Raw genomic sequence first — 144,179 nt, 5'->3', positions numbered from 1 at the left:
GGTTGTTCCATCGTTAATTCAGTTATATTACACACATCGTTTGTTAGACATGCATCAGTGACGGGTGATAAGATCAGCAGCATAAATGTTGATGATCATAGTAAATGAAAGTTCAACTTCAGACAGCTAATTACTTTACATATTTTTCTGTCAGAAAAATATATCTTTTTTTGATTTTCATATTTTTTAATTGTCAGAAAAAGCTCTCTGTATCCTCCAAAATAATCATAGAGTTGAAATAACATTATAACCTTCATGAACGTAGGATTTCTTGCAGGACAGTTAGACTATTAGTTTTAGATCAGTACCTAATAAACTGGCAACTAGATGCTTAGAGGCTTCATAGAAATACCAAAAATGTAAATTATAATAGAACAGAGTCATTTGTAAACACATATCTTCCCCACCCCAACCTCAACATTGAATATTCAGGGGGTACATTCACAACAATAATAATATATAATAAGAGGTAAAGTATTTTTAATGATATAATAATCACTTTCCAGGAATTGCATAACAGCGTCCCATATTTGACTGAATTTATTTAACCTCTGATCACATAGGTTAATTTCTTTAAAGTAAGGCAGATCGATCAATAAAATAAAGATGTTTTGAATACTACAGTTTCCAGGGACAGGGTGCCAATTAACCCCTCCCTGTCTTACATTAATTTTTCCCTATATCCTCATGCTAAAATTGACTATAAATCCACATTTTAAAGCTGATATTTAAAAGTTTCTTTCTGGGGGACCATGCCCCCAGACCCCTGATGAGTTTGCACCCCTGATAATGAATTGTTTCTGTGTTGTTACTTTTGTTATTAGGGAAATTGCTTGTCAACATGCACATCCATATGGTGTTGCCTAGCAGTGGTCATGAGTAGAGGGAACTGCTGAAATGTTGCCAGGGATTAACCCCTGATTCCTGATGGTGAGGAACACACCCCATGTCCACAATCTCCAAACCCTTGTAGTTGTAGGAAGGAGAAGATTTGGTGTTGGGCTAGCCTACAGGTGTAGGGTTGGTTTGGGATTGATACAGATTGTCAATGTATTTATACAATCACACAATTTTTGCTTATTTTGGCTCTGTCCTACAGCACATTGAATTTGAAATTAAATAATAATTAAGAGTTTAAAATGCAGACTTTCAGCTTTAGTATGAGGGTTTTATTTGGTCATCAAATTCAAATAATCTGCACCCAAGTACTAAATATGATCAATTTATTTAGATTTATACGAACTTGTGCAATAACTTTTATTCATCTGGCATTTGATTGTCTGTCAAATGGCTATAATTAGTACATGGTTCACTTGATACATCTGAAAATACCTACAAATTTAAGATGAGAGTTTGTACTTGAAGTCCATAGTTATATAATTTCAGATTCAATGTACAGGACAGAAATCATGACAATGTCCAAATACATATGGACCTACCTAACTGTAGGTGTGTACTCTCACTTTTGTAAACTCTACCTCATTAAAATCTTTGGGAAACATTGGCTTTCGGTGTGTATTTAATCTATGTCCTTCAATGTATTAACCTTAACAGTTTCATCCTTCTTTACTACTCCTAGTTCTCTCCAGCAACAACAGGCTCAACTCGCCTCAAGACCCGGTCTCCTCTGGTGCCTATGACATGGTCTGCTTCCGGTGGTGGAATGTAACTCAAGTTTACTCAAGTACTGCACTTATGAATTTGTAATTTACTTTAGTATTTCCATTTAATGCAACTTTATTATTTTACTCCATTACAACTCAGAGGCAAATATTGTACTTTTTACTCCGCTACATTTGTCTGACAGCTTTAGTTTCTACAGTAGCTACAGTGGGTACGGAAAGTATTCAGACCCCCTTAAATTTTTCACTCTTTGTTATATTGCAGCCATTTGCTTAAATCATTTAAGTTCATTTTTTTCCCTCATTATTGGACACACAGCACCCCATATTGACAGAAAAACACAGAATTGTTGACATTTTTGCACATTTATTAAAAAAGAAAAACTGAAATATCACATGGTCCTAAGTATTCAGACCCTTTGTTCAGTATTTAGTAGAAGCACCCTTTTGATCTAATACAGCCATGAGTCTTTTTGGGAAAGATGCAACAAGTCTTTCACATCTGGATTTGGGTATCCTCTGCCATTCCTCCTTGCAGATCCTCTCCAGTTCTGTCAGGTTGGATGGTAAACGTTGGTGGACAGCCATTTTCAGGTCTCTCCAGAGATGCTCAATTGGGTCTGGGCTCTGGCTGGGCCATTCAAGAACAGTCACGGAGTTGTTGTGAAGCCACTCCTTTGTTATTTTAGCGGTGTGCTTAGGGTCATTGTCTTGTTGGAAGGTGAACCTTCGGCCCAGTCTGAGGTCCAGAGCACTCTGGAGAAGGTTTTCGTCCAGGATATCCCTGTACTTGGCCACATTCATCTTTCCCTCGATTGCAACCAGTCGTCCTGTCCCTGCAGCTGAAAAACACCCCCACAGCATGATGCTGCCACCACCATGCTTCACTGTTGAGACTGTATTGGACAGGTGATGAGCAGTGCCTGCTTTTCTCCACACATACCGCTTAGAATTAAGGCCAAAAAGTTCTATCTTGGTCTCATAAGACCAGATAATCTTATTTATCACCATCTTGGAGTCCTTCAGGTGTTTTTTAGCAAACTCCATGCGGGCTTTCATGTGTCTTGCACAGAGGAGAGGCTTCCGTCGGGCCACTCTGCCATAAAGCCCCGACTGGTGGATGGCTCCAGTGATGGTTGACTTACTACAACTTTCTCCCATCTCCTGACTCCATCTCTGGAGCTCAGCCACAGTGACCTTTGGGTTCTTCTTTACCTCTCTCACCAAGGCTCTTCTCCCCCGATAGCTCAGTTTGGCCGGACGGCCAGCTCTAGGAAGGGTTCTGGTCGTCCCAAACGTCTTCCATTTAAGGATTATGGAGGCTACTGTGCTCTTATGAACCTTAAGGGCAGCAGAATTTTTTTTGTAACCATGGCCAGATCTGGGCCTTGCCACAATTCTGTCTCTGAGCTCTTCAGGCAGTTCCTTTGACCTCATGATTCTCATTTGCTCTGACATGCACTGTGAGCTGTAAGGTCTTATATAGACAGGTGTGTGGCTTTCCTAATCAAGTCCAATCAGTATAATCAAACACAGCTGGACTCAATTGAAGGTGTAGAACCATCTCAAGGATGATCAGAAGAAATGGACAGCACCTGAGTTAAATATATGAGTGTCACAGCAAAGGGTCTGAATACTTAGGACCATGTGATATTTCAGTTTTTCTTTTTTAATAAATGTGCAAAAATGTCAACAATTCTGTGTTTTTCTGTCAATATGGGGTGCTGTGTGTACAATAATGAGGAAAAAAAATGAACTTAAATGATTTTAGCAAATGGCTGCAATATAACAGAGTGAAAAATGTAAGGGGGTCTGAATACTTTCCGTACCCACTGTACATTTTCAATATCCTTCCTGTCCAGTGAAAACCATGTATCTCCAAATGTGGTGATTTTGAATGTTTGTGATAAACTGAAAGGTCAAGTGTTCCATTATGGGTTGAGAAAATTCTCCTACATCTTAAACTAATAAACTATTTAAAACCCCCTTGGATTAGCTAGAAAATGCTTTGTCACAAATATGAAAACAGGGCTGTTTTTCTTAGATCATATTAGATATGTGGTTCTAACAGGACAGCAACGCTATAAACACAAGATGATAGAATATGATGCATTGCTGTAGATTAAAGGGATAGTTCACCCATAAAATTATCTCATCATTTACTCACCCTCATGCCATTCCAGATGCATAGGATGCATGCTTTCTTCAGCAGAACACATCTGAAAAAAAAAATATATAAAAAAATCTTAGCTCAGTATGTCCTTAAAATCCAAGTGGATGGTGATCAGACCTTTGAAGCTCCAAAAAGAACAGCATAAACGACATCCATACGACTCCAGCTGTTAAATAAATTTCTTGTAAAGTGATACGATCACTTTTGGTGCAAAAAAGATCTATATTTAAGTCCTTTTTAAATATAAAGCATCACTGCCGGTCAGCAGGTGTATGCACGTGATGCATTTTCACGTGAGACCTGACGCATGTGTGCGACACACCCGGAAGAGCAGAGCTGTTAACAACTGAGTAGGAGAAACGCTGTACAGAAGCTTCATTGGATTTGGTTGAGATCTGTTTGTTTACTTGGAATAGTGCATTTGTGTGCTTATCCTGGATGTCTCAACTGAGAGAAAAACATGAGATTACATCTGTAAAAATGCCAATGCAAATCCCTCACTCAGCGCTCTCATGAATGCGTATAATGCTGCTGACCAGAGGCGATGGTTTATAGTCCAGAAGTACTTAATTATTGATCTTTGTCACACCATTAGCTATTGTGTCACTTTAGAAGACATTCATTTAACCACTGGAGTCCATGATGCCTATTTAACAGGCTGACTGTCTGTCATTTTTGGAGCTTTAAAAGTCTGATCACAATCCACTTGCATTTTAATGACCTACAGTACTTCAGATGGCATGAGGGTGAGTAAACGATGGGGGAATTATAATTTTGGGGTGAACTATCCTTTTTAGGTTCAAAGGACCTATCAAAACAGCTCTATATGTTTGAGCATCCATACCAACCAGACACAACAATATTGGCTCAAATAATGCCGTGAGTTTGGGCCAGGACTATTTGTTTGCTGGACCTATTGGAGACAGGGGGAGACACTACATGCCCCTGCTCTTTTGTATTTGTTTTTCCTGTGTGAGGCTGCCAAATAGATGTGGGCGGAGACTCTACCCAGCTCCACATTAAGTCCTGCCTATTTAAGAGGTGCTGGCAGCATTTCATGGCTGCCGCTTCCCCAAGAAACCTGTGTTTAGTGTTTGTTTGCTGTTGTTTTCAGTTATTATCTTTATTTTAAAAGGATGGTGAGTTTTATCTTTTGTTTAGTTAAAATAGACTACAGTAGCTATGGGAGGTAAGAAAGCTGACACGGAAGGTTATTTTTCTGTGTTTGTTCTTTTCAGTGGGAGTCACTAAGCTTTCTTAACTCATTAGTAAATGTCTAGTTTCATTTAGTAACTCACTTTACACTGTAAATTTACAGCTGCTTTATTTTTGTTGTAAATAACACCTACCATTTTTACCCTGGACATTGTGACTTTTGTTTTCTACTTTGGATAGCTTCTTATGTTGGTCCCAAACTTGGGTAGTAACATAATTGGGGGCTCGTATGGGATTGATCCAACTTGGATTGGCTGTGTTTTGCATCGTTACATGTTTCCTGTATCATAATTTGTTTCTGCCGTCCGTCTGTATCGCTACTTGTGTTACATGGCATGCTTCATTTCGGCCATTGTCCAGCATTGCTGCTTTGTTGCTTGTAGCATGCTTTTGTATCTGCCTTTGGCATGCATTTCTACTTTGTTTCCTGTAGCTTGGTTCGTTCTACTGCATTTTGCTCATTTATGTAGGTTGTAACTCATTCAGGTAAACATTACAACCCCAAACTTGGGTTGTAATGTAATTGGGGGCTCATCCGGTATTGATCCAACTTGGATTGGCTGTGTTTTCCATCTTTACTTTGTTTCCTGTTCATGCTACGTTTCTGCCATCGGTCTGCATCGCTACTTGTGTTACATGGCATGCTTAATTTCTGCTGTTGTCCAGCATTGCTGTTTGTAGCATACTTTTGTTTCTGGCTTTGGCATGCATTGCTACTTTTGCTTTATGTAGGATGCTTTGGTTCTGCCATTGGCATGCATTTATACTATGTTTCTTTTAGCAGGTTTAATATCCACAGCATTTTGCTCATTTATGTAGGTCGTAACTTGTTCAGGGGGACAGTTTTTGAATTCTTCTAAAAGAATCAAGACACTTGATTCAAGACACACAGGGTGCTTTGGTTGTACTGCCTACTCACTATTTTATTGAACATAATTGTTAACTTTATTGTTTGATAAACATTTAATGTTTGGTACTGTTTGAATCATAGTTGTAATTTTAGGAAGGGATAATATGGACATGTCCCTACCAACTTTCATGAAACTGAAAATGTCCTGACCAACATTTGGCCAATTTTACCACACAGAAAATGCATTATACTATGCTTTTATTTTCATTTTCAACAACTGTTAAATATCCTTTTTTTTTATAGTTGGAAATTAGTAAATTGCCCTACCTCTTCTAAAGTGGCATATAAACGGTGTTGTCACGTGGCACCTGTTACTTTTCTCATCGCTGTTCAAGAACAGTTTTAGATTTATTTTCTAATTTTCTGGAGATTACACAGGCAGATTTGCATAGGTATTTTACATCCAATCCTTGAAATTAGTAGATTTAAACTAGCATACTTTACTGTTTCCAGTAAAAACAGTCCTGAGTCTTGCATGCAGCCCAGTGGAGGATTCTGCTTTTTCAGCAAGTGCCCTCATTAGAAAGACACCTTAACATTTTTATGATTTTGCCAGAGGTGCAGGATTTTAAGATGCTGGAATAACTCCCAATAAATCTTCTCTTTTGTACATTGGAGAAGAGCATCAGGATTAGAAAATAATGTTTTGTCAATGCTTTCTTCAGGAGCTACTTATTCAGATAAAAATGTAAGTACAAATAAACAAGCAATATGAACAAATATTACCTGGGAGTTAGAAAGCAGTGGAGAAAAATGTCAATGCTCTATTCTCATTTTTCTTTTAAAAAAAAAAATTATCATTTTGCACATGCAAATTCTTATTTCACCCTTTGTTTAGATTTCCATTGTTTAGTTGGTGGATAATAAATTTTACAAAATGTAACTATGTCCCTTGGATATTTTCTCAAGGTAAATGTTTAATAAATAAATATATATTTATTAGTGTGTATGTCAGGTCCATAAATATTGGGACATCGACACAATTCTAATCTTTTTGGCTATATACACCACAGTAGTAAGTATTATGTACGTTGTGACAAAAAATGATTTATGGCCCTGATTTATGGCTTAATTGCTGTACATTTGACCTTTCCCTCCGCCCCCTCCCTCAGGGAGTTGTACATGCTGTGATATGACGTGTCTGTTCTGATACCCCCATATGTGTATTTAAAAGAGTAGAAAGATTATTAATCTTTAATGGAAAACTGAGATGACAAAAAAAGTAGTATTACGTTTAAAATGTGTTTAAATGATGTCTTTAATGGGGTTTAATGCTTTGTGAAAAAACGTTTGTTTTTTAAACTTTTGAGAAAGAGAAGAAAATGTGTTTTTAAACATTAGGTTGTCTAACACATCACTAGCATTGTCACATTAAAGATGCTGAACAAAAACAAAATGTATTTAAACATTTTATTTCAACAAAGAGCATTTTAAATGGCATAAATTGTAAAATGCAGCACAAAATCTACCGTTTAAAATCCTTTCATGAACTCATTCAGTGATAAGGGATGTAAGTAAGACTATGTTTAACATTAACCTAGCAAACAGGATACATTTTCTAAAAACATAATATATAATTTTAACTATATAAGACAGAAATCTTACACGACTCCGTTTAAAGTCCTTTCACGATCTCATCCAAAATGACAATGGCGTAAGATCAGTTGACAAGCCCCTCCGCGGGGTGGGGCTTAACCCCCTCCTGATCAGTGTTTGTGTGTTTTAAAGCATTATTTAAACGTTTAAATGTATTTAACGAAAACTTTGAAACTTTGTTTTAAAAAATTTATCAAGTTGGCAAATACAGCAAAGGCACTCTAAAATTATAAAAACTTTAACAACATTCACTAGAAAATACAGTATTTTGGCAAACAGGTTTATTTTATATAGAATTCTGACGAAATATCTTTAATACAGAAGTTTGTTACGTTTTTTATTTTTAACCATGAGATTCTAAAACAGTGGATATTGAATGATATTAGTTTATTTTACGTAAACAGACGATACTGGCTGAGCAATCTCATTCAGACGGTCACTTTAAAATAACGAATAAATGATTAACAAGTGTTATTTACTTTTACCAGAGACTAAAACGTATTTTAAACCAAATGTTCAGATTGGTAAACACAATTTTGTCATTGAAATAGTATGCATTATAAATTGTAACTTTAACACGTGTTGTATTGCATTTTTCCAATCAAAATTATTTGAGAGCATCCAAATTGATAAGGTGTTTTTTTTTGATCCAGACTTTAAGGCGCTGAGCAGCGGGGGCTCGTTTTCATGCGGCGTGATAATTCATTTTATGATTCAGACATAAAGGCGATGAAATGACTGGGGGTTAATTACATTTGTATTTTGACCAGACCTTAGGGTTGTTAATTGGATCTGCGTTCATGGGGTATTGTAGTGATAAGGTACGCCAAGATTTCGAAGTGTCAATTTAAATCTTTGATCTCTGAATATTTCACAACGGGGGTTTTGGTATAGTCTATCGGCAGTCCTTTTAAATGATTCCGGCACAGATTAAACTATCAAACGTCCCAATGTTGCATTATTCAGTTCTAAAAGAGATTTTAACTAAACATATTAATATTGTAAATTAATGGGTCCTTCACACGCAACCGCCTACTAAAAACAAGCTAATAGGCCTACATTCAATAATATTATAATAAAAACAGCCGCTGAGTTAAATCAAGATGTGCGGTCGTTTAAATGTATGGAAAACAAAATGAGATCAATTGTTGTCTAAGGGAAGTGTATTTTTCTGTTGAGAATTATATAAAAGAGACATGAATAAAATGTGTTTTAAACTTTTATATATGTCATTTTGAGTTTGTCGCTATGCTTCATGAACCCAGATTTAAACAGAAGATGGCGCCAGATAGCTGTGGTGTGATTGTGAACCTTGTGACAAAAAATTATTTATGGCCCTGATTTATGACCTAATTGGTGTACATTTGAACTTTTAATTCCTGTCCCCCCTTACCCTCCACTCCCCTCCCTCGGGCAGTTGTAGACTACATGAGTGAGTGACGGTGATGACAGATCATTTATGGGGGGAGAACTCCGCCTATTTAAACAGACTTTAAGTGTGTGTGGTCATCATTTACAGCTGAACCAGACGGACGCATCTGTAGAACACGGGTGATTGCACTTTAAAATGGCGTTTATTTTCAGAAGTATGTGTTTTTGTTTTTTTTTTTTTTTTTTTTAAATATGGATGTTTTACATTTTGGTAACTTGATTTTTAACAGGCGTTTAAATAATTTTTATTTGTACGTAATTCAGGCCCTATCAACGAATATGAAAACCTGGATCGCATCGATCAACTGCGTAAGTTTACATAAAGATCATTTTATGTATTTTATATATTAGAATTGCTTAGTACTGATGTGAATATTTTCTATTTATTTTTCAGTGACTGAACCGTTAATTAATGAAACAACGGGTCAGAGCAAATCTGTCAACAGATGTGTACTGCAAGGTATGTATACATTATTTGTGTTCTATTTTGATTATGCAATATTGATCAAATTTATATTCTGTGTTTGTAGATATTTCAAACGTTGACTTGTCATCGCTTGTCTCACAACCGGGGTTTGCTACACCCAAACCGAAGACATCACTGTCACTCAGTTCACGGAGACGCAACAAACCCGTTAGTCCTATTCCAAGGATTTCACGAAGCCCTCGATTACATGTTGTACCCCCAGCTGGAAACGGTACAAGACACTATTTTGGAGAAAAAAAACATGGGTCTTCATCAGCAGAAAGGAGAAGTGATCAAACAACGTCACGTCAAATACCTTCTGTGTTAAACGAATCAGTTGGTGAGTACGATTCACACTAACATCATTAAAAATGGTAACCCCTTGCTAATACACATTCTCATTCTTTATATAGATTTGTACGCTACCAGTTTGCAAATTGACGAAGACCCCACAGCAATCTTCGATAATGATGCGTTCGTGAGGGAGTGGGACGCTCTTAACCAACGCATATTTCCAGACAACACCGATAATGCTGTCTCATCACACGGTGGGCCTGTGGTGTTAGATGAGGAGCTGCTGCTAAACGATGCAGGGGATGTGATTTCGGTTATTGATGCAGTATCGGATTGTACGGAGGAAGATGCGAATAATCAGGGGTGTGTGGAAGAGACAGTTATCGAAGCGGATGAAAATCTACCATCAAATCAACAGAACTTTTCCCATGATTTGTTGATGGAATTGCGTAAACAGAATCGATTGGCGGACGAGAAGCTACACATCATTTTAGATAATGTCAGACGTCTTTGTGACCGCTTCCACATGGTGATGACAAACTCACAAGAACAAGTAAGTCTTATACGGTTTATTCTCGATCGAGTTGGTGCCAATCGCAAGATGTTGAATAAAATTGAAAAGATTCTCCAGGACGGATTCCGAGAAAGCCAGCTCATGGTAAATATATTGACTAACGTCAATAACGCTGTCATAGAACATATAAATTAACTAATTGTGTTTATGATTGATTTGTGTTAAAAGGGTGGTGTTGTTTTGTATTAGGTGACCTGTGCTTTTTTTGTAGCTGGTATGTGTATAATCAGTGGAAAATAAAACTGAATTGAAAAAAAGATTTCAATATGACAAGTAAAAACACATTCAGACGATGAATTGCATAATTGTCAACCAGACTTTGAACAAAATCCTTCTGCAAGAACTAGATATGATCATTTGTCAAATATTGAACAGTTACAAAGCATAATCGATCAACAGATAGATGTTTTAGGTCCTGCCTATTTGGATTTAAATGCTAGATTAGAGGCTATTCTTCAAACACAGAAGATGTATAAATTATTCTAATGACAATAAAGACTGTGAAATGTTAAATCATTCACTAGAACCATCATCACACAGTTCATCCTCATTAATATCAGGCCCCTCGCGCTCTAAAGTACGCAAACGATTAGAAGACATGATCCAAAAATATAATGACAAACTGGGGGTCTCACGACCTAACCTTTGTGGAAGATTAGAAGCAATGATAAAAAAGCACGAGGATGCTAATAATGAGGATGACCTGATTGTTGATGCAGTACAGACTGGTGGTGTAAGCAATATTTCATCAGACATGAATGAACCCCATGTAGGTTTAAGTCAGAATAATATTGAAACATTGGTTAGAAAAGGAGGTGTTGTAAATGAGTTCACAATTGTACCAAGACCATGTTTCAATGGCATAGAGATACACAGGGCTCTAAATTTAAGGGATTTAATATCTACAGACCTTGCTGAATACAGTACATCTGTGCACAATGCATTGTCAGAGATGGTGTCATTTTCCAGACAGATGGGCGGTGAATCCAGTTTTATTAATATTTCACTGAGAGGTCCCAGTCTGAAATCTGATGTAAACCTGTGTATTATCACCTAGCAATGGCTATAACGAACGCATTTTTGTTGAACAATTTGAAAAAATTATGCAGAGCAATGCGAAAGTGATGGCCGATGACAGTTTGCAGTTACACGCATCCATAGCCAGAAGTAGGAACGGTGGTGCTCGTAGGAAGCTAGTTGATATAGCACATGATGACGTGATTAGAAGGAAAAAGAATGCATTTATTCTGTTTTTCATCATGTCTCGCATATTTCCTCGACCCTCAGATTTCACATGACAACTTAGAAAGACTGGGTGAATCCATTCAGTGTGCTGGTGGCTTCACACCTCGGGATAAAATAAGTCTAGGAGACATTGCAAAATTTGAACGTGCATTAGACATAAAAAATTGTTGTCTTTTACAGGTCAACCGATGGAAAGTTGGAAAAATATAAAACTTCAGATGAACCACACACCAAAACAGCATATCTTTACATTCATGATTCTCATTATTACATGATAAAGAATCTGAAAGCCTTTATAGGGTCTGCATATGTGTGTGATATCTGTTCCACAGGTTATACGAGCAGACAGAATCATGATTGTAAATATGTGTGCTCTGTTTGCAACGATAGTGAGTGCTACAAACAGCCTAAAAGCATAATACACTGTCAAGACTGTTTGCGTTATTGCAGATCTAGATACTGTTTTAATGCTCATAAAATAGTACCCCCTACGGACGATGATTGTGTTAGATCTCCTTGCGATACTACAAAATATTGTCATAAATGCAGTAAACGTTACCATACAGCCAAAAACCCAAACCTCATAACTGTCCAAATGATAAATGTTTACATTGCGGGGATGATGTAAGCCACGAAGGCCTACACCAGTGCTTCATACAGCCTACCATACCAAAGGAATATACAGATCGTTACATTTTCTATGATTTTGAAACACGATGTGATAATGGTAAACATATAGCAAATTATGTGTGTGCCATGACTTTTGATGGTGAGACATTTGAATTTGGAGGTGAGGGGTGTGTGAGAACTCGTTTAGAGGTTTAGACAGCCGAGATACAAAAATTACACTTGGATTGCACACAATGCAAGCGGGTTTGACGACTTTTTAATTCTGGAGTATTTTTGCAATGCAGGACTCCAACTTAACATAGTAATGCAGGGATGTAGAACCATTTTCATGTATGATGAGACTTTTAGGCAACGTTTTATCGATTCTTACTCATTCCTCCACATGGCTCTGTCTAAGATGCCATCTGCGTTAAATTTGGAAAATAAAGAAAAAGGCTACTTTCCTCACTATTTCAACAGACAGGAAAATCAGACTTATATAGGTCCATACCCTGCTAAAAACTACTACGGGTACAACACCATGACAGATAGTGCCAGGACAAAATTTGATCAGTGGTACGAAACAGTCGATGGTGAAGTCTTTGATTTCAAAAAAGAGATTGGCATCTACTGCATGAATGACGTCGTTTTATTACGTGAAGCATGCATTAAATTTAGAGATGAATTCCTGTGATGCATGCAGGTAGATCCTTTCAGCTACGTGACTCTTGCTAGTTGCTGTATGGGTACTTTCAAGACGCAATTTCTCTCTAGAAATACACTGGCTCTGACACATAATAATGCATACGTCAATCAGTATAAGACATTCTCTAACATCTCTATTGAATGGCTTGAGTATGTGAAAAAAAAACACGTCACGTAGACATTCACCACGCACTAAATCACGGTGAAGTGAAATTTGGAGAGTACTTTGTTGATGGATATTACGAAAAAGATGGTGTACGAAAAGCTCTAGAATTTGCCGGGTGTTTTCACCACGGTCACGAGTGTCGTTACAGACCTGACTATGTAAACCCCCTGTCAAAAGTGCCTTTTGGAGTGCTCAGGATGCAGTTTAATGACAAGATTGATGTTTTGCAGAACGCATACCGTTTCGACGTTGAGGTGACGCATGAGTGTGTATGGAAGAATCTTAAGCAAACTGACCCTCATGTAATTGCGTTTATGACCACTTATTCGGCACCTGAGAGACTGAAACTGCGTGATGCACTCTTTGGGGGGCGTACAAATGCTTACAAGTTGTACCACAAAACTTCAGAAAATGAAAAGATCAGATATGTTGATTTCACGAGTCTTTATCCTTACTGTCAGGCTCGAAAAAGCTACCCTGTTGGACATCCTGAAATAATTTTCAAGGATTTTGAACCCCTTGAAAATTATTACGGACTTATTAAGGCCACAATGCTACCCCCCAAAAATTGCTTCATCCTGTGCTTCCTTACAGGTGTGCAGGGAAACTTATGTTTCCTCTATGCAGAACATGCATTGAGAAACAAATCAATGTTACATCTTGTACGCATACAGATGAGGAGAGGTCCATCTCAGGCTGCTGGGTGAGCATTGAATTGTTGAAGGCGATTGAGAAGGGGTATCTTGTAATGGAGGTCTCAGAGGTGTGGCACTTTGCAGAGAAATCGGAAACACTGTTTTCCGATTATGTAAAGACCTTTCTGAAATTTAAACGGGAGGCCTCAGACTATCCCTCTCACGTAGTCACCGATTCAGACAAAAAAGCCTATATCGATAATTACTTTAAAAAAGAAGGGACTAAACTCGATCCTGCAAAGATCTGTCACAACCCTGCTCAGAGATCTATCAACAAATTGTTGCTGAATAGTCTGTGGGGGTGTTTTTCAATGAGAGGAAATCTACCCACTTCTAAACTTTTGAAAGACCCAGAAGAATTTGCTCATCATATTTGGCAGTATGACGTTAAATATTAAATATAAAACAGCACACGGTTAGAATTGTATAGCCTTATGGATAAATTGGGTGACAGATTGTTGTATAGCGACACAGACAGCGTTATCTTTATCTCTAGAGACGGTGATTGGGACCCTCCTCTGGGTTCGTATTTGGGGGATCTGACTGACGAAATCGGCAATGATGATCACATCACAGAATTTTGTTCAGGAGGGCCTAAAACATACGGATATCGCACTGCAAAAGGTAAAGTGTGTATGAAAGCAAAGGGTATAACTTTGAATGCTGAAAATTCTATGGCGATTAGATTAGACACTTTGATCGGTCTTGTTGACAGTTATGTAAAATCGCATGACACCAAACACATCCTAGCCTACACAGACAACATCGTGAGGAATAAAAAGAACTTCACTTTGCAAAACAAGTCAGTTGTTAAAAAGTTTCAAGTGGTGTATAATCAGGGAATAGCTGCCTCTTACTATACAACTCTACCATATGGCTACTGATAATTTTTTTAAATCACCGCAGTGTGCGGGAGGTTGATGGTTTTGATTTTAGACTTCAACATCCTTTTTCATTTGTAATAAGTGGACCTTCAAATTCTGGAAAGTCTTATTTTGTAAAAATGTTGTTGGAAAATGCTGTAAATATGATTTCTAAAAAGATTGAAAACATTGTGTACATTTATGATTGCTGGCAACCTATGTATGATGAACTGTATAAATTGTATAACATTAAATTTGTGGAAGGAATACTGCAATCTCTGAATGATGATGTTTTATTACCTGTCAATAAAACAAATCTGTTAATAATTGACGACATGATGGAGGCAAGTGGAAACTCTGAAGTGGAAAAGTTATTCACTCAATACGTTCACCATAGAAACCTCAGCGCTATTTAAATTGTGCAGAATTTATTTTTCCAAGGTAAATCCAGCAGAACCATCAGTTTGAATACAAATTATTTAATATTGTTTAAGAATCCTCGTGATAACAATCAGATAAATGTGTTGGGAAAACAAATGTACCCTGGAAATACAAAATATTTTATGGAATGCTATCAAGATGCTACCAACCAGCCTTTTGGATACCTCATGATAGACTATAAAGCAAAAACCCCTGAATGTTTTTGTCTCAGAACGGGGTTGCTTTCAAACCAGCCAGTAGTTTACATTCAAAAAAAGAAAACCGTGATTTTGGTAAAATGTCTGCTAGACTATCTAGAAACCTCCCCCTGTTAAAAATGCTATTTAAAGCGACCCCCATGCAAATGCGTCTTATTATGCAATCAGCATCTGATGAGCTCATTTTAACATTGTGTGAGATTGCATTTAATGTACTCCTATGGCACAATCCCACTAACGAACCAGCAACACAAACGGTTGAAGAGGAGAAGTACTGAAATTAAATACACAGCCAATAAAAAGATTGTGTCCAGAAAAAAACGCTTGATCAACCAGAAAGGAGGATTTCTACTTCCGCTTTTGAGCATAGCAGTCCTCTTTATTACAAGTCTGATAATGGCTAAACAAGGTTGAAGATGGAGTATGCTGAGAAGCTGTTTTTAGTGTCTCAAAACCAAATAGATAAACTGAAGATGTCCAATACCCGAGAGTCTATTCAACAAACCGTGGAAGACGATCTGGATGTTGCTATAAGAAATATTTTGAATAAAGACAATTTGGATACTCATGAGAAGGCTAAGCTTTACACCTCGGCTTTACAAAGATTTTTAACGGTAGTTAAACAGGGTGATCGAGATCGTAACACATTAACGCTTTCATTAACATCCCCCCAATGAGTCTCACAAAGAACAATCTGTTAACCCTGTTGAAGATATTATAGCAGATGTATTGAAAAATGTCCCCTTGAGATGTGTGAAAAATGCAAGATACATCATGGATAAAATGTCTAAAGCCAAATAAATGGCATCTTGGAACGATTCGGGGGAGTTTGTATTTAAAGGCATTACTATACAGGGATCACACGTGATGGATCTTGTAAAGAGTATTACTGCTCCGCATAATATTAGGGATGACCGTAGACCTCATGGATGGACTGAGTTTTTGCAGGCAAATGCTACTTTAAACATCCCCTATTCAACAGTGCCAAACCACAAGGTTAGACGTGTAATAAGTTCATTGAAAACCAAACCATCTACATCGCCCTCTACCTCTACGGGTCAAAGAATGTATTTAAGTACACCTTCTTCTGAGGATTCAGATGTATCACCGTTTAAATCACTGTCTCTTGATCAAAACGTATGGCTGTCATTTTGATATTGTATATTCATTTTTGTACAAATTAATCATATGGTATTCAATAAAGCTATGACATTGGTACATTTGACATTGTGCTCTTTTTATTTATTAGAAGCAAACATTTACAAATCATGTATTTAACATAAACGTTTCACCCATTTGCACACATTGCATACACTTAAATGTAGTACTATTACAATGAGTTATCCTTAGTTTTTTCACAAAATGCAATACATATTCATCATTTTTAATTAAATCATCGCTATAAAGCATCATAACATCATCATAAGCACGACCTCGAATCATATGATATAGAAAGTAAATACAATGATGACCACATGTGTTAGACATAAAATGCTGAACTTGTTTAGCTGAATATTGAATGCGTGTTGAATTCGTTTTTAGAAAGGCAGTGATTGATACAGGAAAACGAATAAAATCAGGACTATTACCGAAACTGTCAAAGAAAAATGCTGAACCATCCTTATTTATGTAAATTGCTAACCAGTGTTCACCGGGGAGATGTGCAGGGTCTGTGTTGATTATGGCTGACGTAGGTAATGTTCTTAAGGGGTCCTTCGGTAAATGATCACACGGTAGTACTCCAAGAAAATGCGTGTTTTGTGTGATTCTGTCTATAGCCACTGTAAGTTGTATGGTATTCATGTTTTCAATTAATAGTAGTCAACAAGTACCTGTCTTCGATTAGAAACTTCAATGATGTTGTCAAAAACAGCATAAACAATTAGATTAATGGTTCTTGGAAGCGGTTGTCTGAAATGTACTTCTAGTCTGATATTCCCAGACTTAACAAGCGAGATGTGTTGACCACATTCTTCGTCTGGAGTGAGGTTGAAACCATAAAGTGTATAACCCTGCAGAAAATCTTCTCTGTCGATTACCAACGCTTGGTTTTTTTAGATGTCTTCCAGACGAAAGTGCAAGCTGGTAAAATTCTTGCACGGCGGTGCCTGCTCCAAAGTCAGGTTGTAATGGTTTGGCGGGGTGTTGCTGACCATCCACATAAACAGCTAGAAACTCCAGATCGTAATGCTTAAATGCAAAAGGGTTTTTATCGTATGCCCCTGTAAAAGCATCATTATCGACCATACCCAATATGATGGCTTTGGGTAATGTACCTAAAAACAGGTTTTCCTGGTTTGATACACGGCCTCCAGCTGGTATGGAGACATTTTTCAGGCAGACCCTGTCAATGGGGTATTTGGCAGTTGTTGAGAGTAGTGCTTGAGCGTGCCCCAGTCTCACTCCTGGTGATACAGATACTTTTTTAACAAACAGAGAAGCTGTCAAAATACACAGTTTGTATGCTATAGCATCACTCCTCATTAGACAAAATTAATCTTTGCCTCTTGTCAGACGGATTTTAATGTCCACCCCATTAAGCATTAGTTTTTCTTGAAAGAAAATATCACTGTGTATTGGTGATAAAAGCTCAACTACTGCACTTTCGTTGCTAAAGGCAGCCCTCTTTGTCAGACCAGTGTTAGCCCCTGCCGGATCGCCTGCATCCATATGTCCAGCAGAATCTTTGTAAAATAAACCTGCTGAGAAAACACTTTCCAATGTATCTTTACCATAGTTTAAAAGGCATTCTATAATACATCGATAGGGGTAAGTGTTTGTACTCTGGGAAATTAACCTATCACCAAGCGATACGTCAACCTGTGAAAAAATAGTGTTTCCTGGATAATTGACCAGTCCAACAGGAGTCCCATCTCTGATATTTGAACCGTCCGGATTTGTGATTTTAACACGCATGTAAAGCAGTGTATTATTTAAATCTATATAATCTTCACCATTCCCCGCTATGAAAAATTCCAATGGAGCACTGTCCGATATCGCCAATAGAGGAGGGATTTCAATGTATATGTTTTTTTCAATAGCCGTCTGAGTCATCGGTACTGTAAACAGATCCAGTTCGGATTTAATACACTCTTCGGACATGGTGTGTAGTAGTGCCATGGTTTAGAATATAGTTTTAACAGATGAAAAACGCTTCACAGCTCTCTTTCGTTTTCGTTGCCTAACTGCGGTTTTCTTAGTGGGTTTCCTGGTTTTCTTTACCGCCTGACCACTCCTCCCCCTCCTCATTCCAGGTGGTTTAGACCTCCGTTTACGTAACATAACCATTAACCCCGAACCGTCTTGAGATTTATCATTATTATTAAAGGAATGTGTCATAGCTCTGGTAACAACGTCGCTGGCGATGTTTTTAGCAGCGTTTTTAAGGTGTGGTTTGGCTATGCTGAAACCTCTTTTTAACAACGGAAGAGCCATTCGAAACAAACCCCTGAAAAGGTCTCCGAGCCCCGCCCCATACATGACCCCTCCCCCAAAAAACCCCGGCATTCCACCGCCTGCTTGAGTTTTATAATAGTTTACATAATGAGTGGGGTCCATTTGGTACGGATTATAATACACCATTTTTAAAGGATCGGTTGTTTCACAGGCCTGAAGTGTAGTTTAACGACGACTTTGCCGTAAGAAAATGGCACTTCCCTGTTTCTGTCATCTTTGAGCTCAATACAAATCTCTCCAATAGAATGTTTATTCACTGACACGTAGTGTACTCTGTCATATGCAACACTGACTATTTCACGATCCGATCCGGTTATATGTACACATCTCAAAAGCGGGCATGTGCATCACCCACAGATTGATATTCGATAATATCTGTGTACATGTACATGGTGTAAAACCCTCCATTTATGTCTGCTTGGTGTGGCGCGTACACTGGCATAAAACCGGGTTCGATGCTTTCATTTCCAGTATAATCATTTACAGCTACCAATGGTTTCTTCGGTATTACACCCAAAATAATGGCTAGTTTACCGTGGAATGTTAAGGAACTTCCTGGTGCCGCCATCATGAACACTTTGTTTTTCACATGATCGTAGCCAAGACGTGCATGCCGAGGTAGCATAGCATTTAGGTCCTTAATTACAAACAAAACTTCGTCATAATAACCACTTTTCAGCTTTATCTTCACAAGATGGCTGATTCCGTCGATAACCTCTCTGAATTGGACTTTCGCATCATCATCAGTAATAGTGTACCATGATCTAGGGTATTCAATTTCAGCCACACCCACCTCCCAACGGCCTTTTAAGTTTATATGTTTGGCTAATCTTGTTCTGTAATTTGAAATTCGGTTTTCGGGGTAAAGATCTAATAAGCATTGCATGGCAATGTAACATAAAACCCTGCTTCATCCATGACCGTTTACTGCAGAAATGAAGTCAGGTAACAAATGTTTTATTTTTATATGCTTTAAGAGGTTTGTAGAGCTACAACATCTTTTTCATTAACCCAGCTGTCAAACTTCGGAGGCCACCCCACCCATCGTACGAGCACCATGGATCTTTTACCATGCTTCTTCTTGTCTAATATCTTTTCTACTTTAAAAGCTTTGTCCTTATCCACAATAATTTTTTGTAACTCCTCTTCATAAAATGATCCATCGATTACGTCGCCATCATAATCAGATAGTTTGTAGACTGGTGGTTGTCGTGGTATACATTCGGTTATAGTGAAGAACTCATCTGTGTAGTTTTGTTCATAACCCTTGGGAAAAGGACCCCTCATCTTTGATATTCTAACCACGTCGCCGATTTTGAATTTAAATACAGGCATCTTCTTACACACATTACCATACAAATTGTCATAGACGACCGGTTCATTTTCTTTGTTGACTTCTACAGGCCTCATTTTAATACTTTAATACTGTTGTATCCTTGAATAATGTCTTGTAAAACATTGATGTAGCGTTTAGAGTTTATAGCTGTTAAATAACGCCACATCCGTCCTTTTAACGTTCTATTAAAACGTTCAATAATGCTTGCTTTCAATTCACTCCCCGTGCTGAAATGGTAAATGTTGTGTTTTTTAGTTAGTTGTTGGAAATGCTTGTTAAAAAATTCCTTCCCCTTGTCAGTCTGAATTTTCTGAGGGATTCTACCCTCTTGTAGTATTGAATTAAATGCATTGGTCACCGCCAATCCAGTCTTGTTCTTTATACAACGTACCCATGCATATTTGCTAAACACGTCTATACATGTGAGAAGAAATTGAGTATTGTCATTTTCCGTGGAATATATTGACATATCTACCAGGTCCATTTGAAACTGTGTATCAATACCATAAACAACGACCCTATTCCTTTTAAAATGATGTCGCAGTGGTCTGTGGAGTGTATAAGCATCTTGACTGGCTAACCAGTCTGAAACTTCTTTATCACTTAGCAAATCACCACTTTCCTCTAATACACCACGTTTTAATCTACTCACACCCCCTAAAGAGCCGGGGTTTGATGGTGTGTAGTACACCTTATGCAATTGTTCGGTCATGTTATCAGATCAGACACCACCTAAATAATGAAACAGTGATTCTATAAAAGTATCCTTTTATTTTAAAATCAGGGGTAATCATACAATACATGCTTAAATAGTCAAATAGAAACACCAACATCAACCAATGTCTAGATATTGTAGGAAATTAACGCATGTATCAGCATTTTTGTCAATCAGGTAATTAACCTGAGTATCAACATTTTCAAAGACATGACTATCACTCTGATCGTTTCTTGACAATAACATCACACATGTATCCGTCACAAATGTACATAAGCATATTATATCAGATATTTTACAGACATTATCGCATTCAAACAATGAATTTAGAATGTTTTTAAGCAACAAACAGGGAGAATCATTCTGGTAGGCATAGACAAATCAGCCGTTTGTTAATATAGGGTTCATTTACAAGCTTGTTTTGTCCAGAACGTTCGTCATTAATGATCTTATACAGCATATTGGTTATTTCACATTGAAGTCGATGTCTCAGAATAAATGTAATCAGGCCAGTAGCTCCGCAGCAGTTCCCCATTGTTAGCATCAAACTTTGGACCCAGCCGAACAGCCTTTCCAACCGTCCACAGCATCGTAGACAGCCTGTTCACAGCTATCATTCACCAGCTTCTCACGGATTTCACGCACTCTCTGTAGAATGTTCGGCTCCTCTCTTAGTTCACACAACATGCCTTCAACAACTCCATGGATTCTCTGAGGATGCGGTGTCAACCCAAATGGTTTTAAAGCCTGGCCGATGACTTGGTTTAACACAGGTTTAAACAGTTTACTGGAAATTTCTTCAAAATGAGTGTAAAAGAAATACTTGTCAGGATCAAACAAGCACGTGTGCTGGATCTGACTGGGGTGATCCACTTCACAACCGTAGCACAACTCTTTTAACTTTAAATCGAGGAGATGATCCAGAATGACCACTATGACTGTTTTTATGAAATTGAACCCCTTCACACCAATAATGCCATCCGTGTCGTCCTCTCCCCTAAGAGCCGCTGCATCTGGAAGTGGGCATCCTGATCCGTGGGATGAAATGAACGTTAGATTGCTGTAGCCAAGCTTCATGCAAAACTTGTCAAGCCAATGGCCGATGTCAGAAGACCCTACAACGGGGTCATCTCTTGCTGAAGTATCTGGGTCATTGGGTTATGCGACGGGCCCAGGAAGATCTGTAGTAAAGTCTTGAGACATGTTGGTTTGAATGTTGGTTTGAAATGCAGTCAGTCACCGCCAACCTTTAAGGTCTGTAGAAGGTGGGCGGTGTTACACGGTCACTCCCACGCTTTTTCGGGGTCAAACAGGCTGACCTTAATTACATTGTATTGGTCATTTGCATCACACCATTTAAACAGTTTGTCTATCTTTGAAAAAACATCATTCAGTATAGGTACATTTTCCACTGAAACAAAAACTTCATTTGGAAACATTCATTGTGCTCTGTCTCTGGGAAAGGACACCCTCTGTCACTGAGACCCTGTTTGTCCTCGCTGGTAAGTATGTAGACATGGTCAGCCACCCTCTTGATAGTGTGGTTACCAAACACACAATCTCTTGGAAATGATTCTGGAGATGCTCCATTATTCAGATCCCTCCAAACACGATTGTAAAATACATCCCAGTCCTTTTCCGTGAAATACAAACAATGGTCTTCATCCATTGCATCACCCTTGTTGAATAACTTAACAGTACAAGATGTTCTGTCAAAGTCGTACACACACAACTGTGTGTTTAGATGAAATCCATATTTCAGATCTTCTAACGGCTCATGGAGAGACCTGGTCATGCCTGGACCATGACAACTCCTTGGAGCCCAATATATCTTAGTAAGTCTTTTTACATCATTTAACATTGTTTTTTTTAGGAGTGCTGGGAGCAGCCATTGCACAAGTGGAAATCACAAAATACTTGCTGAATAGTTGCAATGAACAAACCTAACCCTTTTTAAATACACAGATGGGGGTATCAGAACAGACACGTCATATCACAGCATGTACAACTGCCCGAGGGAGGGGAGGGGGCGGAGGGAAAGGTCAAATGTACAGCAATTAAGCCATAAATCAGGGCCATAAATCATTTTTTGTCACAACGTACATAATACTTACTACTCACCACCACAATGGATTTGAAATGAAACGAACAAGATGTACTTTAACTGCAGACTTTCAGCTTTAATTTGAGGGTATTTACATCCAAATCAGGTGAACGGTGTAGGAATTACAACAGTTTGTATATGTGCCTCCCACTTTTTAAGGGACCAAAAGTAATGGGACAATTGGCTGCTCAGCTGTTCCATGGCCAGGTGTGTGTTATTCCCTCATTATCCCATTTACAAGGATCAGATAAAAGGTCCAGAGTTAATTTCAAGTGTGCTATTTGAATCTCTTGCTGTCAACTCTCAATATGAGATCCAAAGAGCTGTCACTATCAGTGAAGCAAGCCATCATTAGGCTGAAAAATCAAAACAAACCCATCAGAGAGATAGCAAAAACATTAGGTGTGGCCAAATCAACTGTTTGGAACATTCTTAAAAAGAAAGAACGCACCAGTGAGCTCAGCAACACCAAAAGACCCGGAAGACCACGGAAAACAACTGTGGTGGATGACCGAAGAATTCTTTCCCTGGTGAAGAAAACACCCTTCACAACAGTTGGCCAGATCAAGAACACTCTCCAGGAGGTAGGTGTATGTGTGTCAACAGTCAAGAGAAGACTTCACCAGAGTGAATACAGAGGGTTCACCACAAGCTGTAAACCATTGGTGAGCCTCAAAAACAGGAAGGCCAGATTAGAGTTTGCCAAACAACATCTAAAAAAGCCTTCACAGTTCTGGAACAACATCCTATGGACAGATGAGACAAAGATCAACTTGTACCAGAGTGATGGGAAGAGAAGAGTATGGAGAAGGAAAGGAACTGCTCATGATCCAAAGCATACCACCTCATCAGTGAAGCATGATGGTGGTAGTGTCATGGCGTGGGCATGTATGGCTGCCAATGGAACTGGTTCTCTTGTATTCATTGATGATGTGACTGCTGACAAAAGCAGCAGGATGAATTCTGAAGCGTTTCGGGCAATTTTATCTGCTCATGTAAGGTTTTTTTTTGGTCCCTTAAAAAGTGGGAGGCACATATACAAACTGTTGTAATTCCTACACCGTTCACCTGATTTGGATGTAAATACCCTCAAATTAAAGCTGAAAGTCTGCAGTTAAAGCACATCTTGTTCGTTTAATTTCATATATATATATATATATATATATATGTATATACACACATACTCACCCTTTGTATGTTAGCTGTGTTAAAGCATCATGTTGTTATTTTTAAAATCTGAAAGATGCCTAATGCGGTTCCCCCACCCATCTACACTCTCTCTTCATATCAAACACAATATGAGTGACTCATCACTGATGATTCAGAGGACGCCTTTTGTTCCTGGAGAAATGATCCTAAACATTGAAGGGGCTGTAAAATCGTGTTCGATATCTGCCAAACTGATTCTTCATGCCTGAAAAAAACATCGCTGGGTCTGTCACTCTATTTGTATAATAATATTGGGAACCATGTTCAGCCTCCGTGCAAATGGCTGTGATCAGTTTGTTAGTGAGCAGACATGTGGTTATTTTTTCAAAGGGGACTGGAGTTAACCTCCAAGTCTTTGTACAAATACATGGTACTCTCTTATTACTAACATTGTTATTTTCTGTCTCACTTCAGTGGATTTACTTTAGATTAAATTTGATTGTTAGTAGACATTGTTATATAAAACAATCCGATTTGGATCTTTGGGACCAGAATGAGCAAATATCACTTCCATATCACAAAGACACCATCAGACAAATAGTTTTGTCGATTTGTTTTGCTAACCATTATTTTCCTTCTTCCTTACTGATTAAGGTTTGGCATTGTTAATGTTTTTTTCTGTTTCATACCCAAATGCCCTTGGGTTATGCTTCAAAGTCTGATCCATTTAGACCCATCCATCCAGGGGGATTTTATTTTTTAATCAATATGCAAATTGTAATTTGTTGGGTTGAGTGACAGTGAAGTGCTTGTAAGTATATCTGTCTGTAGGGAGAAGACAAGTATTAGCATTCATTTCAAAAAACCTTGCAAAATCAGGTGTTCTAGACTAGATTAAAAGATGCACATACTATTAAAATGAGCAGAGTACACAATGCAAAAAATTGTAGTGCAATATGCCTTTTTTCTCGATTTGAGTCGATAGGAACTTGCTAATAATTAATGGCAATACAGCGATCTCTTTAGTGTGTGTGTGTGTGGGGTGGTATTGTAGTATATTTATTTGCATACATTTATCATGTATAATTTATATATTTTTATTGGGATTTAAAAAAATATTGCATATATATTTGAAAGACATAATTTCTAAATAACATTTAACAAACTGTAAATTATTAACTCGCTTATGCTTAGGATAAGGGACAAAACTGCAAAAATTCTAGTTTATATTTTTTTAATATTAAATTAATTTGAAATGTATATATTTGTAGACAAAGCTCTCAGCTAACTAACCATGTAAGGTAAAAGGTTTTTATAAAAAAAGATTTGCGTTCTTTACCCTGGAAATTGACATTAATTTCATAACTTACTGTAATTTGTGTCAACTCCATCAGACACACTGAAAAGTATGTTGTTGTAATTTGATCCATCCAACAAGAGTGCAAAGTCTTTAATTATCTAATAATGGTGTTCAGTAAAAGTTAAGTGATCAAGTATGTACATTCTATTAAAAAAATTTCTCTTCAGTTTTCACACTATTCTGACAGAGTTGTTCCCTTTACAAAAAGCTTCACTAGGATGCTGCGCTGAGAAAAGGGCTTTGGGAACAATCCTACATGTTTGTGACCAGCTGAAATATGTGTGTAACACGTCAATGAACATTGAACAGAATTTATAGCCTCGGTTGGTGTAATCATTAGATGCACCTGTGACCGGGCTATAAATGGACGCGCCACCAGCGTGTCGTCAGATCCTTTTCTTCAGAGCATTCTCTGTGTGTGTCTCACAAGCCTGTCAGAAATTATCTGTCCTCTGCTAGGATTTAGAATTTGGTTAGGCAGTGCGCAGTGAACCTTTTCTCCTTTCTCTCTTTCTGATATATATATATATATATATATATATATATAAAAAAAAGGGGGAAAATGTTGGAGAATCAAAGCAAACGATGCGTGTTTCCCTGTCAACGTTCGATGACTGTCAGGGACATGCATCATCTTTGTTTGTTTGGGGGAAGAGCATGCTGCTCTCACGTTGGGGCAGGGCGGGTGCGCACATTGTGACCTTTCGGTAAAAATGCTTCACGCTCGCCTTGCTTACTTCAGAGAGCCGGCACCCACACTTCATTCGTGGGGCCTCGCCACGTTCAAGCCGGTCATGGCGGTCCCCTTAAAACATTTTCAGAGGCTCCTGGGGCATATGGCATCCTCCGAGATCACTTCAGCACTGGCTCCAGACTCAAGTCCCGAGACGAACATGGTGCCACGGCACGCACCGTGTGTTCATCACCCCCAAACTCTCAAACCCTGGACAGACCTCTGCTTTCTACGGACAGGAGTCCCCTTGCAGCATGTGTCCCGATGCGTCCTGGTCACCACAGACGCCTCCAAATTGGATGTGTACCGTCCACTTCGGCCCTCCCGATACCCTCACGAAACCTCTTCACTCCTGCAGCCTTTGGTGTTTCGGGTGACAGAGGCTTCCAACAAAGAGTTGGGTGTACCGTTGCTTCCTACCTTTATCCAGGATGCGGAACACTTGACATCCCCTCAACAGGAAGGGTCGAAATTGATACCCATCTCAGAGAACCTGGCATTTCTATGTGGGTTCTGAACACAGTAGAAAGAGGCTACAGAATTCAATTCGAGTTCAAAAAGTTGTGCACCCTGGATGTCCTTCCTCCCAAGCCCTATGGTTCACGAACTCGAACCCCTTCAGACATATTTGCATCAAATCTGACATTTTCACCTCTAGATGTGATGCTACTGATAACGCGTTGCACAAGCAATCACCTAGACACTAGTTCTGATCCAATGAAAACCAGGACGTAATCGTGTTCACATAAACAACAGTGAGTTCAATTCAAAAGTTGCATTTTTGCTTTTAAATAACATTTTTACTCCACTAACTAGGTTTAGGGTTGGGGTTTGGGGTTAATAGGTACAGTTAATAAAATATGCATTCCGGTTGACTGTACAACATAATTTGCAACAAAAAATACAACTCGCTTTTGGCAACCCTGTGGATGTTTCACCGCAACAACACTTCAACTTTAGCCACTTGGGACGGTGATTCAAATTTCGGTAATCACAAAACATTTTCAGTAGGTGAACCTCTTGTCACAAATAATTTTTATCTGCGCTGTTGTAAAAGATAGTTGAGGCCGCCACATGGTCATGTGGTTCATTTAGCTCTCAATAGTTCCAAACAAATCCCCACTGTCAACCTGTTTGAATGGGTTTAAGCGGGACAGATAGCATCAGCAACTATATTTGCAGCAATTTTCATTAAATAACGCATTATGTGCATTCATTACTATGTTGACAACATTTATGGTAGCATTTTTTCTGGGGAGTGAAAGACAGCATTAATCTGTTTTTCTGTGTTTAATTATGACTTGCTCCCATAAGGTAGAATATATACAGCATGTATATATTAATATTTTTCTCATATTTCTATGGTCATAATTACTCACATCCTAATGTTATTTTATGTTAAGACATTCACATAAGCATGCACAACAAGTGCATATCAATGAATAGAAGTAACTGCTCAATTTAAAGTTTGGTCAATAATGCAAAATAAACAAGGCAACCAATTGCATTCAACAAAACATTTTATTGTATAATATATCCATGGAGAGGGTAGATAAGTGAATGAATGTGATGTCTTCATAGAAACTCATTCAACCTCCTACAGGGAGAGAAAGATGGCAGAAAGCAGGCCAGGAAAGGCATAAAAGTGTTCAAAATAGCCATTGCTTTATTTCTTTCACCACAACAATAGGAAGAAAAGGAGATCTGGACACATGGCCATGAGTGCCCAATAAACTTCACTGGATGATGACTGCTCAAAATAATCTCCAGACACACAGGCAAGAACCACAGAGTCAATTTCTTATTACAATGATAGCAAAAACATTCAAACTCCACGCCACAAGTATTGCTAGAGTTACTTGAATTTCTGGGTAAGGACATTCCACTGCCAGCAGCAGACAGTGGTGGAAGATCTACTCAGATTTTTTACTTACTGTAAAAGTCCTTGTGACGAGGAGGAGGGCGTGGGAAGGCCAGCCAGGCCCTCGTCCTCTTCACACTCCTCCCCTGCTTGATTCAGGCCAGGGCTTACCTACTATGACTAATGACCCATCTCTGGAGGGGAGACGCTGGCCTTCTGGCCGTTCTGTCAGCCAGTGGTCCTCCTTGTCTCCTGGGAAATGGTGTGTGGGAGACAGAGAGAGAGAGAGAGAGAGAGAGAGAGAGAGAGAGAGAGAAAAAAACTTGCTCACCGGTCCTCTGAAATGCTGTCGCCCAGTCATCAACTGCTCCTCCCCCAGCAGATAGCAGTGAGCTCTCTGACCTTTGGTGGATGGAACTGCTCCTCTCCTTCTTGGTGGACGTCAGCAATTCCTCCAGCTCTAAGCAGCCGGCAGCGACCCCTCCGTCCCCAGGCAGATGGCTGTAGCTGCTCCCCTGGTGGATGGCAGCAGCGAGGACTCTGCAAAAGTTTGTCCCTCCTCCCGCCCGGGTTTCAGCACCACTGTAACAGTTAAAGGATGGGCAAGGAGGAGGTGGGAACCGGCTGAACAGTCAGTAATAAGCTCAGCGAGCATTGGCACTGACTACCATCCCTGGAGTCATAAGTTCGAATTCAGGGTGTGCTGAGTGACTCCAGCCAGGTCTCCTAAGCAAACAAATTGGCCCGGTTGCTAGGGAGCGTAGAGTCACATGGGGTAACCTCCTCGTGGTTGTGATTAGTGGTTCTCGCTCTCAATGGGGTACGTGATAAGTTGTGCGTGGATCGCAGAGAGTAGCATGAGCCTGCACATGCAGAGTCCCCGTGGTGCCACATGATAAGATGCACTGATTGACGGTCTCAGAAGCGGTGGCGACTAAGACTTGTCCTCCACCACCTGGATTAAGGTGAGTAACTGCACCGCAATGAGGACCTACTAAGTATTGGGAATTGACCATTCCGAATTGGGAGATAAAGGCATACAAAAAAAAAACTTAAAACAACATACAACATAAGACAAACACACACACATATAGCACGGCCACGTGTGTCTCTCTCTCTCTCTCTCTCTCTCTTTCTCTCTCTCGAACTGGCGTCTCCAGTTCCCCTTTATCTCGCTCTCCCACTGATCATCTGACTCGGCCATGCACCCTCACAGCCAGGCCACACCCTCCTCCTTGTCACAGTCCTGCATTCAAAAACTTACTTAAGTAAAAGAATATCAGTATTATATTATACAAAATGTACTTTAAAGTACCAAAATTAAAAGTACTTACTCTGCAGAAAATGTTTCCCTGTCAGTGTTTTACTATTATATATGATGGTTAAATTAATATTACTGCTGCAGTAATGCATAGGTTACATTTTACTGCTGTAGATGTTGATGGAAGTATGCGTCCTTCAGGTCTATCGCCGCAAACAATCTAGCTGTCGAACGCAGGTTAGAATCTGTCTCTGTCTCTGATGGCTCTATCGCGTCCTCGCAACTGCCCTATCCACATGGGGGACCTCTGTGTACCCGTGGGCTGCCCCACTGTTAAGGGTAGCGAGAGCGGATGAGCGAGGAGGTCAGACCTGAGTAGTAAAATGTGCCCTCCACGACCTCGTCAACTCGTCAAGCACTTCCGGGAAGAAAGTAACCCGGGGGTTGGCATGAATATGAGTGGCGCCCTGACCCGAGGAATCAATCGACTAGCCTTTAGGGGGGACGGATGTTCCCAATCCAGCCTCACGCTCCCGGCGGCCCGGGAAAGCGTAGCGGACATCCTCGCGATCAGCCTCAGACTGGGCAAGCAGACCCGAAGGTGGCAGCCCAGATGAGTCATCAGCATCAGATGCCGCTGTAACACTCTCCGATGCAGCAGCGATGTCGTCATCCAATACCGCTAATGCTGGTGTCCTGAAAAGGATGTTCAACGCCTGCTATGTATTGCTCTTTTGTGAGTGAAAATAAACTCTTTTAAAGAAATAAACTCTTTGGATGGAAAACACTCTGTCGAAGCACCCAGGGCCGTGGACAGCACAGCGTGCAGAGAGAGAATGCCGCTGGAAATGCGCCATAGATCCAACAGCAGTGCTCTGCCACAGAGGTGACACTCAGCTTGCTCGTGAACAACCGCTCTGGTCTGAAGAAAATATCTGACTGACAGACGCACACCTGCTTCCCTTTATACCTGTATGTCCGGGGTAGGACATGCAAATTCTCTCTGCCAATTTCTCAATGGCCTTTTCTCGAATTCAGAGGTACGAGAGGCTCCCAAGGAAGACCCCTTGTGTCACTTCATTCGACACAACGTCGAGTGAGTGACAGAATGGGAAATACATATATACATACATACACATATACTGTACATACTGTAGGATTATCCATGAATGAAGCCATCAAATGAACACAACACCACATTTAACAGATCAGAGAGATCCCCCACCAAACCATTATAGAGTCATAAAAATGAATCCATGGTGCCTAAATTGCTGGAGGAGACATCTCACGCTTGCCTGCTTAATCTCAAATTAGGGTTTGTGATGACGGCGCTGACCAATAAGAAAACCCTTCTTTGTTCCACAAACTTAAACCCTCTGTAAGACCAAATGGCCAAGTAACACTTTGTGACCTTAATGCATAAATCCGTGGTCATATCAGGAAACAGAGACTCATGAAGACAGTCCCAAGGCCCGAAATCAACTTCGACCTAACACAGTGACATATGTTCCTCCCCGGGACACCCTCTCCCCATTTGCACATTCCAAAGACATTCTCTCTTGGCTCAGCAGAGACCACATGGACCCACAATGTATACAAAACCTAGCCTTGCTAGATTATCCTGAAAATTACTTTACAACCTGTGATCACTTTTATTACTGACAAATTAATGATTAAAGCCTGATGTACCTTTAAAATATGTGTAGTGATTTGTAATCACTTATTACTGAAAAATCGATTATTATAATCTTTAACCCTTTCCCCGCCAAACACGGAATTTTCCGTGTTTTATGAAAAAACGCCTCCCCGCCAAACACGGAATTTTCCGGGTTTCCGTGTTTTAGGTGTTATACGGTAAGGAAGACCCCTGCGCATGTTTTGAAAGAGTACGCAACTCTTTGATCAAAGAAACAGACTGCGATCGTCTCAAACATGAAGAAGTGGAGTATGAGAAGCTCAAAATATCAGACATAAACATGCCTTTTTCTCAGCTTTTTGTCTGAAATGTTGTTTTTTGACAAAACCTACCTCTGTTCAAGTCGCAATAAAAAAAGAACAAATGAAGATAAAATAAAATCGTTTTTTTTTTTTTTTTTGCCTAAAAGCAGAGGCCCAGATCTTTATTTTGATATATAGCATCTTCATATATTCATGGAAGAAAATATTCTGCGGGCCATTAAATTTAGCGAAAATCGTCAAAAACCCTGGCGGTGGCTGGCAACTTTTTTTTAAAAACGCTGGCAGGGAAAGAGTTAATCTTTTATGATTCATCTCATTCTTCTAAGAATGGTAGCTATTCAAAGCTTAACTTGATATTATACCCCGACAATCAGGTTTATCATAATGTGTAATGTATTACCCATGTTGTAAAACCAATGAATTAACCAGTATGATTTGTAACCAGGGATTTTCATGTTTTGTTACTTACATGTGTAATATTCATGAAAGCATGTCACATTTAGTATGTAAATGCTTGCTTGTTTACATAGAGAATGTTGATGACAACGAATATCATGTCTCTTGCACTGTTTTCAAGATATAAAATGTACAAGGGGCCCCTATTCAATAGCGCCACTTACACTGAACAGTGTTACGTGATCTGCTGAAGCTGGTGCAGAAAGCTATAGCGTAACCTTCCCCAATGCACCACTAAGACGTCATATTGTTTTTATTAGGTTCCCGGCATTTGACCAAGGGGGGTGGGAAAAAGCGATGTTACAAGCATTGGAGCAGGCCGCGCCAGCCACTGCCTTTTCACTCTCTATGTTTCTCCTTATTGAGTGTTAGATGCGGCTTGGGCCATCTAGCTATAACAAGCATCGGGGAAGGTGTTCTTTTCCAGTCCTATTCTTTCAGGGGGAAAAGACCCCGTGGAGACCACATCCTGCTCAGGCTTGGGAGGTGGAAATGTGGCAAATACGTCACATGGGCCTGTTGTCACACATGGAAATGGCGTGGTGGTAGATCCTGCCAAATGAGGGAGGAGTTCTACAAACACGGTGACCGGAGCAGTGGGGACTGCCCAAGGGAGATGTGGGTCCGCCTGACAGGGGGACTGTACCGCGGAAAATACATCACAGGGTGTTACTGTGATAACCGGCACCTATGGAACAGTACACAGTAATTAGGACCAGCAGTAGGTCTGGTCGGGAATTCGTCTGCTTAATTCGTGAGCCAGAGGGCTGGGTAGGAAGAACAGCTAGCGCAAGCGGTATACTCTGTCAGTTGTCCTGTGTTACCGAGTTCTACATGCTCGGACCTGACAAAGGACGGGACGAAACCGACTCAACCCAGAGATTGTAGAATCTCGCAAAGGTATTAGGTGTTGTCCAGCCCGTTGCTCTACAGATGTCTGCTAGATAGGTGCTTTTGGCCAGTGCCCACGAGGATGCCACACTCCTTGTAGAGTGTGCTTGAACCCGCAAGGGGGCGGGCATGGCCTGGGATCTTCCGCATCTCGTCCAGGGGCCAGAAGTGGAGGTACCAGAGGTCTGGGCACGGATGACAGAGGGTGCCCCAGAATTTGCCAGGGAGGTGCTGCCTTGAGGAGCATAAGATCCGAGAACCAAGACCGAGTGGGCCAGTAAGGGGCCACTAGAGGGACTTGTTTCTCATCCTCCCTGACCTGGCACAGCACCTGTGCAAGTAGGTTCACTGGGGGAAATGCATACTTGCGCAGCTCCCAGGGCCAGATGTGTGCAGATGTTGCCTCCGACCTGAGGAAGTACCAGAGCGGACAATGGGACTTCTCTTGGGAAGCGAACAGGTCGACCTGTGCTTTGCAATAACGGTACCAGATCAGCTGAACTACCTAGTGGTGGAGCCTCCACTCCCTGTTGAGTGAAGCGTGTCATGACAGCATGTCCGCTGTTGCATTGAGGCTGCCTGAGATATGAGTGGCGTGCAGCGACCCCAGTCAATGCTGACACCAAAGGAGGAGATGGCGGTCGAGTTGTGACGTGACGAGAGCGCACGCTTCCATGACGATTTATGTACGCTACTGTCAAGACGTGCTTGCCTTGGATCAGTGGGAGAAACCTCCACAGGGCAAGAAATACAGCCAACAACTGTAGGCAGTTGATGTGCCAACGTAATTGCGGGCCTGGCGGCTGCGTGCCCGTGGCAATGCCACAATGCATCTGGGGGGACTCCTGTCTGTAGAAAACAGTGGTCTGTCCAAAGGTTGAATAACTGATGGCAGAGGGGGGTGAAGATCACACAATATGTGCCGTTGCGCCATGCCCATGTCACGACACGAGCCTGGAGTCAGTGCTGAAGTGGTCTCATATGCATCAACTCTAGCGCCTTTACCGCGGCTGAGGATGCCATATGCCCCAGGAGCCTCTGGAATGGTTTTAGAGGGGCCGCTGTGCCTATTTTGAATGATGAAGTGCAATTCAGCATTGACTGTGCATGCTCGTTTGTGAGGTGTGCTATCATTGAGACTGAGTCTAACTCCTTGCTGAGGAAAGAGATGCTCTGAACCGGGGACAGCTTGTTCTTTTCCCAGTTGACCTGAAGCTCTAAACTGCTGTGGTGCCTGAGCACCTGATTCCTGTGAGCGCATGGTGCCTCTCGAGAGTGAGCTAAGACCAGCCAGTCATCGAGGTAGTCGAGTATGCGGATTCCCTTAGCAGGGCAGGGGCGGTCTCTACGACCTTTGTGAAATTGAGATGTGGACGTACGTGCCCTTCAGGTCTACCGCTGCGAGCCAATCTTGATGCCGATCGCATGTTAGAATATTTTTTTGCAGAATTGTTTGTGCAAAGCCCAGTTGAGAACTTGCAGGTCCAAGATTAGCCTCAAACCACCTAATTTTTGGGGTACGATGAAGGGCTGTCGAAACCCTTCTTCATCTCAGCTGGAGGGACAGGCTCTGTCGCGTCCTTGTGTAGAAGGGTTGCGATGTCTTAGATGCTGGCGTTATCGCTGTGCATCTAAGTGGAGCGGATACCGCTGAAATGGGGTGAGTGCTTGGTGAATTGAATCGCGTAGCCGGATTCGGATGGTCCTGGAAGGCCAGTACTATGGGCAGGAAAGTGTAAGCCAGGCGTGCAAGGGGGCAATAAGGGGACGATCATGTTTATGTATCTGGTGGGGCTTCGCAGCGGTGGGGAGCAGGTAGTGTTGCGTCCTGAGAAATGTGTGCTGAGGAAAGACTCAAACACTCAAAGCACTTACCGTACCCTGTAGGGGGTGGGTTAGTGACTGAGGAGGAGGTCCTAATGAGGCGTCCTCTGGACCCGTCAGAACCGGCCGTCCGGGGGTGTATATGTGGTACATTTGTGGATGTGGAGGTGAAAGGTCTACGTCCATTGTGCCACTTTGACTGTAAGAGTTTGATGCCAGGGTGCCGTGAGAATGGCATTTGTGAGCACCGGCTAGGTGAGTCAATGAGTGAGGAAGCTGCTTTTTTGGGTACCGAAAAAAGGTTTCCCTGCCGGCCCTCCACCGGGGGGATAGAGTGGTCTAGAGGCCAACTCCGTAGAGGCCACCTTTTGGGTCCACAAAAGGGGTTCGTGATACGGGGGCGTCGGCTTCCTGCGGGGAGCTCTACGCTGGGGCCGAGAGCTGGGCCCGGGTTGGGGCGGAGCTGCCTGAGCTTTCGCAGCCGCAGAGGGACGCCTTCTGTGAACAGACAGATTATATGCTCTTGAGTGACGAGGAGGCGTGATGTGTTGAATGGTCTCTGTTTTTTCACCACTGAAAAACGTTGGGCGAAGTCCTCAGCAGCATCGCCAAATAGGCTGAGCTGGGAGACAGGGGCGTTGAGAAAATCCTGCTATCCTGCTTTGTTAGTATCCATGAGGGTGGCCATCGCCTGTCCGAGTGCCCGCGCTGCGACCTTTGTTATCTGGAGGGTGAGGTCAGGATCAGGACTACCCAAGTGCAGCTCTTTAAGTGCCTTGGCCTGGTGGGTTTGCAGGAGAGCAGTGGAATGCAGGGCATAAGCTGCCCATCCGGTGGTGCTGTAGGCTTTGGACGCCAGGGACGTCGTCGTCCTACAGGCCTCGGAGGGGAGCACTTGGCGATCCCGCCAGGTGGCCGCGTTTTGTGGGTGCAGGCGCACTGCAAATGCTTTGTCCACTTGGGGGACCTCCGTGTATCTGTGGACCGCCCTGCCGTTGAGGGTAGTGAGAGCGGACGAGCAAGGACATTGGTTTCGGGCAGTAAAAGGAGCCCTCCAAGACTTCATCAGCTCGTCATGCACTTCCGGGATGTAAGGAACCGAGGCGGGGGGGGGGCGTGTTTCTGTGAGTGGCGCCCTGACCTGAGGAACCAATCGTCCTTGAGGGCTTAGCGGATATGGGAAGTTCTGGTCCAACCAATGCTCTTCTTGGCCTGGGCAAGCATGCCGGACATCTGCGCATTGGTCTCAGAGTGGGCAAGCAGACACGAAGGTGGCAGCCCAGTCAAGCACTCAGCATCAGATTCCAGCAGCGATATTCTCATTCAGCTCGGGGGGTCTGAATGAGACATCGGACTGGCCGTGGGGTGAGCTGGTATCACATCGAGCCAGGACGGAAGCAAACGAGTGTGCAGGGGGGCGGGTGGTCCATGGAAGGGCATGGAATGCACTGGCGTGCAGAGAAGGGAGAAAGCCACTGGTAATGCACTGCAGGATCCAACAGCCATGCTCTTAGAGGTGAGTGGATCAGTAGTGAGTTTCTCAGCTTGCTGATCACACAACCACTTGGCTCCGAAGAAAGAATCTGACTGAACAGATGCACGATCCCCACCTTATATACCCGTATGTCCGGTTGCGGGACATGCAAATTCTGTTCGACAATTTTTCTATTGGCCTTTTTCATATTCAGAGGTATCCAAGGCTCCCGAAAGAAGCCACGTGTGTCACTACAATCGACACAACGTCGAGTGACTGACAGTTTGGGAAACAGCAGAAAAAAAACAGATCTAAACCTCATCCACTTGTTGTTTGAAATTCAATTAAATTCAGATTTTTTTAAATGCATGTCAGATCACATTTCAAATATTTTTATTTTTCATCATTCAATGTCTTTATAATGTTATTCACAGAGCACAATAACTGTGTACAGCTGTGTCTGAATATATCAGATATTTACAGGATATTTACTACACTCTTTAAACAAACGGATACAATTTCATTCCTTGCCAAATGAAAGTGTGTCAATCCTAAATTGTGTGTAAATCCATAATATAAGATTGAAAAAACAAATCAGATTTATGTGCAATGTGAACAATGCTCCTCTGGAGCTGTTATCTAAATTAATGAAACACTTAAAAGATGTACAGTTTATCTACATTTTAGCTGCTGTTGAACTGATAACGCTCTGACACTGCTGTCAGCTTTTCAAAGGGCATCACTTGATTACGCAGGATTTCTGCACTAAAATGCCTGACCTATCAGTGAGAATTCTCCAGAAAACACTGGCAGGTCTGCATTTATCAAAAGCTTATAAAGCGAATCCTTCCTATGCAGCTTGGGGAGAACTGAAGAAAATGATTGCTCTGATGAACACAAATTTCTATTATGCAATATCAACATGAACACAGATAGCCGTCAGCACCCTGAGGAGGTATGATAGTTATTTTCTGCCAGACACCACCAGTAATTTGTGAAACTGCAGCTTTAAATGCTGTTCGTGGTGTATGGTCAGAGACTTGAGTAGTACTAACTGAGGAACAATTCTCCTCTCCCGCTGTTCCACAATAACAGCTTTAAAAGGGCCCCATCCTGTCATTTTCTGCACTTCAATAATGTTACATTTTTTTTAGTCCACTAATAATATTAATCAAGGTTTCTTATTAGGAGTTCGTAATTGTTAAAAAGCCTCTTACAAACACTAGTGAAATTAATACATTGATATAAATATTAGTGTCATGTTCTCTGTTGTCTTTTGTTTTTGTGCTTTTATGTTGAAGTTTAGTTTAGTTCCTGTTTCCTGTTTGGTTTTTGTAGTCCTTTGTAGTTTCTTTTTATGATTGGTTTCCCTCTGATTGTTTCTCCTTCCCTGATTGCTTCACCAGGTGTCCCTCATTCCCTTGTTTGTTCCTGTGTGTATTTAAGCCCTGCCTTTTGTTCACTCCTTGTCGATTGTTGAATGTTGTTTAGCCTGTTATGTTTCCCCTGCCCGTGTATTCAGTTTTATGTTTATTTCCCCATTGAGGGTTTTCCTTTGTGTTTATTGGTTTGTCTGTTTAAATAAAGTTTGACTGCATTTGGATCTGCATCTCCTCGTCTGCCTTCGCTGCTCATTCGTAACAATTAGTAAAATTAATTTGTATGTATTATTGAAAAACTTCTTACATACACTAGTGAAGTTAATACACTGCTAAAAACATTAGTATAATTAATTACTATACATAATTTAAAAGCTTATGAACCCTATTGAAATTAATATTCAAAATGTATTCTGTGGACTAACAAAATGTACACATGAAAGTGTGTTGTCATATACACTAATGAAATTGTCTCTCAATCACTACTGAAGTGTCTTTCAGACAGACATATGAAAATATCAATAGTGCTCATACTGATCTAACAAGATGTTGAGATGATATTGTCCAGGCGTGTAAAGTAGTGAATTACAAATATTCATGTTACTGTAATTAAGTAGTTTTTCGTACTTTAAGTATTTTAAAAATTGTATACTTTTACATGAGTACATTTTAAGTGCTGTAACTGTACTTTTAATATGCTTCCCACCATCTGTGTTCCCTACTTCCCTGTCTTTTTTTATTTTTATCTGTCAACATAATTGGCTAAGGAGAGTCTCGTGACTCCCATCAAATCAAATCGCATGTAAACAAAAACTTGAATTGCAGCTGTAGAACAGTCCCCAACTGTTATGGATGTGGAGGATGCCTCAAACACATTTCAATACCTGAACATCACAGCCGCACCTGAAAGGGCTTTTCGCAGTGAAAAATGCCAATTGCTTGATTGTGTCATGTGAGTTTAACTTGCTCAAGCCAGATATCAGCACTAATCCTGCCTCTAATTTTAAGAAACATATCAAGGTAAATTTCACATTTCTGCTTACTAGATTCTGTAATGTAGCCTGTACTTGATGTAAGAGATTAATGAAATGTTATCAATAGGGCTAGACGATAAAACAATCTTTATGCTTATCTGAAAATAAAGAAAGAGATGTCCTCGATATGGATTGTAAACTATTTTATAGAAGTTGTACATCTAGAACAGGGGTGTTCATTCATTACATTGATAGTGATAGCAAGACCACTACTGGATCTAAATGAAATGTAAAATAATTACTTTTTATTACATTTATGCATTTGGCAGATGCTTTTATCCAAAGCGACTTACAGTGCACTTATTACAGAGACAATCCCCCCAGAGCAACCTGGAGTTAAGTGCCTTGCTCTTCTGATTACAGGATTACCAGTTATGTGCTTAGACCACTACACCACCACCACTATTATTACTTCAAATACACTTTATAATTCTGCCAATATCCGTCTTGGTGAGGCATTAATGTAAACACAGTCAGTTTGGTCTGAAGTGAACATAAACAGAGGGACAAAAAGCGTATTTGCATCAAAATTTTGGATTTGAAGTGTACATGTAACCGCATTAGACTATGTCATAAAAGGCTATTAATCAAACAACAGTTTGAAAACCACTCACTGATTTTTTGCTGAATAACTAGAGTAGCTTTAAAAGTATTAATGTAACAGAAAGAATATTGTTAGTTCTTTTAATAATGCCGACCCCTGATGTAGAGTGTGTTAATTTGTATAATAAATTATCAGGAAAGTAGAGATGATAAAATGTTTTATAATTATGCTTAGCCTTTATCAAGTTTTTCTAATGCCTGATAAAAAAAAGTATCAACCTTTGTAGAGCAATACTTCAGGCAGAACATTCCACCAGTCACAAACTTCAGAAAATTGTGCATCATGCATTAGAACGAGAAAAAAAAAACGATTTCTGGGCTTAAAAGATACAGGAACTAAATCAATGTGGAACATTGTATCTCCAAAGGAATACAATGTGTTCCCCCATGTGGTACTTAAAGAAATAATTCTCTCAAAAATTAAAATGCTCTTATCATTTACTCACCCTCATGCCATCCCAGATGTGTATGACTTTCTTTCTTCTGCTGAACATAAATGAAGATTTTTAGAAGAATATCTCAGCTCTGTAGGTCCATACAGGCCCGGACTGGCCATCGGGAGCACCGGGACAATTCCCGCTGGCCTGGTGACTAAGTTGGCCTGCTGCCAGCCAGTGTTTTCTTTTTTTTTTTTTATTATTATTATTATTATTTTATATTACTACCTTTACCAGTGATCATTTTTGAATTCGTCATTCAATAAAATTATTAATAATATTAATAACAATAAAAAAAAATTTATCATGAATCTGTTAGTCTTGACTGGCAAGGCTACGATTCGACTTTACGCCTCAGACAAACGGTTAAACAGAAAATGCGAGCAGCACCCGATGATGGAGAGAAAACGGCCAGTGGAGCAGAGAGGGAAAGGACAAAAAAAAAGAAAGCACTCCAAGAAGCAGCAAAATGTTGCAAAATTACTGACCTGTTCAGGGCTTCAAGTGCAGGTCAGTTTCATCTGTAAATATTGTACTTTTTTCTTCGTTAACTTAGTATTGAACTGCTAGCAAATGTAAGCGGTAGCGCCCGTCTAACGTTACATTCGTGGAGAAATCAAAACAAATGAGTGCACACAGAAAACTCACCGAAGAAATGTACTGAGGTAAAAATTCTAATTGTTGTTTTTTTTTATTTATAACATATGATTTAGTTTAACATAACACAACTAAGGGAGCTGTTTTGCTGAATATTATCACGATTGAAAATGTTACATTGAATTTATTGTTCAATAAACAAGTAGCGTAGTTAATATTTATTTTTACTTACATTTTAGACACAAACCATATTAACTGTTTTTGTTCTATTTCACCGACTAAAATAGTTCCAAAGGAAAGCTACAGCAGCGCTGCGTTTTGTTACTGAATGATTCAGCGGTTTGAACGAATCTTTTGTATGAATGACTCACTAATTAAAGACGGTCACTTGCCGCCACCTATTGGCGGTTTAGTTTAATGTTTAAGTATTGCATTTTATTTATATTCAAACATTTATTTAAAACATCAATCTCATAACATTATTTATTGCAGTTGTAATTGCAGTGCACATTTTTTTATTTGATGGGTAATAGCCCTATAGTGTCTTATTATAACTGAAGTTATTGATCAAATGTAAGAATTTGACATGACAGATGATGCATACATTTAATAAGGTAATACAAATTTCCTTTTTTTATATACACATATGAGTGAGAAGTAGAGAGGTAGAAACAGCTTTGGACTTCTAGAGTAAATGCTTGTATGTACGTTATGTGCAGACACATTTGATATTAGGACTGCTTTACTTCTAGGTTGGTTGTTTATGTTTTTATGTTATGGTCATACTGTGAAATAAATTTAATTTAGGGGAAAAAAAAACAAGGTTGTCCGTGTTTGTAAATTTTATTTGGGTGCATAGGATGGCCTGGATGGGTATAGGATTTCCCGGCCTGAAATTGTGTCCCAGTCCGGCCCTGGGTCCATACAATACAAGTGAATGGATGCCAAAATTTTGACTCCAGTGGTTTAATCCATGACTTCAATACTTGTCTGTTTTTGCTAGAAATTCTTCTCCCTGCGAATAGATGCCGATATGCATGAACAATGTGAATCACCAAAAACAAAAGAAGAATAAAGTGAAAGTTAAAGTGGAGATTGACTGAGCAGTAAAGAGAATTTATAGTAAAAATGGGCTTAAATATTGATCTGTTTCTCACCCACACCTATCACATTGCTTCAGAAGACATTGATTTAACCACTGGATTAGGCTACTTTTATGCTGACTTGTGTGATTTTTGGAGCTTAAACATTTTGGCACCCATTCACTTGCACTGTATGGACCAAAAGAGCTGAGCTATTGTTCTAAAAACTAACTTGTTAACTTATGTTCTGCTGTAGAAAGAAAGTCATACACATCCAGGATGGCATAAGGGTGACTAAATGATGAGAGAATTTTAAATTTTGTGTGAATTATTCCTTTCAAGCCCAATGTGGCCCCAGCACCAAACAACTGCTCTCCGCCTCTATTGTTCAGGACATGACGCAGTGACCCAGTTTTTTAGTGTTTTATTTTCTTTGCATTCCTTGCATTGTTTTGAACATGTTTTATGCGCAACAATAACTCTCTCAGTCTGCATTAAGGGAAATTTTGACCCTACACAAAAACTGATTTTAATGTAATTGTTTCATACATTATGATATTGAAAATAACTCTTCATCTTTTCATTTCTGTAATCATGTTGCTCTTTTAGTTTTTAAATCAGATTCATGTAGTGTTTACAGTATCATAGATAAGTGATTAATTTTCAAAGTTGTCAATCACAAATACATATATATAAAATACCTATATTTTTTATTCTTTCTGGCAAACAGCCATAAAAGGGAATGTAAATTATGGTATGTGTGCTACATTTTTAAATTGCAGCATAGAGATTTTATTATAAAGGGGCATAGCTCTCACAACCCCAGTACTTAATACTCATGAGTACTTTTAAATGAGCTACTATTTTACTATTAATTGAGTAGTTTTTAGGACAGGTCATTTTACTCTACTCAAACTACATTTTTTAAGAAGTAACAATACTTTTACTTGAGTATTATTTTTCAGTATTCTTTCCACCCCTGATATTGTAACATTGTCTCACATCCTCTCATTAAGTTCTTTAAGAGCCAGTTTCACAGGATTATGAGAATCCATTTCAGGAGTTGATGAGAGCTCATTTCACAGGAAAAGGAAGATGTGTCCCCAATTTCTGTTGAATTCTGTGCATGTGGTGCAGGGGATCAGGAATTTGCTGTTTTTCAGGACCCTGTTAGCCCCTGCTTGGATACACTAACACCCAACAACCACCCAGAGCATTAGCAAATGCCCACCAACCACCTAGCAACCCCTTAGCAAACACACAACACCGTAGCTACTGCCTTACAACTGCCTAGCAGCCATCTAGCAACACCCTATCGGGCACACAGAACACCTTACCAACAAACTAGCAGTGCCCTAGGGACCACCCAGAACACCCTAGCAACCACATAGCAACATCCCTGTCCACAGTACACTACCCCAAGTTGAATGAGCTCGCCGCTATATCTTTGCCATGTTCTGTTGTTGCTAGGGTATCGAAAAAGGCATGATAGGCAGTTGCCTGGGTGTTCTTGATGGCTGCTAGGACATTAGTAAACAGTTGCTAGGGTATTCTGTGTTGTTGCTAGGGCATTGCTAGGCAGTTGCTAGAGTGTTCTGGGTGGTGACACTTATGAAAAGTATGCATACAGAAGAGAGGTTGAACAGCTGGCTGTCTGGTGCAGTCAAAACAACCTGGAGCTGAACACACTCAAAACCGTGGAGATGATTATGGTCTTTAGGAGGAACACCCCAACACTGACCCCTTCACCATTCTAAACAACACTGTGGCAGCAGTGGAGTCATTCAGGTTCATGGGCACTACCATCTCATAGGACCTGAAGTGGGACACCCACATTGACTCCATTGTGAAAAAAGCCCAGCAGAGGTAGTACTTCCTTTGCCAGTTGAGGAAGTTCAACTGCTGCTGATACTACAGTTCTACTCAGCAGTCATTGAGTCCATACTTCCAATAGTTTAATATAATGCACTTCAATAACTGTCTGGTTTGTTTCAGCTACTAAATCGGACATCAAAAGACTGCAAAGCACATTTCGGACTGTTGAGCAGATTATTGGTTGCCCCCCTGCCCTCCCTTCAAGAACTGTACACTTCAGAGTGAGGAAAAGGGCTGGAAATATCACTCTGGACCCCACTCACCCAGCCCACTAGCTTTTTGAACTGTTGCCTTCCGGCCGACGCTATAGAGCACTGAGCACCAGAACCGTCAGACAGGAACAGTTTTTTCCCCCAAGCCATTCATCTCATTACCAGTTAAAACTGCCCCATTGAGCAATAATTATGTGCAATAACATGCTTAGTCTATTTCTATTTATCAAACATACCCTTCCTTATCTGCCATACAATCCCATACATCTGTATATATCTGTATAACAGATTTGTGTTTGTACATGCGTATATATATTGTCTTATTGTGTATTTCTATATGTATATACTTATATTTTCTATTCAATTTTTATTTTATAAATTTATATAATTTTTTATTATCTCTGACATGTTGTTGTATTGTTTGTGCACTGGGAGCTTCTGTCACCAAGACAAATTCTTTGTATGTGTAAGCATATTTGGCAATAAAGCTCATTCTGATTCTGATTCTGGTTAATGTGTTAACTATTACATTTAATTAATCTTATTATAAATTAGGGCTGTCAGTGAATACAAGTTTTTAATAAACTTAATTACATGACATGCCAAATAATTAATTGAATTAATCACAATTAATTGCATCATTCAATATTTGCTGAAAAGGCCCCAAAATAAAGATAATTCATTGTAATCAAAACTTTGTGTGTGTGTGTGTGTGTGTGTGTGTGTGTGTGTGTGTGTGTGTGTGTGTGTGTGTGTGTGTGTGTGGTATGCATATATACATTTAGAATTTTATTTTGCTAGACAACATATTTTTGATACAATAAACAAAGGTTATGCTACAGTAATACTATAGTATACATGTAGTAAATATTAGGGCTGTCGATTTAACGCGTTAATTCAGTGTGATTAATTTTACAAAAAATAACGTGTTAAAGAATTTACGTAATTAATCGCATGCCCACAGACCATAATAAGGAAGATTCCTGAGAAACGCAAGCTGTCAGTACCAACTGTTTACTCCAGAGGGCAGTAAGTGAAATTTCAGCTGTGTGAGCAACGCGCAGTTTATACAGTGAAGAAAACACTTCAGTAGAAAAACACAAACATCTGTTACGTTCTTGCGTTCAAAACACTCGGAGCGCAAATGTGATCTAAGGGATCTCAAGATGTGTTTAAAGATTGAGTATTAAACTATATTTAATTTGACACAGTGACCTCAAAATGTTATGCTTGTGACGCAACACACCCGAGACGTCTGACACAGGTGTAAATTGACGGGCCCTTAAACAAGCCCTTATAATAAATCTCCAACTGATTGACAAATTAACTTGTGAAATGGATATTTGTGAACTGTATGCCAATAATTGACTTATGATCAATAATATGGTTGTAAACAATACATTGTGTTCTAAAGCCGTTGTATGGCCTTATCGATGATTAACTGTTCTGCTACGGGAATGTAAAGCATTTTAATTATCTGAATAATATATATATATATATATATATATATATATATATAATTTTTCAATATTTAAATATAACTATGTATAATTATATATTGATATAAATATGTATAATCATTATATATTGAGTTATTTTTATACGAGGGGCTTTCTCAGCAAATATTTGTATATGCGATTAAATGTGGTTATTCGCAATTAATTAATCGGGACACCATGTAATTAAATCGATAAAAAAATGTAATAGATTGACAGCCCTAGTGTGTGTGTATATATATATATATTATTTGTAGTAAACATGACTGTAAATGTTAATTTTGTGGTCACTATGGTTTTACTACAAGTAGCATACCATAGTTACTAGCATTGGGAAAATCCATTGTAATGCATGTTTCGGATAAATGACCCTGGAATATCAATAGACCTTTTTCACATTCTGGGTTTTGGAACGTTTGCAGGGTAAACTTAGACAGCGGTGAATGGGAGATCACAGCAAATATTATTTTCACTGACTCATTTGCTCCAAGACCAAATAAAAAAAATAATTCACTCTTTACGTAAGGACTTTCCAGAAGAGGAAAAAAATAGAGAGTGGTGGTGGATTAAGACAGTAAAATAGGAGAAGATGGCAAATACTGTTGAAAGAACCCCCCTAGATCGTGATCGATTCAAGGGACAAAACCACGTGGTCGCAACACTTATCTTGTCACCATGACGACAATAAACATCACGTGTTTTCTTCAGCAGCTGAAGTGAGGAACTTATTTGACATTCGACAGGTACGAAGTTTGAATTTAGTCTTTAATGTGTAATAGTATCGGTGCATGTATAAATTTAAATACATAGTTTAAGATCCAAAGCTGCGGGAGGGCTAAAATGTGTGTGTGTGTGTGCGCGCGTGAGCGTGTATTTATCACTTTGTGGGGACCAAATGTCTCCATAAGGATAGTACAACCTGATATTTTTGACGTTGTGGGGACAATTTGTCGGTCCCCATGAGGAACAGCTTATAAATCATACTAAATTATGTTTTTTGAAAATGTAAAAATGCATAGTTTTCTGTGAGCGTTAGGTTTAGGGGTAGGTTGAGGGGATATAATCTAAAGTTTGTACAGTAGAAAAACCATTATGTCTATGGAAAGTCCCCATAAAACATGGAAACCCAACGTGTGTGTGTGTGTGTGTGTGTGTGTGTGTGTTTGTTTTGTTTGATTAACACGGAAAATAAAAAATTTCCTTTGGTTGTGTAGGTCATGCGACGCAGTCTGATGTAGAGAAGATGGCAGGACGAGAGTCAGACAGGAACAGAGGTGATATGAAGATGTGCCCTCAGCAGAGAGCTCGTTATCAGGTGTACAGCGAACCGTCGAAAGAAGCGCAGGGATGGATGGCAGCGGCGAGTCAGCGCGTGTCCGCGCATCTAATAAATCAAAACTCCCGCCAGATCATCAATCCAGCTTCTGCTGCTGATGCACGTCATAATAAACTCACCGCGCAATTAAAAGCTGCTGAGGCGCGGAATCGGGTCCGACAACTGAGGCTGCGCTATCAAGACCTGAGGGCAAGTTTATTATTATTATTATTATTATTATAATTGTTTTATACTTAGGCTATGTATAGCCTAAGTATAAAACGCCCTATATATATATATATATATATATATATAATATAATATATATATATATATATATATATATATATATATATATATATATATATATATATATATATATATATATATACAGGGGCGGACTGGCCATCGGGAATACCGGGAACAATCCCGAAAGGCCGGTCCATTTCAGGCCGAACACCGGCCGGTGGTCAAAGAGTTTTTTTTTTTTTTTTTTAATGATACGCGACAGGCCTAACCGGCCTCTCAGCTGCAGCGGAACGCTGTGTGTGTGTGATTCAGACCAGGCCAGACCAATACTTTCAATCTGAGGGGGGATACGAGCGGCCCCTCCCAACTTGGACTGATCCTCGTTTTTCCTGACATCCGATTGGCTCAAACTAGGCGCCGATCAAAGGAGTTTACTTTTGGTCATGTTTGGCGGGTTTGCGTGAAGACAACAGATACGAACGGTAAAACTGGCAAAAAGAAGGATAGAAGAGATAGAAATGGGTGGGGCCGAAAAAATAAGAATTAAAAAGAAAAAAAATTTGGCACAAGAGGCAGCTAAATGTGCCAAATGAACAGACCTTTTCCGTAGTGGAAAGAGTGCTGTGGCAGCCGGAGGTGCAGATGAGGAAGGACCCAGCAGCATGGACAGGACAGGTGCACGATTAGGGATATATTAGTGATTTATTATACACTGAAATTGTTTATATTTGCATTTATTAGGCATTTATATAAATATAGGCATTTATTACATGGCTTGGTAGAATTCCAATGTAGGAAGAGAGGAGGAGGCGGCGGCGGAGGAGCAGCAGAAGAAACCAGGAAACAGACAGGTAGAGGGGCAGTGTGCAAGGCTGGGTAGGCAATCATATTAGGCATATCAATCAATCAATCAATCAAAGCTTTATTAAGGACACACACACACACACACACACAAAATAGAAAAATACAGCACAATATTACATATTTACATATAGGATAAAATGCCAATAGTGCCACATACTAGATAATAACCTGACTGAAGCACAGATTGAAATGTATTATTCTTAGTCATATTTATTACTGATGTTCTTCTCATGTTCTTCTCAGCTGTACAATCAGTAAGCAGAGGCAGGGTCCAGCACAGGGGAAACTGAGCCAGGGAGAGTTGAAAGTGAGGACACACACACACACACACAAATCTCTATTTTATGGGACTGCATTGTGGTTTTTGAGTATCTGAGTGGGTATTTGTTAGTATTTGTAACCATTTTATCACTCCGACTGACTGTACACATGACATGCTGGTAGTTAGCAGTATACTAACTATACTGTGACTTATGTGTTCGAGATTAGGTTTTGCTGACCTGGTTGTGTTCAGTGCAGTGGTGACTTGCTTATACAACCTGAAGAGGCAGGTGTCATCCTAAAATTTCTTGAAGGTCTTCAGTGTAATCTGATTCTCTTTATACCATAAAAACACTATTAGAATTAAAATAACTGCAAAAAATCCTTCTGCTCGTGCACCAAGGGCACTCGTGTAAAAGGCCTCTCCATCTTAAAGTCCCGGGCTGAATTTCAGTCCCAGTACGTCCCTGTATATGTATATATATATATATATATATATATATATATATATATATATATATATATATATATACAGAGGTGTAGTGGTAAAAAAAAAGAGGTGGGTAAACTATAAATTCTGGTGGACCACGACGTGGTCACCCGGTAAGGTGGGCGACTGCCTACCGGTGTATGTGTATGCTGATGACATCGCTATAGGCTATCATTTGATGGTACTACCAAGGGTATCACTGGTTGTTCCCTCATCATAGGTCACACAATCACTATTCAATTCATACATCTATCTAAGTTCTTGTTAAAGAGACCCAAGAAGGAATAATCTGGTTGAAATCTATAAAGTTTACTAAATGACAAAACAGAGAACAAAAATATTTAAGAGAGATAGAGAGGGAGGCTTATATCCAGGGCTTCCAATGCAATGCACTTGTACATAATGATTAGGGATTTGGGAATTTTCATAGTCGATTAATCTGTTGAATATTTTCTCGATTAATCAGTTAGTTGTTTGGTCTATAATATGTCAGAACAATGTGGATCAGTGTTTCCCAAAAGCCCAAGAGGATGACGTCCTCAAATGTCTCGTTTTGTCCACAACTCAAAGATATTCAGTTTACTGTCACAGAGGAGAGAAGACACTAGAACATATTCACATTTAACAAGCTGGAATCAAATAATTTTTTACTTTTGTCTTAAAAAATGACTCAACCCGACTAATTGATTATCAAAATATTTTAGATAGTAAAATAGTGCAGATTAACGACAGAAGAATGAATCTGGTGCCACATATTTTAATTTTAAGAAAACTCAGTTTCTGTAATTAACAGAAGAAAGACAATATAAGTTCCATTTTGAACACAAGATAACCACACATTGATTTTCGATTTATTTTTTATTTTTTACTAAGCCTATTTAAAATCGTATTTGATTGCAGAGAGCCGTAGCGCATTCGCGCAGCACTAGGCTACCTCTCGCTCGTCCCTCTCTCTCTCTCTCTCTCTCTCTCTCTCTCTCTCTCTCTCTCTCTCTCTCTCTCTCTCTCTCTCTCTCTCTCTCTCTCTCTCTCTCTCTCTCTCTCTCTCACCCGTACCTCTCGCGCTCTCTCTCCGTCATGGAACACCGCTGCATAAATCTGTCCAACACAGCACTGTCAGTTATTACTTATTAGCCAGCATGCAAGGAGCCTAGCTAATAAGGAGAGCTAAGTTATTGTTAGAATACAGCTGGATTTTTGAGGTCAGCACGCTGTATATAGCTGGTAGTAGTCAATATCGATGCACGCGCATGAGAAACACTGGCAGCAGCGCATTATGAAAGACTTCGTCTTAGGTTTAACAACCTATGAAACTAATAATGAACAATATGAAACTAAAACGACATAAGCTTAATTTAAAATGGCTTAGGAACTATCTATTTAGAGGTGGATAAACGCAATTTAGAGGTGGATAAACCCACTTTGGAAAATTCGGCTATTTCCGAATTTTGGGAGGTGCGTAAACGGCGTTTACGTGCGTTTAGCCTCCACTACATCCCTGCATATATATATATTATAGTTTATGTGCAATAAAGCTAATAAATAAATAAATAAAAGCATGACTCTGATGTTTATGTTTGAAGTTGTTGACGATATAAGTCTCATGCTATTCTTTGGAAGGATGCTCAATTAAGCTTTTGCCTCCGTGACACTTGCCTAGAAGTCTAATCTCCTTTTTGCAAATTTTCAGGCTCAGGAAATTAACTTAATGATTTCATGCCAGTGCAACGCACAGAGGGCTGTGCGCCTGGAACAATTACTACCAGTGAGAGAGAGAAAGATAAACCACACAGAGAGCATGGACCAATTACAGGTATACGCACTGCCTAAAAACCCTTAAATTGTATTTTGAATATAGCAAATATTATAGATTGCCAGTGCTGTCCTGTTATTATCTAGCCATGGCCAACCTGGTGCTCAGATGGTTTAGACCAGCTAAAAATGCCCCCTCTAAAACCTACCAAAGTCAAGGTTGGGAGAACATCTTAGACCAGTTTAAATTTGTTTATTTCAGCAGGGTTAAAATGTAGGAATGTCTTTATATTTAAAAACAACATATCAAACTAAGTAGCATCTGCAAACAAATGATGCTTGACCTTTTCTCAGAACTTTTTGCAATTATTTTTAACCAACTGGCCCAAGGTAAGTATTGAAGGAATGAAGTCAGTTTATCTTAAAGGGATAGTTGAAAAAAAAAAAAATGTTCTCATTATTTACTCACCTAATAATCTCAGTTGTGTATGACTTTGTTTCTTCACCAGACCACATTTGAAGTAAAATAGAAAAAATAGGGGGTTCTGTGGACGGAAATGCCTTGTTGATGAGAGAGGTCGACAGAGAATGGCCAGTCTGGTTAAAATTGACAAAGTCTATGGTAACTCAAATAACTGCACTGTACAATTGTGGTGAGAAGAATATAATCTCAGAATGCTATTCTGAGATGCGGATTGGCACTGTTTTGGTGGCACGAGGGGACCTACACAATATTAAGCAGGTGATTTTAATATTGTGGCTGATCAATGTATATATATATATATATATATATATATATATATATATATATATATATATATATATATCTGGTACTTATTGTCGGAGGCTTCCTCGGGACAGACAGCTGACATACAAACACTGGCGGCCAAAAGTTGGGAATAGTGTACAGATTTTGCTGTTTTGGAAGGAAATTGGTATGTTAATTCACCAAAGTGGCATTCAACTGATCACAAAGAATAGTCAGGACATTACTGATGTAAAAAAACAGCACCATCAATATTTGAAAATGTCATTTTTGATCAAATATAGACGGGCCCCATTTCCAGCAGCCATCACTCCAACACCTTCTCCTTGTGTAATCATGCTAAATTACTAATTTTGTAATAGAAAATCTCTTCCCATTATCTCAAACACAGCTGAAAGCTATTTGGTTTAGTAAATGAAGCTTAATGTAACCCAGGTTACTAAATAGATTGATAGTAATTATAATCATTTTATTTTGATCAATATCTGTTTAGTATTAATAACAAAAGAACACAGATAAGTTAATTTAAAGTTTTAAATTATATTACAAAAGTAAATCTAGAAAAATAAATTGGCCAAAGAGAAGTTTCGATTGGATGAGGTCGGAGGTTAGTCCCGCCTCCAGGAAGTGAGTTCGGATTACAGCGCGAAGAAACAAAAACAAGAGCAGCAGAGTGTGAAGAAAAGCGCAGATTGATGCTAGACGTACAGTGTATTGTGTTCATAACCCTTAAAGGAGAGATGAAATAATCTAAAAATAGATTATTTTAGTGAAAAATATCCTTAGAAGTCACACTTTAAATGTAATAGAAGTCGACGGAAGAAAAGATCGAGACGAACGGGAAAAGTTAGAAGCGCACATTAAAAAAGGAAGACTGAAACCATCTAGATTAAGGCCAAACCAAAAGCAAATCTCATTTAATTTTTTCTCTTTCACTTACTTTTCCTTGGTGAGTACCATTTTTGCTATAATATATATATATTTAGTGGTTTTGAAATATGGAAAGTTATCAATTGAAATGTAATGTAATAGATATACATCTAAAAACGATAATTTAATCTATATTTTCATGATAAATGTGTAGATAATGTGTAATGGTTCATAATATGTATATTTGTTGAAGTACAGTAGTTATTTTATGCATGAAGAAATGTTACATGTGAAGCTAGCTTTGCTAGCTGTGTGCATAGGGTTCAATGTACTCAAAGTGAACATGTGGTTGATTAGCATGTATGTTAAGTGCATAGGAAATTGAATGATAAACCAGACAATTTATTTAATTTAAACAGTTTATTGAACAGCTGAATAATGATTACTTTTGGCTTTGTTTCTGCAAGGCCGTGTTTTTTTTTTTTTTTTTGTTGTTTGTTTTGTTTTGTTTCTTGTCTATTTCTGATTTCATCGAAATCACTCTATTGAATCCTGATCTGTCCCTGCCGTGGATGTTCTGTCTGTGGTTTGGACATGGTGAGCCAATCATCTGCTTGATCGTACCTGGAAATTAAGTTTCATCATTTTGCTGAACCGGTAGGACAAAATATACTCACCCTGAACTGTGATATTTGTTTTTTTCTTTCTTCTGGATTTCCCCTGGATCAATCGTTGGATTTTTCCTATTAACCCGGAACTGAACTAAAAATATTCAGTGACATCTGAACATTGAATCTGATTCCTTAAGATTTTGTTTTGTCGTTACTGTGGACACTGATTTTGAATTGTGAAATCTTGATTTTGAAATCTAAATGTCCAAATTGAACTGAAGTGTCAATTGTGAACTGACCTACTGGTTATTATTGCTGTTTATTTGTTTATTCATATGGTTATTTGTCAAAAGATTCAATTCATTTATTTTTTCTGAATAACAATACAACTGATTTCCTAGAAATTAACATTTACCTCTGAGTCTGAGTTGCTTTCTTTTTATAGTTTCTGTTATAAATTCCCTATACTCCAATGAGTCGAATCTACCTTCTGTAATCTGGTCCTAGACATACATGGATCACATGTACCCAAGTTATTACGTCATAAAACATGTAGCTGCGGGTTACATTAACACTGTCTTTGTGTTTGTTTTTGAGTTGCCACAGCATGCAATAGACTGGCATGTCTTAAGGTCAATATTAGGTCAAAAATGGCAAAAAGAAATAAACTGCTTTCTCTAGAAAGTATTAATCAATAATTGTTTTGAGGAATGAAGGCTATACAGTGCTTGAAATTGCTTGCAAAAAACTGAAGATTTCATACAAATCTGTACGCTACAGTCTTCAAAGACTCTAACAAGGACAGAAAGAGATGTGGAAGGCCTGATGTACAACTAAAGAAGAGGATAAGTAAATCAGAGTCGCTAGTTTGAGAAATAGACACCTCACATGTCCTCAGATGACAGCTTCATTAAATTCTACTCACTCAACACCAGTTTCATGTACAATAGTATAGAGAAAACTCAGGCCCTGTGGGAAGAATTGCAAAGAAAAAGGCACTTTTGAAACAAAAAAAAAAAACAAATAAATAAAATCATAAAGCAAAATCTGTACATTATTCCAAACCTTTGGCCTCCAGTGTATATACAACAGTTAAAGCCTTGTTCCATGAGTACTGATGGTTTCACACCATCAGCGGGCTGCAGCAACTAATTAATATAATCTAAATATCACTAGAATTATAAAAAATCAATGATGAAAATAATCTACAATGAATTCAATTATGATTAGTTGAAGGTCTTTGTACTTACATGACAAACCTCCATCTGTGAAGCCACTTTACAGTAGTGAAAATTGATTTCGATAGGAAAAAGGACAGAGGGTACAGAGCTGCAACTGAAAAGAGCCCAACCCAAGCACTATATAAAACGTTTGATAAGCTCATAGTTTTGTGTGGGTTGTCAGGTGCTATAACAGATTCCTTCTGCGGTTCAATGTGCTTGAGAGATATTTAACCCCAGCATTTACTGATTTATTCTTATTTGTCAATTATAAACTCAATGTCATGTAAGTATATATTCCTAAATATATATTGCAAATCATCTTGTCCAAAACATCAAGCAATTCATTATTATTTTAAATAGGACAACAATTTGAAATAAAATACAATTTTATTAAAAAAAAATACAAATATTTTTGGAGTGAAGTAAACAGATGGAGTGCCACAATAAAATATTGTTGATATGTTGAATGTCAAATTTATCATTAAATTGGGCCGTGTTTCACTGAAATCGTTTATGTAACTGTAATGGGATTATAACAAATTGTTTTATTATCATTTTATTTTGTGATTTAAATTGTCGTCCTATTTATATTTCTTTAATTTATTATTTAATATTTCTATTGCAAGATTTTGCATTTGGATTCTTTGTAGCCTTCAATTTGCACATTTTTTGAGGATAATATTCTGCAAAATGTGGAATAATGTTTTAAAATACAGGAAAATAACTTTCTGTAGAACTTTCTCATTTGATTAACCCAATCAACAGAAAATAACCTATTATCAAAACATTGTTTTATAATGTATTGTATTAAATCTTGAGTGATTTAATGATGTCATACCAGCTGGGACATATTACCCTTGCAGGCTCACAATTGGCTGATTCAGTGGTTGAGGGTGGCCATTTTGGTTCGACATCACTTTAGTCCTTATTTTAAAACACTTAAGTGTCACCTCAGTCAGCACCTAACAATCAGTCTTAGACTTTGCTGAAAGTAGCTTTTAGCATCTTTATAAAAATATCATAAAATATATATATAAGACAAACTTAAGTTAAAAAAAGGTTAAGACATACGGCCCCTGGCTGTCCTTTGAAAGACATGTTATTTTTAGGAAAAAATTTCACTGCCATATGTGTAACATTGACAATAATAAATTATTACCATGCAAGGCCCTACAGTGGTGGAATTCACTGAGTCATTCAATTTGTTCACGGCTTGAGATTGAACTGCAGTTGTGGTAGTATGGGCCCAAAAATAGTGCACATTTAATCAAAATTATATGATTTATTGATTTGTAGATCAATATTTGTGGCTTCATCGGCTGCTGGTTCTATGTTTATCAGGTGACAAGTAAATACAAAACTCCAAACTTTCTTGGTCTTGTCCCAGTTGAGTATAGTAATGGCATTGTGATAGTGTGAATTATTTGCACTATATAGTTATTTAATGAAAGCACCTACAGGCCTAAATCACTTATTTTAAAACATTCCTCATTTGTTCAGCATGTTGCTTTGGATAAAATCATCTGGTCAACGAATAAATGTTAAAAGATAAACTTGGGAATATTTTAAATGAGCTTTATAAATAAAACTTTTTGGTTTTCACATTACAAAAAGCACTCCATCACTTCAAACTATGAGGCTAACCTCTTTTGAGAAATGACAAAAGCTATGTCACTTTTATTCTCAGCTCTGGTACTAATGTTTTCTTTTACACTTTCTTCTACAGAGACAAAGAGTGGAGGAGATCCTAGAGGATGAAAAGGGTCTGACCATCCACCGCAGATAAGTTCTCATCTGCAAGTGAAGATCAGACAGAGGAACATTTCCTGAGTGCTCTGTCTTAAAAATACTGTATATTGTCAATAGACCTTTTTCACACTCCAGGTTGTGGAACGTGGTAGTAAACGTTTGCAGGGTAAACTTTGACAGCAGTGAATGGGAGATCACAGCAAATATTATTTTCACTTACTCATTTGCTCCAAGACAAAAATAAAAAATAAAATCTTACGTTTTAAGGACTTTCCAGAAGAGGAAAAAAATAGAGAGCAGTGGATTATGACAGTAAAATGGGAGAAGATGCCAAATTTACTGTCACTCTCTCAGCAGCTGTTAAAGAAAACCCATCGCAGCTGTGGTAATTAATTTTTTTAAACTTATTCCAGGGTAATATAACACAAAGAATAATGTTATAAATTTACACTCAATATTTAAAAAAATTATAATAAAAAAAAAATAGCAAGATTCACGCTGTTAAATAAGGTGGAAACGCGCCATTACAGTCTGTGTAAAAGGTCTATTAAGAGTTAATTCTGATTTCATGTTGACTTTTTAACCATTCTGTTTTGTAAGAAAAGTGCTAACAACTTTTCTGTTCAGGTCACAATATACCCATTCACACTCCTTTTTTATTATAAACTTAAACATTGAGATAGGCTTGTTCTGTTTTAGTAGCATTTCATCTGGAAAGAGTGCCAATTATATGTCAGTGGTGGTACTTTTTTATGTTTTTACAGAAGCTATACAGTAAATTCTTCATTTTGATTGAAAAAGGTAATAATTGCAATACATTGTTTCTGTTTGAAACAAATACAGAATCATGGTTCAGGGTTGAGTCAGCATATGTCAGTGAATAGGTCAAAATGGATTAAAAATCATTCTATATCAAAGTGACTTTTTTTTTTAATCTGTACAGAAACACAAATGGCTTTAAAAGTCATAGAAAATTCATAGAAATTTGTAAAAAAGTGTGGGAACCCTGATATTATTTATTATTATTATTATTATTATTATTATTATTATTATTATTTACTTATTTGAAAATATAATTGACTTCCATTGAAAATGTCCCCACACAAATTAAGGCATCAGGGCATCATGGATAATTGAGGATGATGTCTTTTGACTTGGGCCAGTAAGCAACAATCTAGATTTACACAACACAATTTACATATCTAATATACACATAATTACACAATATACAAAAAATTATATACAATGTACAGTATACAATACACACAATACAGAATACCCAGTATACAATACAAATAGTATATATCAATTATTCAGTAGGTTGTATTGTGCTGTGTTGACATTCAGGCTGTTGGTTGATAGTCAGTTGCCAGTGTGTTGTTAAGAGAGAATATAATTTATGACAGTCCAATGTAAGATTAATAAAGTGCAGTGCTAATGTATATTGATCATGAGAGATCAAGAGTTAAAAAGTCTGATTGCTTGGGGGAAGAAGCTGTCATGATGTCTGCTGGTGCGGGTCCTGATGCTGCGATACCGCCTGCCTGATGGTAGCATTGAGAGCAGCCCATGGCTCGGGTGGCTGGAGTCTCTGATGATCCTCCAAGCTTTTTTCACACACCGCCTTGTATATCTGTCCTGCAGGGAGGGAAGCTCATTTCCGATGATGTGTCTGGCAGTTCACACCACCCTTTGCAGGGCTTTGTGGTTGAGGATGGTGCTGTTTCCATACCAGGCAGTGATGCAGCCAGGCAGGATGCTCTCTGCTGGTGTAGAACCGTGTGAAGATGTGAAGATTCCAAACTTCCTCTGCCATCGCAGGAAGAAGAGGCGCTGTTGAGCCTTCTTCACAACGGCCTCAGTGTGGACAGACCTTGTGAGTTCCTCTGTGATGTGGACACCGATGAACTTGAAGCTGCTGACTCTCTCCACCGGTGCTTCATTGATGGTGAAGGGGCTGTGGTCTCTTGTCTGTTCTCCTGAAGTCCACCACAAACTCCTTGGTTTTACTCAGAGCCATATAGAGAGAGAGTTGCGACAACGGAAGTTCTAAATGCTTGATCGTCACGTGATTCACGTAGACTTCAGATAGTTCCAGGAAGTGCTTTGGCAGGCATTTCAAACTGTTAGAGTAGAGTGACAGAACTGCGATTTCTGGTTATTAGTAGTCAATAAATGCATTTATTTTATATATTTATGTAACACACCGACATATGTATGTAGCATGAGTATGTTGTTACAGCGATGTTTTTTTTAAAGATCAAATCAGCTAATATTTGAGGATTAGTGTTCGTTTACCGTTATTTGCCTCAACTTATTTCAGGCTAGGGTTTCTGTTGCCTTTTTATGTTACCTCATGTTCATTGTTTTCACTAATCTCATGGTAACTAATGTCATATTTATGACTTTTCAGATAGTACAGAGACAGGCTGGTGACAGGTGATGTCCAGCTCGCACCGCACAATGGGTCAATGAACTATTAACTATTAGCAGCAGTTACGTAAATGTAAAATTTAGTGAAATGAAGCTTATTGTTTACAATTCTATATATAGTAATATAATTATTTATGTATTATAAATATTATATATCTAATGTATAATTCTTACAATACTTATTCATGTACACAATATATTCAGCTTTAAAACAACTTAAGCATACTCGTATATAAACTGCCGTTCAAAAGTAATGAGGCTGAAAATTCAGCTTGGCATCACAGGAGTAAATTACATTTTAAAATACATTAAAATAGAAAAAAGTTATTTTAAATTGTAATAATATATTACTGATATTACTTTTTTTTTTAAAGCGATGGATGAAACTGAATCAAGAGAACAGATTTTACAATTAATAGGGTGTTCGATTACTAACTTTATCCAGCTCCAATCCTTGCCTAATCTGTTAGTTATCCGATAACATCCCTTATCTCCTAATTTAATGAGTAATACTCAACTATAAGGTTTTAATTTACAAGTTATTTTTATTTAGATGTACTGATAATATACAGAATAAGATAATATTATTCTTTAAACGTCTCACCTTTTAAAAGTGCATCGCAAACGGTTTGTTCTGCTGCATCTCTACGGCGCGGCATGTGTTTGCTGCTACTTCCGGGAACTATTGAGAGGCTCCACAAGCCGCCATTGCTGTAAAAAAAAAACGTTCCATTGGAGTCAATGGAGTTGTCGCAACTCTCTCTCTATATGGCTCTGGTTTTACTGACATTGAGGGAGAGGTTGTGCTCCTGAAAACAGCATGTCAGAGTGTGCACTTCCTCTCTGTAGGCTGTTTCATCATTTTCAGTGATCAGACCTACCACCGTCGCATCATCAGCGAACTTGATGATGGCATTTTGCCACACAGTCATGTGTGTACAGGGAATACAGGAATGTGCTGAGAATGAAGCCATGCGGGGCTCCAGTTTTGAGGGTCAGTGATGAGGAGATGTTGCTGCCCATTCTGACCACCTGGCGTCTGCTTGACAGGAAGTCCAGGATCCAGCTGCACAGTGAGCTGTTTAAGCCCAGAGCACGAAGTTTCACATCAAGCTGTGAGGGCACTATGGTGTTGAATGCTGAGCTGTAGTCTACAAACAGCATTCTCATATGTGTTCCTTTTTTCCAGGTGGGAGAGAGCAGTGTGTAGTGTAGATGCAATGGCATCATCAGTGGAGAGGTTGTTGCAGTATGCAAACTGCAGTGAGTCCAGTGAGGTGGGCAGCACAGAGCAGATGTAATCTCTGATTAGTCTCTCAAAGCATTTGCTGATGATGGGGGTCAGAGCAACAGGATGCCAGTCATTTAAGCAGGTGATTTTGATTGCTTTGGTACAGGTACAATGGTGGATGTTTTAAAACATGTGGGGAATACAGACAAGGAGTGGGAAAGGTTACAAATGTCCATAAAAACACCAGCTAGTTGGTTCGCTCATGCTCTGATGACCCGTGGCTTTACGGATATTCACCCGTCGGAAGGATAAAGAGACATAGAGTGAACAGGAGAGAGAGGCAGCAGTGTTCACGGAAGAGTTTATATTCCCCGTGAAGTCCGTGATGATATTCCCTTCCACATTCTTCTAGAGTCTTGGATTTTGTTTCGGGTAGATCCGTGTAGTTTTGGTCAGTACTATGTCATCTAAGCACTTCTTGATGAAACACATTATGCTATCAGCGTAGACCTCGATGTCTTCAGAGGAGGACTGGAACATCTCCCAGTCCGCTTGATCAAAACAGTCTTGTAGCATAGTATCTGACTGGTCTGACCAGCACAAGATGAGTTTTTCCACTGTTTTTAACTATTAATCTAAAGTGGACAAAAATTACCCAAACATGTAGGGTTACAGATCTAGGCAATGAACCTTGATCTCTGAGCAGGCCAAAAGTTTTGAACATTACTTAAATAGAGCCCTTTTGCTTTTTAAAGTAATGCAAGATTACAATAATATATTATATGACCATATTATTACAAACTAGTAAAGCAATTATTTCTGTTCACACTTGATTGTGCTGCGTTTGGAGAATAACCAGATATTTAAAGGTCTGGCTGTTATTATGTCATATTTCATTGTCTCTGATTAAAACATTTACAGTACAAAGTTCTCTGTTATGTCTCCAACCTGGCTTTGTTCCAAGTAAAAATCTAAGGGTAATTCCAAATGTTCAGTAATCTCATCTCAGTAGATTTTGATCTCCTTTCAAGCTTTAATGTGGTAGACAGCTGAAATCCATTGTCTACACAAAAAGTATTCAGTTCAGACACTGAGGTTTCCAGGGTGAAAAAAACACTGGCAGCTTGCCATGTCAGTGGCAGTCAAACACGGCTTTTCTGTGTGTGAAGTGTCTGTGGACATCAGGGGTGAGCCTAGCAGCAGAAGGTAGGATGCTGAGCTGATGATGAGTCCCAAGGTGTGAGAGTAGATGCCGGGTCATAGGACTGCATGTCTGATCACCTTGCAGACTGCTGACATTATGACAGAAGAAGAGCTCACAGTCGGTGCAGTGGGTGTTTTTGCAAGAACAGCATGACACAAATAGGCTAAACCAGTGAGATCAAAGTTCTTGATGTGGCGGTGTTTGAGAATTAGTCATGTTCATCACTCTGTTTCAGAGGCAGGTAAACACTGGACCATAGCTGGGTCTAAGAGTGGGGCCAGGATGGCAATTGCTTCCCAGATTTTCCCATAGACTTTCCACAAATGTCACCTCACTCCCAAACTAATGCAAGAATGATCAATGTGCCCACCTAAACATGTCCCACTAAAGATGGCATCCTAGTACCGGCCCTGGTCTGGACCAGCAGCATTTTCTCAGAGTAGCATCCTCAAAATTTTGGGTAAGAATAAATAAACAACTACATAAATAAAACAAAGAAAATGTTATGAAATGTGAGCTCAAACAATGTGTGTAGCAGCCATATTTCTGCAGTCACTCTGCCAAACAGTGACACCAGCGGATAAAGTTTCAGAGAGAAGCAGCGTCTCTCAAGGCATTCTTCAGCTCATTTCAGGCTGAAGATGACATGAAACAGATAGCACAATTATCTGAACAGCTTCTTAGAGGTGGGGGAGTGAAAAGTGTCAGCAGCCCTTAACAACATGTCATCAATTATACCTTAAAGGAATTTAACTACCGAATGCTTTTAAAGACTTTTTTTTTAGCTCACACAATCGAAATGCTTGACGAAATGGGATAAGTATTCCTTTTAAGAGGGATAGGCATTTCACTAAAAGATGAATTGAACTAGGCTCCTCAATGGTGTAGGGGAGGGGTTTAGCCATACAATGAGGAACATAACTCTACTGACACCAAGTGGTAGTCACAGTGTCTCTTTGTAAACCCCAGGCATCTCCTTCATTCTGTTTCCACACTCACTGTTGTGAGGGAAAATAAGTGGATTTTTATTAGTAGATGTACCTCATATGAGTCCGTCATGGTAATGCTAAATAAATAAATAAACAAACACATTTCTTTCAATAGCGCTTCACCATAAAAAAATTTTTTGGTTGTTGACGTAAACTTGCATTTGAACCCAAGTGAGATATATTTATGATTTAAATATGCAGTCCTTTTTCGTCTTTGATCTCTTGGCCAGGGCCGTATCAAGACAGTGTGGTGCCCCTGGGCACTATACCTCAAAAGCCCCCCCCCAATCAGACAAGACATAATCAAGGTGATTTCTCAAATGTAATTTCCTAACTTGTCCAACTACATACATGTAGGCATATGAGCAGTGAGCACTATATTCAAATGTCTCAATTTATTAATACTACCAGGGTTTCCCGCAGAAAATGTGTTAGTTAAGGTGGTGGTGGTGGTGTTCAAATACTGAAACTTGAGTCATATCTTTTTAATGATGTATTAGTTTGTCAAGGTAATAACATTACATCTAATATTCCATCAAAATGTCCAAAGCTTATTACAATCACTGCTTATGGCAGAGCTGACACCTAGCATCGCTACAGGCTATCCTCCTTGGTTTAGAAAAAAACAATTGAAGGGCCCTTCGGTAATTGCACTCTTTTACGAGTGGACCATTTATGCATATTTTCATGCAGGCTGTCAGACTGTTCCCCTGCAGTCTGTTTCGCAAGTCTGTCTTGATCTATATACATGGAAAGTGAATGAAGTTTAGATTAGCGTCGAGTCGCTCCTTTATAGAATCAATTCCATGCCACATATATTTGCAAAAATATAAAGTATTGCAAAATAAAATAAAGTTTTGCAAAACAAAAAAAGTATTGAGCAAACAAAAAAAAAAAATTTAAAACAAAAATGAAGTATCACAAACGTAAAATAAAGTATCGAGAGAAATAAGAGAAATTAAGAAAAATAAGGTTTCCTCTTCATACATTTGGACTTATGAATGAAAAATGTGCCCAGTATCAACATTACATTAATAAGAAATTCATTTCTTTTCTCGTCCAACAGCATTCCAAACATAACATGTTTCCTAGCAAAAGTGGGCAGTGAGTGAATCTTAGATTCAACCAATAAGACATATTTTCTCAAAAAGTATTTGAAGAAAAACAAAAACGAGAAAAAAAGATGATCAGAACGTCTGTCAATTTGACAAAAAGTACAGGCATTTTCTTCAAAATTAAACCGTTGTCTTAAAAAATTCACTTGACGGGTATACCCCATTGAATATTTTAAAATGAGTTTCCTTAAACAATCAACTTTATATACCTGAGATCCACCTGCATGCCTGTGCTCAGCCATGATGTTTGATCCGTGTCTCAAGCTAATGACGTAACTTCCAGAGAGGCATCACTGAGCCCGTTGTACACGCCCCAATCCCCTGACTCCACCCCCACGTCAAAACAGTGCCATAAAGTGAAACGCAGAGAAAAGTGAAGCGCAAAGGCAAAACGGTATCACGAGCTCACACGTGATGGAAATGCAGATTAAAAGGAGCATTGCAAAATAATTAGTAGGCATTGCAAAGAAAAAGATGTGTGGCAAAATCATTGCTGCCTAAAAATCTGTTGCAGAGATAAAAAATGATAAAAGATCTTTAGATTATTTTACAACAGTCATTGATTTTTGCAATTAATGACATCTTGATATTTGCTATATTTTATTTATATTTTGCAATTGTTTATTTTTGTTTGCAAAACTTTCTTTTTTTCTCTCGATACTTTATTTTACATTTGTGATACTTAATTTTTGTTTTAATTTTTTTTTTTTTTTTGCTCAATACTTTTTTTGTTTTGCAAAACTTTATTTTATTTTGCAATACTTTATATTTTTGCAAATATATGTGGCATGGAATTGATCCCATACTCCTTTACTGTCGAGTCGCTGTACTAAAATTCGCGCTGTGAACATAAAGCCCGCCTACTTTGATTTGATTGGTCATCTCAAATATTCTGACATTGACGAGCAGTGACAGACCAATGAGGTTCAGATGAACACACAGAGACACACACACACACACACACACACACACACGCTCGGCGCCGCTGCGGAAGAACGCGCTGATAACAAGACTGAAGCGAACACGAAGGCTTATCACATATTTAAAGATGGAAAGGGAGAAAACAGGACAGAGTAACACGGCGAATATCGCTCATAGATTTTTTTGACGACGTAGTTAAGGCGGCAGGCGTGTGTTGCTTAGGCGGCCGCCTTAGTTTCAAAGTGCTGCGGGAAACCCTGACTACCATTAAAACACATTTGATTTTTAATCAATGTAGAATGTGTAACTTAAAAATAAACAGATTTGTGTGTGTGTGTGTGTGTTTTGTTGGGTGACAGTTGTAGGTTACAGTTTGACAAGAGTTTAGAGTGTGACAAAAGCACTTTGTTGTGTTTTATTGCGAGTGTACACGAATATAAGTAAACACTTTGCAGTTTGAATGATGTCCTGGATGAACAAAATGACGGAGTATGTTTTTATGTTTGATCGCGCCCACGGCTCTCTCTCTCTCACGTCACACACACACACACACACACACACACACAGGTCGATCGCGCCCACGGCTCTCTCTCTCTCACACACGCACACACACAGTTCGATCGCGCCCGCGCCTCTCTCTCTCCACTGATCTATATAATGACATTCTATAATAGATCAGTGTCTCTCTCTCACACACAGTTCGATCGCGCGCGCACACACAAACACACACACTCCAGCATTGCAATCTTGATCAGACTGTTCATTATGCGAAATAGAGCGATATGTATCGCTATTTAGTTTTATTTATTTTTATACCGTGTATTCTCCGTGTAAATTCGTGCACCGAGACGTGACGCCCGTCTGTCCATTTTGGATTCTGATTCATTTTCTGTAGCCGTTAAAAAAATGACACATTTGCGCGTACTTGTTGTGGACCAACTCAACTCTGACAGATTGGGGAGGGGGGGAGTGATAGTGGTCATGTAATCTTCATTTATTTATAATTTATTATTATTATTATTATTATTGTTAAATTAGTGTTCATAAACAGGTTATGTATGGTCTTTCAAGAATTTCAAGTTAATAATATAACAATTTACGAAAAATATTTTTAAAGCTTGTGTCATGTGGTGCCCCCCTAGTGGTTGTGAAAGGTTGGTGCCCCTGGGCACTGGCCCAAGTGCCCTTATGGATAATCCGGCTCTGCTCTTGGCAATGCTGATGGTTCATTGAGTCTCGTTGTTTTCCTTGTTGTGTGCCGCCCCCTGCTGGATATCCACAGAATTTATTTTAAGGAAAGCACTATAATCTATTGCATTTTCTCTTCAGCCATTATTACTCTATAGAAATGCAATAGAATGTAAATAAGACATTTCAATACAGTGTAAACCGTTAAATGAGTCTGCTTGTGGTTAATAAAATAGTGTATACCAGCACACTCAAAAAGAGACGCAATTGTGAGATACACGTTTAACACTCGAGTTTCTGTTTTCATTTACACAGGGCACATCAAGGGGAAATCATTGTCGAAATGTAAATACTTGTCAGACAATGCAAGGCCTCGTAAACATTATCTTATGGCTGACGTGCAAACCTTTTAGTAAGTCCTCAACAGGAGTACCATTATGTGTTTTGTGTTTGAAACAGCAAATTGTGTGTCATTTAAAAAGCCTGTTGTGGTGAAGATCTGCTATTTTGAAAAGTTCCAAAAGAAATGGCAATTATTACTGAGGAAGTCTTTCGTCAATCGACTGAGTAGAACTGTCTAAATCAGCGCATGCGCAATTCATCCTCAGTCTGCCTCCGTAAGGGTGTTGATTCTCAAGCTGGAACATTGGAGGAAAAAAAAGATACTGTATTTTTACACATAAAACAGGCAAAAAGAAACGGATGTGCACCAGGAAACGCAACGGCTACCACCCTCCAGATCATTTTAATGCAAAAATTGTAAGTATTGTCATCGGCAGTATGTCTTTAATGCAAAAACGTTCAGTTTGCCAGTGGATGGTGGTTTGTTTTCGCTCCCGTTTTTAAAAAGGTCCGTGATTCACAAAGATTGGGTCTTAAATACCTATCTTCTCTTTGTACACATCAACCCGACACATTGCTTTTTAGCACAGTGTAATAACGGGCAGCAACTTCTACGGGTTGGAGAGAATGAAGCTTTTCTTATAAATACAGCGAGATAGACTACAGTGGTGATTAGCAGTCGAGCAGGGTATCGTTTATTTCCCGTATCTGCCTGCTTCGACTCATCAGGACGGGATAAATATGTGTTTGGGCTTCTAAACTGAGTTGTCATCTGCTTATTTTGTGTTGTTCATCGGATGTATTTTGTCAAGCTCATGCAGCAGTGAGTGATGTGTTTTCAGTGTAGTTATTACAGGAAGAACGAGCGCACCCGGTGTGTGTGTGTCACGGGTATTATTACGGGTTTAAGACCAGCTATATATATATATAAATATGTGTGTGTGTATGTATATATAAATTAATTATTATCAATTAATAATAATAATTTGCATATAGAATACAGCCTATTTTAGGGCAATTAAGATTTTTTCAAACGCATGAATAAGTACTAGGTGTACACACACACATATGAATAAAAACCTTTTTTTGCACTATAGCATTTTGACTTGAAATCGACAAAGGTGTTGTTTTTGTAACGTTGTATTAAATGCTGTATTGTGCGCGCTGATAAACTTGCAATAAAGCATCTTTAATGTTTCAAAGAGTAAAAGCTAACAAGGATTATAGAGTTGTATGAGGGGGATATTTTCAAATGAAACATCTAGGAAGTGGGGGAGGATAAAGCCCAGGTCATCTCTCACCGCTGTTGTGTCGTCTGCTATCTCTTTCTCTGTACATTAAATGCACGTGTTTCACGTATTCGATGGGAATACGTCACATACGCCTTGTTATTTGTGGGATCGCGTGCCTTTTTCCTGTCGAAAGATGTTTACTAGCTCCCTTTAGCTGGCTGTGTAGTAAAGCTCGTTCACGTTTCACGCGCGGGACCTTCGGGTAAATTCATTCTGTGCGCGCGTACCCGTCGCGTTCAGGGGGCGGGGCTAACGGAGTCGCGTGGCGGCGCGGAGCTTTGAACGCATTCGCGCTTGTCGTTGCGTGCGCTTCGGAAACTAAGGGGAGACACAGCGCTCGTGCTTCTCTGACGTCACTGAGAGAACTCCTTTGGTTCAGAGATAATTTATGTCCAATCAATGACTATATTTAACCTTTTTGTTAGTCCGAGGAAGTCAAGCCTGTCTTTTTTGTTTGCAAAAGGCATGTCTGTTACTTGACATAATTAATAACCAGTCAAAGTGTAAATATTTAGCCTTCTTAGTGTGTGGTGACAACATCCAGGCTTATATTTAGCAGGAGGAATGGCATGAAACACTTAAGTAAGCTTCCATGTGGGCATGCCAGCCAAAACTCACCTGTTTTGAAATGTTCTGCTTCTCTGCAGTACCTTTAGGAAGAGGGTTCAGAGAGCTTAGTTCATTTGGTGCAAAACTGCCATATAGGCACCACATTGCCACAGAACTTTCTGTTTGCAGTAAATATATACAGTATGTATGGTTCATTTGTTATGAATCAAACCAGATCTGTATCTTCTAAAAAGGTCAACTGGGAGAGAACTGTCCATGGTCACCCCCTTCTACAGCTGTTTGCCCATGCTTGGGTGATTGCCATAAAACCTGTCAGATAAATGCCCTGGTCACATTTCACTTTATAATCAAAGTAAGCAAATTAATAATAATAATTTGCTTATAAAAAAACAGCCTATTTTAGGGCAATTAAGATTTTTTTCAAACGCATGAATAAGTACTAGGTGTAAAGGTGTTACAAATAAAGTGCTCGGTGAGTGTATATACACCGATCAGCCACAACATCAAAACCATCTGCCTAATATTGTGTAGGTCCCCCTCGTGCTGCCAAAACAGTGCCAATCTATTCTGAGATAATATTCTTCTCACCACAAGTGTACAGAGCGGATTTCCCGTAGACTTTGTCAGTTCGAACCAGTCTGGCCATTCTCTGTTGACCTCGCTTATCAACAAGGCGTATCCGTTCACAAAACTGTCACTCATTGGAGGATTTTTGTTTTTGGCACCATTAAAAGTAAATTCTAGAGACTGTTGTGATTGTTGGTGCTGGCTTGAGTATTTCTGTAACCACTGATCACCTGGGATTTATACACACAAAAGTTTCTAGAATTTACTCCAAATGGTGCCAAAAACAAAAAACATCCAGTGAGTGGCAGTTCTGTACTGTAAGTGGACGGAAATGCCTTGTTGATGAGAGAGGTCATCAGAGAATGGACAGACTGGTTTGAACAAGTTAAGAATATCACCTCAGAATGCTTTTCTGAGATGTGGATTGGCGCTGTTTTGGCAGAACGAGGGGGACCAACACAATATTAGGCAGATGGTTTTAATGTTGTGGCTGATAAGTTTATATTTATTTATATAATTTAAATTGTATTTATACTAGGGATGAGCATTTTCAAGTAATTTTGTAGTCAAGGGCTCTCACCCACAAAAAACAATAATCTATTACTTGTAAATTTAAATGTACGTTAAAAATAACAAGTATGACATGCACGTGAAATTAATATATATATATATATATATATATATATATATATATATATATATATATATATATATATATACATACAGGGCTCTACGCTAACATTTTTCTCAAGGAGTACATGTGCTCCTAAATGAAAAAATGTAGGAGCACACAAAAAAATTTAGGAGCACAGTGAATATGTAATACAGAGTTTATTAACAAACAATTTATTACATACATATTTATAATGCGTGTATGAGTGTGTGTGCGTATACTAAGGGACACACATCTGTGGAACAGCACATACCACCCAAATCACACATTGACCCATGCCTACTAGAATCAAAGGATATCAGTTGTCCAGTTGCTTTTGTATGTTGACCGTCTGGCATACTTAGAGGTCAGCCAGCGATCTCTCATTATGTCAGCAATTTGACCGATCATCTCCGCACATTGTCGTATATGGGATTAATGTAAACTCCGTTTTTGTGGTGGTGTCTGATAAGCGGCCTAAATTTGACGAAAGGTTCTTCTTCTTTCACAATAAGTATGCGATGTCAGCTACCTCCTCTTCTCCTCCTCAGACTGCAGCACTTGCCTCCTCAAGGCTGCTGACACCGAGCTTGATGGTTTCTCCTGTCTCATCCAGACCACTGGATATGCCGCCATGAGATGTTATGATTCGTTATACTATCTCTTTTCAGATTAGCGATGGGCATTCCGGCTCTTTTCATATTTGGTGTTAAAAAATTTCTAATAAAATTATTAAATGAAATTATACTCTAACTTAACCACAATGTATTTAAAAATGTATTGATTTGTTATGAATAATAACGCCATTAAACATTTGCATTTAAAGTATAACTTATTGTATATAAACAAATTGCATATAAATCTAACCATTCAAAACGAATATAATCTGAACAGCATAATAGACAGGGCCACCGCTGGCCAAATTGATGCCCTACGCGTGATATGAGCGTGAAGCGATTGTCTGTGTTCCGCAACTGCTTTCGGGTCATTGAATAACGTATAGCGAACGAGAAGGGCAGCCGGTGGACTTTCTGGAACCATCCTAGGGTAAGATGGTGCGCCCCTAGGGAATTGATGCCCTACGCAAACTGCGTAGTATGCATGTAGGTAGCGGCGGTACTGATAATAGAATAATGCACCATATCAAAGAAAAATAAATAATTTGCAAAACTGCAGCATCCCACAAATCGAAAATAAATGTAAAAAAGGATGTTTTTTCACGTGTGCATTTAAAGTATAACTTTTCAATGTATATAAACAAAGTGCATATAAATGTAACAATTCAAATACAATCTGAACAACATAAGTTGGCTCCGCCCTCCCTCACGCATCTTTGGTTCATTGGTTGACACTGCTTGTCTGATTGACAGGAACAACAGGTGAGGCTTTTAGTCTGAGCGGACAGTCAGAAATAATGTGTGCGCTTGAGCATTGAGGCCTATATTATTTAATTTGTTTTTCCTTTATTTTTAAATCTTTTGATTATTCGTATCTTACTTTGTTTTTATATATTTGTATAAATATATTCTGATATGAGACCCGGCTAACAACGTTCACCTACAAGATCCGAATCGATCGCAAACGACCCATCACTATTTCAGATGTGTGTTTCCTGACACGAAGGACGAGATGCCCACCTGTTTCTGCCCTCTACAATATTTGCAGAACATGACGTTGTTTTCGAACTCTAGCCATGGGAACATTTTGAGCCAATTTGTATTGAATCTATATGTTCTCCCTCCACCGGCTACAGTGGACGTTGAAGTGACAGCTGGGGTCACTGTAGCTTCGCTAACGTTGTTCTCAGCATCCCTAACGTTAGCGTCTCAGGTAAACCTTGTGAAGAGAATTCATTAGTTGAACCTTGCGAATCCCCCTCGCCAAATCCCTCTTTCTCCTCGTCTCTTTTTCGCTTAAAATAAAATGCAATGTCGCCTATACCGCTACTTTTTTTCCATTGTTCACCTTTCTCTCTCTGACTGGACGGCGTCATCCCAGAAAACTCTACTGTGGTTGGCACAAGCCGCTTGTGGAATGTGGGTCTTGTAATTTTTATACAATTATCTTAAAAAGGGGGGAGGGGGTTACGTTTGTAATCTTTATTCGCACACTGTGCTCGTAAATAATTTTTCCAGTTCGCACATGTCTATTTTTAGGGGCAAATGCAATTGAAATACTCGCACTGTAGAGCCCTGATATATATATATATATATATATATATATATATATATATATATATATATATATATATATATCTTCAGAATAGTTATATGAGAATAATAAAGGAAGAATAGTGATACTAGATTTTAATCAGCAGTCTTTAAGAATCTTTGGCCTTTGCCACTTTTATATACAGATTTGTACGTTTGTATGCATCTCTGCATAGTAGTAGGCTTAGCCTATGTATATTAGACAGTAAATATGGCGACCACACTGGGACCACCTCTGCTGGGTAAATCCCCGCGGACCTCCCATTCCCCGGCACGCTCATTTGCTCCTATTAGGCTTCCGGATGAGTGCGACAGCTCATCTCAGGGTGAGTTCGACCTCTTGTTCGGTACCCACGAAGGTGATGAGTTTCGAGAGCAGCATCGAGTTTGTTCCCTCGGCCAGACTTTTCCCTTTGGGTGAGATCGCCCAGGCACACGCTGACGTGGAAATGACGGATGTGCTTCCGACCTCGCCCTCTGGGCGACAAAGGTAACGGCGCGGTCTCTCGGGCGGATGATGTCCACCTTGTGGTCCAAGAGCACCACCTTTGGCTCAACCTAGTCGAGATGAGAGAGGCTGACAAGACGTGGTTCCTTAACGCCCCCATTTCCCAGGCTGGCCTATTTGGCAACACCGTCGAGGACTTTGCCCAGAAGTTCTCGGCAGTGAAGCATCCTGCCCAGAAAGTGCCATGGCTCAAGACCCCGCGGCGGCTGCACCGGCTCGGCCCCCACAGGACGCCACCCGTCTCAATGCCGGCCACCGAAAAGAAGGCTTCGAAGTGCCCCAGAGTCGGGCGACCCAGGGACCAGGTGACCCACTATTCTGGAGCTGGTGAACAGACCACTCCATCCACTGGTGGAGGGCCGGTAGGAGAATCTTTGTTCCTCTTTCATTTAATTTTTCTGCACACTCAAGTAGCTGTGGTATCTCAGGAACCATTTCCTCAGTCCCTGGGTCACATAACCGGTGTGTACGACTGTCTCCCCGACCACCGTCTCTATCTCTCTTTGGCTATATATGCCTATGGCATATAATTTTGATGAAACACCTAATGCTATCAGAAGAGCTATGATCCTGAATAAACCCCACTTGATCTATATGTATAAGAGATGTCATAACTTTACTTAATTGGGCAGTAACTCTTACACTCGCTTTGATCTTTGTCCTTTTCAGAATCAGACTGACCCGGGCTTGTGTCATGGTTGGCAGAAGCTTTCTTTAATGATTCCATATAAACTTCTAGCAAAAGTGGAGCCAGTTCTGTAGCAAAAAATAAAATAATTCAGCGGCAAAGCCATCTGGCCCTGGAGCCTTGCTGGGAGGTAAGGCCTTTATTACCTCATCAAGCTCCTCCAAAGAAAAGGGAATTTCTTTGCTCAGTCATCAGCTTAGGGAGTTCTAATGGTTCCACAAAGTTTCTAATATCCTCATCACTTAAATCATTATTTAAAAGCATTATTAATATCAATGGCTGAGGTAAATATTTCACCACTAGCACTTTTCACTGAGGGAATGGTAGAAAACAACTCTCTCTGCTTTATATATCTAGCCAAAAGCTTCCCTGCTTAGTCCCTTGACTCAAAGTATGACTGTCTTGCCCTGAATAACCAAAACGTCACGGTTACTGTTGTAACCTCTGTTCCCTGAGGGAGGGAATGAGATGCTGTGTCAAATGAAGTGACACAAGGGGTCTTCCTTGGGAGCCTTGCGTACATCTGAACTTGAGAAAAGGCCAATGAGAAGTTGGCAGACAGAATTTGCATGTCCCGCCCCCGGACATACAGCTATAAAGGGAAGTGGGCATGTCTCTGTCTGTCTGGTTTTTGCACTGAGGAGCCGAGAATAAGGTACGGTCATTTACCGTGGTAGGTCTAGTGCCGTGGCAGAAGGGACACGAAGTCTCGATCCTTCCCTCAGGGAACGGAGGTTACAACAGTAACCGTGACATTCCCCTTCTGTCACTAACTTGACGTTGTGTCGAATGAAGTGACACAAGGGGTCCCGTTCACTAGCCCGTGTTACATGAACTGCTGACACATGTGCAAGCAGTCTGCTGCGTGCTAGGATCAACTGTATCGGCCCCAGAAAAGGTGTCATATACAGACCGTAGATTCCCAGCACCACTGAGGGGGGAACAGGTGCTATATGACCAGCATGGGAGCAAGCCTGGCAGTCGCGGCCTTTTCTCTCTATGTCTCTCGCATTTCATAGCATCTTAATGATATGAAATCCATCGGGGAAGGTGGTCTTTCCTGATCCTATTCTTACAGGGGGAAAAGACCCTGTGGAGGCCTCATCCTGCCCAGACTAGGGTTGGGCGATATATGGCTAAAACACCACGTGAGTTGTCAAGCCACACATGGGAGCGGTTCGGTGGTAGGTCCTACCTGATGAGATGATACTGAGGACCAGTTGGTCTCCATATAGACATTGATTTCGGCCTTTAACATTTGTTGAAATTCAGGATTTTCCAAGAGGGATACATTAAAGTACCGACTTTATGATTTCTTTTTCTCCTTGACCAACTCCTTGTCGGTCTCGCGCTCGTAGGGACAGTGCAGACATCTAAAGACGTCTAGATATTTAGCTGAAATCTCATAGCGCCTGTGACTTGTCGGGGTGTGTCACTTGAGTGCGCACAATACACAACCATTCATCGTGAGATCTAGGACTTCTCGTTGCATACCCGCCTCCGACTTAAAACATCACAGGATACGAGCTTGATTCGTATAGTGTACACTAGACTTAAAGCGCCTCCCGCTGTTTGACAACTAGCAGGAAATGTTCAAGGTACAAAGATGTCACTTCTTTAAACTGACAAACAGTCCTTAAATGGTTTAGAATGATTCAGAATTTTAATTTCTGCCAAAACATAATGAGCTACATCAGTAAGTTTTAGAGTGATAGCTCTAAGGCAGTGTACAGGATATCTCAGACCACATCCTATTGCTAGAGAAAACCAAACTCATTCTGTCTGCTGTACAGGCATTATTCAGCAGGAGTTCCTCAACGAACTAAACCGAGAAAATAGAAAAGCAATGTGACCAGTCACTAGGGCAGAATCCTGAATAAATGATTCCCTTATTCAGAGCCTTCAGGGTTGTACAGGGTTCATGAGGGGCTAGTCTGCCTCTCGGATGCCCTAACACAATCAGAACACCACTTAAAAAACACAGCTCCTTTTAAAACAAAAGTGCTTTGACATTGCAAGTTTAAACTGAAGTAACAGCTTTTACTTTACATAAGGTACATTTAATGACAACTGACTTTATAATAGCTTTATTGAGAAGTTGTTGCTTTAGTCTAACTGATTGCTTCGACAGAGGCCTGAAAGTTAACATAAAAATGTGTTGATTTCTGTGGAATTCATTTCAATTAGGGCTGTCAATCGATTAAAAATTTTAATCGAATGAATCACAGTTGATCGTATATATAAATATTTGCTTAGAAAGCCCTTAAATAACAATAATCCAATAAATAATGAATAAATACTTATAAATAGTAATATTTAAATCATTAGATATAAAATATATAATTATAAAAAATTATAATATAGATAATTAAAATGCATTACATCATTGTGGCACATGAGTAAAGCATTAAAAAAGACAGTAACACTTTACAATAAGGTTCCATTTGTGAACAACATTAATTAACATGAACTAACAATGTGCAATAATTTTACAGCTTTTATTAATCTTAATTAATTTTAATTTCAGCATATACTAATACATTTCTCAAATCAAAAGTTGTGTTTGTTAACATTAGTAAATGCATTATGAACTAACATGAACTTACAATCAACAATTGTATTTTTATTAACTAATATTAACAAAGAATAAATGCTGTAAACAATATATTGATAATTGTTTGTTCGAGATACCTAATGCATTAACTAATATTAACAAATAGAACCTTATTTTAAAGTGTTGCCAAAAAGACATTTAAAAAAGTGGCTTTTGTATGCAATATTTTGTTTATTTCCATATTATTGAACTTATGTCATCTGCCTATCATTGGCCTACAGTTCACACAATCCATTATGTAATTACATTTGTAAATCAGTCCGAGATATATTTACTATGAGGGCTTTTCTAAGGACGTGTCAATGCACACCTGCGTCAGATGCTTTTGGAGCATCTCGTTTGTGTCGCATCATAAGCATACAGTTTTTAGGTTGCTGTGTGATCTCTAAGTTATACTTAGAAAAATACATCTTGAGATCCCTGCGTTCATATTTGCACTCCATCAAGCTGTATTTGAACGCAAGAACATGTTCTCATCTTGTTTCGAGTGTGGTTTGTTCTCTGTATAACCGTGGTGCCCAAACAGCTGAAGTTTTGCTTACTGCCCCCTGGAGAAAACAGGTGAACTTCAAGCTTGAATTGCTCAGATAGAAGGAATGTTCCTTATCATGGTCCGGGGACAGGATTTCTTTTTTTTTTTTAAATGTGGCTAGAGTACTACATTCCTAAGGCCAAAGTATACTTCGGTTGTCCACATGCAGCCGAATATATTTAGACATCTGTGTCCATTGTCTGTACATGCTACTGCCATTGACTGTTCTATCGAGTATCACAATGTAGCTGTATGAATGCAATTCACAAGCAATGAATGCTTGTGTACAGGTTCACGGTCAAAAGAGTGTACTTTGTGCAACTGCGCATGACACAGAACAGCACATGAAAAAAAGCCTTAATGGGTAGCTAAAAGCATAATTCAATTATCCAGAATATTTATTAGATGAACACGCAAGGGCAAGAGGATGTGTAACAGTGGTTTCTGTACCACTAATCTTAAGAGCCATGGCAAAATATATTATATTTTACCAGAGTTTGCAGTCTGAATTGAATGTGATGAGATAAAAAAGACTGCATATAAATAATACAAGGTAAGTAGACAACACTTTTTTTTTCACACAACGTATTGCCTTGTCTTGTTGGCTGCATGCAAAAAAACAACAACAAAAAAACACTGTGAATAGTCAATGTGTAGTAAATAGTGAATAGTTTTATGAGCCCTTTTAAAAAACTCTTTCGAGTTGTCTGCGCTGTCGAAGCGCCCAGGGGCAAAATGCACAGCCGTGAAAGAAGGAGAAAAGCCGCTGTTATGTGCCATCGATCCAACAGCATGCAGAAATTTTCTGAATGAACTCCCATATTTGCTTGCTTAAATACCGGAATGTCCGGGGGAGGGGTATGCAAATACTTTTTGCCAACTTCTCATTGGCCTTTTTTCATAGAGGCATATTCGAACGCTCGAGAGACCCCTAGTGTCGCTTCTCCGACACAACGTTGAGAGAGCGACAGATGGGGAACAGAATTTAAAAGGGTGTTTGTTTTTTTTGTTAAAACTTTTTTCTTTTTCCATGATGTGGTTGACATTTCCATGGAATAGCCCAGCATACGCATAGTTTGAATTTGTAATATTTTTTTAAATACTGTACATACATGCACAATGTAAGTTATGTTTTTTTTAACTGCAAAAATGTTTTAGAAATACAGCATAATGTTTTTCATAACTATTTCATATAAATCATCATGTTAAATTATTTAGATATTTTGTGTATGTTTATCTTCTATTTATCTTTCATTGTTGGCTCTCTTTAAAATTTTTGCCTGTCATTTGTTCAACAGATTTAATCCATGTTCAATGGAATTTATTTATTGTTAGGACAGTAAAAAAGCTTTTGTAAATTTGTTAAGCATTATTCTTGGTGCATCCCTAATCGCACTTGTTTTCCAGGGATACATAGGTTGCCCCATATGCAAGAGCTGACACAAATGTGTACATAAACAACTTGCATTAAAATATTTGTTTTCGCCTTTGAGGTTTGGTCTAAATGAGAAGGCTGAAATTCAAGTCACAGACAGTTTACCCTTGTGTAGCTGTAAGAAAAAACTGATTTTAAGGAGGACGCATTCACACATGTCATTCTGCAGCCATTTTGCTCTCTCTTTCTCTCTCTCTCTCTCTCTCTCTCTCATCAATCTCTTTCCTCCTCTCTTGTCTGTCTTTCTTTCACTCCTCTTTTCATTCACTGTTATCCTCTGTCACTCTACTCTTTACTTCCTGTTCTCTATTTCTCCCTCTCTTTTCTCTTTACACTTAATTTACATGGATATGAATTTACGCTCACATGCTCCATTTCAGTTTGACATGTCACTTTAAAAAAATTTAAAATTAGTGGCCACAATCTGTGAAACTCAGATATGAATTTTTCGCAACTGACAGTTTTCTTACACCATTTTCAGGTATGCAAATGGCATTTCATAATGCATACATCACTGAAATATCAAGTTGTGTCCATAGAAAGATTGGTTAACAGAGTCCACTCCCTCCAACTCTACCAAACCCTTGAACGCTCAAGTTTTTGCCTTCCATATCTCCTTTTCTTATGCATTTCCTCGCCAATGTCCTCTTTTCTTCCTCATCTTCTGTTGACTGTTTCCTCTTTTGTGTTTAGCTCCACATCCTCCTCTCTCCTTCAGAGAGTTAAAAGGGAAGTAGGAGATTTTGGCCATAGCAGACTCAGCTGTGCCTTTTGTTCCCTACATAGTCACAAACCCCTCTCCATAAGCTCTAATAGATGTTAGCTGACAGTCCAGGAATATTTACCTCCCCAAACCCAGAGCAATGTAAGTAATAGCCTACAGAATATGGAATGCCTTTGAATGTTCATCTTTTTAGCATGCTTGTTGATGGTAGTAATGTTATACAGTATATTTCCTCCTTATGGTATTAATAGTAGATGTTTTGACATAGGCCTACAGGTAATATTAGAAGCATTAATATAAATGTTCATAGTATTGCAATATGACAATTATTAATAAAAGCTTTGTTATTAAATGATATTCAAGAATATTTGCCACTAACTGCAATGCATATGACAATGTGTAGTTAAAGATACACATTCATGAGGTTCAACAAGTTTTGTTGCAATTAATTGTATTTTAACATTACAATATGACATTTAAAAGATGAATAACATTAAACATTTTATTGTTTTGTTTAGTATGTAAAAAACTGAATTGAAATCTTTGTTACTGACTGCTGTTCTGTTCGGGGTTAAAGGGTTAGTTCACCAAAAAAAGAAAATTCTCTCATTATTTATTCACCTTTATGATATCCCAGGTGTGTATGACTTTTTTCTTCACTAGAACACATTTGAAGAAAATTAGAAAAATATCTTAGCTCAGAAGGCCTTAAAATGCAAGTGAATAGTGATCTGATTTTTTTAAGCTCCAAAAATCACAGACAGTCAGCATAAACATAATCCATACGCCTCCAGTATCTCTTTAGAAAACATTAATTTAACAGCTGGAGTCGTATGGATGATGTTTATTCTGAGTGTCAGTGATTTTTGGAGCTTCAAAAATCGGATCACCATTCACTTGCATTTTAGGGCCTTCTGAGCTAAGATATTTTTCTAATTTTCTTCAAATGTGTTCTGGTGAAGAAAGAAAGTCATACACACCTGGGATATCACGAGGGTGAGTAAATAATGAGAGAATTTTCATTTTTGTGTGAACTATTCCTTTAAATTGCATTGTTATAAACATGGAGCCTAATGGTTAAAGAGCTGAGATCAAACTGTTGTAGTTTCAAATGACACAAGTTCCAATATCACCATTGTACCCTTGGATTCTCTAGGGGACTGTACCTTTAATTAACATAGTCTTTTTGAATAAAAGTGTCAGCTAAATGACAAATTAGTTATAGTTACAGTGCACATTTAAGATCACATGCAGATTTTGTTCAGTGGGTCATAGATTGACATAACTTCATCAGAACTTCATCTGTGAAAGCAACGTTCGAATGGCAGCTGATTAAACATCAGGATTTTTTCATGATTCGCAGGCGATTTTTGGCAGATCTTTAACGCATTTGGGACACAAGTTTGAAGAAGGTGATTGAGTAAAGCTCTGTATTCGTTAAACTGGAGTACTTGATCTTTGTGGCCTGGGGACGTGGTCATGTGTCGGTCTACGGGAGAGGGAGAGAGCGGTAAGACTTGTCACCTGGTTTGTAATTAACCCTAACACCTGTGCCTTGTTATAGTGATGTGGAGCGAGACATAAAAGAAACGCCGAGTGCCCAGAGAGGGGGAGAGAGAGAACCCTGAAAACTGACATTGTTGATGCGTTACTCTGAATTATTGATGGTTACCATCGTTAATTCAGAGTAACGCATCAACAATGTCAGCTTTCAGGGTTCTCTCTCTCCCCCTCTCTCTCTCCCGCAGACCGACACATGACCACGTCCCCACGCCACACTCTTACTACAGATTTGAGTGCATTTCATATGTGTACTATGGTAATTTTGGAAATATAGAAATATGGTAATACAGTATGTACCTTAGTCACAGAAGACAAAGTTTGAAAGACAGAAGTACAGTCAATAGGTTGGACTGTTGTTTTCCTTGATGTCCCAAACTTTTAAAATGTCTTTCCAAATAATTTACCAGTGGGCAAAATAAGTCATATCAAGTCAATAAAACATTGGTTGTGAAAACTAGATGTGACTGAAGACATTAAAACTGTTCAACCTATTGAACAGTGCTTCTGTTCTGCACAACCTTGTTTTTGATTGTGTAAAATTATAAACATGCTTTCAACCCTGAATAGGGTCTGTAGCACAAAGTGTGGGACAGCAAGTTTTAAAAGAGTTATGTCAGTTTATGTGCATAAAATATAATGTGAATTTTGTTTACAGCCGTTTTTATTGTAATCTCTCCCTTAAAAACATTTCACATTCTAATGCCATTTGCTAATTTTAGCAGATGATTGAACTGAACATGCCAGACTAATATAAAGTCTCTCTCCTTTTTTCCCTCAACTTTCTCACCCTATTTGTGTGTCTGTGTATGTGTGCATATGTTTTCTTGTTCCTTATATCTACCTATGTCTCTGTTTGCATTCTTGTACATTTTCTCTACATTCTCTCTCTCTCTCTCTCTCTCTGTGTGTGTGTGTGTGTGTGTGAAGAAGAGGTCCGCGGCCTGCGGGGGGATGACATGCATGTGTCCAGGCAATTAACATCATTGTGGATTTTAAGACTAGTAGGCTGCCATCCGCCAAGCCATGATGGACATTCTGGTAACTAGCTTTTCTCTCTTATTGGTGTTTGGGGTGTTTTGTGGTGGTTTATTTGTGTGTGTTTGTTGTGGTAGTGGATTGAAGAGCCTTGATGCAGCCTGATCTCATTAATAGACGTAGCTATGTTTGTTCGTTTGGATGGACACTAAAATACACTCACCTAAAGGATTATTAGGAACACCTGTTCAATTTCTCATTAATGCAATTATCTAATCAACCAATCACATGGCAGTTGCTTCAATGCATTTAGGGGTGTGGTCCTGATCAAGACAATCTCCTGAACTCCAAACTGAATGTCAGAATGGGAAAGAAAGGTGATTTAAGCAATTTTGAGCACAAATAATGGTGTGAAAAGGGAAAAACATCCAGTATGCGGCAGTCTTGTGGGCGAAAATGCCTTGATGATGCTAGAGGTCAGAGGAGAATGGGCCGACTGATTCAAGCTGATAGAAGAGCAACTTTGCCTGAAATAACCACTCGTTACAACCGAGGTATGCAGCAAAGCATTTGTGAAGCCACAACACACACAACTTTGAGGCGGATTGGCTACAACAGCAGAAGACCCCACCGGGTACCACTCATCTCCACTACAAATAGGAAAAAGAGGCTACAATTTGCAAGAGCTCACCAAAATTGGACAGTTGAAGACTGGAAAAATGTTGCCTGGTCTGATGAGTCTCGGTTTCTGTTGAGACATTCAGATGGTAGAGTCAGAATTTGGCGTGAACAGAATGAGAACATGGATCCATCATGCCTTGTTACCACTGTGCAGGCTGGTGGTGGTGGTGTAATGGTGTGGGGGATGTTTTCTTGGCACACTTTAGGCCCCTTAGTGCCAATTGGGCATCGTTTAAATGCCATGGCCAACCTGAGCATTGTTTCTGACCATGTTCATCCCTTTATGGCCACCATGTTCCCATCCTCTGATGGCTACTTCCAGCAGGATAATGCACCATGTCACAAAGCTCGAATCATTTCAAATTGGTTTCTTGATCATGACAATGAGTTCACTGTACTAAAATGGCCCCCACAGTCACCAGATCTCAACCCAATAGAGCATTTTTGGGATGTGGTGGAACGGGAGCTTCGTGCCCTATATGTGCATCCCACAAATCTCCATCAACTGCAAGATGCTATCCTATCAATATGGACCAACATTTCTAAAGAATGCTTTCAGCACCTTGTTGAATCAATGCCACGTAGAATTAAGGCAGTTCTGAAGGCGAAAGGGGGTCAAACACAGTATTAGTATGGTGTTCCTAATAATCCTTTAGGTGAGTGTATACAATATGGGTGTTTGAAAGCATCTAAAACGTAATTTTCTTTTACGTATAATGTAAAATATTGATTGATCCATTATAAATATATTTGACTACACAAATCGACTTTTTTTTTTACTGTTTTATAGATATTTTATATCCCCTAAACCTACCCCAACCTCTAAACATAACCACATTTTAACAATATAAAAACAAGTAGATTAATATACAGTAGCAATAATTTTCATACAAAATATTCATTTATATAAATTTTACAGATGCGAATTCCACACCAACACCTAAACATAACCATTTATTAAGCATATAAAACCCATAAAAGCCAGATACATTTAATCACAATAATTTATTAAGAAACAAAAGTAGTCCAAAGGGTGGTGCGCTGCATCCAATGTGCTCCCTAATGGCATACAATAGCTTGTGTGAGGTAGAGAGTGAAATTTAAATGATTAATTGCTGTAAATCTTCTGATGCACTCCATAACGGCGCTGTCATATCTCATTCAAACATATACATCACAGAATACGGCATGTCACAAACGGTCATGAGACACTTGACAGCCAATGAGCATTCGACATAACTGTTTTATGGTGCTTTTTGTAGCTTTTTTGGCATATTCTGAAAACTCCTTTTGTGGCATTTATCTAATCTCATTGATTATAAATTAAATGTAATTAACTGATTAATTTGAGGAATTATTGAATATTAATCAATTCAAACAGTATACGTACGCATTTGTATGTTTCTATAGGTGTTATATGTAAAATTATGTTTAGATGATTTCAGTGTCTATGTACATTTGCTTAAACCAAATTTTATATTCAAATTCTCATGAGATCACATGTGCCTTTAATTAATATTTGTCAACTAAAATGATGTCCTTAGATCCATATTTATTATTATTTTTATTTTTATTTATTTATAAAGCAGTTTATAATTACTACATATTACTCCCAAAACCTACGCCACAGAACAGTTTTTGTGTCTTTAGCACAAAACAAGCCATTATTTAATTTATCAATTTTGTCCCAAATATATCCAACCTATATTTTATATTTGTTGGTGGTTTAAAAAAAAAAAAAAGTTTAAAAACATATACATGCATAAACATCTGCTTCTATATTTATGCTTAAAGGAATAGCTTGCCCCAAAAATTATTCTGTCATAATTTACTCACCACCGTGTTGCTCCAAACTCATATGACTCAAAAGGAGAAATGTAAATGAATATCCCATATTTTCAATACAATTTCAGTTGATAGTGACAGCCAAAAGTATTGTAAAAATAGTCTATGCAAATTGTGCATCATATTCCAAGTCTTCTGAAGGCATATGAAAGGTTTTGGTGAGAAACATTTCAAAATTTGAGTGATTTTTCAGTGAAAGAATTGAGAGAAGTGCTATGAGAGAAGCTCGTTCACAATGGCTTGCATGTTCATGTGAGAACCTACATTGTTTAGTGTCATAAATGTGCAACTTGCCCTGAAAAATGGCTTAAATTTTGAATTGTTTCTCATAGAAGACTTAGAATATGACACATGGTTCATATAGACTACTTTTATGGTACATTTGGGTGGTTTTTTAAGCTTTAAAGTGTAAAGACATTGTCCCCACAATGCCAGAGGTTTCATGTTTTACTATTGTTCTGCCCTCACAATATAGGCAAACCCTGACCTACACAAAAATAGAACTGCAGGAAAGGATAGAGAACAAGAGATCCAGAGAGGTTCTTTAAGAGACAAAGACTGTTGGTAAGCCTGAAAGATGGCAAAAGAGTCTGATGAGGAGAGCAGCGGAGGGAGGTAGTGATAAGTCACATGATTCAGCCATGGCATCTGGATAAAGTTAGAGCAAAGCAAGATTTATATCTAAAAACAGACAAGCGGATAGACATTCATTCTGCTTGTGAGACAAGCGGACAGACACATTCTGCTTGGGTGTGTGTATGTGGATGGGAAAATTACACACACACACAAGTTATCTCTCATCTTTATGAGCAAAGTTCCCAACTCACTCATATATCTAGGAGTTTGTATAGCTGCATATCTTTATAACTTCACCCAGCCACATAGACTACAGCTGCCTGTCAGTTTGAGTCATATATTTAGATATAAACCCAAACATCATTGCATGTTCTCTATATCCCCCTCTACTGTGTTCAGTTCTTGCCCTCAGGAGATCCCAGAGTTTCTCACGCTTGATGCCATGTCGGGGGTGTTCTGAGTTTATGGCTGCTTTGTTACTACTCACAAGCCTGTTGATTTTGTTATTGTATTTAGAAAAGCAGTAGCTGAGTCTTCTATTAGAACTTTATAAACTTTTTTTCCTATTTAAAGGGGTGGCAAAGTGGTTTAAGGTCTGAGCTTGTAACCAGATGGCTGTAGGTTCAAATCCCACAAGAACTGATCCATCAGCATGATCATGGTGGCATCCTTCAGAGTGAAAATGTGGCACTATTGTATTTTCTCCAGTGTTGTATTTCCAGCTGTTGCAGAGCAGTTCGTAATCATTAGGCTATATCAGAAATGATGACAAGCGATTACTAATGATCAACTGTTGAGGATGAAGATGTAGTGTTAATGTCTTTTAATTGTTTATGTTGTAATAAGTTGTAGGAGTGCACATTTTATTTCCCTTGTCTGTTTGAATGAGCAGCTGGAAAAAGTGAAGCACTTCAAAATAAGAGTTTCCTGTGTATTTCAGCCTTTAAAGTTAAAAGTCCTGTGCTCTTTCTGGTTATTGGTATTTTGGTTGGACCATAAACTGCATCTGGAATTTAATTCAATTTGGAATCTTGTAGCCTCTGTCTGGCCCTCCCCATCACAGGAAGGGAAGACGAAATGCCAAAGCATACTTTGTGCATCCCCTTTGTGGATCGCTTCACACACTGTGACAGTATGCGTGATGTAAATTTCATCATAAGTATTTTAAACTTGCATATAGCCTACCCTGTTGAATGTGTGCCCCTTTCTGTTTAATTAAAAGTCTAATATATTATTTATTTTGAGATTATTTATTATACCATGTTATAAATTCCTCTTTTTGTGTGGAATCAAAAACACGCTGATTTCATGTGTCACTTTAAATGCAAATGAGCTGCTGCTCCCCGCCCCCTTTCCAGATGTGGGCTGTGCCTTTACAGCTCGTGCTTCAGATACTACAGCAACAACAATTCAGAACCAAAATCTGCACAAATCTGCATATCACAGCACCATTTTGTGGTCTGTTCTGCATAAGACATTAGGTGCGTTTACTGCCGACCGACCGGCCTGCTCGATTCTCCCAATGGCCAGTCCAACCCTGATTGGCCCCAAAGTGCATCGGCCCACCGGAAAAATGCCCGGTATGCCAGATTACCAGTCCAGCCCTGCTGACAGCATAAATACCGGAGTTCAGCCATATATGTATGAATATATATATATGTATATCTGGTCTCTGTGAATACAATCAGAGACAATGGTAACTTTAACTGCATTAGTCATGGAATCAGCTAACAAGCACATTCGGAAAGGCGATTTGCAAACATTCACAAAATATAAAGTGCAATACTTACATCTACAGGATATAAAGCTGTAACTTGAACAGCTGATACTGTCTGGTGTAAAATGATTTGCACAAACAAACACACATTTTTCTATGTTTTGGGGCACAGTTTCTTCAAAAAGTCTTCAGTGGCTCTGATGCCAGGAGTACATGAAGACTCTTTTGTTTATTTTTACAGCCAACAACAGAACACTGATGACGCTTATGAAGCTGAGACATTATTCTTCTCAGTGTATCTGCTCCAGCATGGAAAAAAATGGCAGACTTTGTGTAGATCACTCGGGAGGCTCTATGATAATAGGGTGGAGTCTGTCACCAGTCGTGGGCGAGACCAACTCGATTGCATCATGGAAGTGGGCAGTCGCAGCAGAGCTCTTTTGCCGTGCTTTGCTGTGACTCTGATTGGTGGAGTATTTCTCTTGAGGGTCATGGGAATTGTAGTTCTTCAACAGGAATTTTGCTATTAAAAACACATACACACACAAACAAACACACACACAAATCATGATTATTACTTTCTGGTTATGTATCCCTGTGAAATTGAAAATGAAAACTCAAGTCGAGGACATTGCGTTGCGTTATACATTATTACGTATTCCAGCATATAGAAACTCCAGACGTGTCACATATAACATTTCATATTAAATAAATGTTGCTTATATTAGATAAAATATTATATATACTATATAATAAAATATAAAATAATTTATGTTATATATAGGTCTATAATTTTTTTCACAATAAGTATAATTATATTTTTTTATTCATTAATAGCAAACCCGACCCGAACCCGAAGATATACTTAAAAACTGACCCAAACCAATCATGAAATTTGATGATTGTCATCAAGCACCTGTCGGGCTTGGGTTGAGTAGTAGACCTCTACCTCATGCTTCACCAAATGTAATTGCAAGAATAATAATTGTTTAAACAGGTTTCCCAAACACTGCATTGAATAAAGGTGCAGTACTCTGTTAAATTTACAAACATTTCCAGTAACACTTGTGGTAAATTGTCTGCACGTATATAGTGCCTTTTTTAACTTAGCTGTATTCAAAGCGCTTTACACTCCATCTCATTCACCGATTCACACACCAATGACGGCAGAGTTGCCATGCAAGGTGCTAGCCTGCCATTGGGAGCAACATGGGGTTCAGTGTCTTGCCCAAGGACACTTTGGCATGTGGAGTCGTGTGGGCCAGGAATCGAACCACCAACCCTGCGATTAGTGGACAACCCGCTCTACCACCTGAGCCACAGCCACCCTACAATAAGTTTCAATTCGTTAACATTAGTTAGTTTTTTTACAGCATTTATTATCTTTGTTAATACTAGTTAATAAAACTAAAATGTTGCATTGTTAGTTCATGGTGCATTAACTAATGTTAATGAATACAACTTTTGATTTAAAAAATGTATTAGTATATGTTGAAATTAACAGTAACTAGGGTTAATAAATGCTTAATAAGTATTTGTAACAATTCAAGGATGGCAAAGGAGGAAGCTGGGACACAACACGTAGGCATTTATTGTACATACACTTTTCAGTGTCACACAATAAGGCTTTTCAGCCGTAACATAACGCACGCTGCTGCGTTTCAGAAGCCACATTCAACATAAAGTCACACACAACCACATCAGCATGTGTCTCACACATGCTGATGTAGTCAGCGTCATAGCGTGTTTTCGGAGACGCTATGACTACGGTTATCTCCAGGTTCCAGGAGGCAAAAAGCCATGAGGAAGCGTTTGGACAATTCTTCCCTCGCCGCACTCAGGGGGCGGGGCCATCGGCCACCCAGTCCCACCCCGGTGCTCTTAGAAGAGAGGCTCAAAAACAGAGCGTGGCGAGTCGTGCTCCCCCTCGTCAGGACTGGGGACAGGCTCGTCGCCCCCGACAGCCTCTAAAGCAAGACCTCAGGGCAGTTATCTCAAGGAGGAAAAAACCCTGAGTGTCTTGCACTTAACCCGGTGGAGGTAGCTCCCCTCGGGACAGGGCAGGTGTCCTATTCACTATGCCCCTCCCGGTACCCTCACGAATCCTGTCTTTCCCCGCTGCCTTTGGTGTTTTAGGAAGCAGAGGTTTCTAACTAAATTTGGGTGTACCGCTGTTCCTGCCTTATTTCAGGACTCGGAACACCTGACATCCCCTCAACAGGTAGTTCTGAGATTAGTATCATCCTAGAAAGCCTGGCAGCGTGGAAACTTCTGCCTGGTATTTCTATGTGGGCTCTAAGAACAGTAGAAGGAGGCTACAGAATTAAATTCTCTTGCCATCCTCCGTGTTTCAACGGCGTGGTCACCACTTCTGTGGAACCGGATTAGTCATGTCTACTGTAGAAAAAAAAAAAAAAACTGCAAATCTCCTGGTTAAAGGGGCCATAGAATGTGTTCCCCTTTCCTGAGAGAGAGTCAGGTTATTACACCATATACTTCCTGGTTCCCATGGAGGGTGAGGGGTTGCGTCTGGCATTAGCTCTTAAATCCTGAACTACCCAGTCTGGGTGTTCAAGTCCAAGATGCTGCCTGTCAAGACGATCGTGTCACAAGCCCAACATCACGTTTGGCTGGTCACCATCGATCTTATGACGCACTTCTTCACTTAGAAGTTCTGCCGCAACACAGGAAGATCCTGAGGTTCGCTTTCGGGGGCGAAGCCTTCCAGTATCGGGTTCTTCCATTCGGCCTAGCCCTCTTAACCCACACATTCACAAATGCATGATGCAGCACCTAGCACAGTTCTAGCAACTGGCAGTTCAGCACAGTGATACCGTCTTAGCTCATCTAGTTTCTATGGGGTAGAGGCTCAACGCCATGAAAAGCGTCCTCTCTCCCGCTCAGAACACTGTCCATTGGGTATGGTGTTCGATCACTATGCGGGCACAACTGTCTCCCGCTAGAATCGAGTCCATTCAGTATACCCTGAGCAAAGTCAGGCTAGGTCAAGGTTCTACTAGGTCTCAAGGCGATTGCGTCCTCTGTGATCCCTCTGGACCTTCTGCATAAGACCGTTTTTGTTGTGGTTCAAAGCCAGGGGATTCCTTCCAAGGGCCAAACCCCCTAGGCTAATAAGGGTTACGCGCCTCGGGCTTCGTTCCCTTTCTATGTGGTTCAGACCCCGGTTTTCTACCTTGGGTCCCACTCTAGGTGTGTCTTGTTGTCGCAGGCTACTAACGACAGACACCTCCCTGATGGGCTGGGTAGCGGCCTTAAGTGGTCGTCCAGCTTAAGGGGATAGGAGGGTCATCAGCTCGGTTGTCACAGTCACTGTCTCGAGTTGATGGCTGTATTTCTGGCCCTGAAATACTTCCTCCTGAGGCTGCCATGTCTTTGTGCGGGTGGGCAATACAGCGGTAGCCTCTCACATAAATCATCAGGGAAATCCACGTTCTTGTCAGCTGTATTTCTGACGCGTCGGATTCTCCTTAGGGCCCAGGGTAAGCTCCTGTCACACAGGGCATTTATATCCCTGGATGCCCGTATGTGGGAGCAGATTTACTGTCTAGATAGAAAATACCAACAGAGGAGTGAAAACTCCACCCTAAGGTAGTAGTTGGCCAGAGTTCGCCAGCAAGGGTTTTTGCTTCTTACTGATAGCACCGCTGGCCGAACAGGGCTTGGTTCTCGGAGCTAATCTCTTCCCTCGACGGCTCGCCTTGGCGATTCTGAACAGGAAGGATCCTCTATCTCAGGCACAGGGCAATATTTCATCCATGCCCCGAATTGTGGAATCTTTCATGTTCGGCCCCTAAGTGTACCAACTGAAGGACATGGGGCTTTCTCCTGAGGTTATCGAGACCATTTTAAATGCCGGGCTTTTTCCACTTGGAACAAGTTTGGGTGAGATCTTAGGGCAGAAGAGGACCTCTTCGCCTCTATGAATAGCGCAATGTCTCCTCTACTTCTCCCTGAGTCACCCAGCCCCCCCTTGGTCTGGAAGTTAAGTCACATACATGACCCACAGCGCGTCTGTATGCATTTCTTTCCCCGGTTTCTCTGCTCCCAGGAGTCTTGGCCAATGTTCACCAGCAAGGGTCTTGCCTCCTACTTATGGCGCTGCGCTGGCCGAACAGGATATGGTTCTCGGAGTTAATATCTCTCCTCTACGGAAAGAACTGTCAGCGGGCACTTGCCTCACCACTGCCAGGTTCTATGTGGCCTCCACTTCGGTTTGCCACTCCTTGGTGGGCGGGTGGGCATCCTTGCTAGGACCTCTTCATAGGGTAAGACCCCCCTTTTTAAAACCTCTAGAGTCAGCATTTGGTAGACTTCTGACTCTCAAGATGGTTTTTCATATGGCAGTTACGTCTCTAAGGAGACTTGGGTACCTACAGGCTCTGTCTCTTTTGCCGGCCTGTTTTGAGTTGCCTCAGGTAGGACCAAAAGCATTCTTTGCACCCTCACCCTGACTACCTGCCCAAGGTGCCTTTCGCGACCCTTGGCCAGTCATTCTCTAAGCCTTCTGCTCCCTGCCGTTTGTAATGCCGGAGCAGCTAAAGACTACTCAGACTTTGTCCAGTCTGTGCCCTTCAGAATTATGTCCACCGCATTTGCTAGCGTAAAGTCAGGGCAGCAGTTCTTCACTTTGAAGCCGTGACCGGGTTGTCACTTTGGGTGAGGGACCTTACTGCCCGGGCCTCACGAGTAGCGGTCAAGCTTCGCCAATAGGTTTTAGGGCGCACTCTACCAGAGGGCTCTCCTCCTCTAAAGCCTTGGCTAGAGGTCTCCCTCTGTAGCAAGTTTGTGGTGCGGCAGGTTGGTCCTCTCCGCGCACATTCATTAAACTTTTATCGTTTGGATGTTCTTACCACTCTGGGCTCTTACGCCCTTGAGTTGACACCGAACAAGTTTGTGATGCGGAAGGCTGGTCCTCTCCGCACACATTAATCAAATTTTATGGTTTAGATGTTTGTGCTACTCCGGGCTCTTACGCCCTTGAGTTGACATCTCAAGCTCATGTCTGAGACCTCTCGCATTCTTGTGAGCACACCACAACCGTAGGGGTCTGGACAGACCCAGTGCGGCGGCGTGGGTATTGCGTTCCCCGTAGCGCTTAGCAAAAGCGCAGCATCAAAGTGAAGCTTTTTGTAAAGGGAACGTCTCGGGTTACATGTGTAACCCTTGTTCCCTGAAAAAAGCGGAACGAGATGCTTCGCTTCTTGCCGCACTGGGACGTCCCAGGACTGCTCTTCAGAAGAAATATCTGATGATGCACCGGTGACGCATCTATTTATAGCCACTGCGCCAAGTGCGCCCAATGATTACATCGGCAGAGGCTATAAATTCCAGTCAATGTTCATTGACGTGTTGCATACATATTCACAGCTGGTCACACTCAGACGTGAAAAGCGCAGCATCTCGTTCCGCTTTTTTCAGGGAACAAGGGTTACACATGTAACCCGAGACGTTTTCCTGGATTGGTTTATCACTAACCACAGTACCACCAGCTTAATTGAATTTCAATTCACTTCACATGTTCATCTTATATGTAGCTGCTGTTACATTTACTCCATGTCACATTTGTTAAAGAAGAATTCATCATTCTTTCTTGTCACAGACACCATATTGTAATTATCTCTCTTTTTTTACCTCTCTCTTTGAAGTAGGTATACATGTAATTCTCTAAAAGTGACTCATGACTCTTGTTGTGAAAAAGAGGTAAATAGAGGAAAAGATAGGGCTGTCACTATTATAAAACCTGGCTGATGATTAATTGTCAAACAAATAATTATGATCATGATGATTAATTGTCTATTTTAGGGCTTTCAGAATTAATTGATATATAAATCGTCATAATTCTTAAGGTGAATGTGTGCTTCATAATTTAAGAAGTTGTTTTTACATATTTATCTTCAAATATGTAAATCAAATAATAAAGTAGGGATATACAGTTTCCTTTTAATGCTTTAAAAACTTTAAAAGGCTTTAAAACTTGTGAATGACATGAAAAATTATGGTCAACTTTAGATTTTGTCAATTTTACATTTACACTGTTGTTTTTGGAACTCATATTTATATATATATAATGCTATTCTAATATACTATACTATAATATGCACTAGTAAAATAATTCTGTCCTAATTTCTTCACTTTCACATGTTATTTTAATGCTCCTTAATGCTGATTGAACCCACAAGCCCTTATTTGTCATGAAGCAAAACATTTGAGATTTCGTATGATAATTTTATCACTCCACAGAAAGCGTGTGTCTCCTCCTCTGTGTCACTTTATGTATGGACACACTATGACCAGTAATATTTGCCTTTAGACGATGGTTTAAAGTGAAGATGGTGCACTTTGCATTCAGTATCAAAGTTTATATTTCTTAATTTATGTTTTTGCGTGAGTTTGGGGCAAGCCTTTGCTGACGGCATGCACATCAGAGAACTCGAGAAGCGTTTCACACACTCTTCCGGAAGGAGCTGCTCTGGTTGACATACATGTTGCGGGTCAGTGACACTTGGAGGTCAACTGAATGAAACACAAACATGCCGTTGATGGCATTTATATATTCACTTAAAATTCCCTTATACTGTATGCGCATTAACATTTTATTGGAATTTAAAGTGTACAATAATTGCGGTTATCACAAAGAATTACTGTTAGATAAAAAAAAAAACACAATCAGATGATTATTTAATAATTGCAAAAAATCTAGGTAAAGTGTGTCATATTTGTGTTAATAGCTAGAAGTCTGAACAGGCAGATGAAGGCCGAACCCATCCCGCATCTGAGACGTGTCAGCTGACACAGCTTGTTCTGTCAAATTTGAACGTGACATTGTCTCTAAAAAATGTGTTGGTCCTGTGCGAGATGCTAAAAGACAGTGAGATGTGGTGCAGCAGTAAAAGTTGTGCAACCAGCGCTTTCACATAGAAAATGCATGTTTGGCGTAAACAGCCTTAACTCATCTGTTCTAGCATTTCTGTGAGTGAGAGTGCATCTGTGTTTTAAAATAAAAAAGTAATATTATGCATTAAATAAATGTAAACTACATTTGTTTAAATATTATATATAATATTTGGAGGCCTTTGGAGGTGCTGCAATTTCGAATAGGGCCATGTAAGAGACCATGAAGCCCAGACAGTTTGAGAAGCTTCAGGAATAATACAGTTAATGCTGGCTATATTACCGCAGTACACAAAAAAACATGAGGTGGCATGTCAAGAGTTTGCCTGCTTTTGATGGGCTGGAAAGAACACACAAGTATTCCAACAAGCACATAATTCTCATTTGAAACTCCCAATAGATTTCCCAGAAGGACTTTGAAATACTGTTACAGGGTAATTACGTAACTCAACACTTGTGGCGCTTTAGAGCATGGTATTTTTGCCTAAAACATCTTATTCACCTACCACCCACAATCCATCTTGATATGGCTTGAAATGCACTGGAATAGCTCTGTGGCATGAGTACTGAAATTAAGTCATTGAGCGTGTTTCAATGCACACCAGTGTGCTGCTGATAACTACCAAAAATCTACTTATTCGTTCAAATTCGACAGCGCAAGAAAGTCGTTGCTGAATCGTTGCGGCCTCTTACCGCGTTTACAAGAGACTTTCATCACATTAACATCACATTAATCTCTGCTTTTGACGTCAAAACGCAAACAGGTATGCGCACAACAATTGCACACATTGGGTAAGCCAGTAAGATCACCGGTAAAGGTGCTTACATGTAGAGCAAAATCAGAGTAATTGCCAAAAATGTGCTGATTGGTTTGTACTTAAAACCATTTTTGACCTAAACCCCATAAAGGATTTAAAATCTTTTAAAGCCATTTACATGACCTTACATATTGTTTGGCTTATTAAACATAATCGGTTAGATCATGCATGTGAATGCACTGATTGTCATTTTATCTATGCAAATGAGGCTTATTATAAATGTGCTGTATGTAATAAAGTCAGTGCTATTTGCCTGCTGTAATTAATGTTGCGCTAATTTTGTCCCCTCTGTCTTATTAAAAATGGGTGGATCTGGGAAAGACTGCATTATTCGTAATGATGAGAACTTCCTCCTGTGGAATTCTAATTACACCACATTCTTTATTCATTTGCCAGATCATATACTCAGACTAGTTTTAAAAATTGTTTTAATTAGCATACAGCTGTATATTTGAAGTTACAGTTCACATCTGCTCTATTATCGGCAGGGGTCACGACCTTTTTATGATCCCCAATGAGCTGCGAGGAGAGGGACTGTTTTATTGACTCGGAGAGGAAGCTGGCGCATCACACTGGCTCTATGGGCACAGGGCTGCTTCTGCTTTTTGATGTCCAGCAGGTCTTGAGGTGGAACGTGTTAACTCAGAAATCACTCAAGTGTCAAATGTCAACTCAGTGTTATTGGCAAACACTGGCATGACAAAAACCTCAGCTTCTCTTCACATGAACTTATGTAAATTGCGGAAAGTTTCTCAAATAGAGAGTCATGATCTCAGGTCAGTCTGGCATATCTAGTGACAAGAATATCAGAGACTGGTGGGTGGGTTCTTTTGACTTGGACCAGTAGGCAATCACCTAGAACACCCTAGTAACATGCCAGCAACCACTCAGAAAACCTTACAAACCAACCCTGGCACCCAAAAAACCCTAGCATCACAGCAGCAAGCTTTGCATGGGCAAGCAACAAAAAAGGTTCCAGAAATCTATTTATAATCTATATGTACTTATGTTTACTACTCAGGTGGTTTTTATTTATTTTCATTACCAGAAATGCATATCACCTAATTTGTTTGCCATTGTATTGGTGTCCCAACTGAACATAACTCGGCTAAGCATTCTTCTCTGAAGGTGAACTTCAGATTACAAAATCGTCACCAGAAGCGATGGAGGTTTGCACATTGCTTGGACGTTAACAACTTGTTAATTTGTCTGTGTTGAGTGTGGGTGTGTTATCTGATGTGTGGGCACATGGTATTGTACGCATATGTTAGTGTGAGCAGTTGTAGTGACATTCTCATTGTTTGTCAGGACTGATATCTGATCTCTGGTGTAGTTCTGGTTGTTTGGTTTGATCTGGTTTGAAGTGAGCTGGTAGAAAGAGGAAGAAAGGCAGCTGACTCATTATGTTTCAAGAACCCTGTGCCACTTACAACATCTAAAGAGTTACAAAATTTCCTCTCTCTCTCTCTCTCTCTCTCTCTCTCTCTCTCTCTCTGACTGCCACTTGCTCTGTACAGGATGTTGCTTGGTAAATAGAGATATTAAAGGTTAAATAACACTCTTTCAGTGTCTTAAAAGTTTAGTTCACCCAAAAATGAAAATTCACATACACCCAAACCTGTAAGACTCTCTTCTGTGGAACACTAAAAGAGATGTTAAAATCAAAATGTTAGGATTGACTTTCATTCTATGGAAAATGACACAATAAGAGTGAATATTGACTGAGGCTGTCAATTCTTAACATTCAGGATAACATCTCCTTTTGTGTTCCATGAAAGAAAGAAAGTCTTCAGGTTTGGAACAATATTTGGATGAGTAAATTAAGACAAAACTACCTTGCGCACCCTAGAAATGCACTAGTGACACTCAGAACTGGGGATAAGTGGAACAACTAATTTCATTGATGTTTAAGCATAAATTTTGGAATCGACTGGTCAGATTTTTTTTCAACCCATTTAAATACTTCATCTATTCTAACAGTCAAATCTGACACTAAATTCAGCTGAAAAGGGGCATTTATCTGCAACCTGTTTGCCTTGTATTAGGATCATTGTACATAAAATATAGAACATGACATGCATACACTGAATAAACATTAGCGAATACAGGCATATTTATCGAAACAATTAAAAGAATAGTGTGCAGCACCAATAGAGTAACCCTAATAGCCTGTTCTAAATGGAATTCACCAAGTAAAAGTTACTTAACATTAAAACAGTCAGGACATTGTTGAAAATTATTAACAGGAAAGCCAATCTACAAGAGAAAGAAATGTGCTGAAAAGTTGCATGTATTTCATGACATGCATTAGCCTATAATCTAATATGACAGCTGTTTGGTAAAGAAAATTAACCATTTACAGTTCCAATAGAAAATAAAATTGGTAAAAAAAGAAATGTGAGAAATGTACAATAAACCTAATGTATTTTTCTTAACATGATGTGCTCACATGATAAAACATTGTTTAACCAGTTAAGCAGTCGGCACATCATTGATAATAGCCTTATTGATCGGCAGGGTAAAAAATATATATAAATGGCATACATAGCCTAAAATATTCATTTTCTAGGCTACTAACTCAGAGCATACATTTTTAATGAACAAAATTAATATGTATTCATGGTCCGGCGAAAGACGGGACCTAACTCACCTGAGGCGATTATCCTGCACATAAAAAAAGCCCCCTTGGTGGGAAAATAACTTGCAAGCATGCACAGATTTAAAGGAGACTCAAATGTGAAAACATCATTAGTGACTTGCAAAATCCGCTAACTACCCCACCAACACTTCGAATTCCATAGTTTCTTTGCTCATCTTGCGAAAGTGCATTTTCCTGCATGTGTTGCGATTGAGATAGGGAAGATGAATGCGAATAGCACCAGCACTATTGTGACCCTAACCACAGGTTACTCCAGTGAGACTGACATTAACTCAGACATAATGCTTTTCTGTTGTGACATTGGGTGCCAGTCATGGAAGCAAAAACCAAATTCCAGCCCCAGTCTGTTCTATCTTTACTCTATTTTACGAACAATCATATCACACAAAAATAAGTCATAGTTCAGTCATGACAACTCTCGGATTTAAGATGTTAATGTTGACGTTGATAGGATTAGGTCTTGCTGCTGCTGCAAAGTAAGCACAAAGTCTTGCTAGAGCATACACAGACATACTTTGTAGCATGTGGACATGCTGCTGCATAATTAGTAGAGCTTGGTTTTGTCACCTCATGATATGATATCCATTGTGATTAGGGGTGTGCAGCGAAGACACTATCTGTATTTATATCTGTATCAGTTAATATGACAAAATTAACTGTATCTGTCTCAGTATTTGGATAGAACTGGGAGTGAGTGGGGCTTAAAAAAAAGTACATCACAACTAAATTAATCTTACATTTTATAGTATTTTATTCTATTAAAAAAATTTAAAATGTGCCTTGTATATGCCATTTCATAATAATAGACTGATAATAATAATACATATTATTTTAATTTATATTATTATTGTTATATAATTATTATTTGTATATTTTTTTTATCAGATTAAGCTGAATTTGTAGGCTACATTAACTGTAGATGTTATGTTGTTAATGTAATTGTGCCAACGTATTAATTGATTTCATTACAAAAACTAAAATTATATTTAAAAAAAAGGATTTTTTTTGCTTTGGCTGAATAATAAAGAAAAGCAGCCAATAAGTGCCAAGCATAGATGGGATCCCAGGGTGATACCTCATGAAGTTGGTTTAGAAAATGGCAAGAGTACATTTCTGCAAAATCTAGGCAAAGAATAACAACTATGAAGATGCTAAAATATAACACAGTTTTGATTTATTTTGGATTTTTACAACAAAATTCCCATAGTTCCATTTATGTTATTACATAGTTTAGATGACTTTACAATTATTCTAAAATGTAAGAAAATATTTTATTAAAATAAAGAACAAGTAAGTGACCCTAAACTTTTGACTGGTAGTGTATAACAACATTATTCTGAAGGCAGGATGTGTCAAGCAAAATGACAAATGTCAAGCACACATTTTGCAGTGAATAATAAATACAAATACAAACATTAAAATAAATGAAAATAAAATCAATATAGCCTACAAACAGGTGAAAGTCCCTTAAGTCTATCAGGAATATTTACGATAGATCACCATTATTTAGTTAAATAATAATAATGTCAAATTTATATAGCGCCTTTTCAGAGTTCAAGAACACTTAACATTCTCAAATTTAGCTCAGTTTAAAGAAGAAGGGCAGGAAGAAGTGTCAGGTATTTCATATTGCGCTCAGGTTTAGGCTATAAATAAATACATGAGAATCCTGTCTCAATCGAATGCATTTTCCACTTCTTGAAATGACACCATATCTTAGTTAATGTGACACTTGACAAGTTCCTGACGTGCACAATAAACAGAGACCACGTGCACATTTTCATTCATAAGATTTACACTTTAGAAATATTGGCTGCACAGATTCATAAATTCTTTGTAATTTTGTATGTTTATTTAAAATGTCACTTTATCCTTGTGCTTCTTGGATAATCAGTCATATGAATATTTATTATATTATTCGGATGAAACCGCTATTCGATTTGAAGACATTATTCTTGCCTTTCCTAATAAGGTATTTTGCTTTGGGCACATTCTTAATTGAGATACACGTGTTACCCTTCAACATATCATAAAACATCACAATAATACGATTGGATTATAATCCGAATTCGAATCCGGAGGCTGCTCAAATTGCTGCGCCATGGAGCACAGCATGAATATTTTCCATTGAATTCAACCCAAATAATTATCAAATGACAAATATTATTTACTCTAGCGTTGTTCATTCTTGAAGAAGGGAAAAACATTGGTAACTTTTGTTTGTACTGTCTGCCACCTGAACCACATCGACATGACGTTTGATTGATTCCTGTGCTGTGTCCTAGCCACGGTGCGACATGGCATGGTGCTTCTCGACCTGTGTGACTGCCTTTAGAAGCACAAAATGCCATGATATGTCTTCTTCTCTCATCCAACACATCAACAACATGTACCCACTGCACCCCCCTGTGGACTCAATTGTAACTGCAAGATTTGGTGAGAGATTCAGTGGGAAAACAGTGTAATTCAGCACTGCTCACTACAGGGAAATGCTGAAAGGAAAATAATTTGTGATATTTGAGTAGTGTTTTAATACTCAAGTAGCTGGTGCAGAACGAGTACCCTATTACTCGATTACTCATGCACATCCCTAGTCTTTACTCATATGCTTAGCTGAATGAAGATACATGTATACAGACTATGGTTCTTCTGTAAGACTTCATAAAGACAACATTTTATTAAAAGTGTCATTTCTGCACTTCTAGTGGCACCAAACAGAACTGCAAAATAAATAATTTTCTGGACCAAATAATCCCTTCCCAAACTCACGCCATTGGTTGAGCCAGTGTTGCTATGTCAGGCTTGTCATGATGCTCAAATAAACAGCAATGTTTTGATAGTGCCACACAGGGCTCAACAGTAAAGATTTTAGTAGTTCCAATTTTTACTTGCCCTCTCAACATTTTCACTGGCTTCAGCACAAAATGGATTTGAGTGACATTTTATTTTTAGCAGTGTATTTTTTGTTTATTTTTCACTTTACAAGTATTACAAACAAGCTTTGCTAAAAATTATTGCATAAGATATAAAATATAACTGATTGTTTTTTCTAATTCTCAACCCATTCTTACAGATGCTTTCAAGACTCAACATTTTGAGACGTCAACAATGTTTGCCAGATAAAAGTGTAAATGCAAGGCACAAAAACACTTTTACTTGATCAATAGATGTTAGATGTAGCAACACAGAACTGGCCCTGGTGATTACAGTTTCAGCATTTGGCCTGAAACTCTCTCAAACAGGACCCTGGCACCACATCAGCCAAAAATCTGCCTAATGACTTACTTAAAGCTGTTTCTGTATATACTGTATATAAGATTGGATAGGAGAAAGTATTTTAATTGTGCATTTCACCTTTAAATAAACTTTGTTATGATGATTGTGCTCCTAGTGGGAGGGTATGTTCTGGAATGTTCTGCTTATCAGGACTGTTTTAAGGCATATCAGGACTGGTTCATTGCCTGTACATCATCACCTGGGTTAAAAGCAGTAGTGCTATGAGGTTGTTATTTCATACACATGCTTTTGCTTTTGCCTGGTTGAGTTGATGATCGAAGTGATTTAAGGGTGAATGTAAATATACTTTAGCTTGTAAATCCCTGTATTGATGTAGATTAGTATGTGTGCACATATGCATGAAGTTTTGAAAACTTGTTCTCTTTGTTAAACTGGGAGCTTGAATTTGCGAGCTTGTTTGAACAAGATCAGAGTGAGCAAATGCCCTTCTCTTCTCTTCTCGACTCCATCCCGGACATTTCTTGATTAAGTGCTTTGTGGTGTGTTGATTTTACTGTGTGTGTGTGGCCATGTGTGTCCATCTGTGATTTTTTCGGTTTTAAGTTTTGTAAATCTGTTTGATTCCGTTCTTCCGTGGAACACAAAAGATGATGTTCAGCCTTATGTTAGACTCACCATTTAGTTTGATGACATCCATCCATCCATCTTCAACCACTTATATGAAGTTGGGTCGTGGGGGCAGCTGCTCCAGCAGGGGGCCCCAAACTTCCCTATCCCGAGCCACATTAACCAGCTATGACTGGGGGACCCCGAGGCGTTCCCAGGCCAGTGTGGAGATGTAGTCTCTCCACTTAATCCTGGGTCTTCCCCGAGGCCTCCTCCCAGCTGGACGTGCCTGAAACACCTCCCTAGGGAGGCGGCCAGGGGGCATCCTTGACCACCTCAACTGACTCCTTTCGACGCAAAGGAGCAGCGGCTCTACTCCGAGCTCCTCACCCTATCTCTAAGGGAGAAGCCCGCCACCCTTCTGAGGAAGCACATTTCGGCCTCTTGTACTCCTGACCTAGTTCTTTCGGTCATGACCCAGCCTTCATGAGCATAGGTGAGGGTAGGAACAAAAATTGACCGGTAGATCGAGAGCTTTGCCTTCCGGCTCAGCTCTCTTTTCGTGCCAACGGTGCGATAGAGCGAGTGCAATACCGCCCCCTGCTGCCCCGATTCTCCGGCCAACCTCCCGCTCCATTGTCCCCTCACTCGTGAACAAGACCCCGAGGTACTTGAACTCCTTCACTTGGGGCAATACCCCCTTCCCTACCTGGAGTAGTTTGATGACATTTTTTATTTAAATGTTTTCATACAATGGGTTCATGGTGACTGATGCCAACATTCTGCCTAATATCTCCTTTTGTGTTTCACAGATAAAAGAATGTTATATAATGTAGGTTTGGAACAATGTGAGACCCAGTTCAATTTTCAGGCCTCTTTTTTTTGTTTTCTTAAAACTTTGCTTATTAGAAATCTGTGACCAATTTGACTTTGGCAACGCTTAATTTTTGGTGCAGTTCTGCAACCTCGAAATTTTCTCAGGGTGGTGTCAAGGCTGCTCTTTCTAGCTCGCGGCCCTATTTTTCTGAAGTTTTGAGCAATTTTTATATCCAGCAATTTTGAGGAATCTATATACTAGGGGTGGGTAAAAAAAATATAGATTTTCCAATGCATCACGAATTTCGATATCAATTCTTAAATCTCAAGATTGATCTTTTACTCTATGTGCAAACCTCTACTACATTGAGAGAAAATCATTGCATTTGCTACCAAATTTCACGTTGTGCAACTGTATTTATTTGTCAACTCACCAGTGATTGTGTGGTATAGTGGTGAATATATTTTTTTACAAATATGATGAATTTCAGCCAAGAATAAAAAAACGGTTTCTCAGGGTGAACTATATGCCGTATAACCTGAACAAATATATGTAAAATAATACAATAAAATAATTATTGGAGAATAATTCTATTTATATTTAATTATAATACAAAATTAATTATATTAATCATGTTTTAAAATAATAATTTTTAAAATAATATTTTTTTTAAGAAATAATGATAAAAGATTATTATGCAATATCAATGACCGCATTTTCGTTTCTTTTGTTACATCTCCCTAGAGATTTACTCAACCAACCTCCAACTTGTATGCTGGACACTTGTTGTCTACAAAAGCATCAAACACATTTTGGTCAAGCACTAGTTTTAACAGAGGTGTGTTAGAGTGTGTAACATGTGAATTTTTACTGTTGAACCTCTTAGTGTAAAAAAAAAACATCCATTGAGAGGGCATTCCTCATCACATTGATGTAATTAATTCCAAACCAGAGTAGCTATTTAGCACCAACAGAATAGCCTTCCATTATTTGAGCTTGCACATTTACAGTTACTCACTAAAATCAGTTGGGTTAAAAATGACCCAACACATAGCCCATATGGTGGGTTGATATAGCACCGACCCATTGTTGGGTTATTTTAACCCAATGCATTGGGTAGCAAGTTTTAAAATAACTTTGGGTTATAAAATAACTAATTTGTTGGGTTTTATTTTTTGGGGGGCCAAAATGTTGCTTTAACCATCCTAGTATTATTGGTACTATTATTATTGTTGTTGACATTATTATTATTATTATTGCTGTGTAAATAAATTATAATGCACAAGTTACAAATATATTGAAAATGCTTTATTTCCATTAAATTAAAAGTAGCAAACATTTTCATTAATTAAGTAAATGGTTGCAATTGTGTTATCAATTTACTTCCTTTTTATCATTAAGTTACTTACAATCATGTTTCAATTTACAAGAGCCACCACAAATAAAGAAGTAATAAATAAGTAGGCAGTGGTGTAATGTTGATGGCAAGGACGAAGACGATGGAGTGATGACCCCAAGTGCAGTTTATGCAGCTTCCAGGGAAAAAACTTCCCTATGTAAAAAACCTGGGTGTTATATTTGACTCTGAGCTCAAGTTGGATCGACAAATAAATGCTGTTGTTAAAAATATTTTTTTTCCATCTTAGAACTATGGCAAAGTTGAAGTCCATCCTTTCTTTTGATGATTTGGAGAAGGTTGTGCATGCCTTTGTGTCTTCTCGATTGGACTATTGTAATGCTTTGTATCTGGGTGTGAGTCAGGCCTCTCTCTCTCGCCTGCAGCTGGTCCAAAATTCAGCTTCTAGGCTTTTAACTGGAACCAGGAAAAGAGTCCATATCACCCCAGTTTTGATTTCACTACATTGGTTACCGATCCAATACAGAATCAAGTACAAAGTGTTGGTGTATGTATTTAAGGCTCTTCATGGTCTTGCACCTGAGTACATCTCTGCTTTAATAAGTTTGAATCAGCCTTCAAGGTCTCTCCGCTCTAGTGATCAGCTGTGTCTGTCAGTTCCTTGATCTCGCCTAAAAACTAAAGGTGATAGAGCTTTTGCGGTGGTAGCCCCTAGACTTTGGAATGAGCTTCCATTGGTCATAAAAATCATCTCCGTCTCTATTCTCTTTCCAGGGGGCCTTAAAAATGTATCTATTTTCCCTAGCTTTTAATTAATTGCATTATAAATTGTACTAGGTAAATTTGATCTTATTCTTGTTTTATAGGTTTTAAATGTTTTTTCCATTCTTAAGCTGTATTTATGTGATTTTTCTTTATTTTTTATTACTCCATGTACAGCACTTTGGTACCCAGTGTGGTTTTTGAAAGTGCTCTATAAATAAAATTGAGTTGAGTTGAGTTTATAAAATAAAAGTGAGATACATTAACAATACTCCTCAAAGGACAATGGCAAACATGAGGGCTATAATACATTGACATGGGTAACAAGTTAACAAGACCACCAATGAAAATACAAGACTGAAAACAATATAACAAGACAATGAAACATGAACCAATAACAAGACAAGACTAATAAACAAAGGAACCAATGAGAAAAAAACACATGAAACATGGCAGGAACAGGATAATCACATGACTAGACAAGGAAGTGAACAAATTTCAAAATGAAGGACCTGAAGACATGAACAGGACTAACTTTTCATTTACATTTATGCATTTGGCAGATGCTTTTATCCAAAGCGACTTACAGTGCAATTATTACAGGGACAATCCCCCCGGAACAACCTGGAGTTAAGTGCCTTGCTCAAGGACACAATGGTGGTGGCTGTGGGGTTCGAACCAATGACCTTCTGATTAACAGCCTTAATGCCCTGCTTAACAGCCCTGTGCTTTAGCCACTACGCCACTCCACTTTTCAAAATAAAAGACACGAAAACAGACATCCCCAACACATGAACAAAAACGGAATAAACATGACATAAGTCCACTGTTTTGTAGGGACCTGGGATGGGGGTGTTGTGAGAGGCTCGAGGGGTGGAGCCAAGGTGGAGTCATAGGGATGGAGGTGGGCCTGGACCGTGGAGCAGAGGTTTGCTTGTGACATGGCATGGAGCAGTCAAGGGTTTGGCTGAGACATGGCATGGAGCAGACTGCAGTTTGGCTGTGACATGGCATGGAGCAGACTGAAGCTTGGCTGTCACATGGCATGGAGCAGTCAAGGGTTTGGCTGAGACATGGCATGGAGCAGACAGCGGTTTGGCTCTGACATGGCATGGAGCAGTCTGTGACATGGCATGGAGCAGACTGAGGCATGGCTGTGACATGGCATGGAGCAGGCTGAGGCGTGGCTGTGACATGGCATGGAGCAGGCGGAGGCATGGCTGTGACATGGCATGGAGCAGGCGGAGGCATGGCTGTGACATGGCATGGAGCAGGCTGAGGCATGGCTGTGACATGGCATGGAGCAGGCGGAGGCGTGGCTGTGACATGGCATGGAGCAGGCTGAGGCGTGGCTGTGACATGGCCTGGAGCTGAATCTGGCGTGTCGGTGACATGGCCTGGAGCTGACGCTGGTGTGGCTGTGACATGGCCTGGGGCTTCTTTTTTTTAATTAATGTTTCAAGGTTCAACTTCTGAAGTGTTTCCCTCACATCCTATATAAAAAATATAGTTCATATAAAGTGAATTAACAACTTGTTATTTAAATTTCAAGCAATGGGCTTCATTAACAAGCGATCACAAAATGAGCCAGGCACATTACTGCAATGGTAAAAGAACACCATCAAAATGTTGCTGCTTTTTGGCATTAAAAAGTCACAACAAAAGTGGTACAGGTCACAACGTGAAAAAAGTCAGAACCGTCGTGAATTCAGGGGCACAGAACTATCTGAAATGTGGCTTCTGATTAGGCTGTCACCCAATGTCATGTAGATGCTGGCTATTGTGTAATACAGGGGTCGGCAGCCTATGGCACACATGCCAGTATTGGCACGCGGAGGGGTAATCATTGGCACGCCAGCAACGGCGAGAGAGGAGTAGACTATATTTATATAAATTTCGTACCTGCATTCCAATCTACATCTTGATGTAATCCTTCCTCATGATTACGCAGCGTGTTTTCTTCAGCTGAATGGGAAGCTGTGCGTGCAAGCACATCACGAGCCAGCAGCACATCTCTTTCGATTAATCTCGTGAGTAAATGCGCCGCTTTGCTTCGGTCAGACTGCGTGGTTTACAGACTACATTCCGTGTTTCATTTGTTTCTTTTCGCTTTTTGACATGGCACTCCATGTCAAAAAGGTTGCCGATCCCTGGTGTAATATCTTGTTGAGTCCAATTTGTGTATTATATAATTTAGTGCAGATATAACTTTCTAGATAAAATGTTTCATATTTCAGCTTTGAAGCATTTTAATGTTACACTGTAAAAATGACAATATACTTTTATTTCAGTTGATGAAAAACTGCCGTGTCCGCAACACCGGATAATGAGTCTAAAAGCCGAGGCGTCTTACAATTTCTTCACACTTCGGCCAAATATATGAAATATTATGTATGATTTTTTTTTTTAAGTGTCGGGACGAACACAGAAAGTGAGGGGGAGCATCCCAATTAATAGTTTCTATGCCCCAGTTTAAAATAGGCTGACTTTTTAGCAAGTGTTATGTCGGTAGCCAAGTGAGCAGCAATACAGCAGACCCAAAATTAAGGGGAAATTATTTAATTATTTAATTAATCAGCTATTATTGTATGTTGATAAAGAAATTGAAAAGCGTTCATATAACATGATATTATTAACTCACCTCTGTATCTTCTGTTGGCAGTGGCACTGGTCGACCGTTGAAATTTAAAATGTCCTCGCTAGACCAGTTTTAACCCAATTATAGAAACAACCCAATAAACGTTAGGAATAACCCAACAGAACCACCCAACATGTTTAACCCGAGCTATTGGGTAAAATAAATAACACAACGTTTTTTGGAGTGTACCTTTGACCTCCCTTGTTGTACCAGACACTAAATTCCCCCCTAAGGTGCGGCAGTGCTGACTCACTCTAAAAGAAAGTACCTCTTTTTTGTCGAAGTGAAATTCCAAGCTCAAATATCAGAGAGTGTGTGTTTCACTTGTGTTGTACATAAACCGCATGTCTTGGCCTGTCTGCGGAACTGTGCCTGCACTGCATATTTTACAGCAAACTGCTCATTCATTCAAAACCTCAAACAATTCACAGGCAGTTGTAAAATGACAAAGCTACAGTTGAATTTGAAGGTTGTTGCCTGAAACTTGTGGGTATACTGTAAAGTAGACAAATATGGGTGCTTTAATGAAAATTTTGCTTGCATGGTATTGATTGCATGTAATAAAATGTAATGAGAGCAAATGAGATGTACACACAATTGCTGAATTTAAATATTTTACACAATATTTACTAAAAAAATAGGATAAAAGAAAAATGTCTTTGTGGTTTGACAACTAACCAAATGTTAATTGCCCAAGAGTGCACAGTTACTGTATAGAGCGCTACAGTCCAGAATTAAACATACTGTTATTTTGCTCCATAGAGAGAACAGATTTTTAAAGGGTCATGATACCTAAAAAACAAAAAAAAATTTTTTATATTAACAGATATGTAAATGTTGCACATCATTGAAAACAAGTATAGTGGGGGGAAAGAAGAAAGAGTCAACATTAATTTCTGTGGTATGCCACAAACACTGTCAATATAGTATAACTTGTATTAAACCAGAAACATTCCTTGTAAGAATAAATATCTATGAATTTATATTAGGTCTCAGTCCTGGTTTTGGTGGCAATGCCTGCTCTCACTTTCTCAAAAGTTTGAACAAATATTTGAGACTTTGATTTGCAAACTGTTCTATCATATTCACTCTTGTGATGTTCATACTTTTATACATTTGTCCTTTGTTTGATATACGGCAAAGTGCCCTAAAACTCTCTTTTTCCTCTCTTGAATCACTTCCAGCCAGCAGTCGAAGCGCTATGGTGCATTCATGCAAGAAGTCGGAAACGACAGGTTAAAGTTAAGTTTGTGTGAAATTTTGAGTAAATACAGTGCTAAATAAGAGTTTTTGCAGTTTTATGTAAATCTTATTTACTATATTGAATTGTGCTATATATCAGCATTAAATCAGACTATCGGCCACCCTGCCCTCTGGACATCAGCATCGGCCATTAAAAAGAAAAACTTTCAGTCGACCACTACTTGAGACACCTGCATTCTGTTCTATTCTTTGCACTACTCAGTAGTTTTATATTTTCCATAATTTTTAAGTCTTAAATGGCATATATTTTTAATCCCTATGGAAGAAATTAATAGGAAAAAAAAAACTTCTGGAACCAAGACGGCCATAAAAATGGAGTAGGCACTGTTGTGCTGTACTATGAGCCGATGCCAATAATAAACAAAATGTCCAAATATCTGCCGATTAATCAGCCTGGCCGATATCAATCTATCAATAGTACCCTATGATTGTTTTCCCTCCTGTCATTTAATCTCTAGTATGTGTGTATGCACAGTATTTTAGACCTTGATTTAATTTGTCGCCTATAGTGCTTGAATTCCCCACAGTCTGTTTTTTTATGGCAGTGCCTGCCGTTTATCAAACAGCCCTTTCTCTCTGTCTCTCTCTCTCTAATACTAATCTGTGAGTGATACTTCGAGAGAATAATCACACAGCTTATTTCTCAAATGAGCTCTTAATTGCTTTAAGCCCCGGGGCATGAACAGCAGAGCTTTATTCAATCCTTCAGCACCACCCAGTGCGACACGTCCCAGCATGCCTCCATTGTGGTTTCCACTCTCAGAGTATCTCCATCTGCCATGTGCTATACAAGGGCCCAGATGACACTGGAGCTCCCAGAGGCCTGTATCATTTTCAAACTGTTTCCTGTCTCTCTCTGTCTCACACATTGTGCCTCTCCTCTATTTCTCATCAGCAGAAATAGATCTCCTCTGGGTTGTATTTCTGTATTGTATTACAGTAGTTCATTAAAATATTTGTTTCTGTTCAGCTTGACATACGTGACAAATAGCTATTACTCAAGTTGTTCTTTCTGAAGAAAATGTGAGTGGTGCTTTGCTGTTCAAAACTTGCCTCCACAATGCCATGGTGTTGTGGGTGTTCTTGGGGGGGGTCACATATAAAGTAAAGTACTCATGACCAGTATATCAAACCATTAATCGTAGACACCTGCAGATAGAGTCCAGACATCAGAAAATGTAGCAGTACTTACACGATGACGGGAAAACCATCCAAAACACTGAAACGTGCAGACTTAGACCACTGAGACATCTTTATGATATCCATCAAGGCTACATGATGGATAAAACAAGACTGAAATCGTGACAATGGCCGTGCACCAATGCTAAGCCTTAAAAGGCTGTGTTTTAAAGTCTACATTGAATGTTTCAGACAGTGCTGCACAACTGACTGGTGCCCTCTAGCAGGATTAAGCAGAACTCACTGAGCAGCGCAGCAATATTAGATGATGTTTATCATATTACAATTAAAATCTCAAAATTTGTCAAAACAGTCCCTTCCCAAATGCTGGCTATGAATTAAGTAGCTTGAAACTAGTCAAAGATCAAAGTAACAGTCAGTGATCTATCAGAATCATCTTAGATAAGGATGAGCGGTTTATTATCCATATGATTTGATATGAAGCGTCTGTAACTGTCACGTCCGTAACACATTTTTATGGGTGTTTAATGTAAAGAAGGGTGACCGTTTGTTATTCATACTTAACATCAAAATAAGTTCGCTTTTTACAGAAAGTTTCTACTTATTTGAATAAATAAATAGTTTGAGTGATATAAACTCTTAAACGTTACGGACGTGACACTGCGCTGAAATGCAGCAACATCATAAATGTGGCTCTTATATTGTAAAAAAAAAAAGCGCTGTAATGACAGCATGCTTGTTTTTTCTGAAAATGTCTTGTCTCTCTGGAAAATTCTTATTGTTACCATAAAGTGAAAATAAAGAGTCCTTCAATCCATCTGTTGCAATTATAAAATATGGCTGTTTGAAAATGTTGTTTTAGAAATGGTGCACCCTTCACAAGAGGTGGAGAAACAATGCCATTTTCAAATAAAATCTATTATAGCACTAAAATACAGTAAAATATATATCCAAAATAACAATTTAAAAGGGGTTTTGTGCCTTTGCTATAAATTGTATTTTCTATGGTTGAAATTGTCATGGAATTGCTCAAAACTAGGGATGTACCGATACTGGTATCGGAATCGGGTCCGATACCATGCTCATGTACTTGTACTCATAATCATAAAAATGCTCCACTTCAAAATAAAACTCACTTTAAATGAAAAAAGGATGACAGAAATAGATCACTACTGTATAGTTATGTAATATTCACTGTTATACTACTGCTAAGAATAATAATAATGAATCAATAGTAACTGTATTCTAGTTAAGCAATATCTCACATCTGTGATGCATACAGCACTTTATTTGAAAAAATAACTCCAATGTTGTATTTAGGATTGTGCTGTGAGGATCTGTATAGCACATCATTTGATAAAAAAATTATATAATACTATTTTGAACATTTATTGTTATACTTTAATTTGATTAAAGTTTATTTAATGTATTTATTTAAAAATGTTGATGATAAAATTGAAATAAACTGCTGATATTGAGTTAAAAAAAAAGGTATTGGGATCAGTATCAACGAGTACTTAAAGAAAAAGTATCGGTACTCATACTCATACTTATGGTATCAGAACATCCCTACTCAAAACCTCTCTATAAAAAATTTCCATGCCCTAAACCTTCAATATAAACCTAACTGATAGTGTCATAAAAGCAAATCAGAGATGAAAAACACAAATGCAAAATTTTGTGGTGCTTCTATGACACTGTGGACTCGTCACTCTTCAGGACTTGTACCCTGTTTTATTTTTTTTTAAGTAACGAGTGTTGAACTACTGCATTATTTGTATAGTACAAACAATACGGGACAAGTTATGTGCCAAAGATTGATAATTTGGTCCATTTACTAATAGAGAATTGTTGTGCAACATGTAAGGCCAACCTGTTTTGGGATTTGTGTCTCATTAAAAGAGCCCGGCATATGGACTTCTCTCCCTTCCACTTTCCCTCTTTGTTTCTCGCTCCCTCTTCACTCTGTGGGCCAAATGAGACAGTATTTGTGACTGCCAAGACTTGACCAAATCCCTCCTAACAGGATTGGAGGGAGATTTAACAAGATCAGAATCAGAATCAGCTTTATTGCCAAGTATGCTTACACATACAAGGAATTTGTCTTGGTGACTGGAGCTTCCAGTGTACAACAATACAAACAATACCAAAAAACAGCAGCAAGACATAGGTAATTAAAAACAAAAAACAAAAAAGAATACAAAATAAATAATTATACATATATGTACATACACTCACCTTCATACATACCCACATACACACACGTAGTGCAAATCTAATACAATCTGTTATATAGAGAACAAAAAACTGTATATTATGTACAGAACAATGTAAGTAATGGCAGAAGTGGATATGTTGGATAATATAAATTAAAATTAAACTGTGTATTGCACATAATTATTACTCAATGGGGCAATTTAATTGTTCATTAGATGGATGGCCTGAGGGAAAAAACTGTTCCTGTCTGACGGTTCTGGTGTTCAGAGCTCTGAAGCGCCGGCCAGAAGGCAACAGTTCAGAAAGGTAGTGGGCAGGGTGAGTGGGGTCCAGAGTGATTTTACCAGCCTTTTTCCTCACTCTGGAAGTGTATAGTTCTTGAACCAATAATCCTCTCAGCAGACCAAACTGTCCTTTGTAGTCTTCTGATGTCTGATTTCGTAGCTGCACCAAACCAGACAGTTATTGAAGTGCAGAGGACAGACTCAATGACTGCTGAGTAGAACTGTATCAGCAGCACCTGTGGCAGGTTGAACTTCCTCAGCTGGCGAAGGAAGTACAACCCCTGCTGGGCCTTTTTCACAATGGAGTCAATGTGTATCTCCCACTTCAGGTCTTGTGAGATGGTAGTGCCCAGGAACCTGAATGACTCCACTGCTGCCACAGTGTTGTTTAGAATGGTGAAGGGGTCAGTGTTGGGGTGTTCCTCCTAAAGTCCACAATCATCTCCACCGTTTTGAGCGTGTTCAGCTCCAGGTTGTTTTGACTGCACCACACAGCCAGCCATTCAACCTCCTTTCTATATGCAGACTCATCATCATCTCGGATGAGGCCGATGACAGTGGTGTCGTCTGCAAACCTCAGGAGCTTGACAGAGGGGACCTTGGTGGTGCAGTCATTGGTGTACAAATTGGAGAGCTCCACACCGAGGCGGCCATCTGCGGCGCCATCGTATCTTAATGATAAGAACGGTCTGATCGGATGCTATTCCTACGCACTGTACATACACACAAGTGCACTTCATATTCATCTGAATCAGATATTATACACTTAAATACTTCTCGTTTAATGGTGGGAAGACTTACATACTGTTAAAGGAATAGTTATGCAGAATGTTAGGGGCTGACATTTCCAGTCACCATTCCCTGCATTTTATGGAACAATTTTGCAAAGTTAGACTGAGACTAACATAGTACCTTGCTAATCCTTTTTGTTCCAATGGAAGCAAGAAAGTCATACTGGTTTGGAACAACATGAGAATGAGTAAATGATGACTGAACAGTTTACTGGGCCTCATTAGAGACTGTCACTGTGCAATCGTATAAAAGCAAACATTTACTATAGACTAGAGATTCTCCGGAGGGAAATACAACACCATGCGCTGAGAATTAAGGGATGGGGGAGGGTTTATTGCTTCTTTGCTTCGACAGTATTTGCAAAGTGTGGAGTGTGTTGTCCACATTTTTGGCCACCACTTACCCCAGTGCAGAAAATAGCTCTCTGGCAGAGAAAAAAGCTGGAGAGGGTAGGATGAATGGGGGTTTGCCAAGAGCTAAAAATACCTCAACAGGCTGCAGCCAGCTATACAGCGGAGAGCATTTCATGCACGATGGGGAATGAGCAGAGAAGTTGTGAAGAGAAGGGAAAACTTTGTGGAAAATCAAAGGAGAAAGGAAAAGAAAATAGAGTTGGAGTAGGGGTTGAAGGGATCTCTCATCTACCCTTGTTTACACTCCATTAGAAGCTGAGGGAAAAGGGATGAAAACCATAGCAGACCACATTCAAAATTTCTATGCCAGTGGTTTTCAGTTTCATAGATGCCAATAGTCTTCAGTTTCATAGATGCCAGCAGTCTCGCAGAGCCATACTTTTGACAATCAGCATAATGTCTGGTATACATGAAAGAGCCCTCAGACTGACATGTAAAAAAAACTATTTTATTATTTGACATTTAATGGATGGCAAATCTGAAATCAGTATGACCACAATAATAGACTGCATTCAACAAAGTGGCTGCTCAGTGATAGTTACTGTGAAAGGCTGCCAAAGAAATTGGTGAAACATTTGTCAGAATATGCTTTACAGTTGTGCTTCAGGATATATCGTTTTAATGTTACTCACTGCCACAGACAAAACTGTATGACTTTAAATGTAGGGCCTATTTCAAAGTTTCAGTGCAGCAAAATATGCAAATTTGGACTTGACAGACCAACCCGCCCACCCTGTCAATGTAAATCTATTAGATTTTGGGGATTATTGATTACCCGCCATGGCAATACTGTAAGCCTGATCAGTTAAAAAAAGATATAGCACACTATTCCAGAACAGTCTGAAGGTCTGTGCTGAGTTTGGAAGATGTAGCTTGAAAGCTCTTGGAGTTACAATTGAACATTTAGATCTTGGGTTAGGGATTTTGGAAAAACCCTAAACCAAGCCTGTAGAATAACAAGCCAAATGTAACACAGTCCAAAAGGGCAAGGAGGAGGCAGGAACTGGCTGAACAGTCAAAGTAATGTTTTAATTTAAAGGGGTCATATAATGCCATTTTTGTACAAGTTAATATGAATCTTTAGGGTCTAAATGAAAACTTTGTAATATACTTTTATTAAAAATTCTCATTAGTATTTTAAGAAAACACTAATTTTACCTGCTCAAAAACACCTCTGTTTTCAGCACGCCGTTTCAGAGCATATGACTTTAAATGATAATGAGCTTTGGTCACCCCGCCCCTCCGTTCTGGAGTTATTCTCCGTATAACTGTTTTTTGACATTACTTCTTAATCAGTAACATACAAGTAAACCAGGTGTAACTTAGTGTTACCATGTTAACTGTAACACCTGCGTACACAGTTTTTAATAACACAATAACCATAACACGTTGTTCATTATAAGCGTGGGATTATGAATTATATTGAGAACGTCGTAGCGTTATGGAAAACATGCCGTAATGTACCCTGAGTGTAAACATTAGCCACATTTATTGTGAAGCGTGCAAGCGATTTGCAAAGATTAATATAAAGGTTAATAAAGCGTTACACTTACTTCTTCTGGAGGTGCAGAGGGAATATAAATAGTTGGTACCGAATCTTTTTCAGCAGCAGCTTCTTAGCAAAACCAGCTTTATACTGACCCTCGTTTATAAAGCAGTCTGGTGAAAAATTATTCGCGCAAACATGAACGCATTGACGTTGCTCGTGGGGAATATTCCCATTGTAAACAAAACTCAGCCACTGCGTCTTCAGCGGTTCAGATTTAGGAACATCAAAATGACTGCTGTGTTCGTTATTACACCGAAGAACAGAACACCACAATCGCTTAGTCGCCATTCTGCTCCAGTGTATCAACAATGATGACGGACTATGATTGACAGCTCGCTCACGAGCGAGGGCGGGTCTGTGTTGAAACACTGCTGCCAATCAACAATCCTGGGAGGGGCGTCCGACCGTGTGACGTCACACGGTCGAACGGCTCGATTTGAGGCAGGGGAAAATATATAAGGAGATTAAAACAAAAACACTGGATGGATTTTTATCATAATAGGATGGTTGTGTACAGGCACAGCCAACACACATTTCAGTACAATCAACTTGAAAAAGTGCATGTACCATTATATGACCCCTTTAAACTTAAACAAAAAGGCACCAAACATAAATGCACACATGGCAGCTGTTTGTGGCTCTCTCTCTCTCGAACTGCCACATCCTGCTGCACTTATCCCTCTCCTCGGCTGAGCTCCTCCAATGTTATCGCACAATCAAGATACATTTTTTGCTTAGTCGTCAGTTTAGGGAGTTCTAATGGTTCCACAAAGTTTCTAATATCTTCATCAGTAGACGAAGACGTGGAACTATAAAGATCAAGATAGAATTCTTTAAAAGCATTATTAATATCAATGGATGAGGTAAATATCTCACCACCAGCAGATTTCACTGAGGGATTGGTAGAAAAAAACTCTCTCTGCTTTATATATGTAGCCAAAAGCTTCCCTGCTTTGTCCCCTGACTCTAAGTATGACGGTCTTGCCCTGAATAGCCAAAACTCCAGTTTCCGCAACAAAATAGTATTATATCTGTATTTCAGTCGGGTCAATTCTCTGAGGCCATTAGACGACATTCGGCCCTTCAGCTCTGCCTCGGCACTTTTAATATTCCCTTCCAACTCCACAAATTCTCGGGTTTTGGATTTTTTTGATGAATGAGGCATACTGTATGATCTGATTCCTAAGAACCGCTTTAAGTGCCTCCCAATTTGGTCTCCATATAAACAGCCTTTAACATATGTTGCAATACGGGATTCTGTAAAAGGGAAACATTAAAGCGACAACTATATGATTTATTTTTCTCCGTATGTGGCAACACCTCTAAACTCACCAGGGTGTGATCTGAGAATAAGATGTTTCCAATTGAGCAATCAACAACAGATTAAATGAGGGACTTAGATGTAAAAAATAAAATAAAATAAAAAATCTATTCTAGAATAAATCTTATGAACTGATGAAAAAAATGTATAGTTCCTACAAGATGGGTTCAAAAGTTACACATTATGTGAATCATCAATGTTGCTCTTGGGGGCTTATACACTTTTGCTTCACTATGATCAATGAGGGGTGCCAGCGGCTTGCAATAACATGAGAAATCTGGCCAGTCTCCCTCAGTGGATCTCCGAGCTGGGACTCTGTTAGCTCGCTCGATTTCCAGTTTATGGCCTTTTACGTTGAGCAGACTCGGGAAGAGCTCGTCTAGGAATTTCACCATATCTAGTCCTTCTTCATTTTCAAGAATTCCAACAATTTGGACGTTGTTTCGCCGGCTACAATTCTCTAAATCTTCCAAATATTTCAAAATGCGTTGCAAGTCCATCTTGGTCGCTAGTGGGTTAGGAGATTGTCTTTAAAGACTGTAGTGTACACCTTTGTATGAAATCTTCAGTTTTTCAATTTGAAGCGTTTTATAGCCTACATTCCTCAAAACAATGATTGACTGATATGTTTCTAGATACATTTTTTGCCATTTTTGACCTAATATTGACCTTAAGACATGTACAGTCTATTGCATACTGTGGCAACTCAAAAACAAACACAAAGACATAAGCTTCATTTAACAAACCAAAAAGCTTTCAACATAATGGCTTGATATAATGGCAAGTGATTTTCTAGTACCAAATTAGCAATTTAGCATGATTACTCAAGGATAAAGTGTTGGAGTGATGATTGCTGACTGTTTTTTTACATCAGTATGTCCTGACTATACTTTGTTATCAGTTGAATGCCACTTTGTTGAATTAAAGTACCAATTTCCTTCCGAAACAGCTGAAATTCCAAACTTTTGGCCACCTGTATATATCACCGATTTAATTTTAGTTTGTAAAACATTATTTTTTATTTTATACTCCTTATGGCTGTTTAGCATGAAATTTGGTATATGTTATCTACACACTCTCCTGACAAAAGTTATTAAAAGAATACTGGTATGTCAAAATGTTTTGAAGATAAAACAAATAAGCTTTAGGACCTAAAATGACTAATTAGATTGTATCTTGTGAGTGCAATTTTCAAACTTATCAAAACTTTGTACAAATAGACAAGAGAATGTTCTGAAATAACATGCCACGTTTCATTTAATTTTGATGCAAAGGAGCACTATAACTTAAGAAAATCCTCATGTTGCAACTGTGTTCAGAGCATTTGAAATGTCACACCAAATTAGAATAGAGTCCTTTATTTTGGTCACACATTATACACACAGTTTTTTTGCATATATACAGTGAAATTTATTAGTTTTCACATATCCCAGCTAAGCTGGGGTCAGAGTGCAGGGTCAGCCATGAGACAGTGCCCCTGGAGCAGATAGGGTTAAGGGCCTTGCTCAAGGGCCCAACAGTGGCATCTTGGTGGTGCTGGGGCTTGAACCCCCAACCTTCTGGTCAGTAACCCTGAGCCTCAACCACTGAGCCACCACTGCCCCCATAAATTAGCTGTGTCTTTGGCATCCATGGGATCTTTTCTGTCAAATTTGATTATTTTGGACATCTTGCCATATGTACTTGGCCCCAGACAATCACCACTTGCGGCTATATTTACTATTATTATCATTACCATTATTACTATTATAATTTGTATTCTTATTCTTATTGTTTATTTATTCTGTGAAGCTCTGTATAGCACTGCATTTGATCAAAAATAACTGCAAGGTTTTCTTGAAAATTATGTGTTTTTGATTAAAGCTTTATTAATTAATTAGATTAGACACCTCTTTGATGGCAAATTTCAATTAAAATTTAAAACATGAAATTCAGAAAAATTAGAAAGGAAATTAATTTTTTTTTTTATTTATTTTTGGCTCTTATTGGCTCCCAAACTACTGATCTGACTGTGGTCTTGGACTTCGTACTGACAAATCAATGTCGATGCATCATGCAAAAGTTTTTGGTTTCTGAATACCATTGTAGAAATAGCCACATGATAATTCTGAAACTTTTGTTCATGATGTTCCAGCACAAAAACCTGCATCTTATTTACAATCTAGTTTAACTATACAATCAGCACTAAAATAGAACCTTCAAAGTGTGTATGCGGTAAGTGGTCGTCTCAAAAAAAATAAATACATCTCTTTTACTCTCCTCAACACATATATGAAGAAAGTGTGTATTGCTACCAGGAGCGCTTTTAGGCCATACCTTTCCTGGAATCCATTTAGAACTCTGTCCATATCCCTTTACAGTACTTGCCTTGGCCTATTAGATATTTAAATTTTTCCTTAAAATGCATGCAGACATCTCCTCATAAGACTTTATACTTCCAGCTTCTTCCATATAGACAGACTCACAAGACAGTCTACCACATTGTGCTGGCATTTTGGGTGTGAAACGTAACTTCCTCCTTGCCCTCATGGAGACTTCCCCATGATGTTTGAACTCGTGTTTCCTCATCACAGCAAACAGCCTTTCCTCCCATGCAGGCTGGAGCTTGTTCCTGTCTAGAGACACTCAGGGGTTTGTTGTTGGTTTTGCCAGAGGCTGTGGATGTTAGTGAGACTATGGAACTGTTGTGTGTGTACAGTATGTATAAAAGTTTGCTTTCTTAAATGCTCTCTGTGTGTTTGAATATGACACTATGCTCTGAACTTATCATTAAACAATGATAAGAAGTGTTGTGTTTTAATGCTGTGGGGACCTCGTTCCCTTCCTCAATGCACACACACACACATTTTCATAGTATGTTTGTGGCTCTATTGTGATTATATTAGTGATATTCTCTATACGGTGAGACAGGGTCTCTCTATTTAGGACAGCTGGTCCAAATTTAATTGGAAAAGAATTATGGCTTAAGCCTTTTAGCAAATTAAAAATAGCCTCAGAATTGAGAAGGTCATGTGGGGGAGGGGAGTTTAAACACATCATCACTTTCTCCATTTCACTTTAGAGGAATGCTGTGGGTTCAATCAAGTTAAGTGTAATGGACAGCTTTTGTCCATTAACCCATTCTGATAATTAGAGCAAAAAATAATGTCCCTGGTCTTATTTAACCCCAAATCAATACAAAAAATATTATACTTTGCACTAAGAAAGCAAAGCATACATGCAAGTCCATTATTATTATATTTATTTTTTATTTTATTACTTTTTTTGCATTGTTAACCTACATTATTTTCTGGACACTTGAGCACACATTGCTCTCCAATTCACATTACTGTTACGCATCTGGGCATTCTACTTTTACTATTAATCATTATGTTGTTTTCAAAGGCACTTCTGTGTATGTGCGGGTTTGGGTGGTTTACAAGGAATTTTTTTGTAGGCTACAAACTGGTAATTACAAGGGTATTATGCTATAAATGTGGTTTATGAGGACATTTCTAATGTCCCCCATAATTCAAATCGCTTAAAAGAAACAAAAACATACTGAACAATGTTTTATTGAAAATGTAAAAATGCATAAAGTTTTTTGTGAGGGTTAGGTTTAGGGATCGGGTTAAGGTTAGGGGATAGAATCTATAGTTTGTACAGTATAAAAATAATTGTCTATGGAGAGTCCTCATAAGAATAGCCGCACCAACATGTGTATGTGTGTCGTGAGATATTGCATGATGTATCACAATGTCTTGTTTCCTGGTACTCTATCCTCTGTTCCCTGCATCTTTAACCAGCCCCATGCACAAATATATAGACTGCTGATTGAAAGGATCAGGTCACATGTTAACTAATATTCTCCAGTCTTGATCCTGATTGGTCACTTTTGGCCCCAGGTTGAGCCTTGTCCCCTTTAAAGGGTGATATTAGGGTGCAATTGATTGAAAGTGGAAAAGCTCATATTTGTCTTTCTGTTTGAGAGGATTATGGCCAAGTTGTTTAGATGGACAGATTCTAACCTCATGACCATCTGCATGTTAATTTCAAGATCAAGTCTTCCGAATTGGTGGATTTCCTGTGTTAAGCATGACTCTGTAACAGTGTTTATCATAGGTGTATGTTTCTGTAAATGTGTGTGCATTGGACTTGTGTATTTACTGGGTGTGTATCAGTACACAGGCCCTGTCCCGGCAGACCGTGAGTCTCCGATGACAGGGAGCGAGATGTCCCCAGGCCACGCCCAGCATTCCTCCCCCACACAGAAACCCAACACCTGCTGCTTCTGCTGGTGCTGCTGCTGTAGCTGCTCATGGTACGACTCGAACTCACCTGTTTGTCTGTTTCCACATGGTACAGTCCACTCACCACCTCTGCTCGTGTTCATTTCGATTCACATCTGCTCCTCCACACAAGAGAATTCCAAAGAAATAATAATTTAAATATTCATGTTATATTTGTTGTCTCAATTCTGCATTATCTTGCTTCTGCATTTGTGTGTGTGTAAATGAAATTCTACTGAGTCAGTAGAGTAAATGTGGTTAAGATTGATCTCCTTTCACCAAAGGCCCTGGAGGAAATGGGAGCCATACTCATACTCCCACACATCTTTCACACACAAACTCCCTCACTAACACACATTCTTTAAGGACACCTGCTGTAAATGATTTACAATGACTGTTGAGGTCTCAACTCAGACAAGCTCTTAATGGGAGTGCTTCATAAGAGCCAGGTACAAGTATATTCTGAAACAAGAGTAACTCTGCAACAGTCTCTAGTATCACAGCTCATCTGAGTAGAACCACATGATAAGTCAGAAGGATTGAGTACAGCTCAATTTTACCAGCACTGATAAAATCTAAAGATTTGTCAGGGGTTTGGCAGTTAAAAATGTATAATTGGTTACCAGCTAAAATAGTAGCTGACGATGACCACCAGTTTCAAATGCTATGTGTATTTAGCTCCACTTTATTTTTATTTCTCCCAATGAATTTTATGAGAAACATCTTGGACACCTTACTATTTAATTTTGATACTCAAAATTAAATAGTAAAACCTAGTAAAAAAATTTTTTATATTAACCTGAACTTGAAGTTGTAGGGTGTTGCGTGATAAGTGTGAGCTTGTATGTATCTAGGTTGTGTTGTTTTGTTCAGCCACTGCTGTTATTTCTCAATGCCGTTTTACCACCTTCTAGTCTCACTGTTAGGAGTGAAGATGCCAAACGCGGGCGGAGGAAAGCCCTGGAGACTAAGCTAGAGCCCTTCCCATGTGAAACTTGGTAAGAACACACACACGCTCAGTCACTCACTCACAGTTAAGGATTCACATATACAGCTGCAATATTGATATAGCAGTATTTTGTATTCTGTAACAAAGCCTCATTATAGGATTTAAGATTATTGTGAGATCACAGATCATAATGTTTATTACACAGCTGAAATACTTGATTTTGATTGGTCAATAATGGCAATTCTGTAGTCAAATATGTTTGTATAATGCCTGCTAAACATGGCTGTTGACCATTGTCATTTGATTTCCTTTAGAGGTCGACGATAGTGGATTTTGCCAATATTAATAACTAAGGTGGTGGAAAAGGCTAATCGATTAATCGGTCAACAGTTTTTAAAAACATTTCTTAGTCTTTACTATGACAGGCACATACATAGAGACTATGAGAGTCTAAAATGAATAAAATCCCAGATGCAGTTTATTGTTCAGCCAAAATCCCAATAATATCCAGAAATAAAATTGGTACATACTTTGGACTTTTAACTATAAACAAGCCCGAAACACATATTTTGAAATGACGGAAACAGGGCTCTCTTACAATTCTCTATATTTAAGTATTTACCAAATTAACTACTTTTTAAAGCTCTCATGTTCACCAGATGATGTTTACAAGGAATAAGGCTTATTATTATTATTATTAATCAGATATGAACTTGGAGATGACTATGTACAGTTTGTGCCAATGGAGCATTTTTCCATGTAGTCAAATTTTTGTTGGCATGCTTTCGCTTCAATTTAGAACACTTGATTATCTACCAAAATAACAAAATATGCATTGAAGTGAGGATAAAAATATGGATGAATATTGGCAATGATGAAAGATTTTGATACAGCAAATGCCCACATGATTGTATTTATTTCGCTTCTAGAGACCACTGTTATACTGTAGAACCAAGCCGTTCCAATCCTTTACTGCTAACCAAAGAGAAATAAATTAAATCTATCGGCTCACCTTTTTGCTGACGACCAATAGTTCCAAAAAGCAACCATCGGCATAGACGAATCGGTAAAGCAATATGTCGATCTACCTCTAATTTCCTATGTATCGGTGCTGGTTTCTGTGTTATTCTTTCATATTGCTCTCTGGTGTCTTTCCCTAATCAGCGTTTCATGTCCATTTATCTATTTATATGGTATGTAACCATGTAAAAAGCTGGATAATTGATAGCGTCTGTTCGAATGCCATAGGTAATAACAACTGTACTGACATTCAATACTGCAACACAATTGCAAGTGTAATATTGCTTTTAAACAGTAATAACATTGAGTAACTTTCTTTTGTGTAAATGACCGGCTGTATGATTCTATAGTATCCGTTACTTATGGCATGGGATTAGGTTTAGTGATTCTGGATCTTGTGTATACAGTATATTAGTGCATTTAATTAGAAGTTGCCTAATGTTGGTACTTCTCTCTGTCTCTCTCTCGCAGCATCAAACCGACGGTGGAGGAGATTAAACAGTGGGCGCAATCTTTTGATAAGCTGATGAAGAACCCGGCAGGGAGGAACAAGTTCCGTGAGTTCCTTCGGACGGAGTACAGTGAAGAGAACATGCTCTTCTGGTTGGCCTGCGAGGACCTGAAGATGGAAATCAACAAGAGCGCCATCGAGGAGAAATCGCGTGTGATTTACGAAGACTATATTTCCATCCTCTCTCCCAAAGAGGTAGACACACACACAAACCCCAGCTCATATCAACACACTGACTGACAATGTTAGGTAGCACAGTGGTTTATTATAATCTTCATGGCTTTCTTATACAGTTGGACTCGATAGCTGAGGGTATACCTAGTAAGCACATGAGGTGGAAATGTCTGTAAAAGAGAAGAATCTGGAAAGCATCATGTTCTTTTGCACATAGAAACATCAGGGAAATTTAAATTGGTATTTCCAGGCCTGGAAAAGTATTTGTAAAAGCATGGATTTTTCTATAGTTTTACTCATCAGCTAGATAGTATTATACTCACAAAGCATGCAATGCCTGATTTGTGTAAATCACAAATGACTGGAAAAGTAATGGAAGTTAATTGTTTAAAAATGGTTAGAACCCTGATTTTAGATGTAATTTATGCACATCTCATAAGCATCTTTAAAAACTAACATCCAAAGGGGAGCATGTATTGCAGATATGCATATGCGACATAGGATACACTATAAAAAGCAGAGAAGCAACCAGTTTCCAAGTTGTTTGTCTGTCCACACTGAAAACAAAAATGCTGTGTGATGCAACAGTTGCAGCCAATAAGAACATATCTAAAGTTCTTTTGAAGCATGATATTTCACTGTGGGCAGATCTTCCCAGAGTTACATCACAGAAAAGAAACTGAGAGCTCAACAGGAAGTCTAGTCATTCGTTGTGGTCACGGGTAAGGACAAATACTCAGATTTACATGGAAGAGCTTTTATTGCTTGACATTGCATGTGGTTACTGCATAGTGAGTGCTCAGACCACAGAGGTGACAGGCTCTGCGTCTGTGGTGAGATAGCTGAGGAAATGGAGTTAATAATTAACTAATTCACATTGCATAGACACAAATACATAACAATAAAAAAAAGCTGTGAAGGAATGCTCACTCATTCACACATTGCAGCATTGGTGGCCTTTCCTGGAAGGGGAACATTTTGAGGGTGTCTTGATCTCCCTTTGTCCTCTCTCTCCTTTGTGGAATGCAGATTCCAAAGGATATGCAGGTCTGTGATTACAAGTACATCTACACACTTCAGTATGATGTTGTGTGATGTGTAGCAGAGTCGGGGGCTCGAGTCAGAGACTTGGGCTCGAGTCGCACTCTAGTCGCATTTTAATAGACTTCAGACTCAACATAAAATAACTTCAGACTCTACTCAACATGAAGAACTCATGAATATATATAAAAAAATATGTCTTTTAACCTGAAGTTTTGAGAACAAATCTGAGCAAAAGAGCAGCAATTTTTTTCCTGTGGCTGTCAAATTCAACAGTGGCACGATAGCCACTCTGACTCAACTGACAAACATAGCCTCATTGATCCACTTAAAAAGAGATTGAGCAAAATTATTTGATAGGTGAATTAGTTATTTAATGTCGGACAAACTTTTTGTTTGCTGTCTACAGAAACCGGTGAGATATTTTAAGACAATTATTTCATTAATATCTTTAAGGGTGTAGGAAAATTTTTACATGCTTTTCCATGAAAAAAAAAATAACTTAGAGCAACTTTAACACAAAAAGCGAATTAATATTGTACTGTCGCAAACATTGGTCTGTGTAGTTACAAGGCTCATTATGATCAGCAACCAGCGATTGCGTCAATTTAAACCTAGCGCTTCATTTTATCAATGTTTTCGTAGTATATATGCTGCCTCTCTCACTCTCTCGCTCTCTCTCTGTGTGTGTGTGTGTGTGTGCATGCGAGAGAGATTTGTCCCATATTTTAGCATCTTGCAATCAGCACGCATACAGTTCCCCTTCTGTCACTCACTCGACATTGTGTCGATATAGTGACACTAGGGGTCTCTCTTGAGAGCCTCAGTTGCCTCTGAACTTGAGAAAAGGCCAATGAAAATTTGGCGAACAGAATTTCATGTCCCTCCCCAGACATACGGGTACAAAGGAGGGTGCAATACAGCTGTTCATTCAGATTTTTTCTTCGGAGCGAGCGGTTGTGTGTTCAGCAAGCTGACATTTCCACTACTGTTCCTCTCACCTCTGCAGAGCTTTGCTGTTAGATCTTACGGTGCGTTACCAGCGGCTTTTCTCTTCTCTGTCTACACACCTGGGCGCTTCGACAGCCCTTCTAAAAGAGCAAAAACCTCTAAAATAGAATTTTCTATAAAAGAGTACACATTGGCGTTGAACATCTTTTTAAAGACGTGTCTTTTTAAAGATGCCTTTCTGCCTTTGTGTAGTTCCTGGATGCGGCAGATATCTCTCCGCTTCTGGTGGTAATGGGCATTGCCTCACGTGTCTGGGCTGCGATCACACTGAGGCAGTGTTTATGAACGGTTCATGTTCTCATTGCGAGTGCATGACCATGGCAACACTGCGGATGCGGCTTTCCTTCCTCCAAGAGTGGCTGGCACTGAACACGATCTGGGGAATGCAGCGAGCGTGGTTTCGTCGTGTAAATCCCCATGAACCACCCGCCCCCCAGCAAATTGTTTGCCCCTGTCCAGGTCCGATGCGAAAGCGGCTTGCCCCACGGCCAGTCTGATGTCTTCTTCGGACACCCCGAGAATAACTGGATGAGAAGATCACCACTGCATCGGAGAGCGTTGCGGCATCTGTCGCGGAGGATTTGACTGGGCTGCCACCTTCGGGTATGCTCGCCAAGTCTGAGGCTGATGCGCAGATGTCCGGCATGCTTGCCCGGGCCGCCATGAGTGCTGGCCCAAGCGTAGAGCTCCCCGCAGGAAGCTGACGCCCCCGTCTCACTAACCCCTTCGTGGACTCGAAAGGCTCTCAAGCATTCCTGAGATGATCGACTCAGGGTGCGAGATGGCTGCTACGGAGCTGGACTCTAGACCACTCCAGTCTCCGACCGGGATGAGTTACCCAAAAGAGCAGCTTCCTCATTACTTGATTCACGTAATTGTTATCCACATACGGCGGTTTTGGCGGTTTGGCGCCAAAAACCTACAGTCACGGCACCGTGGACGCGGTCCCTTCGCCTCCACGCCTGTAGACTCCCTATGGGTCCGTTCTGCGGAGCAATGTAAGAGCTAATAAGTAAAACTACATTTGATGCCTGTGAAGGCAATCGATGTAACAATTAGATTTAAGTGTTTATATCTCTTAAAGCAAATTATTTAAAACAAATCTAAAATAAAATATATTTTTATTTTGATAATTTTGACAAAATCAGTAAGTTTTCATAAGTTTAGTTTTCATACAAAAAAATATGTGGTATTTAAAAATTATTATTTACAATACCTCTCCCTGGTCGAAAATGACCCAAACTCAATAGGAGGGTTAAAGGAATATTCCGGGTTTAATACAAATTAAGTTCAATCAACAGCATTTGTGGCATAATAATGATTACCACAAAAATCTTATTATTTCAACTTGTTCCTCCTTTTCTTTACAAAAAATCAAAAACCAAGGCTATAGTAAGGCACTTACAATGGAAGTGAATTGGGTATTTTTGGATGGTTTAAAGGCTGAAAAGTGGAGCTTAGAATTTTACATTAACTCTTCTGTAAAAACTCTTCTATTATTTGAGCTGTAAAGTTGTGTAAATTATACTTTTTACAGTAGTTTTAGGGTTTTTTGACATTACATCATCATGGCAACAAAGTTGTTAAATTGGTTATAACTTAACACAGAAAAAGTTTTCATTTTTACATGCATATTGTTTATGTCTTGTGTCTATACTATTTTAATGTAAAAAATTTTGCCCTCATTCACTTCCATTGTAAGTGCCTTATTCTAACCTAGATTTTAAATTTAAGAAAAGGAAGGGCAAGTTAAAATACATTTTTGTGGTAATCAATATTAAGCCACAAATTGCTGTCAAGATTGATCTTGTGATTTTAAGGATTTCAGGGTCTTTTAAATGAAGTTTGTGATTATGCTGAAAACATATTGTTTTATCCAACCCTAATGACTACCTGACTATGTTACTCAACATTCACAGTTCTGTCTCTGTTTATAAGGTGAGTCTGGACTCTCGAGTGAGGGAAGTGATCAACAGAAGGATGCAGGATCCATCCCCTCACATATTTGAGGATGCACAGCTGCAGATCTACACCCTCATGCACAGAGACTCCTACCCACGATTCCTCAACTCCTCCATCTACAGATCACTGGTGCAGGGGGGGTCACGCTCTTCGTCTGAGTCATAGACCCCTCTCTCTCCCTCTGTCTCACATTCTCCCCATCCACCCCTTTGTTTCTCCTCATTTATTTCCATTGCAAACTTACTCAAGGATAAAATACTCCTTTTTTTGTGTCATCATGGTTGGATTATTATTTATATTTTTTCCCTTGGTCAATGCTCCTCTGTCATTTTTGAGGGAATCCCTCATTTGTTGGCATTTCTCCTGAATCTGCACAGACTGAAACTGGAAGACACGGGGTTGAAAATGCTTTTGTCTTCATTTTTACGTTAAACACATTTTACATCTTCTGATGTCTCTAGTTGAAAAGAGCTGAGAGGGCCTCGGCAATAACATATACTGGCGTGACCTGTCCAATCTGCTCCTCTTTCCTCAATCGTGTCCATTTTCTATGTGCTCTGATTGGCTCTCTGAGGTGAGAGGCTGAGTGGCGATTGACTGGTTGATTGAATAGAGTGGAATAAAGTGGATCTATGGAGATTTCTGCAGGTACAGATTCCGTATGGGAATGGCCATTTCTAATAACTGATATCAATAAGATGAGAGAGGACCACCACCGATTTTAGATATATAAAAAAACAAAGAAAAGAAAAAAAAAACATGAGAGAATGCCAGGGTTTTAATTAGACTTGTCACTTAAACACATTTCAAATTGAGTATTTTTAACGTTATTTATTTTTTTATTAAACTGTGATTTGATTTTTCTCCTTGCACATACAGTATATTAAAGAAAAGCTGGAAAAGTTGTGACATACTGAGCAAGCTGTTAGTACTGAGTGTTCAACAGCACTGTATCGGCCCTCACTGTGTGCGTGTGTGTGTGTGTGTGTGTTTCTAAGAGGTTGTCGGGTGTAAAAATCACGTTTCTCTGGTGCCTCCTGTAGGTAGGTGAAGGTACTGCAGTTGATCGTAATAGACATTTACCCATTCTATCCATTTTTGCTTCTGTTCTGGTAATCTGTTTTTCTGTCTGTTTTTCTGTCAGAAATGCCAAGCGATTTTTTTTTGAGCAGCAAAATCGGAGACACAAAATCTTAGCTGTGAGAACACCACTCCAACTGTTTTCAGAAATCTCAGACACAAGACATACTACTTAATAGATCATGTGTTATATTGCTTTTCGGCTGAATTAAAAGAACAATTCTCAGAAACAAGAGAATCTATGGCCAAAACCTGTTATATTGCAGTAAAATTGTTAGATTTACCTTTTCCGACAAATTTACCAAATCTGCTATTCACAAATGATAGCATTACATCTTTTATCTATTCTGATACCATTCACACATCAGCACCAAAATGCTACTGAAACTCTGATGTCACTTGGCCAAAATGCCCTTCTGTGAAAGAGAGAAGCGCTAAATTCGGAATCGCACACTACCATTCCACTAGTGCTATATACAGAATTTAGGTACTGGCTCAAGGTACTGGCTCAAACTCTTTGACAGCAATATCTTACTTTAAAGCGTCCTCACCTCATTCAAGCTCAAACCGGTAATCTTATGACTCTGTTTACACATAGAATAAATACAGATCTTTTCTGACAGATTTTTGTGACGGAAAAATGGCCAGAGCTGATTTGCTGGCATTTCAACGACAGTCCCTTATCACACATGACCAAATAGAAATGTGTGTTTTGAAAAAAGGTGTTTTCTCATGCCTTTTACACACTGTGTTTTTAAGGGGACATTCTCCTACAATATTTGTTAGCATTAGCAAACAAGCACTGCATGAGTTGGATACACTGTACAGGTAGCCTTACAAAGAAGCCATTAGCTGCTATAAAAACCCATTTGAATTCAACAAGAAATCAAAATTGTCTCTTTATTTTATTTACAGGTCCCTAGTCTTATGCTACAAGATTTTTCTGTGCACATTATAAAAATGTTAATTTTGGGGGGCAAAACATAAAGCACATATGGGTTTTCATATAGGAACATTTCAATGTCACTCCAAACATTACAAGTTGCTTGCTCACATAGTGAAACAATTTCAGTGTTATGTATGCACTCATGCTAAAGCTAGTTTCCTTAGCAGATGCCTTCAACATTGACATGCATCTTTTTTAAAGGTATTGTTCACCTCAAAAGGAAAAAATCTGTCATAGTTTACTCGTGTTGTGCTAAACCTGTATGACTTACTTTCTTCTGTGGAACACAAGGAGATGTTAGCTGAAAGTTTACCTCAGTCACCTTTAACTTTTATTAAAAAAAATAAAATTAAAAAAATAAAAGCTGCAATAAAAGTGAATGGTGACCGAGAGTGTCAATGTGCCTAACATCTCCTTTTGTGTTCCATGGAGATCAATAAAGGAAGTCAAGGTTTGGAATAACATGAAGCTTAGTAAATAACTATTCCTTTTAATCAGCTAGATATTAAGAATATAGGGAAGTTGACGACAGTGAAATTGGAGTTAGTGTTAACACTGCGGTACCGCTCGAATTTTTGTTTGTTTATCAAAACATATAATGTGAATATGAAACCCAATCAGTACTGTGCAAATGGGTCCACACAATAGCGGAGGAAATCAAGCGTGGATTTTATCATAGAATTTGTCTTTTTATATCCACACTGATCTGACTATTGATTAATGAAGAGGATGTGTGTAGAATCTTGTGTTCTCGTCCACTGGAGGTTAGAGTTTCCTGTAAGCATCGATTCTTAAACAGTGGTGGTTTCATGCTTCTTGTAGTTTGAGAAACTGATCGAGTCCAGTGCTGCGTTCCACTTGACTTTAAACATCCACTACTGGCTAACTCCCCTAAGCACTTCCCCTCGGGGGAATCACCACCGCCATTTTGGAAGTCCGTTCTGAGCAAGGGAAGTTTCTGCTGACAGACCCTCAACCTATCGATTTTGGTCAAGGGAACGAGCCTACATAATGTACGCTTTGGGCAGATTAATATGCCACAATGCAACTCGATTGTGACATGACAGCAGACCATGCTTCATGAACCCCACCCAACTCTAATGTATGATGAAAGTGAAGTTAGGTCAAGCGGTTTAGAAAATGTTATTGAGATTTAACAGCATAATACTTGTAGTTACCTTAAACTGTTTATCACATAGTTATAGCCTGTGTTCATTGTTATGTTACTGTTTTCGTTTTGTAAAGTTTGATTAATCCATTCTAACAATTAATTCTTATAAATTGTTTTTGAAACATATAAGATTTATACATAAGCCTCTGACATTTCAACTAATCTTTACCTCAATCTGTGGTTGCAGATTGATCTCCAAAAATTTTGTTTTCTCAGGTGCAAAAATCACTTAATAGTTCTACAAACTGACATCTGCTCTCAACATGCTCCAAGTTATCAAGGGTTTAGGATGTTCCAGTTAAACCTATTACATGGGTTCTACCAGTAGTGGACATTCATGCAACGTTAGCAATGATGTACACCTGAGTCCATGAGGCAGCGGGAAGTTAGCGAGGGAAGGGACTAAACATTTGAAGTGGAACGCAGCCCTGTATTTCAACGAATTCTCAAACAATATCAGAACTCATTTCATATTGAAATGGGATAAAAGCATCCACATCTGCCTGGTACTTCCAGGATTTGGTTATTTGTAAATATATACATTAAACTTAGAGCAAAATATACAAATCTATATTCAAATAAGAAAGCTTAAAAACAGACTTGGCAGACAGTGGGAATTTATAGGATTTAGTCATTTAGCATTTTTGCCAAACACTATTTAAACTTCATGTACTGTAGTACATGAAAGATGCTTTTTATTTCTTCATTAGTTGTGCATGAATATGTAAATTTTTAAATATATGTGTAATATGTGTGTGTATGGGTATATATGTACATGAACATACAGAACATTTAGTATTGCTCTTATTGTCCAAAATTATGTTACCAGTCTAACTTAAGCCAGATGGATTGTGTCCGATGAAACGGTTATGTAGGCTACAGTATAAGGTCATGTGAACTAGTAGTAGGACAACTGGAGTGAGAGATCAGTATTCATTGAGGCCTTTAACAGCTCACTCTCAATATCATTACACGGATACGCGCGCACGCACGCACGCACGCACACACACACACACACACACACACACACACACACACACACAATCCCATTCTTTAAATAATATACAGCCATAGCCAAAATTATTGGCAGCGACATAAAAAAAAAGACATAGTTTGCTGCTTCTGTATTTGTAGATAATTTTTTCACATGTTTCTATGGTGTACTGGAAAATAATGATAAGCGTTTCATGAGTTTTAAAGGATTTTATTGGCAAAACACTCAATATATGCAAAGAGTCAATATTTACATTGTTGACCCTTGTTCTTCATATCCTCTGCAATTCGCTCTGGCATGCTGGATATCATCTTCTGGGCCAAATCCTGACTGATGGCGAACCATTCTTGACTTATTAGTGCTCAGATTTGATCACAATTTGTGGGCTTCTGTTTGTCCACTCGCCTATTGAGGATTGACCAAAGGTTCTCTATGGGATTAAGATCCGGGGAGCTGCCTGGCCACGGATCCAAAATTTCAATGTAATGATCTCTGAGCCACTTCATTATCACTCATGCCTTGTGACATGGTGCTCCATCATGCTGGAAAATGCACAAATCATCACCAAATTGCTCCTGGATCGTTGGGGGAACGAGGAGGAGTTTTGTTACCATTCTTTATTCATGGCAGTGTTTTTGGGCAGAATTGTGAGCGAGCCCACTCCCTTGAATGAAAAGCAACCTTTTCTTCTCCGAACTGTCGATTTTCCAGATGTCCCAAACAGTCAGAAGGGGCTTCATCAGAATAAATAACTTTGCACCAGTATTCTGCTGTCCAATCCTTGTACTTCCTGCAGAATTTCAGTCTGTCCTTGATGTTTTTCTTGGAAAGAAGTAGCTTCTTTGCTGCCCTTCTTGACACCAGGCCATTGTTCAAAAGTCTTCACCTCATTGTGCATGCAGATGCACACCAACCTGCTGCAAATATTGAGCAAGCTCTGTACTGGTGGTGACAGGATTTCGTAGCTGACTTCTCAGGAGACGATGATCCTGGCGCTTGCTGGACACTCTGGGATGTCCTGAAGCCTTCTTCACTGCAGTTAAACCTCTCTCCTTGAAGTTCTTGATGATCCGGTAAATGGTTCTTTCAGGTGCAATATTCTTTGCAGCAATTTCCTTGCATGTGAGGCCATTTAGGCAAGTTTTCTTTAGAGGTAACCATTGCTAACAAGAACACAATGATTGGAATGGCACTTCTTCCCTCCTTTTATAGCAATCATTCTGCTCTTATAATCCAATCAGAATGATCGAGTGATTTCACGTGATTAGTACTCATTCACACTTTCCTAGGTGCTGCTGATATGATTAGTGAAATGATGTCAACTTGTCATTTTGTGCCAGGGCCAAAAAAGTGATTTATTTAAAATCTGATCACTCAATCTAGAAACAATGTGAATCAACACCACAACAACTGAAGCAGAAAAATAAGCAAAACACAATTTGTCACTGCTAATACTTTTGACCATGGCTGTACACTTTAAAACACCGTAAAATAGGCGAGTGTGCTCGTGGACCTCTCAGAGTTTCACTTTGCATGTGCAATTTATGTTCACACTAAAAGTGATTAAATTGCCATAGCTTCCAACTGTCTCAAAAGGCAGATCATATGATCTCCACTGTCTACACACCCATTGGTAGTCACAGCTCATTTACATAACATTAAACTTTGTTGCATCCTCAATGGTTGCTGTTGTTTATGTCGCCTCAAATTGCAATCTCATCAGAATTATAAACTTCCTTTGGATTTTTCGCCGCAAATCACTGTCAGTGTGAATGCAACACATTGTAACTGTAAATTTGAACACTTCTATTAAAATAAACAAAGCTTTATATGTTACAGGTGTTTGAAACATTCAGAACACAAAAATGGTACATCGAAAAGCATGCTTTCAGCTTTGACAATATTTTGATTAAAATAGCAGAATTCTATTTTGTCACATCAAAGCTGTCGACGTCGCAAGAATCTGAAACATTTCAAACGCAAAATCGGTAGATGGAAAAGCACACTCGTAGTGTGGAGAACTGCCACAAAGGTGCATTCTAATTTAGTGCAACAAAGCCATCTACACTGCAAGTGTGCGAAACATTGAAAAACGGTGCATCAATTGTAGTGTGGACAATTTTGATGGGAATGTTTTCATTTTTTTTGCATTGTTTGCTTGCAGTGTACAAACAGTATGGGGCATCGTTTCCCAGATGATAATCCACTTTCAGCTGAAAACGGTTGAACAGAACAGACAGACTTTCACAAATTTGTTTTTGATTGGAGACAGGGACTGTGACCTAGTTGCTGCTTATGTTTACATAGATTTCTTTAAGGTGCCAAATTAATCTAGCCTTCTTAGTCTCAAACTAAGGACATTTGTGTGGATGCGTGAATACAAGCGCAGGTCTGTGTCAATGTGTTCCCATGCAGTCATCTGCATTACATGTTTTCTACATAGTTAACATATTGCAGCACACCATCACCAAATAGTCACGACCTTTAATTTTTTGTTGAGATGTTTGGTTTCAGTGTTTTAATTCAAATCAAGAACTTGCACATGGCAGCCTCAATTTTGCCATCTAATTTTCACTCATTTACCTTTCTTAATTTTCTCCTCTCTCAGCCACATATTTTCATGAGATTTGCTGTGCCATGCCAAATAGCAGTGAGATCGGTCTCTCGCTCATGGACTTCTTGGACTCTTATTTATGGACATTAGCATTATATTTTGTATTAAAATAAATCAAGTTATGTTTTTAGACTATGTTTATGGATTTCTGGACCATTTCTTTTTTTGTTTGTTTCCTGAAGTCTATGGCATTACTGTGTAAACTCTAATCACCTTTATTTGCCAAAAACAGGGCACATTCTTCAGGTTGTGGTTGGGATGGACTAGAGGTCCCCTTTAACCCAGGCCAGCTCACTACCGGAATTCAAAGATGATTTCTTCTTGAACTCGTCTGTAATATTCCATAACCTCTGACTTGGTTGCAAGATTGTTTGAATGTTTTTTTTAAAGAGAAAATATGACTAAAATGATAATAATAAAAGATGTTTGTGTTATTAGTCATTTACAGCTTTTAAAAATATTTACTGTCTGGCCTCAAAAAGGCCTTTTTACACTTCACTTAACCCTGGGTTAAAATCTTTTTAAAACCCATGTTTAGGTTACTTTTAATCCTGCATTAAAGGAATATTCAGGGTTCAATACAAGTTAAGCTCAATCGATAGTATGTGGCATAATATTGATTACCACAAAAATTAATTTCGATGTCCCTCTTTTTCTTTAAAAAAAGCAAAAATCAAGGTCATATATATACATGCTCACATGGGAAGTCGGAATGTTATTTCCAATTGTTTTGGTACACAAGGATTGGCCACATTATACCGTACCGTATATCACCAACAAGCAACATCTTTTATCAGACATTTCTGCATCAGCTTCAGTGCGTTTACATTCCCCTGTGGTGTGACCGGAAGCGCATTACATCAGCAGTGTGGGAGACCCGGGTTCTAATTCAGTGTTCTAACCAAAAGTAATCAGATTTGCATAATCAGTGACATGTGGATTCAGAGGTTGCATTTCTCCTGTAACATTACATTTTTACTCCACTAATGGTTAGGATTGCTGTGTAGTTTATAAAACATGCATTCCTCTTCACTGTATTACAGCCTGTTCAGCTGAAAACAACTTGCTTTACAACTCGCTTTATGTCCTTTGTGGACATATCACAGAAAATGTAGCTCACACGTCCATACACCCAAAAACACTTACTGCTTTGGTCGCTGGGGGCAGTGTTTTGAATCTCGGTAAGCACAGGCCTACTACTACCTACTATTTATGATTTCAATTTGAAATTAGTCTTGTTACAGTGAGGCACTTACAACAATAGTGAATGGGGCCAATCCATAAACTTTAAAATACTTACCGTTTCAAAGTTATAGCCACAAGAATGTAAATAATATGCTCGTTTGACCTGTAAAGCTGTATCCAATTTTACAACTTTGTTGCCATGTGGACATGATGCTGTATACCCTAAAATGGCTGTAAGAATGATGAATTAAACAACTTTACAGCTCCAATAATTCAGATGTTTTAACAGAAGAATTAATGCAAGTGCTTTTATAAAATTGTAAACTCAACATCTATTTTCTTTAAACCATCCAAAAATGGGCCCCATTCACTTACATTGCAAGTGCATCACTGGAAGTTTGATTATTCTTTTCTTCTTTTTTTTCTTTTGTGGCCTTAAAAGCAACAATGCTTGCCTTAAATATTAATACACTTTGAATAGTAGAAACATTCTTTACATTCCCCTGTGGTGCAACCAGAAGTTTAAATTGAACTTTGGGATGCAAAGATCTTGTATGACTTGTTCTCCTAGTATTATCAGTTAGAAATGTTGAATTGTCTCCATTTTTCCTTCTTAATTTCACCAAAGGATGTATCCACTATACGAATCGTTAGATTCAGTTTAGTACTTAACCGATGTAAGATTTTCCAATGGTCGATTCTTAAAGTTTTACATTTGGTCCGCCTCAATCCTGTACAGTATGTTTAGTTCAGGTCTTCAGGTTTCAACTTAGTCATAAATGTCACATGGGTCAAGACCATTTCAAATCAGACTACCAAAAGCTTACTATTGTATTCTCATTAAGGATTGAGTCAATATAACCTTTAAACAGGGGCTTGAAACCCAGTAGGATTTTCTCTGGCGTTATCATTCTCATTGCCTTTGCTAAGTTGCATGGAATTACTGTCATTGTACTCTTATGTGACTCTATATGAAGACTCAATGGAGACAGTTGTTTGGGTGATTCCCACCATATTCCCTCCAATCCAAAGGCCTTTAATTCTCAATGATCCGGTATGTGCTGAACTCAAAGGAAGTGTTGTTTTGGAGCATCCAATAATGCCCTCAGTGATCTCTTCAATCCAAAACCAGATCTGAAAGCATGTATTTAAGGGCCACTTAATTAAGAAATGTTGTGACAGCTCAAAGCAAATTACTGCTCAGGCAAAGGCCTGACAGATTTCAGCACCTGCGCCTTATGCAAGTCACAAAGGGTCAGTTCTATTTTCAGATTTAATTAAGTTTAGCTTTGGAATTTGATGTTGTAAAAGGGAGGATATGACCAGTTCTATGCAAAAGTCCTCTGGATCAAAAATTAGCCCTAGTGTTATCATAAATCATATTCATATATCTTAATGCAATGTTTAATTAAAACTTCACAAAAAAAATTTTCTAACTGAAACACAGTTGTCCAGTCTCAGTTATCTTACAAAAGTGAGGTGACTATTGGCATGAGAGCTTATTGCTCCCTCTAGTGGGAAACATCTCAAATGCAATAAGTGGCAAATCTGGCCATAAAGTTCACCCAACATTTTTATTAGCATTAGATGCACAAATTTACTGAGACAAAACAGTCCAGTTATTCATATAATACATATGAATCTTCAATCATGTACCACATTCTTATTGGTTCCTTTTCTGTCTAAAAGGCAGAAACATATTTTTATAACTTAAGGCTCAAATACTACCAATAAATCCTTTAAATTGCTCTGAGTGCTGATTATTGCTAAATCAAAGGCACAAGCGCTTCATCAAAAGTCCAAGTCATTGGCAATGTATGAAAAGCAATGATATTACACCAGTAAAAAAAACTAAAATGACAAAAAAATGCTTTGAAGAAGCAATACTCGCATTATATATTACAGAGCTATGAGAAATGTATATATAAAAAAAGAAATACATTTTTTTTCTAAAAAAATAATAGTACTTCCTTGCACTTATGAATTCAGGTCATCTCTTGATATGAAGAATCCTGGTCACTTTAGTCTTTAACAAAACTATGCAGAAAAAGGAGAAACAACAATCATAATCAAAACACATTTTCTTATAAAAACTATATATTATAAACAACAAAATTCTCTATTAAGAAGCTTGTTTTGTCAGGTAAAAATAAATAATGAAGCAAAACTAAATTTCATTAGGTATGAAGACATCTTGAATAAGAATTATTTATTGTATATAGCGGGGCAGGTTGTCACACTATTTGGGGAAGTTATCACTTGGAAACATGCCATTAAATAGCATGTTATATGATTATCAGCAAAATTAACCAGTTTAAAAAAAAAAAAGAATTAGCAAGTTGTATGAAACCAACAAACGAAACAGTTGCCAACAATCATATGCGCAGTTGGACTTTGCACTCAAACCTTGTAGAAACTTTGATATGGCCCTTGTGGCAACCTAGCCCCGTCTCCCAAATGTATAAAAATATAAATTTTGTTCCATTGTTTTTTGTGATTGAAGCATAAACCTAACTAAATGTATTACATTACTTTCTAACTGCCATTTGTTTTGCAGAACAGTCTAATGTGAGTAAATATCACCACTATGTGGATACATTTTGGCATGAAGACAATGTTCACTGTCATATAATGGATTTTAGATTACTAACCAAGGTCTTTTATAATCCTGATGTTACTGAAGTCAACCACAGGCTTTTGTACTGGCAGGTGAGTGAGAGAAATCTTACCTTCCACCGGTTTCCACACTCATTGCACAGCACGAAGGTGGTCATTGGTTCATCAGCGCTGCGTGTCTGGACCTGTGGAGAGACTGTGCATTACACACAACATTTCTGATAGTTTCATGCATCAATTAAGTTTAAGCCCACTCATAAACTCCCTTTAACCCTCAAGACAGTCATGGTAATGACACAAGGGAGTTGTGGACTTGCGCAAATTTGTTCTGAGCACAATACTTACAGTATGAAAGGTTTGAAAAATAAAATTCACACAAATGTATGAATTACACTTCATTAGATAAACTCAGACAAAGTGGCATTTATTCTAATGAAAGAAGTACAAGATAAAAGGTTTTAAATTATAATATACTTCATGTACAGTACCAGTAGACTATATACTGTTCAAAATGAAGAAAAGAAAACTTGAATGTGTCCAAAAACATTTTTCAAATGTTAGTGGAAAATGACCATAAATCTTTTAGGGGAACTGATTTCATACATTTACTACAAATCACCTCCATAAAACTAATTGCAAAAATGGCACATAAAAGTTAGTTCAGGGAACTGCATCATTTGTTTGCAGATGCCACTTGGTTTGATATTGTGCATCTTATGCTAATAATTCATACATTTCAAGTGGTTTAAATGGCTCAAGCATCCCACTCAAACTGACAAAAGACAATTTAAAAATATTATGGCAAGCCAATTAGCTCACACACTTCATGGCTCAAACTGATATGTTCTTGACATGTAGTCTGATTAGCCAATAGGCTTACATGGTGCAGCTGAAAGGTCCTTCGACACGTAAACTGTATGCCAATCAAACTGCATACTCTCTCTTTGTCTAGCATTTTATTTGCCTCAGTTTTTTGCATATCAGCTGCTTTCACTGCAGCGTGCTACAAGAGATTTTCCTCTAAAACCCTCCTCCCTAGCATTACCTGCCTAGATCTGCTTCAAATGGATTGTAAGCATGCCTAAATCTGCAACAGCAGCATGTCTGACATGCTCAACACAGCATATCTGTATATATTCTAATAGTAGCAAGTCTTCGTACTTACTCTACCAGCAGTTTAGCAGATCTAGTCTGCCAAGACCAAACCTACCAACTTGTCATATCTATTATGACACCTTGAATTTATTCTGACAGTTGTCATGACTGAACTGATAATTAAAATCTGATACCACTGGTTATACATTGTTAAGTGTTTGTACCTGAGTGTAGGTGCAGTTCTTGCCCTTGCACTTGCCACAGACGAACATGTCAGTCTCTGTGCCACCCACTTTAGAAAGTTGATGCTCCCGAATGGACTCCTTGGTCAGTGCTTTCCTAATCTCTTTCAGCTCTGCACTGGCCATCTCCTGCAACACATGCCTATTAACACAAATATACTTCACATCCTCTAGAGAAACTATCATTTAAAATATCCAAGACCAAATAAAATCTCAGACTATAATAAAACAATGAAAACTACAAGTGATTTTAAGTTTTTCATGGAAAATTACATATTATAATCTATACAGTTTTACATGTATTATTTTTGACCCACATACTTCTGCAGTCATGGTGGCAATGCACTCTGGCGAGATGTTTCCGCACAAAACGTTCCGGCGCAAGTCTGGGTTTTTCTGGTCCTTGAGGTTGGATACGCGACTCCTCAGTCTGGTCTTATATTTAATGTCAGTAGACTTGAACTCCTGATAGATATGTGTATTATGCAGTCCGGTCAAGGAAGTAAAGCATTGACTCTAAAACCAGTGCAGCTCAAATGCATGATTTGACATTCTCCTTTAAGCCACAGATGAAGTGGTAAGACAATACATAGTCATACTGACTATAACGGGGTAAAAGGGAAAGGAAGAGGTGAGAACCAGACGAAGCATCAAAGTAATATTTAATTAAAGAAAAACAGACAAATATAAACACATACAGGCCAGCTCTCTCTCTCTGCCAAACTGCTTTCTCCGGTGGCCTTTATCCCTCTCCCCGCCTGGATTAGCCTGATTAGGGAACGGGCATGATGTACATACACCCCCCCCACCCCCACCCCCCATCCTCCCCTGGCCCCTCCTCAGACCTGGGAGGGAAAAACAGCAAAAAGATAGGGAGAGGCCAACACAGAGCGACAACTAGAGGGAGAGAAAAAAATATATATATATTTACTTACCGGTTCTCAGATATGCCATAGACTGGTCCTCAGTCACCCCTCCATCCTCTAGTGGATGACAGCCGATCCTCCTCGGGTGGATCGGAGGCAGTCCTTCGGCCCCTGGTGGACGGAACGCCCTGCTGCGTTTTGATGGATGGTAGGGGTCTCCTCTGCATCTGGCAGCAGCTCTCCCACTCCAGGAGGTTGGCAGTGAGCCCCTACCCGCTCACAGATTGACACCATTGCGTTTTAGCAGCCGGTAGGGGTCTCCTCCGCCACTGGCAGCCCTGCAGGCGGTCAGTAAGGAGCCCCTCCTCCCCTAGGGGTCACCGGTCGTTCCTCTGCTTTCAGGATGGCCACAGCTGCTCCTTTGGGGTGGATGGTAGTGGCAAGGACTCGACTACGGCGCATCCCTCCTCCTTCCTGGGCATCCGCACCTATGTAACGGGGTAAATGGGAAAGAGGGGAAGAGGGGAGAACCAGATGAAGCATCAAAGTAATATTTAATTAAACAAAAACACACTAACATAAACACACACAGGGCAGCTGCCTGTAGCTCTCTCTCTGCCGAACTGCTACCTCCACCAGCCATTATCCCTCTTGTCGGCTTGATTAGCCTGATTAGGAGCCAGGCCTGCGTCATCACGGCCCAGCCCTCCTTGCCACACTGACAAATCTGCAAACCTACATTCCCACTCTTCATACTTGATTGCGACAAATATACTACAGTAAAAATAGCTAAGGAAAGGCAAGATGTTACAAAGCAACTGATGGGGTTTAAATAAGTTCAGCACCAAAATATAAGCAAAGCTAACAAAATTTAGTATTTGGTAATGAGAAGGATATAATCTTCAATCTGTGCTGCCAAGTGTTCACAGTCTGCACCGATTGTTTGGTAATCATCTGGAAAAAAAATAAAAATAATATATATATTAAAAAAAAAGAGAATAATTACCTTCAACATTCAATGTAAAGCTGTTGTGTGAAATTGTTTCCTTGTTACAATACCTTCTTATTTTAGATATTACTGTATATACAGACAATTGTAAATTAGCCATTCCTATTGTAGGTTGACTTCCCTGAAGAGTGCAAACAGTGGTGCTATTCAAACTTTGCTCAGTTTATTCAGCAGTCTAACATGTCAACTTTGGGCTTGACAAATAGCATGCATTTGGAGTATGGTGGGACTAGATGTAATAAGCTATATAGGAAATCACTTGATTTTAAAACAACGGCAGATGGGGCGGTTTGGAAGTTAAAACACCAAAAAAATGTCATCCATTAACTTGCATTGCATGGACCAAAAAAGCTGAGAAATTATTCTAAAAATCTTCATTCGAGTTCACTAAAAACAATCAGTTTGGTGCTGCAAAAGTTAAACTCGTCTTAATATTCAATAAGGATGACAAACTAAGCCTTCTAATTATTATGTTACTGGTATTATATTGCTACTATTTTCAATTATATGAGAAGCAGTATCTAGGATGTCCCTAAAAGAACCAAACATGCATCCAAAGGAACTATGTGAATGTGGCTAATCAGTGGTTCTGTTCCCTTTCCTAACTTTAAATCTGCTCAACACTTACCGTCAATTTGTAGGGCTGACACCAGCAGCTCTCTGCATTTAGTGCGCACACTGTCAGTCGTGACAGGTGTAGGTGGGAAGGTGATGAATTTGGGTGTTACTGGGGTGGTGGGAGTTTTTGGCGTCTCTAGTTTGTTACTAGACAACAAAAGATGACAACAATTCAAAGGAATATTCTGGCAGCATTTGTGGCATATAGTTGATTAAAAAAAATAAAAGACAAGGAGGGACAAATTGAAATACATTTTTGTGTTAAAGCAAAGATCTGGGTTACAGTGAAGGCCAAAGTATACTTCAGTTGTCCGCATTGCTGATCACTCCACGCTCCATATGCATGATGCAAATTTCATCATCAGCAGAGTTTGTGCGATATTCTCAACATACGGACAGTCCTCATTTGTGTTCATCGTGGGCGCAAACTTAACATATCCAGGCCTTAAGGCACTTACAATGGAAGTGAATGAGGGCCAATCTATACATTCTAAAATACTAACGGTTTCAAACAGGTTAACATGATTTGTGTGAAAACAAAATCCTTGATTAACCTTTACAGTGTAAAGTTATATTAAACTTGGCAACTGTAACCATGAGGACATAAGGCTGCAAACACTAAAATTAACATAAAAACTATTCAATAAAAAAATTAAAAATGCCTTTATAACATTTTAAGCTTCACATGTCTGCCTTTAAACCCACAAAACATTGCATTTTTTTTTATGCCATTATGCCACAAATGCTGTAGACTGTGCTTTACTTGATTATATTATATAACATATAAACAATATATACTATAATCCATAATATTACTTTCATTGTTTTAATTAACCAATTAGCCATTGTTTTTGTAACATACTGTACTTGTCACTGCTTTGATCCCACAAACCTGGTGTCACTGGATCCAGGGCAGTCTTTCGAAGAGGAGGACTGGAGAGCAGATCCTCCTTTCTTTTTCTCCTCTGATTTACCATCAGAACCATCTAGAGACAATAAAATTTAAAGTCCAGCCTTATCAATCCTTTTCATTACTAACATAATGCATTAAAACACTATTGGTTTGGGGTCTGATATCACACTAATTTACTCACCATCTGTATCGCCTACCCAATAATTTTGTTATACTTAATGTAATTTGACTTTAGTGCCTTGGTGATTGCCTATAGTGCCTATGTACATTATTAATAGCATGACATTTTTAGATGCTCTACCCTCAAACCAATGTAACTGTAATATAGTAATTCTGTAATTTTCAAGTATATGTATTGTTGAGTTCCAAAAAGAAAGTATCAGTTCTCGTAATCAGTATTTAAATGGTATCCGTTCATTCCAAATTCCACTTTGATTCATGCAGAGATATATGGATTAAGCCACTATACCCAAGTACACTAATAACACCTTTAAAAGGGATAGTTTACCCAAAAATATATTTGCTCATTATTTACTCACCCTTTTGCATTACAGATGTGCATGACTTTCTTCTGCAGAACACAAATTATGATTTTTAGTAGGGATGTCCCAATACCACTTTTTCCACTTCCTATCAGATTCCGATATTGGAAATCTCAGTATTGGCCAATACCGATCCGATACCAGTGTTGTTTTTTTTGCATAATCAGTTTATAATATCTTTACATTATTGTTTGGAAATAATTTGGTGTACTCTTTAATATGTAAGAAACACAAACCTTTAACTACACATTATTTCAATATAAATGTATAGCTTATTAAGAAACACTTTATTATTAACTAGTATACTGGATAATGTAGCAGCAAAATTAACAGTAATTCCAGTATAAGTTACCTGTAGAAATTTTGGAAAAAACCTTTTTTTAATTTGTATCTGGACTTTAAAGGATTCAGACCTCTTTTTTTTGTTCAATTTAGTTGTAAGATATCAGCTCACTTTTCATTCACTCAGTCACTTTTTGGAACCCATTAAACTTAAATATTATTATAATATGTAAACAAATGATGATAATAAATCTCAATCATGCATGTTTGGTCAATGCCATCACAGCACTCCCTGAGTTCTGATTACACACACCTGCATATCATTAGAGGCTAATCGACACACACACACACACACCTTCATTATTGCCTGCAAGTATCATAAAATTGTCACGAGTTATCTCTTTCATCGTGTCTATACACTGTCTGGATAATACTTGCCTGATGTTTGCCACTCTGCTCAACTGGATTTACATCACTGTTTCAATCCTCTGCTCAATAAACCCTGCTACTGAGTTCATATCTCTGCCTCCTTGAGTCTCTCCGTGACAGCTTTAACTTTTAAACCCTCACACTTTTTATTCAGTTTAATTCACTTCTTAATTAAATTCTGGTAAAATGCACCTCAGGTGCCGCTCTAAGTCCATATTATAAGTGAACTGAACTATTGAGCATCTACATCTGAGATGTGGTTCGTTTGTAGCGCTCAAATATTGTGCACGAGAGAAGGCTAAAAATAGCCGCGGTGTGTGTGTGTGTGTGTGTGTGTAAACAGAGAAGCGCCATTCGCTAACGCCTTGCACCTGCACGCATTTTATGTTTACTTATTAAACACAGCCTATTGCGATTCACAGAGCTATCACACGTCTTCAAGTGGCTTTGAATAAAATGTACGAGTCATATGAACTGCTTTAATGCCGTTTTAACAGTTCTTTCATTTTTTGAGCTTGACAGTAACGAACATGAATAACACACAGTATCGCATTTGGGTCGGGCTGATAACCAATCCGTCTAAAAATGTCAGTATCGAAGCCGATACCGATCCAGGTATCGGAAAATCCCTAATTTTTAGATGAATATTTCAGCTCTGTAGGTCCATACAATGCAAGTGGATGGGAGCCAAAATTTTGACACTACAAAAAGCACAAAAAGGCATCATAAAAGTAATCATATCTTCAGAGGTGATATAGTTGTGGGTGAGAAACAGATAAATATTTAGGTACTTTTTGCTAGAAATGATTCTGCCCAGATAAGCATGACGAATGTGAATCACCAAAAACACAAGACGATGAAGGTGAAAGTAAAAGTTAAAGGGGAGATTGACTGGGCAGGGGGTATTTATAAAAACAAAAAAAGAACTTAAATATTGATCTATTTCTAATCTACATCTATCATATTGCTTCTGAAGATATGGATTAAACCACTGGAGTCTTATGGATTATTTTTATGATAATTTACTGTATATGATTTTTGGACCATTTTTGGATCCATTCACTTGCATTGTATGGACCAAAAAAGCTGAGAAATTATTCTAAAAATCTTCATTTGAGTTCAGCAGATGAAAGAAAGTCATACACATCCGGGATGGCATTAGGGTGAGTAAATGATGAGAGAATGAACTATCCCTTTAAGTCAATAAAGACTTGAACAGAAACAAACAGCTGCCTTGTCTTTTACAAGACAACTTTTACATCTTCAGTTTTTTGCATTAAATTTTAAGGAATCAATCATAAATTGCACACGGACAAATAAAAATAAAATAAAAAAAGTTGTTAAATGGTTGTGAATGCGGATGTTAGAACTGTACCCAGTAGTTTCTTCCAGGTCTTGATAAGTGATTTTGCCAAGGTTTGCACCTCCTCATCTGAACTATGTTTCCGCACAGCGTTTACCGACATCCCGATCCGTGTGGACTGCACCGTACAGAAGATGAGAACAAGGGAAATACAATTTTCATTATTATAAATGCAACACTGGACTACTAACATTTTTCTAATGTTCAATTCTGAACCAAATATTGATATTTAGTGACTTATAATTCAAATTGTGGAACCAGTGATGGACTTCCCCCATGCTACTTTCAGAAGGCAAAGGCCATAGATGAGGTTTGCCAATTTTATTAAAACAGACAAATTCCCAATGACCTGCAGTGCTTGATAGATAAAACAAAAAAAAACACATTTACTCATGTTGAATATGTTCAGGCATTGATCTAGTAAGAATGATGCATAGTGCTCTGGAATATGACCCGTCTTGCTCTAGTTTTGTATACATTTTTCTTCTCTTCTATTGTGTCTTGATGTCTGTTTGTTTATCTTTTCCACCCATACTAACCAAATCCACCCATCCTTCAATATAACTACATTTATGGCCTTAATTTAAGCGCAGCGCTATGGCCATGAATTTTAGATATTTTTGTGCATGTGTCAAGTCAATGCGCAAGTAGGTTTGTCAAAATTGCATGTGCATAGTGCTAATGGGCTGGGACAAGTGTAATTTAATTTGGAGGTTTTTCTCCAGTTATTGCAGCGACCGTGTCCTATTATACAAGTCCATTCCCTCAAGCAACACTGATATAAAAAGACAGCACATTCATAAGAATTTGGTAGTGTAAATGGACTGTATGCATTGAAAGAATAGAAATATGGATTTACTTTTTTTGTGCATTAACTGCGTTCTTAAAAAAATGACTATGAAATCCAGAACAACACATGCTCTGCCAGAAGAACCAGTGGCCAGTGCCAGACCTACCCATTAAGCGACATATGTGGCTGCTTATGGCCCCCGCGGCCACCATGGGTCCCCCTACCACACCAAATAAATATTTGGCAACAAGTGTAAATATCATTGGGCACACAGCCCGGCTATGTGCATGCTAATAATCCAATGGAACCTGTCAAATCTATAAAAAAAAAAAATATTACATTTCCTTTGAAGAAAAGATATGGAGTAGATAAGTATGTGAATTTGACAATGCTTAGGCTAAGATCTATTGTGGAGACATTAGTTGCATAGGCTGGTTTGTAGCTTGGGCGATCCGGGATCAAATCCACTTTGGCAATTTCACTATTCTCCCCTTAAATGATCTATATAAGTGAGAACAGATAATACGCACCATCAGGAAGTCATTTATTTGAAATAAAATTAATAAAAAGAATTTAAATAAAGTGTCTAAGGGGAGTGTGATATCATTGAAAGTAAACGCAGCTTTCCCATCGATATCTGGGTGCTCACTAAAGGTTGGGCAGTGCAGAGAAGGGGGTGGACGGGCACAAGCACTCATTTCCCGGTCTGGAACGTGTGGGTGGTGGCCTTTTCTAGCGGCTTGGTGAAAGGTGAGGGCTAGGTTACCCGTTTCCTACACCTGAAGAGGCCGCTCTCTCTAAAACCGTGCTCTGCATTTGAAGATAGCAGTGACAAGGTACACATCAGGTGCATTTTTTCCTGCTGCCAGCAATGTAATTAAGTTCCGTCACAATACTTATTAGATTGTATACTGTTTTATGATATGTACACCAGGGTGAATATGCCATTATTTACAGTATGTGCAAATATCATCTACTGTACCATACCTTAATTTGGTAATTTAATTATTTCTTATTAATTTAAACATAATTTATATTGATAAATATTTATTAATGTGTGCATTTATTAATTGTTTAAAAATTGTGTTTTTTTGTTTTTTGTTTTTCTAGTTCAGAATTTAAAGCTGTGCACTGAAAAACTATAGAATTGCATTCTGAAGCTTTATGCTTTTGAATAAATAGACTTGATTATATATATGCACAATTTAAACTTGCTTAGTTACTGATGTTGGGTACTTGTAGGTAGGGGGCCCCATTTTGAAAATCTGCTTAGGGCCCCCAAAATGCAAGTGTCCAGTCCAACTGAGCTACCTGTATGGTCTCCAAAGACATTTTCATGTTCTTCAGCTCTTGCAGCAGGTCAATAGCACCATCCTGAAAATTAAAACACTTTGATTAGAAAAGATCATAGCATACAGCACACAGCTGTAGGCTTCAACAAGTTCTCAAATGCATATGCATATGCATTATTACACAATTAGGCTCTTTAACATTAGGAAGGTTTAAAAAAAAAAATTTTTTTTTAAAAAATCTACCAATATGCACATGCATGTTGTGTTTTGGGTACGACACAGGGACTGACTGGTGCAAAGGGTTAGATAAAATAGTTTATTTGCGCTGAAGAAATTGAGAACAATCAGCTGCTAGCTCATCACAACACACAAACGCGTCAAACATGAACGCAAAGGCCACATGTGACTGAGCAGTCTAGCAGGCTGTCTGTCTGGATGAAACAGGTGGCACTTAACGCGTGGATAGAAATCAATCGGCCTCGCGCTCCTACGTAGTAATAAATAAATGTTTAAAACCGTGCAATAATTCTAAGCTGTGACCAAACTGTCTGCCTTTAAAAATATGATGCCCTGTTACAGAAATGAAGGCATTGTTGATGTTATCGCCTAAAAAACATTTGTTTGCATTTCATGTTGCATTTTACTGATGCAAAATGCATCTGTAAAATTATGCTATAGGAAATAGCATGACACTTACTGTGTTTTTCTTATGCACCATTTTGTCCAGCTTCTTAGCGATGCGCTCCACTTCTTGGTCTTTCACCATCTTCAGGGATGTTTGATGGCGCTCTATGCGCGAGCCTGTGAAAATGCGCCCGTCTCTGTGTCTGTTCTAGTGGCAGTAAGAGAGGAATTATCTGCCGCCTTTCTGTTCGCTCTCAACTGTTGTGAAGCACGGCATTATGGGAAGTGTAGTTCATATGACCCACGTCAGAGTGCAAGCGAGAGTTAAATAACATTAAAGTAATAGTTTACTCAAAAATTTGCATTTATTAATTATTTTGTTCACCACCCATATGCGGTTCCAGATCCACGTTATATTTTCCATGGAACACATTTTGAAGAATATTCACACATTTTTCCAATCGGTCACAAATCATTCTTTTGTACTTGATCTTTTCAATTCAATTCACAAATTTGACTGATCCAGTTCTCTAGTACGATGTTCACAGATTCAGTCAATAATGACTTAA

The 144,179-nt window shown here is 38.8% G+C and overlaps 3 protein-coding genes across 7 annotated transcripts; 2 read left to right on the top strand and 1 right to left on the bottom strand.

Annotated features, from left to right (window-relative positions):
- The first annotated feature begins 45,178 nt into the window (after positions 1 to 45,178).
- LOC127628991 (protein LKAAEAR1-like) lies at positions 45,179 to 57,268 on the top strand. Its single transcript, XM_052105997.1, has 4 exons — positions 45,179 to 45,239; positions 45,711 to 46,021; positions 49,366 to 49,488; positions 54,624 to 57,268. The coding sequence occupies exons 2-4, from the start codon at positions 45,740 to 45,742 to the stop codon at positions 54,681 to 54,683; spliced, it is 465 nt and encodes a 154-aa protein (XP_051961957.1). The 5' UTR covers positions 45,179 to 45,239; positions 45,711 to 45,739; the 3' UTR covers positions 54,684 to 57,268.
- Positions 57,269 to 64,344: 7,076 nt separating this feature from the next.
- On the top strand, positions 64,345 to 130,157 carry LOC127629189 (regulator of G-protein signaling 20-like). Of its 4 annotated transcripts, none has more exons than XM_052106296.1 (6): positions 64,345 to 64,486; positions 78,352 to 78,462; positions 116,164 to 116,303; positions 117,186 to 117,269; positions 118,712 to 118,946; positions 122,916 to 130,157. In XM_052106296.1, the coding sequence occupies exons 2-6, from the start codon at positions 78,448 to 78,450 to the stop codon at positions 123,102 to 123,104; spliced, it is 663 nt and encodes a 220-aa protein (XP_051962256.1). In that variant the 5' UTR covers positions 64,345 to 64,486; positions 78,352 to 78,447; the 3' UTR covers positions 123,105 to 130,157. The 4 variants fall into 4 exon arrangements, with proteins under 4 accessions (XP_051962256.1, XP_051962257.1, XP_051962255.1 ...); XM_052106297.1 differs by having other exon boundaries at positions 64,355 to 64,486; positions 78,355 to 78,462; XM_052106295.1 differs by lacking the exon at positions 78,352 to 78,462 and having other exon boundaries at positions 64,385 to 64,486; positions 117,198 to 117,269.
- A 2,337-nt stretch (positions 130,158 to 132,494) lies between these two features.
- On the bottom strand, positions 132,495 to 143,857 carry LOC127628858 (transcription elongation factor A protein 2-like). 2 transcript variants are annotated; one of them, XM_052105803.1, is made up of 10 exons: positions 143,684 to 143,857; positions 143,006 to 143,068; positions 140,917 to 141,022; positions 138,268 to 138,361; positions 137,386 to 137,522; positions 136,646 to 136,702; positions 135,204 to 135,358; positions 134,865 to 135,011; positions 133,659 to 133,730; positions 132,495 to 132,966 (listed from the first exon to the last, which is right to left on the bottom strand). In XM_052105803.1, exons 1-10 carry the CDS (start codon positions 143,750 to 143,752, stop codon positions 132,958 to 132,960), a joined length of 909 nt encoding a protein of 302 aa, XP_051961763.1. In that variant the 5' UTR covers positions 143,753 to 143,857; the 3' UTR covers positions 132,495 to 132,957. The 2 variants fall into 2 exon arrangements, 1 of the variants encoding a protein (XP_051961763.1); XR_007968706.1 differs by lacking the exons at positions 132,495 to 132,966; positions 133,659 to 133,730; positions 134,865 to 135,011; positions 135,204 to 135,358 and adding exons at positions 135,716 to 135,727; positions 135,818 to 136,522.
- Between the last annotated feature and the right edge of the window lie 322 nt (positions 143,858 to 144,179).

This window comes from Xyrauchen texanus, chromosome 35 (genome assembly GCF_025860055.1).
Source record: "Xyrauchen texanus isolate HMW12.3.18 chromosome 35, RBS_HiC_50CHRs, whole genome shotgun sequence".
Classification (NCBI taxonomy): Eukaryota; Metazoa; Chordata; class Actinopteri; order Cypriniformes; family Catostomidae; genus Xyrauchen; species Xyrauchen texanus.
Note: the sequence above shows the minus strand (reverse complement) of the source record. Positions and strands in the feature narration are given on the sequence as shown.

Excerpts from the sequence above, each read along its gene's own strand:
- LOC127628991 (XM_052105997.1), top strand. The coding sequence starts at position 45,740 with ATGGCAGGACGAGAGTCAGACAGGAACAGAGGTGATATGAAGATGTGC. Across the intron at positions 46,022-49,365 it reads TGCGCTATCAAGACCTGAGG|GCTCAGGAAATTAACTTAAT; the intron begins GCAAGTTTATTA and ends GCAAATTTTCAG. Across the intron at positions 49,489-54,623 it reads AGAGCATGGACCAATTACAG|AGACAAAGAGTGGAGGAGAT; the intron begins GTATACGCACTG and ends TTTCTTCTACAG.
- LOC127628858 (XM_052105803.1), bottom strand. The coding sequence starts at position 143,752 with ATGGTGAAAGACCAAGAAGTGGAGCGCATCGCTAAGAAGCTGGACAAA. Across the intron at positions 143,069-143,683 it reads TGGTGCATAAGAAAAACACA|GATGGTGCTATTGACCTGCT; the intron begins GTAAGTGTCATG and ends TTTAATTTTCAG. Across the intron at positions 137,523-138,267 it reads CCTGGATCCAGTGACACCAG|TAACAAACTAGAGACGCCAA; the intron begins GTTTGTGGGATC and ends TTTGTTGTCTAG.
- LOC127629189 (XM_052106294.1), top strand. The coding sequence starts at position 64,430 with ATGTGCACCAGGAAACGCAACGGCTACCACCCTCCAGATCATTTTAAT. Across the intron at positions 64,487-116,163 it reads ATCATTTTAATGCAAAAATT|TACACAGGCCCTGTCCCGGC; the intron begins GTAAGTATTGTC and ends GGTGTGTATCAG. Across the intron at positions 118,947-122,915 it reads CCATCCTCTCTCCCAAAGAG|GTGAGTCTGGACTCTCGAGT; the intron begins GTAGACACACAC and ends TCTGTTTATAAG.